The sequence below is a fragment of the Macrotis lagotis genome, chromosome 2, assembly GCF_037893015.1.
Source record: "Macrotis lagotis isolate mMagLag1 chromosome 2, bilby.v1.9.chrom.fasta, whole genome shotgun sequence".
In the NCBI taxonomy this organism is placed as follows: domain Eukaryota; kingdom Metazoa; phylum Chordata; class Mammalia; order Peramelemorphia; family Peramelidae; genus Macrotis; species Macrotis lagotis.
The window spans coordinates 59,167,435-59,311,613 of record NC_133659.1 but is presented as its reverse complement, the minus strand read 5'-3'; the positions used below and the strand labels follow the sequence as shown (position 1 = coordinate 59,311,613).

The window sequence follows — 144,179 nt, the reverse complement described above, 5'->3', positions numbered from 1 at the left end:
TAATTCCCCTCAAGGGATTCAGGAACTTCTAACTACCTCTATTTTTCCTCTCCTTTAGCTTCTCCTTCTACTCTATTACTGAGAGTGAGCATAATGCACAGCAGTGGTTTCAAACTAAAATAGAAAGTCACTAAACCTTCCATAAACTCCTAGATTCTGCTAATCACAATAATACTTAAATAAACTGGTTTTTTATCCCTAAAATTTCTTCTGGGTCAGTCAGTCTTTTACATGAATTATTTCATGCTCTACCCAAAACCTTTAGCCAGCTAAATTTTTACCCAGCAACAATAGTAGGCATTTTTAAAAATGTTTGTTGATTGACTAGTGAAGGCAAATCTGCCCCCTGGAAAGGTAGCACAATAATTATGAGTTTTTATTAGATAATTAATTATTAGAGTTTTTACTTAAATACCAAGTAAAAATGTATCTATATTAAAGTGAGTCAGTACTCCTAAACAGACAAATATTCTTTCACAAAATCCTAGTGTTGAAGAGGATTGAGAGATGATCATTCCATCCCACTACCCAGCAATCACACAAGAATCATACCTACTGATGATTAGCTGTGAATGACTTATTTTTTCTCAGCTATACAATGACCCAAGATAACTCTGAAGGACTTATGATGAAGAATGCTATCCATGCTCAGAGAAAGAGTTGATAGTTTTTAGAAAACAGATTGGAGCATCGTGTTTTTTTTTTTACTTCTTTATTTTTTTCTTGAGTTTTCTTTAGGGTTTTTTTGAGGGGGTGGCTATGTTTTTTCACAACTTGACTATTATGGAAATGTTTTGCATGATTACACATTTATAACCTAAAATCAAATTGCTTGCTTTCTCAATGAGGGGGAAGGAGAAGGAGGAAGGAAAAGAATTTGAAATTCAAAGTTTTAAAAATGAACATTAAAAAATGTTTTTTACATGTAACTAGGAAAAATAAAATACTAAATAATTTTTTTTTTAAAATCACACCTACTTTTAAAGACTACAGAGGTAGAGAAGATTCCATATCCAGTATGGTAAAACTCTTCCAAACAAATCCTTGCAGTCTGGAAACCTTTCCTTATATTTAATCCGGGTCCCTAATGATATAGCCTAAGCCACTGTATTCTTGTCAAAATGAGCAACAGCTAGATTCAAGAGAAATGTTCCCCTAAAATAAGAACCCATCCTCCTGATTCTTAGCCTGCCAACTACCTTGATAAAAGAAACTGTCTTCTCTTTGCCTTGTGGGCATACCAATACAAAGAGAATCACCTCTCAAAAGCCCATGCCTTATATTTACTTCATATTGACTGACAACACCCCCTGGTGCTACTTACAAACTCTGTTTTATGCCTTTTCCTCATAAAAAGGTAAACTGTTTGCAAAAAGAATAGTTATGGGGCAACTAGGTGGTGCAGTGGATAGAGCACAGGCCCTGGAGTTAGGAGTACCTGAGTTCAAATCCGGCCTCAGACATTTAATAATTACCTAGCTGTGTGGCCTTGGGCAAGCCACTTAATCCCACTGCCTTGCAAAAACCTTAAAAAAAAAAAAACCAGTTATGGATAGAACAGCTATGTATGTATTTAAAGCCTAGAATTTACTGCAGGAGGGAGAAGAGCACCCTGTGGAGACACTCTGTGAAATGCTTAAAAATAAACTGATCTTGCATATTGGTTGAAACCCTTTTAAACCCGGCTCAATTTTCAGCTTCCTTCAATATGCTCAAATTTTATGTCCTAGCCTCCCTATTTGAAGAAGGACATAAGGAAACAGAGAGTGTCCAAAGGAAGTCGACCAAAGGCAAGACAATGGAAAAGAATGTTCTATAAAGAATACAGAACATTTTTATCTGGAAAAGAGAAGATACAAGGAAGGAGAGATGGGAAAAGTCATGGATTTAGAGTAAAGAGATCTTGGTTTGAATGACAGCGATGTAGGCCACTTACTTCCCTGGTCCTTGGTTTACTCATCTGTAAAGTGAAGTGATTGGATCTTATTATCACTGAGGTTCTTTGCAACTCAAAAAATATTGCTATAATATGACTTTGTTCTACTGATATTTGAAACTACCACAGAGAGAACTAAGTTGAGTGGTTAGGCATCAAGATTTAGGGATGAGTCTCTATAATAATTTGCAAGCTCATGGTCCTGGGGGTTGGCCATAGAGGAATAAAAAGGCAAAAGAGAATAGGGTCTTATGATATCGGGTAATTAAAGATAAACTGTACTTATTAGCACAGCCCAGTTAAGGAAGCATTTATTAACCCTTTATAGACTGACTGCTACAGGAAGAAGAGAGGGAATACAAAGAAAAGTTAAACAAAAGTTCCTGTCTTCATAAGACTGGGGTCAGCCCTGTAGAAGGTCCTGAATCAATATTATTTGTCCTTATTCCATGACCTTTTTTTCACCTATCTTTTAATTTTTTTTAATTTACTTCTCCTTTAGTTAAGAATGCAGCCAGGTGGCACAGGAAGGTCTGAATTCAAATGTTGCCTCTATGTGATTCTAGGCAAGTCATTTGAATTCTCTCAGCCTCAGTTTTCTCATTTGTAAAATGGGAATAATAATTGTTGTGAGGATAGCATGAAATATTTATAAAAGCACTTTGCAGACCTCAAAGCCCTCTTTAAATGCTAGCTATTATTATAATACTAGACAAGAACCCCCCTGTTTCTCATTAAATCTATGACTGGGAAAATCTCATTTCTATGTCAAAGGTAATTGGGTGGTGATAAGCTATAAAATTGAGAAATAGGATCATAGAATTTAGGGAGGAAAGTAGATCTTATCTTTATTACAACCTCCAAATTATACAGATTGGGAAACTGAGACCAAGAGAGATAAGATCCTCTGCCTGATAAGCAGCTGTACTTAGATATGAATCTAGGTCATTTTTTTTAGGTTTTTTGCAAGGCAAATGGGGTTAAGTGGCTTGCCCAAGGCCACACAACTAGGTAATTATCAAGTGTCTGAGACCGGATTTGAACCCAGGTACTCCTGACTCCAAGGCCGGTGCTTTATCCACTACGCCACCTAGCTGCCCCTATCCAGGTCATTTTGAACCAGGAAAAAGGGGCCTAGGGAAGAGGGAGGCTTAAGGATGGAACTGGAAGAAATGGACTTGGGGGAAGAGGGCTTTAAGGATAGATGCAACTTTGTTTTGTGAACAATTCACCAATCTCTCTGACTGAGGAGAATAAGAAAGGCTTAAATTTTAATTCACACAAGTTACTCAAATAGTTTACAAGTTACTATAGAAAAATTCACAGGTGCATACAAAAAGTTCACAATTTACTACATAATTAAGAAGGTACTACCAAGTACCCCCTGGAGTCAAGAGGACCTGAGTTCAAATCTGACCTCAGACACTTAATAATTGCCTAGTTGTGTGACCTTGGGCAAGTCACTCTTTTTCTAAAAGTTTTTTTGCAAGGCAATAGGGTTAAGTGACTTGCCCAAGGTCACACAGCTAGGGCAAGTCATTCTTAGTCCCATTACCTTAAATAAATAGGATTTTAAAAAAAGAAGTTACTACCAAAAGTCCACAGGTTTAAGTTGTTTGAAGAAGCAGCAAAATAGTGAGCTTTAATAGAAGCAGTAGAGTTAAAAAGAAACAGTCACAAGCTGGGCTAAGAGGGAGGAAAGAGTGTGAGAGGTTATTTGGAGTGGGCTGCCTTCACAGGAAGACAAGCAACCAGGGGATAAATAGTAGAGAATAACAAAACAGGAGTTGGAAGGAGATGGGGAGAAAGCTTCAAGCTCCTCCTGAGATGTCTAGTTCCACTGCAAAATAAGCAGCATAGGTAGGAGACCAGATAAGTAGTAGAGAAAGGGGATCACACTCCTCCAGAGCTGTCTTCTAAAGGCAGAGGAGCTATGGGGTATAAGCAATAAGAAAGGGTATGGGGCAGGACAGTTTGGCTCAGCCAGAACAGACAAAGACTGCTCCAAAGGAAGACTGGCAGCTCAAATGAGGAGCGAGCTGAGCTTTTTAAGGAGGTCTTAGGTGGGGGAAGATATGTTGTTGATGAGGGGAGATAAAGTGAGATATGTTGAGGGGCAGTGACTAGAAAGAGTTAGTCTCTTCAAGCTAAGGCAAGGATCCATTGTTTTATTGATAGGAGCTTGTCTTTTGCCTGGGAAGGGCAAGTTACTTTACTGAAAGTTACTACAAGTTTATTCATTGCTTTGGCAGTATGATGTGTATTGGGGGAAATACATGGACAGTATAGAGAGTACAAATTAATAACTATAAAACATATTTCTTTATCCAGTATTTCCCCTACTTCAGTCTGAGTTCAAATCCAGTGTGCTTTATCCTCCATCTTTGACCATTTCCTATATTAAAACAGAATACTTTCTTCTAGGTTTTCCCCATAATCTCACTCAGCTCTGTACTACCCCTGCCTCCTTCTTTCTAAACCCAGTTATCATCACTGGTGATGTTGAGAATTCTGGACAAGTAATACCAGAAGACAAGAGGAATGATTAGTGAGAAGGGCAAATGAATATGCCCAGAATGAGAACAGAAAGAACTGAGCATTTGTAAGGGGAAGCATTACTTTGTCCCATCTGGCTGCCTTCCAATCTCAGTAATCATAGCAGATTGCTCAGAGATGCAGTCCTGTTCAAACCTTGTGTTCTAAGCAAGCTTCCTGAAAGCATATGGATCCTTGTCCTGTATGGTTCTGATCCAGAGCATCAAGTAGATAGGATGCCTATCAATTCTTCTCCCTTAGGGAAGAAGATAAGAGACTTCTCAAAATAATGTTTTTAAGCATATGGAATGAAACATATATTATTACAAAGAACACCAATTATGCTAAAATAAAGATGTTGTTTTCTTAACCTGTTGAAGTTTATAGAATCCACTCCCTTCCTCCTGCCTCTTCATAATCTATCCATGAATCCCTTGAAGGTCTATGAAACCCAACTTAAGAATCCCTAGAGGATGGAATACTATTATTCTTTTAGAAACCAGGAGGGATGGGAATTCAGGGAAGCCTGGAAGGATTGGCATGAACTGACGCTGAGCGAGATGAGCAGAACCAGAAAAACATTGTATACCCTAACAGCAACATGGGGGTGATGATCAGCCTTGATGGACTTGCTCATTTCACCAGTGCAACAAACAGGGACAATTTGGGGCTATCTGTGATTGAGAATACCCTCTGTATCCAGAGAAAGAATTGTGGGAGTTTGAACAAAGACCAAGGACTATTACCTTTAATTTAGGAAAACAAACTGATATCTTATGTAATCTTGCTATCTCTTACACTTTATTTTTCTTCCTTAAGGATATGGTTTCTCTCTCATCACATTCAATTTGGATCAATGTATATCATGGAAACAATGTAAAGACTAACAGACTGCCTTCTGAGGGGGATGGGGAGAGGGAAGCAAGATTAGGGGGAAAATTGTAAAACTCAAAATAAATTAAAAAAAAAGAATCCCTGGACTAGAAAAGCATAGATACTTAAAGTCAGAAGAGCAAGAATGAAATCTTTCCTCTGACAATAACTGACTTTTGTCATCCTGAGCAAATCATTTAAATGATTTATTTATTTTATCTACTAAATTCTATCTAAGTTATAAAGCTCCCTCTTAGACCTTTTGTATATTTACAAAGTAAAGTCATCATTTTGTGGTGCAAAAGAGCTATGGACAAAGAATCAGGAGTTCTGACTTGGTCATTGACTTGTTTGCTCTTCATTTTTTTATTTTTTGTTTTTTTTAAGGGGTTTTTTGCAAGGCAATGGGGTTAAGTGACTTGCCCAAGGCCACACAGCTAGGTAATTATTAAGTGTCTGAAGCCAGATTTGAACTCAGGTACTTCTGACTCCAGGGCTGGTGTTCTATCCACTGTGTCACCTAGCTGCCCCCTTGTCCTTCATTTTTGAAGATCACATATCAGGGAGCTGATGCCATGTCAAGCATATGAATTGAATTTAAGAGAATGCTTTTATGCATTTAGTCAAGGTTCTCTCTCTCTCTGAGTCTCAGTTTCCCCCTATATAATGTGAGGATACTACTTTCTATTTTCCCTATCTACTCCATAAGATTGTTGTGAGGATCAAAGGTCATAGCATTTGTAAAAGTCCCTTGTCTATAAGGGACCGAAATAAAATAAGATAAAATAAGCCTCCACTGAAATCTACATCTCATTCTATAGTGTGATGTGTCTTATCTCTTGTATCTCCTGCACTTAGCAAAATATCTGGCACTTAATAAATGCTGATTGAATGATTGTGTGGAGGCCTCAGCTTCTCCTGGGTTCTACGGCAGAGATGTGCTAGCTTTGATAGGGTCTCTGGAGAGGGGCACATGAGTTTGTTACCTGATATCTAAGATGAGAGAGCAGAAGGTGAATCACCAACTGATTAGCTTTCCATCTTGGAACCTCATGTAACAGAAAGGATGCTATCTGTGTAGGTGAAAAGAATAAATACTAATGAAATTAGAGATTTGGGAAGGTATTATTTTCTAGAATCATAGGATCTCAGAACTGGAAGGAACTTTAGAGGTCTTCTAACTCAAATCCTTTTAGAGAAGAAAGCAATAGGGCCCTTGAAGGTGAAGTAGGAGATCTCATTGCTCTAAAGTGACCAGGTCATTAATAGCTTATTTTTTTGTACAACACTTGTAATTCTCCAAAACATTTTCTCATATTAAACACCATGCCCAATCTACCTATCCATTTTTTCCCTCTCAAATGATAGAACACAAAGAACAGGGAAGTAGAAAAGGGGGAAGGGGAGATGGGGGAATGGGACAGGAAAAAAAATCTTTACTACATTCAAATATAAATACATAGTCACAACTTTTAGATTCTACTCTATTTGTTCAGTTATGGCTTTTTTCCTAAAATGTGGTAGATCTGTGTTCCTGTACTGAAAGCTACCAAAATCTCAAAATATGAGATTTGGTTATCACTTTGGTTATCTCTATGCAGATGATTCTCAGAACTAATATAGTCAGTCCTAGTTTCTATTAAGGTAGAATTATCCTTCATGAAGTGCCTGATGGACATTTCAAAGAGGATATCCTATAGGTATCTCAAATCTAATATGTCTAAAATAGAACTTATCTTTCTTTCTAGGTGGATAGAATTCTGGACTTGGAATTAGAAACACTTATCTTCCCGAGTTCAAATCTAGTCTCAGATACTTCCTAGCTGTGTGAACCAGGATAGGTCAATTTGAAATAAAGGAAATGTTAAGAAAAATATGTTCTATAATTAATCTGTTCTCTCTGCTGGGATCTCATACCTTACATTAGGACTGACACCCCCTCCCCCCATTCCATTATCCAGGCTATTTAGATGAGGTCAGTGAACTTTTAGTAAAGTACCTTGCCCCTCCCTGGCAAGGAATCCTGTAAGCACTGCCCTCAAGCACAAAACAGACCCCCTATCAACAAAATATTGCCTTTAATTCTTTCTTTCTTGTTAGCTTCTGCTAACCACAGCAATTCTTGAATAAACATTTTTGTTCCTAAACTTTCTTCAGGGTCAGGGTTGTTCTTCTACTGATTTCTTTCATGTTCCATCTGAACCTTTATTCTGCTACATTTTTATCCTGGCATCTACTTAACCCTATTGACCTTAGTTTCCCCATCTGTAAATGTAGCAAAGGAAATGGTAAACCACTCCAGTATCTAGGGTGTTTGGCTTCTACAGAATGTAAGAAGAGATTATTAGTTCCATATATATATATATATATATATATATACATATATATATGTGTGTGTGTGTGTGTGTGTGTGTGTGTGTGTGTACATACACACACATTACAAAGACTGGGGTCTGCCTGTGGCAAAGTAAGTATTTGAGATTTGAGTGCAAGACAAAAGAAATGACCCTGCCCAATCATTGAGCTGAATGAGGCTCCTCACCCTAACATTAAGCCTCTTTACTCAGAAGGTCAAAAATTAGCTTCAATTGGTCAAGGGTTGACCTAGGGTCCTCCTCGTCCTTTCCAAGTGACATATTACTGTACACTCCCCTAAGCTCATTAGTATGATGACCAAGGTGGGAAAAATATTATAGAGAATGTTAGGGGGTGAGTGTGTCTTGATTAGATTATAACCCTGACCAATGATGGATACAAAGGGGAGGAATAAGCCTTTCAAACATTGTCTCAATTTGGGACCTTTTTTCTGCTAGGGAAATTGGTTCTCCTCTACAGAGAAGCTTATTTTTAAAAAGCCATTTTAATCACTCTGGATCAAGTACATTTATAATACCAAGAAAACCTAAATGGGGTCATGAAGAATTGGACACAACTCATGATAGATTTGAGGGCTACTTTTGACCCTAAGAATCAATGATGATGAATACAAAGAAGCCCATAAAGTCAAATAGCTTTACTTAGACCTGTTTGATAATCCTCTCCCCAATGTCCCCAATAAGTGATCCTTCAGTCTTCCCAGGAAGACTTGAAGTAAAAGTGATTCCCCCAACTCTTGACAACTTATTTCACTTCAGAAAAGATTCTTTGTCTCTTCCTCAGTTTGCTACTTTTTTCTGACTCAAAACTCATTCCCACAGTTGGAAGAAGACTATGAAAAGTCTTTTCAGAATAAAGTCTTTAAATCACTGAAGGCAATGCTAACTTTCAGATCAAGGTTAGTGAAAATTCAGATATTATCTTTTTTGTTTCATGAATCCCCAGAAGGTCTATGGACTTTGGGTTAAGAATCCCTGCCTTATCGATGATCAACCTTGATAGACTGGCTCATTCCATCAGTGCAACAACCAGGGACAATTTGGGGCTGTGATAGAGAATACCATGTGTATCCAGAGAAAGAACTGTGGAGTTTGAACAAAGACCAAGGACTATTACCTTTAATTTAGGGAAAATAAAACTGATCTTATTGTCTGATCTTGCTATCACTTATACTTTGTTTCTTCCTTAAGGATATGATTTCTCTCTCATCACATTCAATTTGGATCAATGTATACCATGGAAACAATGTAAAGACTGACAAATTCCCTTCTGTGAGGGGTGGGGAATAAGATTACGGAGAAAATTGTAAAACTCAATATAAATAAAATCTTAAAAAAAAGAATCCCTGCCTTAGGGTGATTTTCACTTTTCCTATTTTTTTTTTAAGTAACTTTTATGTAGATAAGTGACTAGGGACAAAGCTTAGAATGTAGTATTCTGGATGCAAGTTAATTGTTTCACTGGCTTCTTCTTCTGTCATTCAAGCTTCAGATTTAACACATATGACTAGGGCTCCTAAAATAGGTAACAAGGCATTAGAAAAAGAAACTAGTCCTTATGGAGATGTAGTCAAGAAAAATATGTAGGCCAGATGAATTCTTTGCTAATGGTGGCATAATGTTAAAGCAATGAATGACTGATTTTAAGACCTCTTAAAGACAGGAAAAACAAGTGACTAGGGGTGAGGGAGGGCAGTAATATCATTACCCCCCCAAAAAAGTCTATAGAAGTGATCAATTATTGAATTACCTATAGCAGATCACATTTTGACAATTCCATACCTGATTTCATAAAAATACAAATGCCTATCCTTGTTGTTAACTTTAAAGCATTTGACTCGAAGTAAAACTCAGCCTATAAAATCTCTCCTATAACAAAAATCAAATATTCTTTGATAGATGTGATAAAGACAACTTTGTTCAATGTTCCTCTGATTAGCTAGGAGGTACAGTGGACTTGAAATCAGGAAGACTTGTATTCCTATCCAGCCTCAGACAGTTACTATACTAGGAGCCTAAACATGTCAAACTCTCTGGCACCTTTTCCTCATCTCTAAAATAGGGATAAGAGCCTAATAAGATTTCCAAAGTATTTTGCAAACCTTAAAATGTTATGATTATTGAGGATATCATTAGGCATTAAAAATAGGGAGAAAAATATGCTTACCAAAGGTAGATAGTCATTTGTGATATCAAAGGATAATAAATTCAGAGCTAGGTAGGACATTAAAAGTCATATAATTCAATCCCTTCATGAAGGATATGCTGGTGAAGGAGGAGTTCATCTGCTGCTCAACTGGACTGATTCCTTACCTATCAAATCTCAGCTCTAATATTTAACACCAGAGAGACTTGCCCAAGATATTTAAAACCTCTGGGGTCTCAGTTTCATCTGGAAAACAAAGAGTTAAGAAAGAATCCCATGATGCAGAAGGGAGGACAGAATATAAACCAGGTATTCACAGTTTATGTGAACATATGTATGATACACATAGGGGGTTCAGGAAATAAAGTCTTATTGGAAGGGGTACGCTAATAAATGTTCTATGAAGATTACTATGAGTTGTGCTGTCCATCGTGGTTTATGGAAATGACCCTCCTACTCCCTTTTAGTACCTAGTATCTAAGTTTTTGCACTCACTTGGAGAGTATTTGACATAAGCAAAGTCTTACAAGTACATAACAATATGAAGCCTCACTGATGTCCAAGGGGGTCAAATTGTTGCAAGTTAAGGTCATCCTGTATTAACAATGATCATTTAAAATCATTTGGAAACATTTCAGAAAAAGAGTCATTTAGATGGTAGTGTTCAAATATGATTTTAGAAAAATAGTTTATTTAGATTAAAAACGTTTGACCATACAACAGATAACATTAGAGAAAGTTCTGTCCATCCATCCTAACCTTTACACAGTGTGGTCAGGTCAGATATCACTATTACAAACCTGAGAACTAGGCCTCTGAATTGAAGTTTACAAGTTTTAAGAACAACCTCCTCAATCTGGCAAAAGCCAATTTAAATGTGGTCTCTCTATAGCCATTTTTTTTTTTTTTTTTTTAGTTTTTGCTAGGCAATGGGGTTAAGTGGCTTGCCCAAGGCCACACAGCTAGGTAATTATTAAGTGTCTGAGGGCAGATTTGAACTGAGCTACTCCTGACTCCAGGGCCAGTGCTCTATCCACTGCACCACCTAGCCGCCCCAAAAGCAGCCTCTCAATATAGCTTTGCTTGTGTAGATTAACAGTTTGACTTTTGTAATTGCTAAATTTTAGAGATAAAAGCTAAATGCTGGGACTGGATTGAGACTGGTATCTCTTTTTCCCCAGAGGCAAGTTTACTTCTTTCCTCCAAATGTTTCCCATTTTATATTACATTTCCTTTCCTTATTCCTACTAGTCTACTTAATTCCCCACATCCCCTCATCTACCAGGGATACTACATCATAAACAAAGGTCCTTTTGTTACCCAGAACCAAAGGAGAACTTGCCTACCTCCTCTCAGTCCTCTCCCACTCTACAAGCAAACTATAATTTAATGGAAATGACATCTATAAATGCCAAGAATAGTACTCTTCCCCAGCTCACTGGGCAGGACATGGATGTGTCAGTATAGTTTGCTGACCATCAAAGGTTTGCTTACAATAAGGGCACAGAAAAAGATTAGGCTCATCAACCATGACAGTAACTTTGATACCAGAATGTTTTTTCAGATGGATAACAAAATCTGCCCCATCCCTGCAGGTTTCTGAACAGCAGGGACATTGAAAAGGTCCCCTTAAGCCCCTGTATTCACATGCTAAAGTAAAGTCCTCTTCTCGTGGTTCATTTCTAAAATCCCTGAACCTTCTCTGTCTCTTTGAAGTTGGGCTGCAAGGTTGTTTTCCAACTGAGGTCCTACTTTGACTCTGTAAGTTTCTGTTCAAATAGTTTTGAATAGCTGGAGATCGAAGTAGTCTCTCCAAGTTCCTTAGACGGGATGTCATCCTTGTAAAGGGACATGAGTGGGGCCTTGAAACCCTTCTACAATGACGACAAGAGGATGCCATTGTCCTTTGATAATTGACAAGAACTCGGGGCTTCTTGGTTGTACTATAGAGATACCTTCCTCTCCTACTGATCATAGATGCTAGTGGAGCCTGAAGCAAAGTAGGGGGCTCTTGCCTCTGGTTTCTGCTGACAGTTGGCTGGGTTCTTCTCCGGGTCTGTTTGGAGAGAAATCTGCTCAGTTTTCTGAGTAGGGGTAACTGCATTTGAATAGAAGAGGTTGCCTGTGGTCTATCTTGCTGAGGATTCTTTGGAGCACATTCATGTTTAGCACCTTTTGAAACTAAAAAGAGAGAGAGGGAGAAAGAAGAGTTAGTCTTCCTAAAGCTTTTTATTTCTGAAAAGTGTATAATTGGAAGGAATCTGGGGAATACTCTATTCCAATGGTCTAAAACTCAAATTAAGAGTTCATTTCAATTTACCCACAAGTTGAGAATCATGTTAATCCTGTTATATTTCTGGGCAAGGGGATTCCAAAACCTCTTCGAGGACTGTTCGAAAACCTCAAGTAGCCATGAGGAGCCTAGATTGAAACTTGATCTAGTCCATTGCCTTATACAGATGAAATACTACTCTTCCTCCAAGTTTCTTGAAGGATAGGAAAAATCAAGTAAGTCCATTCAAAGCTCTGATCTCCAAGTTTTGCCTGTGGTCACATGATTCCTTTGTCCTCTAAGCTCACAATGTTCCATTTCATTTATCTGACAAAAGGGTAGAATCTAGATTCAACTTATATACTACTAGTTTGTGTGGCAGTCTCACTAGGTGATTTCCAAATCCTTATTTTGTATCATTTTCCCTACAAGACAATATTCTCTTTGAGGGCAGTGATCTAATATCTTAACTTCACACGTATAGTCTTAGCTTCACACATAGTTTCCTATCGAAAAAGGCATTTAATTACCAAGATGTTCTCCATCCTAAGTATATGTTCTCTTTTAAGTATAACAAGGAAAATAAAGGTTGGCCTTATTCAACCAGGACTCAATCTAATTCAATTATACTACTGTTTAGTCCACATTTCCATCTTTTTTACAAATGCTTTGATAAATGTAGGTCAATTGTCTCTACAACATTTCCCTTGCCCTATAAGTCCCACAGCCCCAAAAGCAAAAACAAAAGAAAAAAAGTGATCGTGACCTATTCTTTATGTAAAGCCATGCTGACAATCTTGAATAGATCAATGCAAAATTTGGACAGGAATCAAAGAAAAAGTAGGACCAGGAAACTTTAACTCCAGTTCCAGGCCTTGTCTCAGCTAGCCAGACAGACTTCACTTCTCTAGTCTTTAGTTTTCTGATCCAGAAAAAGAAGTTAGTCACTTCCTTTTAAAGGAGTCTACTCCAAAAGCAACTTCAATAGTCAAAATGACCAGCCCACCACACAGACCAGCCCACAGCAGGAATGTTTGCAAAGTAAATGAATTCATTATACCAGGTTTTTGAGATGGAGCAGCTGGAACAACTGGTTTGACCTTCTGGGAGCTTGGTACATCTATCTTTTGTGTTGATGGATCAGGGGACACCTGGGAGGGGCCTCCAGGTCTTGGAGGTAAAAGTTTGGTTTCTGAAACTTAGATCAGATGGATGAAGTGATTATGATTTGCTAGAGTTCTCCATATCTCCTCAACTTTGAAGTGGGGTTGGGGGAAGAAGAAAGAGAAAAAGGTTGAGAGAAGAGGCAGAAAGAGAAAAAAAGAGACAAAGAAACAAAGAGACAAAGACAATCCCCTTAAAGTATTTTGTTTTGGCAAGGCAATTGGGTTAAGTAATTTGACCAAGGTCACACAGATATTTAATTATTAAGTTATTGAAGTTGAATTTGAACTCAGGTCCTCCTGACTCCAGGGTTGGTGCTCTATCTACTGGATCACCTAGTTGCACCCCACCCCCCAAAACAAATTTAGAGTAGCTGAATCTCTAAAGTAGATTCTTCTATCATTATAATATATATATATATATATATATATATATATATATATATATATATATATATATATATTTCTACACACACACACACACACACACACACACACACAAATTGTGTCAAGTCAGTATCCAAGAAGGAACTGGAACCATTACAAAAGATTTAAAATTTCTCAGAATGGAGAAAGAGAAGAGCTGTTAGCCCACTGCAAAGCCAGGAAACAGAACTTGAAAGACTACCTCATTAAAGAGTTACGGAAAAGACCAAAACAGAGGCAGGATAAGACAAAAGGAATAATTCTATCCACATTCATAAGCCTCAGTAGGTCAATTAAAATACTATAGCTGTCCCTTATTGCAATCATTAGTATTTAAAACAGAAGAAACTGTAGGGGTTTGAGTATTCTTCTGTGCCAAGAAACTACCACTTGAGTCAGCTGGCTTCTTGGAATGGCAGATAAGAGATCCAAGTCAGCTGGAAACCAAAGTTCTTTAAGAGAAAATGAAGTGATGAGGGAAAAAAAAAAAAAAAAAGAGGGTGTTCTCCTCCAACTTTTGCCCTATGGATTCATTTCCTAGCTCCTATTTGGAGGTAACCAATGTGTATTAACCCAAACCTAGTTGAGATGAAGCCATCCCATTTGTTCTGCTGCAACTACATGTGAACATTAAGATTACTTTTATCTTTCATTTCACTTTAAGTTCAAAGAAGAGAACAAGGAAAAGGATAGTCAGAGGAGGCACCCTTTCCTGATAGAAGATGCTTGGGGCAGGTATTGTCCCTCAGAATAATAATGAATCATCCAGCTGATCACAGTCCACAATCCACTTTGCCCCTTTTCTAAATTTTCTCCTACAGGAATTCCTCGAGTTTTCCAGATTCTCTCTCAGGAACATGGCTCCCAGTTTTAAAAGGAAGAAACTAAGTTATGGAAGACCAAGAGTGCCTCATCTCTTGGTCACGGGGAAGTCCAAATGAACTTGTGTATTTAAGGGAAAATTCAAATCTAGCCCTTCAGTAGCTCTAATAACTTCTAAACTACTCAAGCAATTAAGAAACATTTATTAAGCACCAGCTGTATGCAAGTCCTCAACTAAGTCCTGATTTCTTTCTTTTAAGGAGTTTACATTCTCATTTACCTGTTGAGAAGACTATTCTTGCCCTTTTGGCATTTCTGGTCATTTGATTTTTAGTCTCCATTTGGAGGAATAGACATTATGAAAATTGGTTGTATTTATAAGAAAGAAGACAGGGCTCCATTAAATATTTATTAAGCACTTACATTTTGCTATGTACTAGGGATACAAATAAGAAAAAAAATGACAGTCCCTGACCTCAAGAAGTTCTAATGGGGGAAGACAACATGCAAAAGGAAGCTGAAAAGTGGGAGAATAAAACAGAGTATTGGCAAGAGTATGCTGGAGTACAAGGATAGAAATAAAATGTGCCCTGCCTTCATGGAGCTTGCACTCTCATTTATACCTTTTGAGGAATCTTCCAAGTCCTCTTTTTTCTTGGTTTTTTGGAGCTCCTGGTCACTTGTTCTTTTGCTTATTTTTGGTGGAATAGCCATCTTGGAAATTAGTTCTGTTTGTAGAAAAGACAGGACTCCCTTAAATATTTATCAAACATCTACACTGTGCTAAGTACTATGGAAAATTAAAAAAAAATAAGAAAAAGAAAAGCAATTACTGCCCTCAAGGAGCTTCTCATGGGGGAAGGCCAACATACAAAAGGAAAATGAAAGGTGTGTGTGTGGGGGCATGAAACAGAGAAAATTGGCAAGAGGATATGCTGAAGTACAAGGATAAAAGTTAACTATGCCCTGCCTTCAAGGACCTTGCACTCTTTTACCTTTTGAGGAAACTTCTAAGTTCTCTTTTTCCTTGAGCTTTTGGAGCTCCTGGTCACTTGTTCTTTTACTTATTTTTGGAGGAGTAGCCATCTTGGAAATCAGTTCTGATTGTAGGAAAGAAGACAGGGTTCCATCAAGTATTTATTAAACACCTATATTTTGCTAAGTGCTAGGGATACAAACAGGAAAAAGAAAGATAGTCCCTGCCTTCAAGGAAATTGCACTTCCATTTACCTTCAGAGGAATCTTCCAAGTCCTCTTTTTGCTTGATGTTTTGGAGCTCCTGGTCACTTGCTCTTTTGCGTATTTTTGGAGGAGTAGTCATCTTGGAGATCAGTTCTGTTTGTAGAAAAGAGAGGGTACCATTAAATATTTATTAAGCATCAACATTGTACTGAGTGCTAGAGGTACAAATAAGAAAAAGAAAGACAGCCCCTGCCCTCAAGGAGCTTACAATCAAATGGTGGGGAGACAACATGCAAAAGGAAACTGAAAAGTGGAGGGGGGATGAAACAGAAAGTCTTGGTAAGTGGGGATGCTAGAGTACAAGGGGAGAAGGAAGATGTGCCCTGCCATCAAAGAACTTGCACTCTCATTTACCTTTTGAGGAATCTTCCAAGTCTTCTTTTTCCTTGGCTTTTTGGAGCTCCTGGTCACTTGTTCTTTTGCTTATTTTTGGAGGAGTAGCCATCCTGGAAATCAGTTCTATCAGTAGGAAAGAAGACAGGGCACCATTAAATATTTATTAAGCACCTACATTTTGCTAAATGCTAGAAAAAATAAAAAAAGATGAAGAAAGACAAGGGCAGCTAGGTGGCGTAGTGAGAAGCACCAGCCTTGGAGTCAGGAGTACCTGGATTCAAATCCAGTCTCAGACACTTAATAATTACCTAGCTGTGTGGCCTTGGGCAAGCCACTTAACCCCATTTGCCTTGCAAAAACCTAAAAAAAAAAAAAAAGACAATTCCTGACCTCAAGGAGTTTATAATCTAAAGGGGGAAGACAACATGCAAAAGGAAATTGAAAAGTGGGAGATGAAACAGAGAAAGTATTGGCAAAAAGATATGCTAGAATGCAAGGATAGAAGTAAAATATGCCCTGCCTTCAAGGACCTTGCACTCTCTTTTACCTTTTGAGGAATCTTCCAAGTCCTCTTTTTCCTTTGTATTTTGGCACTCCTGGTCACTTGTGTTTTTGTCTCTTTTTGGAGGAGTAGCCATCTGGCAAATCTGTTCTGATTGTAGAAAAGACAGGGCTCCATTAAATATTTTTTAAGCACCTACATTGTGCTAAGTGCTAGGGAAAATAAGAAAATGAGAAAGACAGTCCCTGTCCACAATCTAATTGGGGAAACAACAAGAAAAAGAGAACTGAAAAGTGGAGGGGGGAAGGGGAAGAAGAAGGTTTTGATATAATGGAATGGTGGAGTTCAGTCCACGAAGTGTCCAAGACCTACTTAGGCAAGTACTAAAGTAGAAAGCAACAATGATCAATCAGTTGAGCTTTCTATCAGCCATCTGCATTCTGAAGGCAAATTACAATAAAAAAATTAATAGCATGATAAGGTGTAGCACTCTAACATTTATAAAAAGGGGTCTATCAGTGACCCCATTTTCAGATGAGATTAAATCCCAAGAGTTCTTAAGGCATCTACCTGCCTGACTCACATAAGTAGCATATTGGCCTTCTGTTTTCTTATCATGAAGTAAAGGATCCCACTAGATAAACTAAGCTCTCTTCTGACTTCAGGATCTTATTAATATAAAAAATGTTACCTGACGATTGTTTTTTTCCGAAGATTGAGTCCACAAGGAATAGTCCTTACCTCTCTGCCAAGAATCTGGGCTTTTTTTTCTATTAGTAACAGCTGTCAACTTTCTAACTTCCTTTTCCTGTCAGCTCCTGCACACATCCTGGTGCAGTTTCCTTATAGGGCCTTAATGAAATTACTCATCCCACCTGTGCCCCTTTGGGTATCTTCCAAGCAAATATTGGTTCCCCAATATCCCTCCTCGACCTTGTCTTTCTCATCCACTCCCCTCCCAATCTTTGATATCTCTAATGCTACTACTGAATGTATCTTCAGTCACAGGTTGAGAGAATCTCCTTTTGTTCAGAGTAGACTATTTCCAAAGTTCAGTATTAGACTTGGAATCAGGAGAATTGAGTTGAACTTTGATTGCTTCCTACCAAGCTCCTTGCTTATAGGTAAATCATCAACCCTTTCTGAATCTCAGCTTTCTAATCTATAAAAATGGGGATTAAGACCATTCTCATCCTATCTTCCAGGACTGTGAAGAAAGCACTGTTCAAATGAATACCTAACTATCTAAATGTTAGTTATTTTTATGACTAATGATAATAACTAGAGTTCATATATTTGGCACTAGATGGTCTGCAAAGCACCTTATGTATTCTTATTTTATCTTCACCAGTGAGGTAAATGCCACTATTATGCCTATTTTACAAATAAGAAAACTGAGGCTGAGAGAGGTTAAGTCCCTTGACTATGGTCACAACGCTAATAGGATTAGAATTGAACTCAGATCTTCTTAACTCTAGGACTGTATTCATTGTCCCACCTTGGAGTTCCAATTATAGCATTTCAGTACTTTAGGGATCCATATAGTTTCATCAGTTCAAGTATTGTTTCACCAACAGCTTGCAATTTCTCTATGACTTGTGTCAAAAATGAGTAAATCTTAAACTTTTATTTCTTGTCAATTGCTTTTCTCCCTCAAATGAGTATTTAAAAAAGTGTCTCTTTTCTTGGAAAACAGGAAATTTGCTTCATTATATTTCTGATAAGTCACTATAAATCCCCTATTATGACAGGATGGCACAGACATCCTGGAGAAGAGGCTCTCATGTTTAGTGGAAATTTATGATTGCCAAGGCCCAGACATCCTGAGTTAAGATAGAAGCATTCTTGTTCCCTTAGCAGAGACTATGTAACATGAGGCAGTCACCCTGAAAATAAGGGAAGCAAATCATAACTGTGATGACATTTGCTGCTGTTTAAGCATCCTATGGCTCTGTCTACTTCCCATAAATATATATGTCCTAATATCTCACTCTGGATCTCCAGTCCCCAAAGTCTCATTCATGTGAACTTTGGTCTACAGAGTTTATGAGAACTATTAAACATGTACATTAACGAAATCTCTGTTGTTTTTACTTAAGATCTAATCCTGGGGGCTAACACAAATTGTCCTAACACTATTTGTTCTTTATTAGGGCAATCTCTGGAGGTTAACATATGTGTTTCATTTTTTATTAGGGCCAAAACTATCATTTGGCAGACAGTCATTCATAACCATATCAATGTGAAAATAAAAGGCATTATCCTGTGACTGAACTGGTAATAAATCTCTGAATTTAGTAGGGCTGAACCTTCTGCATAAAGTCGTTCAGTTGGCCCCTACAAACCACCTTGGAAGAAACAGAATTGACAAGATCAAGAAACCAGAATTGTCTCTATACCATAAAGAGGAATGAAATAACTATAATAAGAGAGAAAAATTTCTATATCTTTTCTCCAGAAGGAAGACTTTACTGTCCCTCTTTTGGACCCAGGTTGGATTATTTTATCACTAATGGAGCAAAGCAGCCAGGGAAAAATATCCCTTTGATGCTGTTTTTAATTTTTTTAATTGCTCTTTCTAAATTTTTATCTCTGGATCAGGCGAATCAATGGACAGATTCAAGTGACTGCCCCTTCTAGCTTGACTGGTTTCCCTCCCTTTGAAAGAATTGCTTCCATAGAAGAATACTTGATAATCATTAATCAGAAGCAGTACAAAAGGCAGATGGGAAATTTTCAGAAGGATCCTGGCAGAATAATTATTTATATAGCACCTATGATGTACCAGAGACTGTCCTAAGCACTTTATAAATTTTATCTCATTTGATCCTCAACACCCCCTGGGAGGTAGGAATTATCATTATTCTCATTTTACAGTTAAGGAACCAGAGGATAACAAAGATTAAAGGCCACTCAGTCAGTAAGGAGTATCTGATTCTGAATTTAAACTCAAGTCTTCTTGATTCCAAGTCTAGGTCTCTATGCATTATGCCACAAAGATAAATGGACACATGTTTTGATACCTCAGACATTTAATTGCAAAAATGGGTGCAGATGCTAGTCGCCTCGTAGCTTAGTAGAAACAGAGGTGGGAAGGAAATGTATTCTAGTTGCTGACACTTATTTGGGGTTTCTAAAGGTTACAAAAGTTCTTTACAACATATTATTATCTCGTTTGATTCTCCTTCCAAGCCTGAGACAGGTACTTATTGTATTCATGTCCCAATAGGCTCACAGACATTATGGTGACTCAACCAAGATCTAGTAAGTATTGGGGACAGGTTCATACTTTGGTTTCTCTTACCTAAGTTTTGATTTAGAAAGCTTTGATGAAACTATTGGTGACTTCTAGAGATGGTTGAGAGTCTGCTTTCCAGAACAAATGTGACTTTTAAGTTACAACCAACCTCCTTTTTTGTTTCTCCAGAAATATTAAAAAGTAATACTACTGCCCAAGACCTTTTTAGGTTTTTCTCTCTAAAAAAGTGAGAACATTTTCCTTTCAAATGGGCAAAAAGTGATAATTAAATTTAACTCCTCCCCAGATAAAATCAATTCTTCTTCAACTCCTTAATTGACTGGTGTCAAGTCCCACCTGGGGATCATATCTTCTCTTTGAAATTCAAGTATAAAATATTAATCACAGAATGGAATTCTTTTCCATCCTTGGGGGAGTGGTCAGGGGAAAGTAACTGAGTAGTTCTGGTATGTTAAGCCTAAACAGTTGTTTAATATTTTCCTTGTTCAAGATTTTTATGAATGTCACCAGAAATCTTCTTGGAACAAAGACTCACGTCAGAGGCCATGGACACCTCTCTCTTTCCAACCTAGAAAAGCCTTGTACAGATTAACATTAAATTCAATAAAATTGTTTCTAGCAAGCTTGAGCCTAAATCAGAGTTAATTATTTGAATTATTTTTTCCCTTCAGTACCAATATAATATATTCCCTAGGATTTCCCCCTGATTGTTTCCATAGGCAACAGAAACTCTCCTTCTCTTGGGAGTTGGCAGCTCAGAGCATTGATAGGCTAATCCCTTCATTTTGCCAGTGAGGAAATTGAGGTTCAGGGGGATGAAGGGACTTGCCCCTTATCTCACAGGTATAAAGCATCAGAGGCAGGATTTGGGCCAAAGTTCTTTGCCTCCAAAGCCAGTCTTTTCTATTAAGCTCACTACTTCCCCCCAATTCCTCCCCCCTTCCCCACTTAACCTACCAATACTATAGTGGTAATCTGTCTGTTTTCTTTCATGTTGCTGAGAGTTCATTTAGAGGGTTTTTAGGGAAAGGATATGAACACAATATGTTATTTTTTTTCCCTCCCTAAACAAGTATCTCAATGTAAACATGAATGTGAAAATAAAACAATGCATAATTAAAAACCTTTCAAATTTGAATGCCAGCAAAGATTTTTTCATAGCTTGCAAATGATGTTTTCTACAATTTAAAATCAAGAGAACTCAAGCTTAGCTTTGGTAACTGCCTGGAAATGCTGCAGTCATGTGAGCACACATGGGGAAAACTTGGAGTGAATACTGTCTTGGCATCCACAGACTAGCTGGGGAAAGTGGGAGAAGGCAGAGAGCCCTGGGATACTCCCAATGCCTGGGCAAAGGAATTTTCTTTGAACACAAGGGACCCCTATCTAACCATCAGTAGGGCTTGCAAGGAACTTATTGTATGTTGGGTTCTGAAACCTCAAGATAGAAGGAAGAGAATTGGTGTCCTAAAATATCAGTCTGTCCTTTAGACTGTTGAAAGGGCCCATAGAAAAGGTTTAAATTCTGGACTAAGATCCACACTTCACACTGCCTTTGTATTTTCCATGGAGCACTCTGGAGAGAAAGCATACATTTATCTTGAGCTCATTTCTACTACTCTTTTGGCTGACTAGTCCTATCCTGTATATAATTAAGCACTTCATAAACAGTTAATGGATGCTGTTAGAAACATTTTTTCCCCCTAGATGCTGTTAGATTGTAAATTTAGTTATTAAATATGTGGTCAAAAATGGTCAAAGGGGGGCGGCTAGGTGGCATAGTGGATAGAGCACTGGCCCTGGAGTCAGGAGTGCCTGGGTTCAAATCCGGTCTCAGACACTTAATAATTACCTAGCTGTGTCGCCTTGGGCAAGCCACTTAACCCTGTCTGCCTTGCAAAAACTAAAAAACTAAAATAAAAAAATTGAAGTTATAACTTTGAACCAATTCTTTTTTTAACAATAGAATTTAGATTAAAAGACTTCATTCTGTCTCAGGGTTTAACTGGTAGAAGAACATTGAAGGCTTCCTGTAATTAGCATTTTTCTGCAGTTTGGAGTTAATTATTATGTAGGGGCTTGATGGCACAGTGGGTTGAGGGCCAGACCTGGATTCAGGAGGATTTGGGTTCATAATCTGCTTCCTACATTTACTAGCTATGTGACCTTCAGCAAGTCATTTAATTTGTAAAATAAGCTGGAGAAGGAAATGACAAACCACTCCAGGATCCAAGAAAAACGCAAATGGGCTCACGAAGGGTCAGGCACAACTGAAAATGACTAAGCAACAACCACATATTCACTTTATGTGTGAAACTCCAAAATGTAGTTATTCTAATATTAGAAATAAAGGATAAATAAGATGTCCTTTTATGTGCTCATTGCTGACTGTTCTTATAATAGGAGGAAAATGATAATACTCTGACCCCACACTGCAATTAGCATAAATTTGCTATCTGAGGCAACTCCTGGTGGGACTGTAATTTGATATTATTCCAAGTTTTGTTTCATGTATATTTGCTTGAATCACTTTTAAGTCAGTAGTCTACCATTCATGAGAAATGTTACATGTTACCTAAAGGGAGTGTGACTTGAGAACTACTATAGGTGTATATTGTCCCTGAGCAAAGGGGAATATCTTTGTATGGCAAAGGTAGGACTTTTTTGACTCAGTTTTCCATTGTGTTATTTCCTTGCTGAATAGGAAATTTTATTACTTGATTAATTCTGATCCTCCTTTTTTTGTTGTTGTTGCAAGGCAATGGGGTCAAATGACTTGTCCAAGGTCACACAGCTAGGTAATTATTAAGTGGTTGAGGCTAGATTTGAACTCAGGTCCTTCTGACTTTAGTCTATCCACTGTGCCAACTAGCTGCCCCTACCCTGTTAATTCTGAACCTGGATTAAGATGCCCTGTGAATAAATGTAGGACTTTTGCATCATGACTGACTATTAAATATGTCTTGTGCTTAGAATCAAATAGAGTTAAGAGAGATCAGATTTGGCCCTTGAAAGGACAGTCTTGATATCATCATAATCAGACTCTTTTTCTTGTATAGCATATTTCTATAATTAGGGCAAGTATACAATGGAAGTTTTGTCTTTGTAATTTATTAATAGATTAATAATAAAGCATCTGAGTTACTTCCTGTTATTTATCCTTGATGCTTGAACATCGTGACGTCAGAGTCATCTATCCAACTATGGCTGATCAGACCGATAGGATCTTGGAAGGCTCTACCACTGGTTAGGCACAAATAATCCATGTCTTACAATGTTTTTCAGAGAGAGACTTTAATAGTGTCCTTATTTCCTCTTCTTCTGACCTTCAGGGGAGTACCTGCTTTTTTGTGTTTTGTGTTTTGCTCTGTAGAACAGTCTTTTAGGTAAACATACTTTTGGCATTTGAACAAACATGGTCAGTCTGTTGAAGCTGCATTCTCTATGGTAAAGTTTTAATGCTTGGTCGTTTAGCTCAAGAAAGAAATTTATCTTGATAGGTGAATAATCAGAATCTTAAAGCAATTAAAATAGAAGCCATTCAATTTCTGGGCATGGTGCAAGTCTATTGTCCAAGTTTCACAGGCATACAACAAAGCTCTCTATATATCTTCAATTTAGTAGGTAGTACAATGCCTCTTCTCTCCCACATTTTCTTTTGAAGACTCCCAATCACTGAACTAGTTCTGCCAGTGTGTGCCTAAATTTCTCCATTTGCTGTAGCTGATCCATGTATGGATGGTGTAATGCTGTTTAGTGGAGATCTTAATCTCTTTAATCTGAATTTGTGGTCAACTCTATACCCTTAGCAAATAAGTAAATGAATTCTTAGGCTTGCCATCCTCTTGCTAATAGTTATATTATTCTTTTTTTTTTTTTTTAGGTTTTTGCAAGGCAAATGGGGTTAAGCGGCTTGCCTAAGGTCACACAGCTAGGTAGGTAATTATTAAGTGTCTGAGGCAGGATTTGAACTCAAGGACTCCTGACTCCAGGGCCAGTGCTTTATCCACTGCACCACCTAGCTGCCCCTAATAATTACATTATTCAAGTAAATGATTAAGCCCTTGAAGTATCTCATTTTTTTTTCAGGATGATATGAGGATTACACAAGTCAGACACAGACACACACACACAAACACAAATGCATCCCCAAAAAAGGGTAGGATAAAGATGCAAACGTTTTAAAAACTGTTTTAAAGTTCAAAGTAGTAAACTTTGAACAAGATTAAGCAATTAGAAATCTAAGGACTAGGATGCATCAATATTAGCTTTCAAAATGTTCCAAAATGGAACATACTGTTTTGAGTATATTTAGATATATAAACTCTCAAAATATTTGGATTAAAGGTTTTACATATAAAATTGCATTAATAATTATAAAATTCTCTTAAATTCATGTCTTTTCTCCCTATTTTTGAATCATATGATAATATTGAGACAGAAGTACTCATTTTCCAAATCAAGACTTTGTGAATTCCTTGTAAGAATAGGATTAGAGGGTGAAGCCAAGATGGTGGCCAGGAGAAGAGCCTCTTCTAGGTGCTCTTTTCAAAATATTTCAAAAAATCTTAAAATTATGACTCTAGCTAAATTTTTGAGAGACAAAATCCACAGAAAGATCCAGTGAGGCAATTCTCTAGCCCAAGGTAACCTGGAGAATAGTGGAAAAACTCCATTTCATGGGGTTACAGGGGTGACTTGCCAGAGTGAAGAAACTTCAACCTCCTGGGAACAGCCCTAGAGTACCTGCTCAGCTCTCGGCAGCACAAGCAATTTCCTGACTTACACCCTGGGGAGCACCAGGTACAACTTGGAGGATCTGCAGGGAGACCTCTGCCAAAGCAAGCCCAAAGCCTAGGCCCTCAGGGCAGTTGTGGCAGTCAGCATGCCCAGATCTAGGAAATGGAAGCAGGAGCCTCCAGGCAGCTATACCCTGAGTGCTCAGACACTGAAGGTAGGGGAGTGGAGAGAGACTTCCGAGGTTTGTCCTCTGTCCCTGGAATAGGACTCTGGGGTCCTGACCACATTCAGATCTTGATCACAGTCTAGGTCCCACCATAGAAAAGGGACCCCCCCCCCAGCCCCATGGCAGAGGGGTGCACTTGTGATCATTCACAGACCAGAACAGTCAAAGCCTCACACACTGAAGTACTTGTGGGGGTATCCCAATAATACTCAAAAGCTCAGGAAGCACCCCAAAACTAGGCACAGGCTGGGGAAATGAGTGAACAGAAGAAAAGAATTGGAAGACAGTCAACTGCATCAAAGAGATGAAAATGTTTCTACCTGTTTGTATCTGCCAATTGTAATGAAAGTGGAGGCTCAAGTTGTGGTCAGGTTGTTCCTGTAGTAAGGGTCATTTCACATGGAAATCATAATATCTCTCTTTTTTTTTAAGGTTTTTGCAAGGCAAATGGGGTTAAGTGACTTGCCCAAGGCCACACAGCTAGGTAATTATTAAGTGTCTGAGGCTGGATTTGAACTCAGGTACTCCTGACTCCAGGGTCAGTGCTCTATCCACCTAGCCACCCCCATCATAATATCTCTTGTGCCCCTCTCCTACTCCTTCCCCCTGCCCCCACCATGATTTGTGTTGTTAGATATAACCAGGACTTTATCAGTTTGCTATGAGGTTTGATAAGCTGTTTTGAAAAATCTAGTTGCTTTTGTATATGATGAGTCAAATTAGTTCTTTGGTAGGTATATTAATGATAGTACTCTTGAAACTACCAACAGATTCTGTAGGGATTGAAGAGGCAATATTTGACTAACTGATAAAACAAGTTGAAAGAAATATCCCATTTCTAGAACATCTGATCAATCTGGCTCCATGATTGGAGAAATCATTCCAACTGAAACAAATAAATTGTTATTAGTTGAGGTCATTTATACTGGATTTCTAGTATGTTCAGTAAAACAAGTAGATAAGTTATTTTAACTTTCTTTTATATGTCAATATTTTTAAAAGAAGCATTCTGTTACTTGTTTTTAATTTTTAATTTTAATTTTTTTATTTTTATTTAAGGCAATGGGGTTAAGTGACTTGCCCAAGGCCACACAACTAGGCAATTATTAAAGTGTCTGAGTTAAAATTTGAACTCAGGTGCTTCTGACTCTAGGGCCAGTGCTCTATCCACTGTGCCACTAGTTGTCCCTTCTGTGTTAGTTGTTATGAAAATAAGTAATGAGACTTTCACAAAGAGTATCTTAAAATAGGATTTGATTACCTTCGGATTGTATAGGCTAAATCTATTATATTAAAGTTAAATTAAATTTTAATTAAATTGCTCTAATTCATATTTGTCTTGTTTTAAAAATTTTTTAGTTTCCTTTAAAATTCATGCTTTGCTGCTTTGAGAGAAATATTTATTATGTTATATTAATAATTATCTTTATATTAGAACAGTTCTAATCTCATTACCGTGCTGCTAATTGCCTTGAATACTGTCTCCTCAACCTCCTTTTCCCTCTCGTTGGAGTATGGAGTACGAAACTGCAGCTCTTTCTGGTTCAACTCTACAGAACAAGAAGCCCCCTGATATATCCCCGCCAAGTTCTTTGTGTATTGTCTTCCCCATTGGATTTTAAGCTCCTTGAGGGTCCATCATTCTTATTTGTAGCTTCTAAAATTAGCACAGTATCTGGCACATTGTAGACTCTTAATAAATGTTTATTGAATTGATTACATTCTAATATAATTCTAATGCTTTTATAATTATTATTTCTCCCATTTGATTCTTTGAATTTAGGGCCCAAATGGTAATTGTCTTTACAGGTGTCTCAGCACCTATTAGCAGAATGGGATTCTGGTACAGAGGAAAGAGTGATGGACTCCAAAAGTCAGAGAATATTGGTTTAAATTACAGCCCTGCCACTTTCTACCATGGTAACTGTGGTCAGGATCTTGAATTTCATTTTCCTTACTTACAAAATGAGAAGGTTGGGCAAAATCATGTCACAAAGTCTCTTCCACTTCTAAATTTGGGATTTGAAGATAATTTCAGACAGAATAAGTAAGAGAAGCAGGAAAGACAGTGTAAAAAGTGTTGCCTATGCTGTGTTTTGGAGGATGTGGGAGGGGGTATGCCCCAGACACCTGGAATCTCTTCTAGAGAGGCAGGGCTGGAGGTTTGTGTGTGAGGGAAAGCTAGTGGGCAAGTAGAATAGTAATCCACTTTTGAGAAATGCTGCTGCACGGTGACACTAAAGTGCATAGAGAACTGGATCTGGAGTCAGGAAGACCAGAGTTCAAATGCAGCCTCAGATATTAATAACTTCGTAACCCTGGGAAAATCATTTAACTTCCTATCCATCTCAGTTTCCTCAACTAAAAAATGGGAATAGAAATATCATCTATCTATTGTGAAAATAAGATAAAATAATATGTGTAAAGTATTCTTGTAAACTTTAAATCATTATATAAAAGCTAGCTATGATTATTAATAAAAGTGGCAAGTCAACCTAAAATGTAACTTGGCTTTAGTTCAACATCAGAACACCCATAAAGGCTAATGCAAGGTATCTATATCTAACAGATATAGAAACAAGATCACATTTCAAGTTAATAGTAGTGCTAGATAACATTGTGTGGTGATCAGCTATGATAGACTTGTTCATCTCTGCAGTACAATAATCAAAGATAATTCTAAAGGATTTGTGATGGAAAATATCATCCACATCCAGAGAAGTAATTATGGAGTTTTACAATTTTCAATTTTTAAAATTTGTTTAATGTTTTATGTTTTCCCTCCTATTGTTTTTTTCCTTTTTCTTCTGATTCTTCTTTCACAACATGATTAATATGGAACTATGTTTAACATAGTTATATGTGTATAACCTATATTAGATTACTTACTGTTGGGGCAGGGGAAGGAAGGGAGAGAGGGAGAAAAAATGAAATTCAAAAATTTACCAAAAAATGATTGTTGAAAATTATCTTTGCATGAAATAGGAAAGATAAAAATAAAAAAAAAAGTTGTCCTAGAACTAAGTCGTCTATGGACTTTGGGCCAATCACATGACCTGAGAACTTAAGTCATACCCTAACTCTAGTTTACCTTGTTTTAATATTAGGCAGTGTCAGATAAAGTGTTTGAATTTTGCTGCTCTCTTAGGATCAGGAGCAGCTCTCTGAGCCCAGCTCAAGGTTATTTGAGTGTGTGTGTATGTACCGAGATGCATATGTGTGTGTGTCTGTGTGTAGATATATGCATATATATGTGTGTGTATATATTTATATTTGTTATATATATAATGTAATATATAATCAGAAGAATATTCCAGTTTCCACCACTGTCACCTTCTCTTGGTTCTCTAACACACTCTTCTTCCTCCTCTCCTCTTCTTCCTCCTCATCCTTTATTTCCTCCTTCACTTCCTCCAAGTCTCTACTGATATTTAGAGTAGGAAAGATATAAAGATAGTGAAGACATAGAGAAGAATCCCAGAGAAAGTATAGGAGCCCTTTCTCATGAGGTATATTATACGAGAGGATTATAGATTTCCCTTGGAATTCACTTATGTATTATCTAGTTTAATCTCACTATTTTATGATGGAGAAACTAAGGGCCAGAGAGGTTGTCACTTGTCCAGGGACACAGAGGTAGTGAAAGGCAGAGTCTAGATTTGACCCTCAATTGCTCCATTAGTTGAGTTATCTTTTGCTTGAATCCCTAGAACCATTCTGAAAATGTTTATATTTTTTCTATTTTCTATTTTTCTATTTCCTCCATTGAATATAATGCTCTTATTACCACTCCTCCCTTCCTTCTATATCCTGTTCATTCAGAAAGGATAAATGCAGGGACTCTTAAACTCATATTTCTTGATAACCAGGTTTGGAAAATCTTGTCACTATTTATTTGAGACTTGATGAAAAGTCTTTAATGCTAAATCCTGTGAAAGACATGGAACTATCACTATGGCAACAGGAGCTTGAAGAGTAACTATGGATACACACACGCTATACTTGGAATTATGACCAGATGGCTGCCTGGTGTTAAGTATTGAAATAGGAAGAATGTTACCACTGTAGCAAAGAGCCTTGAATATATATCAATTTGTCAAGGACCTATAATTTTGTTGTCATACAAACTCTAAATATATAACTAGTAGAGAAGGCTTGTAGAATTGCCTGGTTTCTTTATGGTCATTTAGTGAGGAAGAGTCAGAGGTTGTATTTGAACACAAGTCTTCCTGACTCCAGTACTCTAACCACTATACTTACTTGACCTCAGTAGACATATAATAAATGTTTATTTAATTGAATTGGAAAAAAATATGAAGGTAGATTACAGGTGCCTATGGCTCATTCATTCACACTCATCTCAAATTTAACTGCATCATTCATCATTAGCACACAAACCACTCACCAGTGGAATATTCATATATACATAGAGAAGCAACATGGTATTGTATTTGGAATCTTAGGACCTGGGTTCAATGAAACCCCCTTCAAGTCTCAGCAATTGACTGGATTAGATGTGACCTTGGGAGAAAGTACTTAAATCCAAAAAGACATCCCATTGGGGAAGGCCAACTGATATTCAATCACTTCAGCCTTTCCCTGTTTGTACTCTGGGTTGCAAAAATGAATGGAAAGGGGCAACTAGGTGGTGTAGTGGATAAAGCACCGGCCCTGGAATCAGGAGTGCCTGGGTTCAAATCCGGTCTCAGGCACTTAATAATTACCTAGCTGTGTGGCCTTGGGCAAGCCACTTAACCCAGTTTGCCTTGCAAAAAAAAAATGAATGGAAACCAGACCAATAATGGGTATCACCCTGATTAAGAGACTTCAATTGTATCCATCATCTATCTTTGCAGTAGGGTCTACTGTTTATTTTGAGTCATAAGCCCTTAAAGGAATGTGCCCTCTCTAGTTATCATGATTTCATGAATATTTTGACTCACATCCCATTCTTCCATTTTGTCAGTGTATCCTTCTGGATTTTGAACAAGTATAGCTATCCATCACTATTCCTGCCTTCAACACAGGAATGATTTTGGCATATTTCCTATCCCAAATGGCATTGGGGAGGGCTCAAAATCCATTTTAATACTCATGTTGACCATCATTACCATATCCAATACCAACTTTTTTTTCCCTTTTGGGGGGTCAGGTTAGTGGGAAACCTGGTACTAGATCATTTCCAAGTACAAGGTACAGAGGATTGCTCTAGGAGTTTGCCATGGTGGGCTCAAACTTTCTTGTAGAAGGTGCTTTGCCACAGCCTTAAGCCAAGAGATTGCCAGGTTACAAAAACTTTTCTTTCTGTGATCATAATTGCCTTTTCTTTACAAGTGTAGTGCTCTAACTGTGGTATATGTATGTCATGGAACACTATTGTTCTATTAGAAACCAGGAGGGATGGGAATTCAGGGAAGCCTGGAGGGTTTGCATGAACTGATGCTGAGTGAGATGAGCAGAACCAGAAAAACACTGTACACCCTAACAGCAACATGGGAGTGATGTTCAACCTTGAAGGACTCGCTCATTCCATCAGTGCAACAATCAGGGACAATTTTGGACTGTCTGCAATGGAAAATAGCATCTGTATCCAGATAAAGAGCCGTGAAGTTTGAACAAAGTTCAAGGACTATTCCCTTTTAGAAAAAAAACAGATATCTTATTGTCTGATCTTGTTATTTCTTAGACTTTTTGTCTCTCTTCCTTAAGGATATGATTTCTCTCTCATCACACTCAATTTGGATCAATGTACAACATGGAAAACGAAGTGAAGACTGACAGATTGCTTTCTGTGGGGGATGGGGAGGGAAGTAAGATTGGGGGAAAAATTGTAAAACTCAAATAAAATGTTTAATAAAAAAATTAAAAAAGGCAGCAAGTTCTATCCACCACTCTAAAAAAATAAAATAAAATTCAATTTAAAAAATAAAAAACAAAAAACAAGTGTGGTGTTCTGGCCTTTTGTGAAAGAGATGCTCTTTGCACAAAAAAAAATACAAATGTGTTTTCTTCTAATCTATTTGGAAGAATATAACTAATATTCCTTTTCCCCCCATTTACTAACTTTTGTACTATCTAAAAACATACCATTTCATACTTCAATTTTAAAACATACCATTATTAAAAATATTCCTCAGTTGACCTTACCATCTCTTCAATCTATTTTTCTATACTTCTTTTTCCTTTTATAACCAAACTCCCAGAAAAAAAAAAGCTGTCTAAATGCTTGGTCTCTACATCATTTCCTCTCTTCTCTTTCACTAGTTAACCTCTTTTTGATTTGTCTTTCAACTTCGTCACTCAATTGAAATTGCTTTCCAAAGTTACCAATGACTTCCTCTTTATCAAATCAAATGCCAAAACAATTTTTTCTTTTCTCAGTTCTTTTTTTTAATTTTATTTTTTTAGGTTTTTGCAAGGCAAACGGGGTTAAGTGGCTTGCCCAAGGCCACACAGCTAGGTAATTATTAAGTGAGATGGAATTTGAACCCAGGTTGTTAAGTGTCTGAGACCGGATTTGAACCCAGGTACTCCTGACTCCAGGGACCATGCTTTATCCACTATGCCACCTAGCTGCCCCCTTTTCTCAGTTCTTAACTGACTTCTCTGCACCATTTTTTTTTTTGCAAGACAATGGAGTTAAATGATTTGCCAAGGTCACACAGCTAGGCAATTATTAAGTGTCTGAGGCCAGATTTGAACTCAGGGACTCCTGACTCCAGGGCCAGTGCTTTACCCACTATGCTACCTAGCCACCCTCTTCTTTGCAACATTTTATAGTGTCAACTCTATTTTTCTTGCATAAACTTTCTCCTCTCTGAGAGGAGAGCTGGAAATCTCTTGACTCTTTTGTGACCTGGCAATCTCTTAGCTCTTCATGAATGCATTTGACCATTTCTTTGTTGTATCATCAACTATGACTGTATACAGCAAGACTCTGTTCTATATTCTTTCTCTTCTCTCTTTCTTGGTAAACTCATTAGTTTACACAGTTTCTATTATAACCTTGGTATAAAAGATTACTAAATCTCCTGCTCTGGCTTCTCATCTGATCTCCATGATTATATTACCAATTGCCTATTGGACATTTTGATCTGGATATCCAAGAGACACCTGAAACTCAACATCTTTTATTCCTTTTTTTTTGCAAGGCAAATGGGGTTAAGTGGCTTGCCCAAGACCACACAGCTAGGTAATTATTAAGGGTCTCAGGTCGGATTTGAACTCAGGTCCTCCTGACTCCAGGGCCAGTGTTCTATCCACTTAGCTACCTAGCCACCCCTCAACATCTTTTAAACATGATATCTTCCCTCTAAACATATCTCTCCTCTATGCCCTTTCTCTGTTCTGAACTTACTATTTTTATTAAAAGCAACAACATTAGGTCATGCAGGTTCACAACTTGAGTTCACATATCTACTACCCTAATTTAAGCCTTTTTCACTGCCTCAACTCTCTTCCCTAACTCAATTACCCCACAGATGCCAAAGCAATACTCCTAAAATACAGGTCTGACCATGCCAATTCCCATCTTCAATAAGCTACAGGGAGTTCCCATTACTTCTAGGATTGAGTTCAGTCTCCTCCGTTTGGCATTTGAAGCCCTTAGAACCTGTCTCCAGCCTACCTTTCTAGGTTTGTTACATGACCTTTCAGGTTCAACTAAATGGGCTGCTTCACCAAGTCTCTCCGGCTCCACCATAGTTTCCAAACCCACAGGTCTGACTGTGTGCACAAAGGGAAACAATGTATAATATACTTGAAGAGGTAGGGTGGGACTGGCCAGAGAGTTCCATTTTTGTCTTTGCACTTTTATCACCTAACACAGTGGCTGACAAATAGGCACTAAATAAATATCTGTCAAATGACTGCCCATCCAAGAGATATGTAGCAATTAGTTCTGTAGGTTGATCACCTGACTGAATACTATACTTTAGACTAGTGGTGGTAAACTCAAACAGAAAACTACTAAATGATTCATAAAGATCTCTGAGGGTACATATCAACTTAGAAAAACCACACATTTAGGTTATAATTATTTTCTGTATTTTTATGTATTTTGTTAAATATTTCCCAATTATAATTTAATTTGCTTTGGGCTGTACTTAGGAGAGTGTGAGCTCCGTGGTAGTATATTTGACACCTGTACTTTAGATAATAGTTTCCCTTAGTTTTGTGAGCTCCTGAAGGTTCTATCTGGGTCCTCTTTTTCTTTATTGTTTCTCTAAGTAAAACCATCAGCATTCATGATTATATCCATCATCTCTATGCAGATTGCTCCCAATTCAATCCTAGTCTCTCTCTTACTCTTCATTCTGTATCACCAGTTGTCAAACTGGATGTCTCAGAGGCATCTTAAACTCAACCTGCCTAAAACTAAACTCATTTATCTTTTCCATTAAAAATCTCTCCTCTGGGGCTGCTAGGTGGCACAGTGGATAGAGCACTGGCCCTGGAGTCAGGAGCACCTGGGTTCAAATCTGGTCTCAGACACTTAATAATTACCTAGCTGTGTGGCCTTGGGCAAACCACTTAACCCCATTTGCCTTGCAAAAACCTAAAAAATCCCCCAAAATAAAAAAAAAAACCTCTCTTCCTCCTTCTGGTCAAAGGCACCACTATCCTTTCAGCGTCTCAAGTCTGTGTCCTGGCATTAATTATCCTTGCCCTCCCTTTGCACAGCCACCCAGTTGCCAAATCTTGTCATTTCTACCTTCACAACACATCTACCATCTGATCCTTTCTCTTCACACACAGCACAGCTACCCACTTTCATTTAGGTCCTCATTCCCTCTCTCCTGAGTGATCCCCCTATTCTAACCTTCCATCCCACACCATGATGCCAAAGTCATTTTCAAATCTGACCATGGGATTCCCATAATCAACCAACCTCATAGGCTTCCTGTTGCCTCTGGTATAAATGATATGCTTTGAAAGCTTTAAGTAACTTGGACCCTGACCCCTCTTTCTTGCTTCCTTGGACCCTACTTCCCATCCTACTTTGCAATCTAACCCAACTGGATTTATCTCTATTTCTCACATCAAATTTCCTCTGTTCCCATCTTCTACCTCAATGCTTTCACTTGCCTAGAATACTCTCCCTCCTTACTTCCCTCTAAAATAGCCCCTTTCTTCCTTCAAGATGTAATTATGGCATCATTTTCTACTTGGAGCCTTTCCTAATCCCCCCCAGAGACTATGTCCACTGTCCCAAACTATCTTTGTATGTAGCTACTTTTATACACTTGTATGTATTAACTTTATATTTGTATTATACATTTTTACATGTATTGGCCTCCTCCATTGGATTGTAGACGCTGTAGTTATATTCCTAGAGTCTAACACAAAGGTGCCTGGTACATGGTAGGTAAATAATAATAGCAAGCATCTATATAGCATTTTAATGGTTGTAAGGTGCTTGATAAGTGTTAACTCATTTGTTGATTGGTTGATTGATTGATTTTATTGACTTGGTTTTTCCTGTGTAAATAATTAGGCCAGATTACTTTGAGTAATAACTGATTTCACTAAGGAGATATTGTAGGATTCTTGAGCAGAATGCAATCCATGAAATCTTCTCCACATTCACCAGACTGTGGAGGATCTCATCTTCTACAGGGAATCTTTCTTCAGTGTACTTAAATTTGCTAATGCCAGTTCTGTATTCAGAACATCTCTTTAGACCCTTCCAAATTTATTTCCTCTCATAAAATGCTCTCCTTTGTCCAATATAATCATATGCAGCTGTTTTTAAAAAACTTCTTGATAATAATAGTGGTTTATAATAATAGACCATGTATAACAATAGATCTGGGGTCTTTCAACCTTGGATTAATATCATTGTACCAAGAAGTCCACATTATAAATGAGGTCAGTGAGCTAATATTCTGGGATCCTCTTTTCCAGATGTGCTCAACCAGGTTGGAATTTCAAGAAAGAGAGACATCACTTCACCACTTTTAATCTAATGACAAATTTTATGAATGACATTAAAAACATGTTTAAAAAAAGATACAAAGAAACATGACTTTGCCTCATTTCAGGTCTTGATTCTCAGTCTTCTGATTCTGGAAAATGAAGCCATAAACAAAACCACAGAATCAGAACATCAGCTCCACACAGAATTGAGAATTTATTAGAATGTTCTGATATGGGTTGTGTCTTACTGAGATAAACAAAGGAAGTGGTAGATTAAGGATACAAGGATCACAGACACCCATAGATACACTGCTTATGAGAAGATTAGGTAACCAAAGGGATTAGAATAATTCTTTTGGTGTCAATGCTCATACTTAAAGATTCATCAGTTAGTCTAGTGTTTCAGGTCAATAGGTTCTTCCTTCTGGAAGAAGGGGAAAGTCTCCTTATTGGAGACTATTATTATTATTATTATTATTATTATTATTATTATTGCATTAGATGAACATAGGTTAAACTTCCATATGAAATCTTTATAGTGTCCTTTCCTCCAGCTATTTGTCATTTTTCAGTGTCATTAATTTATTTTAAAATCAGATTGACATTTAAAAAATTTTTAGAAATTTTATTTGAGTTTTACAATTTTTCCCCTAATCTTGCTTCCTTCCCCCCACCCCCTACAGAAGGCAGTCTGTTAGTCTTTACATTGTTTCCATGGTATACATTGATCTAAGTTGAATGTGATGAGAAAGAAATCACATCCTTAAGGAAGAAAAATGAAGTATAAGAGATTACAAAATTATATAATAAGATAAGGATTTTCACTTCAGCTGAAGCAAAATATATTTTGCTCCAACCTTTTACCTTTACTCTATATGTATCTCTTTGCTTCAAATGAGTTTCTTGTAAGCAACATATTGTAGGATTATGGTTTTTAATCCACTCTGCTATTCACTTACATTTTAAGGGAGAGTTCATTCCATTCACATTCCAAGTTATAATTACTAACTCTTTATTACCCTCCATGCTCTCTTCCCTCTGTTTGTATTTTCCCCTTTTTCCCCTTTATCCATATTCCCCAGTATTTTTTTCTGAATATCACCACCTTCAGTGTGTTTGCCCTCCTATATCAACCCCCTCCTCTTTCTTTCCCCTTTTCTCTTTTCCCCTTCCTCCTTCCCTTCCTTTTGTTAATTCCCCTTTGTCCCCCCCTTCCCATCTCCCCTTCCCCTTTTCCCCTTTTAATACTTGAAAAGTAAGATAAGTTTCTTAACTTAACTGAGTGTGTGTAAGTTAACTTAAAGCCAAGTCTGATAAGATGAAGATTCAGGTGCTTTCTAACCTCCTCCTTTCTTCCCCTCTATTGCAATAGGTTTTTTAATACCTCTTAATATAATGTGATTTACCTCATTCAGTCTCCTCCATCTTCCCGTCTTGATACTATCCCCCCTTTTAAGGAGGTATTGTTTTTAAATCATTCTATCTGAGTCACAGAAAAGTTATGAGTGTCCATCATTTATGGCTAAGTATAGTCTCTCTAATAGAGTTACAATTCTTGAGAGTTATTAGAGTCTTTCTCTCAGGAAGGGATACAGCCAGTTTCATCTTATTAGATAGCAGCTTCACAGACAAGTCATGAATGACCGTCACTTATGGCTAAACAATTCTCAAGAGTTATGAAAATCTTTCTGCCAAGTGGGGATATAGCCAGTTTCATCTTATTGGATAGCAGTTTTTTTCTTTACTCCCCCCCCCTTTTTTAACCTTTTCATGTGTCTCTTGAGCCTCCTATTTGATGTCCCAATTTTCTATTTGAATCTGGTCTTTTCATCAGGAAATGTTGGAAGTCCCCCAGTTCATTAAATGTCCATTTTTTCCCCTGGAAGAGAAGGCTCAGCTTTGCCAGATAGTGTATTCTTGGCTGCATTCCAAACTTCCTTGCTCTTCAGAATATCTCATTACAGGTCCTTCAATCCCTTAATGTTTATGCAGCTAGGTCCTGAATAATCCTTACTGTGGCTCCTTGGTATTTAAATTGTTTATTTCTGGTTGCTTGCAGGATTTTCTCTTTTATCTGATAGTTCTAGAATTTGGCCACAACATTCCTTGGTGTTCTCATTTTAGGATCTTTTTCTGGTGGGGATCGATGTACTCTTTCAATAACTATTTTGCCCTCTAGTTCCATGATATCAGGGCAGTTTTCCATCACTAAATCCTATAATATTGAGTCTAGGCTTTTTTTTTTCTCTTCAATGTTTTCAGGAAATCCTATAATTCTCAGGTTGTCCTTCTTGATGGATTCTTGAGGTCAGGGGTTTTGCTGATGAGGTATTTTACATTTTCTTCTATTTTTTTCGATCTTTTGGTTTTCTTTAACAGAATCTTGTTGTCTCATGAAGTCATTAGTTTCCATAGATTCCATTCTTTTTTTTAGAGAATTTTCTTCATTTACTTTTTGCAATTCCTTTTCCAATTGATCAATTCTATTTTTGAAAGAGTTTTCCATTTGCCCAAGTGTAGTTTTGAGAGAATTACTTTCTTTTTGCATTTATCCAATTGAGGATCTGAGAGAATTATTCTCATTTTGTGTTTGTCCTGTTGTATTTTCCAATGTTTTGTTTTGTAGTTGCAAGATGTTAATTTTTTCTTGCAATGTGATATTTTTCTCTTGAGTTTCTTTTCCCAACTTTTCCAATTGATTTTTAAACTCCTTTGTGATTTTTGCAAGAAAGTCTTTCTGGGTTGGAGACCAATTCATATTCTCCTCATAAGTGCTAGATCTCTCTGGGTTAGAATCTGATCCTTCTAGATATTTCTCCATAGGTCCCCCTTTTCAATGTTTTTTTCTTCTTTTCTTTAGAATCTTGTGTTGGGGGGAGGAGCTGACTCTCAGAGGTTTGTTTTTGAAGATCCTAAGAGGCTTTGTTCACTTGGTTTACTAATTCCAAGGTCTGGCCAGCAAGGAGTGCTGGTTGCTTTCTCTGGAGTGATTGAAGCCCTCTCCCAATCCTGGAGAGAGTAAGGAGGGAGGGAGGGAGGGAGGAGGGGCAGCAGGGTCTGAGCTGACCTTGAACAATGAGCTGAAGCCAATCTCCCTTTCAACTGAGTGTGCTCCTTAGTCCACACCTGAGGGGATGGGTGAGTGGTGAGTGATGGACCTAAGTCTAAATCTGACCCCAGACACTTACTAGCTGTGTGACTGTGGGCAAGTCACTCTGCTTCAGTTTTCTCATCTGTAATGGAGAACATCAATAAAAACAAACTAGATGATTTTTGATTACATTAAATTAAAAAGCTTTTGCTCAGACAAAACCACTGTAACCAATATCAAAAGAAATGTAGTAAACTGAGAAACAATCTTTACAACTAGTATGGGGGGAAGGGGTGCAGCTACCATTTGTTTCTGGAAGAATGCTCCAAAAGTATGGCGCTCACCGAGCTGTAACATTTCCAGAGGTGCTGACCTCCCTGCACTCTGGCCAAAGACTCCTTGGCTAAAATTGGTTCTCGACTTGCCTTTCACCAAAGTATCTGTGACTAGCACAGTTCCTTTGACTTCCCCCTGGCTGCTGTCCCTGTGCTGACCCTCTGGTTTCCTCTCCTGGTTCACCCACTTTCCCCTGAGACAGACATAATTGTAAGGTGTTCATCTCCTAGCTTCTTTTTCTGGGTCTTGTTGATCAAATTTCCGTTAGGAGGGTTCTTTCATGTTATTTTTGAGAGGACACAGGGAGTGCTTAAAACAGTGCCTGTCTTCTCTCTGCCATCTTGGCCCCAGATTGACATTTTAAATGGTACATCATGCTCTTTTTTTATTCTTTTCTTCTTTCTTTAGTCTGTTATTAACATTGACTTTTAGTTTTAAAAGTCGATGATTCAGAAATGATTCCCACATCAGCAATAAATCATTTCCTAGTGTCTTTCTTTCAAAGTCACCTTTTATATTCTGCTGGTTAGAGTGCTGGGTCTAAAGTCAGGAAGACGTGAGTCCAAATCTGACCCCAGACACTTAACTAGCTGTGTGACTGTGGCCAAGTCACTCTGCTTCAGTTTTCTCATCTGTAATGGAGAACATCATTAAAAACAAACTAGATGATTTTGATTATATTAAATTAAAAAGCTTTTGCACAGACAAAACCACTGTAACCAAGATCAAAAGAAATGTAGTTAACTGAGAAACAATCTTTACAGCTAGTATTTCTGACAAAGGACTCATTTCTAAAATATATAGAGAACTGAGTCAAATTTTAAAAAAAACAAGCCATTTCCTAATTGACAAATGGTCAAAGGATATGCAAAGGCAATTTACAGATGAGGAGATCAAAGTGATCCATAGTCATATGAAAAATTGCTCTAAATCATTACTTATTAAAGCATCTCTGAGGTACCACCTCACACCTCTCAGACTGGCTAATATGACCAGAAAGGACAATGATCATTGTTGGAAGGGTGTGGGAAATCTGGGACACTCATGCATTGTTGGTGGAACTGTGAACTCATCCAACCTTTCTGGAGAGCAATTTGGAATTATGTCCAAAGGGCAACAAAAATGTGCATACCCTTTGATCCAGCAATACCACTACTGGGCCTATACCCTGAAGAGATTATGAAAAAGGGTAAAAACATCACTTGTACAAAAATATTCATAGTAGCCCTGTTTGTGGTGGCAAAGAATTGGAAATCAAGTAAATGGCCTTCAACTGGGGAATGGCTTAGCAAACTGTGGTATATGTATGTCATGGAACACTATTGTTCTATTAGAAACCAGGAGGGATGGGAATTCAGGGAAGCCTGATTTGCATGAACTGATGCTGAGCAAGATAAGCAGAACCAGAAAAACATTGTATACCCTAACAGCAACATGGGGGTGATGATCAACCTTGATGGACTTGCTCATTCCATCAGTGCAACAATCAGGGACAATTTGGGTCTGTCTACGATGGAGAATACCATCTGTATCCAGAGAAAGAATTGTGGAATTTGAACAAAGACCAAGGACTATTACCTTTAATTTAGGGAAAAAACCTGATATCTTATTGTCTGACCTTGCTATCTCTTTTACATTATATTTCTTCCTTAAGGATGATTTCTCTGGCAGCTAGGTGGCGCAGTGGATAGAGCACCGGTCCTGGAATCAGGAATACCTGAGTTCAAATATGACCTCAGACACTTAATAATTCCCTAGCTGTGTGACCTTGGGGAAGTCACTTAATCCCATTGCCTTAAAAATTTTTTTTAAAAAAGGATATGATTTCTCTCTCATCACATTCAATTTGGATCAATGTATACCATGGAAACAATGTAAAGACTGGCAAATTGCCTTTTGTGGGGGGTGGAGGGGGAGAAAGTAAGATTAGGGGAAAAATTGTAAAACTCAAAATAAATAAAATCTTTAAAAAAGTTTCCTCATCTGTAAAATGATGATTATGATACCTCCTAACCCCCATGATTGTTCTGAGGATCAAGTGAGAAAATATTTGTAAAGTGCTAAGAATAGTGCCTGTGCTTATATATTTGTAGATACTCAATGCTTGTTCCTTTCCCCATCCCCCCACATATTTTCCATATACCTATCAATCCCATTTAATTGCAACTTCCTTTGGGCTTCCAAATATTTTAATTTTATTTTTATCTATGGTGAGAATACCAAGATTGTTAAGGGAGGACCCATAGTGGAAACGTTTTGGATTTTAGAGTCAGGGTACTGGCTTCTTCATTTAATACCTTTGTGACCCTTGGCCATTCACTTAACCTCTCTTGGCCTCATTTTCTCCATCTGTAGAATTAGAGGTTTGGGCAATAAATTTGAAGAATTTAGGACAGCTTCAATGTCACAATGGGCTTTGTTGGGTATAGTTTAGTAATTATAACTAAAAAGGAAATAGTTAGTCATGCTCATTCCTGGAGATCCTGGTTTTCTTTTCTAGCTGCTTATTATCCCCTGATTGCCTTTTGGGGATATTAATGCTGTGAGTTTTTTCTTCATTATTTTTTCTACCTCCTCCTCTCCCCCTCCCCTTTTGAACTATTGTGTGAGATGATCCCTCAATTCTTTTAAGACTCTCATATCCTACATGGATTTCTTCTCTGTGGATTTTCTGGTTCTGTTTCTCTTACAAACTTTATTTTTCCAAATGACAGATTACTTCTTTAAATAGCACTTGGGAGATTAAGGTGTGAGGTTCCAAATGAGGAAGTTTTTCTGTCCCTTATGATGAAAGTAGATTGTTACAGAAACTTGCACAAATTTGTTCCATTTTACGTCTATTTATTGTACTTCTGCCAGTTTTGTCTGTAAATGTTCCAGGGTTGATGATGCAGCTCACTTGGGTCTCTCGCCAAGTTTTCTGTAAGCTTGTTTTTCTCTCCCACTGTATTTTCTTGCTTTATAAGGTGATTCTGCCCATGATCTGCTGCCTTTCCCCCTCTGTAGTGTTTTATAAATTGTTTTATTCTGAGCTAGAGTTGTCCTTGGCTCTCTGCTTCGCAGGGATCTCAACTGTTACTGGCTAATTTAATTTCCACAAGTATTTATTAAGTATCTACTAGGTCCATGGCACTGTGCTAGATGTTAGAGCAGTGAAGAAAAAGTTGCAAAAAGTCACTGTTCTCTAGGAACAGTAAGAGAGGTTTGTGAGGAGGAAAGAGTTATGGTTTCTTTTGTTTCATTTTAACTTGGTCAAACTTTTGCAGGAAATTATGACATCTTTGCCTTTTTTTTTTTCACTTTCTGCTTTTAGGTCCTTAATGTCTCATGCAGACAGGTCACTGTAAAGCAGTTATAATTGTTTACAATTTCTTCTCAATTTTGACTTTTTTCCTAATTTGTTGTTGGCTTTGATCTTTGCTCCAATTTTTATATATCCTGATGAATCTATAAGAGCCATGCCAATAAGCAGTCATTCACTGATAATTTTTTCTTCTTTCTCTTTTTTCTTTCTTTCCTTCATTCCTTCCCCCCACCTCCTTTCTCGATTTCTCCCTTTCTTTTCATCCTCTCTTTCATCCTCCCCTCCCTTCTTTGCTTGCTTACTATGTATATTCAATGCTTTCAGACTTTCTTTTGGGGGGGGAATAAGATTCATAAGTATGAAGTTTTTAATTAGTTCACAAGTCTTTTGACTCATTATTTTCTAGCAACTTGTATTTGGGTTTTTTTTTGCAAGGCAATGGGGTTAAGTGACTTGTCCAAGGTCACACAGTTGGGTAATAAGTGTCTGAGGTCAAATTTGAACTCGGGTCCTCCTGACTCCAGGGATGGTGCTCTATTCACTGTGCCACCTAGCTGCCTGTATTTGGGTATTTATATGTAAAATTTATAAATATATATATTTGCATTTTTTGTTGTTCAATTGTTTCAGTTGTGTAAATTAACCGGTTTGGAGGATTTTGACAAATAGAAGTTCTGACAGTAAATATATTACAAATATTCCACTGTCAATTAACCTCATGAAATATGGCTAATCTGAAGCAATGTATCCTTCCTCCCAAATCATAATTATAGCTGATTTTAAAATAACAAGTTGGGGCAGTCCCTGCCCTCAAGAAGACTTAATTGCCACTTCAGGTAAAAGAGGAATGAGGGCCTGAATGGGAATGATTCATTGTTGCCCTTTGTTCTCAAAAAGGACCAAAATAGTATCATTGTGTCAGGTCAATGTATTGTGGCTGATCAGACCAGTGGAATGTTCTACCACAGATTAGGCACAAATAGTCCATATGAACTTTTTGGGGTAAATTCTCAAAATTTATACAACTTGTGTTTCTTTTGAGCTACTTCAATTCTGTTGTGCTTATAGAGCATGGTCCTTCCTTTGATGCTGGCATGCCAGGCTGGATAGTTCTTTGCCAGCATCTCCATGTCTTGAAATCAATTAGGGAAGACTGGTTTGATCTTGTGATGACCTCGAAGGGGATAGATATAATTGTTTTTGTGGAAAGAAATTCAGCTGACCTTGGCACCAAATTAGTCAAGGAAGTTGTGGCTCTCCCAAAGTCATGTTGTTTACCCTAGGAGAATGTAGGCTTCTTGAAGTCAGAAAGAAGTTCTGAATTATTTGATGCTTAATTTTATTGATAGGAATAGGTCACAGGAAACAAGATTATTGAGGAATTTGGGGGACCAGGATGTTTGAAAAGTCATTGATCTGTATGCTGAAATCCACTAATATAGGGACATAATACTATGAACTAGGTAACTGCTCTCCTTGGGAAAGGAAGAAAATGACTGAGGCCTTGTCGGATAACTGTCTCCCAAGGTCTGGGATTCTGTGATGTGTCTATCCAGAGTGAAATTCAAAGGAGGAGAGGTCACTAAGTGAAGGATCTGGAAGTGAGTAACAAATATACCAAGTCCCCCTGGATGACTGGGATTCTATCCACCAACAAGACAGGATGGCAATCCAGCCTCAGACATTTCCTAACTCTACAAGCCCCCTAAATCACTTCTTTTGTCTGCTTCATTTTCCTCAATTGTAAAATGGGAATGTGGATCAAATAAAGGGTTTTTTTAGGTTTTTGAAAGGCAAATGGGGTTAAGTGGCTTGCCCAAGGCCACACAGCTGGGTAATTATTATCTGAGGCTGGATTTGAACTCAGATACTCCTGACTCCAGGGCCGGTGCTCCATCCACTTCACCACCTAGCCGCCCCCAAAGATTTTTTTAAGAAAGATTTTATTTATTTGAGTTTTACAATTCACCCCCCCCCTTCTTGCTTCCCTCCCCCCACCCCCCACAGAAGGCAGTCTGTTAGTCTTTACATTGTTTCCGTGGTATACATTGATCTCAGTTGAATGTGATGAGAGAGAAATCATATCCTTAAGGAAGAAAAATAAAGTATAAGAGATAGCAAAATTACATAATAAGATAGCTTTTTTTAAAGAAAAAAACAAATAAATAAATAAAGATTTGTAAAGAGTTTGGCACGATGCCTATTCCCTTCCCTCTCCTTGGCATGTGCCCTGAAATGAAGTAAGGGAGAGCTAGGGGACCAAAAAAACAGCCAAAGGCGCTCCGGTTCCTTGCTCTCCTCCCCCCCAGCCACCACTTGATTCGTCTGGTCCAGCCTGCGGCCCGTGACCCTGCCTGGGTCCCCTCCGGCAGGGGGCCCCGCGGAGCGTGCCCGGCTCATCTGCCTTCCTCGCGGCCCAGCTCCCGGCCTCGGGTCCGGGCTGGTCCGGCTCCAGGACAGCTCCCGCCCCCCGCGGTTACTTTGTATCTCTGTGGCGCGTGTCTTGTACCCCAAGGCAGGCTGTCCCCAAAGGCTTAGGGCGTCACGTGGAGGCCCTGGAGCTTCTCGTGAATTCGGGGGGAAGGCTCGAAGGCGCGAGGACAAGGGCCGGGAGCGATGCGCTAGTTGGTAGCGCGGAGCGCGGCGGCGGCAGCTCCAGCCCCGCAGGTGGCGCTGCACCGTGGGAAAGAGACAAAAGGGGGCTGAGGAGGAAGCGCCCCGGAGAGGGACGTCCGTGGTCACGTGATGCGGAGGGCGGGGAAAACGGGAGCTTGGGGGAGTGCGCACGCACGCACGCATACACGTGGGCGCTACGCGGCTGCCTTCGTCCTTCTCGCGAGAAAGGGAACAGGCTCCGAGAACTAAATAAAGGAGGGCTCGCGGGCTCGGCGGGAGGCGGGAGACGGAAGCGGCTTCAGCCTCCCGAGCCCCGGTCGGCTCCGATTGGTCTTTGCGGTCGCACACGCGCGGTCCTGCGGCCGGGAGTCAGGGCAGCGATGGCTACCTTCGTGAGCGAGCTGGAGGCGGCCAAGAAGAACCTGAGCGAGGCGCTGGGCGACAACGTGAAGCAGTGAGTGCGGCCCTTCCTACCGCTGGGGACCCCCGGGGCCCGGCCGGAGACCCCTCCTCCCGCCCCCGCCCTTCATTCTCGCCTCTTCCGGGGCTGCTTGGGCCGCGGGGAGGGAGTGGAAGGAGGGGCGCATGCGCGGGGCCCCGGCCGAGCCCTGCTGCCCCCTTCCTGCCTTCCCCTGGGCCCCGGCGGCGTCTCCATGGCGACGAGTCCCCGCCCTCCTGCCCAGCCCCGAAGGAGTCCTGTTAGTGGCTCCGCAGCCGGGTCTGGAGGGTGAAGAATTGATATAAAGCAGAGCCTGTATGCAGCGTCAAGAACAGCTACATATTAGAAATGCACGTTTACCGAAAAATCAGGGAATATTCGTAAAAAAGCTTTTAGCGCAGTGTCACGTGGAGGGCGCTATTTAAATACTTATTTTCCTCTCATTGAGCGCCTTCAGGGGTGCTAAGGGCTTCGAGCATAATCGAGAGCACTTGTAGCTAGCTTTCCAAAGTTTGCTAAAAGGGGCTGGGGGCTTTCCTCCGTTCTCCAAGGACAGCCAGAAGGTTCTGGTGGACCCGGCGGCCGGTGCACCTCTCCCCGTAGTTCTCGGTAGTAACAAAGTGTCCACCTTGTTCTCGGTAGTGACAAAGTGTCCACCTGTCTCCCTTGTTCTCGGTGGTAACAAAGTGTCCACCTCTCTGTTCTCCATAGTAACAAAGTGTCCACCTGGCTCCCTTGTTCTCGGTAGTGACAAAGTGTCTACCTCTCTCCCTTGTTCTCGGTAGTAACAAAGTGTCCACCTCTCTGTTCTCGATAGTAACAAAGTGTCCACCTCTCTTCCTTGTTCTCGGTAGTAACAAAGTGTCCGCCTCTCTTCCTTGTTCTCGGTAGTAACAAAGTATCCACTGTATGTTTAGCAACGTGCCCGGCGTTGCATATCCAAACAAAGGCAATCAAAAAAGATGCGTCCCTGAACTCGGGGGATTCTTAGTCTTATGGGAATTGTTGTTCAGTCACTTCAGCTGTTTCTGACTCCTTGTGACACCCCCCCCCCTTTGGGGTTTTCTTAGCACAGATCCCGGAAAGGTTGGCCATTTTCTTGACTAGTTCATTTTACAAAAGAGGAAATCGAAGCAAACGGGGTTTAGTGACTTTTCCAGAATCACACAGCAGGTGTCTCAGGTTGGATTTGAACTCATGATGAGTCTTTCTGCCTCCAGGGTGGGTACTCTCACCAAAAACTTTGAAGAGCTTGGACTGCTTTTGGAAAACAGTTTAACCTGCTTTTATTCTCTGTTTCAACTCTGGGCCCTTGAATCCAATATAATGTATAATATAATATAACATAACATAATATAACATAATGTTATATTATGTTTTGTCACATCATATTATGCCACATTATATCATATATACTACATAAATAATATGTTATATTTTATATAAAGATTTGTATATATATTTTATATAAAGATTTGTAAAGAGCTTGGCACAGACTTTTTATATATAAAATATATATAATGTATAATATGCACATAATATATGTAACATATATAATATAATGTGTAATAAACAACACAGTACACATGCATATATGAACATGTACTGTATTGTTTATTATATATAATGTATGTATAATATAATATATAACAAATAATACAGTACACATATGTATTGTGAACATGTACTGTATTACATATGCAATCTATAATGTACAGTAAATAATACAGTACATGCATGCATATATGAACATTACTGTATTATGTATGTAATATATAATAAATAATACAGTATGTGCATATGCATATATGAGCATGTCTCATCTATACATGAGAATCATTCACAATTCCTTGAAAGATACATAATAGAAACTAACGTGCTAATTAACTGATGATAAATAGTAAAGAAGCAGTAAGATGTGGGCTTGACATCTTGAGGGGTGGAGGAGATCCATTGCAGCACAATCCAGGGTAAAGTGGGAGTCCTTGTACTGGGGATACACATATAAAAGTGGGCTAGTCCTTGCCCTCAAGGAGTTTACATTCAAATAGAGGTAGATCTGGTAAGGCTGTTTTGGTCTAAAAATTCCAAAAAGTGGAAATAAAGGTAGTCAATTGAATGACCTTTTCAGTGGTAGTGGTCTTGATATATTTTTTTTTAGGTTTTTTTGCAAGGCAGTGGGGTTAAGTGACTTGCCCAAGGCCACACAGCTAGGTAATTAGTAAGTGTCTGAGGCCAGAGTTGAACTCTGGTACTCCTGACTCCAGGGCCAGTGCTCTATCCACTGCACCACCTAACTGTGCCTGGTTGTAATATTTTAATACAGTTCTCTGAGCAAGAATTTGGAGGGTGGGAGCAGGGTGCAGGTGTCAGGGAGCTGAGGGTTTAACATTTCCTGGCAGGTTCTCTAGGAGTCTGGTTTGGATAATGGGGCCTCAGTGGCATAGTGAGGGACTAAAAAACATTAAGAAACTCCTTAAGATAGGGACTTTGTGAATTTTACCTTTGTATCCCAGGGCTATCCCCATCTGGCATAATATAGGTGTTTAACATGTAAAAGACTCAGGTCTCTTCATTCAAGGTTTTTTTTTTAGGTTTTTGCAAGGCAAACGGGGTTAAGTGGCTTGCCCAAGGCCACACAGCTAGGTCATTATTAAGTGTCTGAGATCGGATTTGACTCCAGGGCCGGTGCTTTAGCCACTGCGCCACCTATCTGCCCCTTCATTCAAGTCTTGACACAAAATTTCTTCATTTGTAAAGTAGGGATGATCACCATGTACCTGCTTCACAGGGTTTTTGTTGTTGTTTTTAGTGAGAAAAGTAGGGGGCGGCTAGGTGGCGCAGTGGCTAAAGCACCAGCCCTGGAGTCAGGAGTACCTGGGTTCAAATCCGATCTCAGACACTTAATAATGACCTAGCTGTGTGGCCTTGGGCAAGCCACTTAACCCCGTTTGCCTTGCAAAAAAAAAAAACCTAAAAAAAAAAGTACCTTATTTCAGTGCTCTGTGATTGTGAGTTACTGTTGATAAGACCCTGTGCTGTTGCTGACTGGTACAAGCATGAGTAATAGCAGATTTTTGCCTTATTCACATAGGGAAGATCAGTTTAAGAAACTGACAAACGCTACAGAGTAGAAGATGGGGTGCATTTTTGTTGGTTTCACTCATGTCTGAGTTTTTTGGTGACTCCATTTGGGTTTTTTTTTTTGGCAGGAGTGGTTTGCCATTTTCTTCTCCAGCTCATTTTACAATTGAGGAAACTAAGGCAAACAGGATTAAATGACTTTCCCAGGATCACAAATGTCTGAGGCTGTATTTGAACTCAGGAACATGAGTCTGACCCCAGACCAGACATTCTAGCCACTTTGCCACCTAGCTCACTGATTTGAATGTGTGTCATGGAATGCTGACAATTGAGGAAATCAAGAAAGGCCTCTTAAAGGAGGTGACACTTGATTTAAACCTTGAATAGAGTTAGGGGTTTCATGAGCATGGGTGAGGAGAGGGGAAAAATCACCTGTACAAAGGCATGAAATTAGAAGATGGCACACAAGTTATAGGTACTGTAAAGTAGTTTAGATTTGTGTGTTGAGGGGGAGAGTAATGTATAATTTATCCTGGAAATGTAAATTGAAATCACAATAGGGAAAGTTCAAGTCTAACTGAGCACTCTCTGAGGGTTGGATGGAACAAGGAAAGCTTCAAGAAGTTGGCACTTGGGTTGTTCCTTGAAAAATGGGTGGAATTTCAGCAAGCATAGACTAGGAGAGGGCAGTCTAGGAGTAGGGAATGAAGGGAACAAATTCACTAATACAGGAAAACCTTGACTTCCAGCTCAGAGCCATCTCAGGAGTAATCCAGTTGGGGTAGAGGGTAGCTTACATGAAAGAAAGTAGCATGAGATAACCTTGACTACCAAGCTCAGTAGTTTGCATTCTGTGAGCAGAGGGGGAAGATTCTGTAGAGGACTGATATGATTTTAATTGTGCATTAGCATTCTAGCAGCTGTGAGGAGGATGTATTTAAGTGGAGAAAGACTGGTTAGGAAGCAATTTCAGTAAGTAGCTCATTCAGTAGGTAATGAGGCCTGAAACAAGGACTGCTGCACTGAAGATTGAAAGGAACAAGATTTTTAGAAGAGATCATAAGAATATGCAGGATTGTTTGGGGGTGGAGTAAAAAGAAAGAGGAGTCAACGTTTTTATGGGTGACTGGGGAAAATGTTGGTAAATTTTAAAAAGGGGGGGAAATTTAGGAGCAACAAAGATGATGAGATTGGTTGTGGACTCATTGAGTTTGAGGTACAAGTGATAGAGGCAGACATAAAAATACACTTAAGAAATTTGTTTAAAACTTGTGAGTCCAAGACTATTAGGCACTAGAGTACAATGAAAAGACAAGGGAAATGTCAGAAGGCCTGGCTTTAAGTTCAGTCACTGCAAGCTCTGCCATATAATTATCAATTTGATCTTGAGTAAGTTGGGCTCTCTGGACCTCTGTAAAATGTAGGCATTTAAGGAGGTGACTTCTAAAGTAATTTCTAGCTCTAAGTATGTGATTCTATGACAAAGGTGTAGGAGGCATCTACAAAAAGGTATTACTTGAAACTCTGTGAGTGGGATCTCCCAAGAGGGAGAGGACTAATAAAATCTCCTGGACCTTGTATAGCGCATAAACATTTCTTCATGTCATGAGGGAATATATTCCCACCTCACCTTGGCCTGTTTAAAATTGTTCTGTCTCTCCTGAGTTACTGCCATCTCTTTTCTTCCCTTATACTTCTCTTTCCTTCCAAATTTTTCCAAAATTCTTTCAGTGACTTCTTTTTACTCTTATATAATTTTATCCTTATATTATATTTACCTTGTATTATACACAACACACATACACACACATATCTTTATCAGATAGGTAAGGGTGTGTACTTGTGCATGTGTGCATTGTGCTGTTTCAATGAATAGAACTCTAGATCTGGGATCAAGAAGACTTGAGTTCAAATGTGGCCTTGGACCCTTTCCAACTTGGTGAACCTGGACAAGTCACTTCACTTGTTTGCCTTAATCTACTTAAGAAGGAAATGGCAGATCATTCTAGTGTCTTTCACAAGAAAGCCCTATGGGCAGTATGATTTATGGGTTCACAAACACTTGGAATCAACACAGCAACAACAACAGGGTACATGTCACTCCCCTCTCCCTGTTTTCAAAATACACATTAATGTAATTAAAGGTATAATTGTAGAAATACACATGATAAAAGAGGATTAGGTATGGAAAGGAAGTATTTACCTATAATGTAGACTAGTAAAATACAGCCAGGATATCATTGTGGCTGTGAGAATAAATGTTTACAAAGACTCAATGCCAAAGCACAGAGTTAAGTCATTAAATGTTTGACAGGTGCCTATGTCAAAGAACCCAGACTTCCTCATCCCATAAAGGGCTTGGTTTTCAAAAATCTATAACTTCATTAGTAGTTCTAAATTCAGAAGCTCTCCCTTCTCTTAATACTATGACAACTAAGGTATTCTGAACCATTTCTAGTTCCTGTACCTCTTAGCCTTCAGTTAATTGCCTCTTACCCTATATTCCATATTAAAAGAAATAAATTCTTGAGTTTTCCCATGCACATACACTTAAAAATCTTACCTAACTTTGTCTTTAATATGAAAGAAAAATTCTAGAAAATTATCATTCATGTGCATATAAGAAGAAAAATAAAGAAATTGACTTTAGTAGGATAATATAGTTACTTAAAAATCCTTAGTGTTTCCTCTCCCCTACCCCCCCAGCTATGAATATTCCAGGTTGGGATATGTTATAGATTATACCTAATCTCTCCAGAGGTTCTTCTTGGTTTAAAAACTTCATATATCTTAGATTACAGTATATTCAAGACTCTGCATGTTCTCTCCAGTCAGAGAAGAATGAGAAAACACCTGAACCTCCTTCATGGTGGAACCTGTTTCTCTTGCTAGAGTTCTTACTCTCTTGTTTAAACCTTTTTTCTGACCTTGTTTTATAAGTTTTTATAAGTTTTTGAGGAAGACTGCTTTTAAAGTTCTTCCTGAGTCAAATTTTCAAAAAAACAAGCCATTCCCCAATTGACAAATGGTCAAAGGATATGCAAAGGCAATTTACAGATGAGGAAATCAGAGCGATCTATAGTCATATGAAAAATTGCTCTAAATCACTACTTATTAGAGAAATTCAAATTAAAGCCTCTCTGAGATACCATCTCACACCTCTCAGACTGGCCAATATGACTAGAAAGGACAATGATCAATGTTGGAATGGATGTGGGAAGTCCGGGACACTAATACATTGTTGGTGGAGCTGTGGACTCATCCAACCTTTCTGGAGAGCAATTTGGAATTATGCCCAAAGGACAACAAAAATGTGCATATCCAGAACTCATTTGGGGGGCAACTAGGTGGTACAGTAGATAGAGCCCCAGCCCTGGAGTCAGGAGTACCTGAGTTCAAATCCTGCCTCAGACACTTAATAATTACCTAGCTGTGGGGCCTTGGTTTCTATTTACCTTTTTATGCATCTCTTGAGTTTTGTATTTGGAGATCAAATTTTCTTTTCACTTCTAATCTTTTTATCAGGTAAGCTGGCAGCTAAGTGACACAGTGCATAGTGCACTGGCCTTGAAATTAGGAGAATGAAAGTTCTGAATCTGGTCTCAGACACTTGACTCTTGATAGCTCTGTGACCTTGTACAAGTCACTTAACTTTGCCTCCCATCTAGGCCATCTCCAGTTGTCATGATTCATATCTGGCCCCTGGAATCCAGATGACTAGAGGAGAAAGTGAGGCTGGTGACTCAGCACAGCCTTTCCCCCCCTCTCCTTCAAATCCAATTTATGTGTATATTGTGGGATCATTTCCTTGATGTCATGGTCTTTGAGAATGAAAGATATTAGTGATCCACTTGTGTGCCACAGAGATAGATCCTTGCATAGAGTTTAGTTATTCTATTTTTTATTTGAATTTGATATCCCCAATAAAGAGAAGTCATAGACTTTTAGGTGTATCATCTGGTCTAAGGTTCTGAAGTTTTTTTTTGTGTCACAGATGCCTTTAGCAGTCTGGTGAAACATGAATTATAATTTTTTGCATAAAATGAAATACTGAGCATTACAAAGAAAACCAATTATATTAGAATAAAGGTATATTTTTTCCTGTACAAATCTGTGGATCCCCAAAATCTATTCATAAAGTCCAAGTTAGAATTCTTGATTTAGTCTAACCCTCTCATTTTACAGATCAGAGAGTGATTTGCCCAGAACCCAAATTGTCTTGTTTCCAAATGTAGTGTTTTTCCTATTGAAACATGACCCTTAATAAGTAAACACAATGTAAGTTGAGACTAGAAACACAATAAACAACCAAGAGAATCAGAATAGGCCTCAGAGTGCTTGAAGAATAACAACATTTTTAGAGAAAAAGACCCATTCAAATTGGTATTACATTAGTGGGGTGGTCTAGTCTGCCTAGAAACTAGGTTTGAGTGATTTCTTTCCTCAGTCTACAAGACAATCTGAGTTCACTAAATTGTCTTATTACAGATCTTTCACATAGAACTTTTAGGAGATGATGTAAATATTAGAAAATTGGGTAAGGATCCACTTAAACTTGACCATAAATTGCCTTTTGGATGAATTTTAGTGTGAAAATGGGAGTAACAGCTACATAAGTGTGCAGCTAAATGGGTGTTAATATAAAAATTCTTTCCTGTCACTTAAACAGATATTACTAGTTATAATAATAAGTTAGAGAATAAAAGTCTTTGAATTTACTGCTTTTCATTTCTAGGAGCTGACTTTTTTCTGTGTTTAAAATAACTTTGACTTGCAGGTCTTTGGGAATTCCCAAGAAACTGAGTCTTTGTGGTGTTGAAAATCCAGCATTTGAACTGTTCAGCTTAATGCCTGACTGATTTCATTTAATTTAATCATTACCCTTGTTTATTAATATTAAATATGAAATATAAGGCATTAGAAAGATTTAAGGGAGTAATTGGATGACCAACTATTTGAGAACTAAATTCTTCTCTTTTTCTTTTGGTTTTTACTCACTCCTACAATATGTCAAGGCCTAACATTTGATTAAAAAAAAGGTCTTTCTGTTGTTTTAAATTAAGTCTTAAGTTCTATTCCTGGTGTTTGTAAGACAATACTTTCTAAGGCCAAAAGTTATATTTTGACAAGAATCAAAATGTGTACTTCTTGTCTCTCTCCTCTCCATGCAGATATTGGGCTAACTTGAAATTGTGGTTCAAGCAGAAGATCAGCAAAGAAGAATTTGACTTGGAAGCTCATCGACTTCTCACACAGGAAAATGGTATTTAAAAAAAGTCTCATAATTATTGGAAATTGTTTTTGTTCTGATTCTATTCCCCCACAAAAGAGGTACAATGGGCCACATCTATTTAATGTAATTGCATAAAATTTTAATTTATGTGTAGATAAAGTTATTCTTTCAAAATGTACATTGAGCAAAGACACTAGAATTATATACTTGGAGAATCCAAAATTTTCTTAGAAGTCTAGATTTACCTAGTAATTGCCTTACGTTGCAAATGCTTTTGTGTTTATAGTAGTGTTTTATTTGTGCTTATAGTGGTGTTGTATTTAATTTGCGGCAAACTTTACTTTTCCAGTACATTCCCACAATGATTTCCTCTTGGCTATTCTCACTCGGTGTCAGATTTTAGTTTCTGCACCAGGTAAGTTGGATTTTTTTTTTTTTTTGAGGGGAACAGGGAATGACAAACACAGTCTAGTAAAATTACTCCTGTGTCATCATTTCATAGACGGTTTTAATGCCTTTGTCCTTTGATGTGTCCTTTGATACCCAAGAAGAAAAATGCTCAATTCAAATTTCATTGGAATACTTTTCTTAAATCTACCCTTTTCTTAAAAAAATTTTATTTAAGACATTGGGGTTAAGTGACTTGTCCAAGGTCACACAGCTAGGCAATTATTAAGTGTCTGAGGACAAATTTGAACTCAGTCCCTCCTGACTCTAGGGCCAGTGCTCTATGCACTACTATGCTGCCCACCCTTTTCTTTCTATTTAGTTTCTTACTTATTTCTTGGGCATCAGTTTGTTTGGGGAGATGGTTGGAAAGTGAAACAGTGGAGAATTAGTCAGGGGTGACATCAAACTCAGGTTCATGGGGTTTCAAAAAGATGAAGAATGAATGAAAGAGATGGATGTTTGGAGCAGTGGCTCTAGGTCAGGTACAGATAAAATGAAAAATCAAGTGGGAGTAGTCTAGGAGAACCCAGGACTTTCCAGGAGGTTGGGTTTTTATGTGATATCTTCCTTTAATAATTAAAGTATCCTCCTCTGAAATGTTGTTCAGAGTTCATCATATTCTCATGTCAGTCAACAAATTGTGTGTCACCCCTTGTCTAGCACTGAGGATACAAAGACAAAAAATCCTCCGCTGCCTCTCCAGGAGCTTCCAGTCACTACCTGTCAAAAGGGGGGTTGTTGGAAATGAAATGATGATGAAATGATCGGGGGGAGATGAGAGATGTGTGGTTCGTTAATTTTCTCCTCAGAGCTGAAAGAAATCTGGGTAGAGAAATGGGGGAGCAGTAGTTCTTCTGCCCAGGTTACTTAAGCTTCCAGTGGCAGAGACTTTTACTGTCCACGTTGTTAGGTTGTTTGTATCCTTCTGTCTTTTTTATCAGTAAATTAAATATTTGAGAACTGGATCATCAAAAGCCTAATGCTTCATTCTGGGACTGATGTTTCATCCCACTTTTCTCCATTGACGTTTTCATTTTTCAGCCATTTTTTTCCTTGTACCCCTTTACAAAGAGAGGATAGAGTTAGCTGTCTGGACTCTATCTTTGCAGCCCACAAGACTCTGAGACAGTGGTGAATTTCTGTGAAAACTATCTTTCATAGAGCAAGCTGCCATATGGATTGGATAGAATCCTCCAAGCTAGGAAGAGTTGAATTCAGGTTATACCTCTAATAGGCTGTGTGACTATTGGCAAGACATTTAACCCTCAGTACTGTAGACTAGGGGACCAAATCTAGCCTTTTTTTTTGTTTTTTTGTACAGCCCCAAAATAAGAATGATTTTTAAAAGATTAAAAAATAGGTAAAAATTATTCTTTACTCCTTGCTTGTACAAAAACAGGTGATGGACCAGACCTGGCATGAGTTTGCCAACCCTGACTCTAGGTGGATTTTATTTCTAAGATTACAAGTTGCAGAGTAGGTGCCAGTTTGGATTGGTGGAAGAAATTTCCTCACCTGGGAGTTAGATCCCAATACCACTGAAATTGCAGATCTGGAACTGAGGTCCTAGAAAATAAATGATTTGGAGAGTGAATTAGAATCTAAGTACATACAATCTTTTTTCTTACATGTCTTATATTTTCTAAGAAAAATATATTTCATTGCTGTTAGTATCTTTATTGTTGTTATGAATCCATGTTATTTTTTTTGCCTTTTAGAGGGTGCTGGGTCTTTACCCTGGACAGGAGGTTCTGCAGCTAAACCTGGAAAACCCAAAGGAAAGAAAAAACTTTCTTCAGTTCGACAGAAATTTGATGTAAGTTATTTTCTGAATGAGGTTGTTAACAGTTTAAGAAATTTCATTTAGTTTTTTAAAATAGTATTTTTCCAAAGAAGTAGAATGTTCAAAAAACACTAACTTTAGGGGGGAAAAAAAGATGTGCTACTTCAAAGTGGTAATTGGTTTTATAAATTCTTGTGTGTGCAATATATCTTGTGTGTTTACAGTTCTTTTCCCTTACTGTTTGCATCCCAATTTATTGTAATCATTATGAATATTTAGTTAACCAAAAGCAAAACCTATTTAAACTTTGCTAGTCATACGTATACAGAAGGGGCCATAAAGACCAAGTCCAACAGGCTCTTTATTTTCTTGAATTCATTTTTTTTTAGGCTCTTTATTTTCAATGAAGAAATAAGTTGTGACTTGTCTAGAGTTGCATAGCTAGTTAGTGATAGAGTGACATGAGATAGGAACCAGATTTCTAGACTCTAAACTTTTGCTCTTTCCCCTGCACTTTGCTATAGTGTTTTTTTTTTTCTGCAAGGCTATGGGGTTAAGTGACTTCCCCAAAGTCACACATCTAGGTAATTATTTTTAAATATCTGAGGCTAGATTTGAACTCTGGTCCTCCTGACTCCAGGTCTTGTGCTCTATCCACTGCACTACCTAGCTGTCCCCTGCAATAGTGTTTTAGAATCAATCTTAACACTCATGGTGGTCTTCATGTCTGTATTTTGTTTTAGTACTTCAGTATATTCTATATTTAAGGTATGTCGTAAGACTTGTCTTTTGTCCCAGGTATTATTGTACTTACCTTGAGTAATAGGGACTTGTAATTAGCTTCTATGACTGGCTTCATTCTAGCTGTTCAGCTTAAGTATTGCCCTTCTTCACATATTCTGTATTCATTCATGCTAGATTAATCCTGTCTTTGAATTTGAGTTTTCATTTTCATGCTTTCATGCCTTGGACACACACACACTACATCCCTTTTGTTCACATTTCAGAAACCACTTCAGGACTAAAGTGTACCTCCTGAAGCCTTCTTTGGTCTTTCCCATCTTCCCTCTCCCCTTCACCCAGTTGTAGATATTCTCATCTTCAACTTTCTTTGTAATTTTTCTTTTTTATAAATGTGTTTCGCCTCCCTGCAAAGAATGTAAGCTTTTGAGTACTCTAATTTGTCCCCAATGCTTTGCTTTTAATTATGTACTTAGTATATGTTGCTATCTATTTTATTTTATGCACTTAAAAATATTATCTTGAGAAAGTGATCTGACAGAAATAAGAGACTAAGAACCCCAGGTTTGAAAACTGACTTCGTGCTTCTTCAACATTGTCATCAAGACTGTTTAATTGATTATATAAGCATTTTTGATATGTAAGGAAAGTTTTGATACTTCATATAGTCTTGAAACTTAGTTACTGACAAGCTTAATCCAGGAAAAATGTTCTTGTTATTTCAGTTCAGAACCCTTTTATGTACTTCTCTTATTTTCCACCTACCTATAATTATTCTCTAGTGGAGGGCCTTGCCAGCTGTAGGCACCAAATAATTGAAATGACTTGAGAGCCATCTGATTACAATAGAACCTCCTACATTGTATGCTCATTAGTTTTCTTAAATTTCATTTATGTTTCATAAAGTGCAGAAAGTTTATTTCTAAGCTAGAATAAGCAAGTAGATGCCTGCTTTCAGTATTGCTAGTGATTGATTGAAGTGATTGCTTCTGCACATGTTATTTTTTTTTTTAGTTTTCCTTTGGATACATATAGTTACAGTTGGTACACTGAGAAACTTGAGTCCATTTAAAATACATGTGGAATTTCTGTTGGTCATTTCTGTTTGTACTTTGTTCTAATTCACTCTTAGGAGTAACAACATCTGTTATTACCCCCACAGCATAGATTCCAGCCTCAGAATCCATTGTCAGGAGCCCAGCAGTTTGTGGCAAAGGATCCACAGGATGATGATGATTTGAAACTTTGTTCTCATACAATGATGCTTCCTACTCGGGGCCAACTGGAAGGGAGAATGATAGTAACTGCGTATGAGCATGGCCTGGACAATGTCACCGAAGAGGCAGTGACTGCTGTTGTATATGCAGTGGAGGTTAGGTGGTTGCCATAAAATAAAAGTGTGTCCCATATTTTATTAAGAAGAATGTTTATAGGAGGGGCAGCTAGGTGGCGCAGTGGATAAAGCACCAGCCCTGGAGTCAGGAGTACTGGGGTTCAAATCTGGTCTCATATGCTTAATAATTACCTAGCTGTGTGGCCTTGGGCAAGCTACTTAACACCATTTGCCTTGCAAAAAACCTAAAAAAAAGAATGTAGGATATGATGATATCACAGAATAAGATATAAAACTGCCTCTCCAATTTTTGATTTCTAAGAATTAAAATCCTTGTTATTACCAGGTCATCAGTTAAAATATTCCTGTGCATTTTTAGAAGGGCAGCTTTCAAGAGAAGTATTTATTCTTTATTAATTCTTAATTTTTAATCATGATTCTTAATATTTAGTTTTCCTTGAAAATGGACATGGTACAATGGCAAAGTTTAGAATTAAGATCTTTATTCTGGTCTAACTCCTTTGCTTTTTGAACTCTTTGCCCTTGGGCAAAATCCCTTAATATTTCTGAACTTCTGATTTCTCATCTTTGATATGGAGATAAGGAGACTTGCATGGTTGTCAGGAGATCAAATAGGACAATTATGTGAAAAATGCAAACAGTTTAAAGGTCTCTACCAATCTGTGGGTGGGGATCCCTGGACAAAATCCTCCTCTTAGACCTGGCAATATTGTGGATGCCTTACACATAGGAAATGAGCCACACATTTATTGAATGTCTTAATTTGATCGGTCAGTTTTTCCTTAAATTTGCCTCTTAGATTTTTTTTTTTGTAGGCCTTTTCTTCTTTAATAGAAATTGTAATGGCCAAAATTTGTGCACCTCAAAATAGATTTGGGGGATTTCATTAAGCTTTTAATTGCCATGTTCAACCAATAATAGACCACCCTTATAAAAAAAGACTATAAAAAATACGTTTTAGGTTTTAAAAGGTATTTGGTTGGGGCAGCTAGGTGGTGCAGTGGATAGAGCACCAGCCTTGGAGTCAGGAGTACCTGGGTTCAAATGTGACCTCAGACACTTCATAATTACCTAGCCATGCGGCCTTGGGCAAGCCACTTAACCAAACAAACAGATAAAAGGTATTTGGTTTCATAAATGTCATAATACAATTGAATTACCATTTTAGGGGGTTTGACTAGTCAGATCCTGAAATGATGCTTTGCATTTGAAAATCTTTCCTTATTGGTAGTGGGGAAATGGAACTTATTTTTCACTTTGTCTTTTGCTCATTTCCTTTTTCCTTTTAGTTGTGTTAAAATATAAAAGTTCAGTTGTATTTTGCTAAAGGTTTTCTTTCTTTTTTGCAGAATTGGCTACCTAGTGCTGATTTAGAAGTCTTGTTGTTTGAACTAACCATACTTACAAATGAAAAGAAGGCCAGATTTGTTTCCAGGTGTTTAGTGTATTTAGTCTTATAATAAAATTGATTCATCCTATGTGAACTTGGGTTTGGGAGAAAGAATAAAATTGAATTTTTAAGGTTATTGCTTTTATTTTATTGTAGCTCTTTGAAAATTAGATTGTTATACAGAGCAAGCCAGTCTTAGAATAGGGCTAAAGAAAAAAAAAGATTGTCATTCTTTTCTTTCCCCTACACTCTCCAACTATGTTGCAGCTATAGCAGTCTCATGAATTTCTGCTTCATTTCCAATATGAATTAATTTGTTCTATTCTTCCTACCTAATAAATTCTAATAATAGTTAAGAGATCAGTGACAGTTTTATGATTTTTTTCTTAAAGAGAATTCAAAGCTATATGTGTTTATTTTTTTATAGAATCACCTAAAAGATATTCTGACATCAGTGGTATCAAGAAGAAAAGCTTACCGATTACGAGATGGTCATTTTAAATATGCATTTGGTAGCAATGTGAATCCACAGCCTTACCTAAAGAATAGCGTGGTAGCTTACAATAACTTAATTGAATGGTAAGTGGAATTTTGAAAAATTGCCTATTAAATTCTTTTCATTATTCAATGACTAAGAGATAAATGACCAGCTCCTAAAAGATAAACGATTATTTTAATTATCATGTCCAGCCAGAGTACTTTGGACAATTCTGTTTCACTCCCTTTTCCCCATTTCATTCTTCTTTCCTTCATCCTTATGTTGCATTCAGTAGCATAATTCAGAATTCTTATATTTGGTGAGAGGTTCTAGAGTTTGACTTGCTTCAATGTCATGATCCCTACCCTATACATCTACTTCATTTCCTCCCTCTCCAAAGTATCTAGGGTGAAATGAAGATTTGTTTTTAGAATTCATTCCCTATTGGAAGGGCAGTACCTCCAAGCTGGCAGAATCCAGACCTAGAGGGATTGGGAAATTCCTGCTTTCTATCTTATATTTCTTTTCTTTAGCCTTCTTTACTGGTCTCAGTTGAATGCCATCATACTGCTTTATCAAATTAATTGTACTTATGTACCTATTTCTTTAATATTTTTTCTGGGACCCATTGACAGCTTCTTTATATTTTAATACAACTTACCCTCCTTTCAAATAAAGTGTTATATTTTTTTCAACCATTGGGGAAAAAGATATTGTAATATTTTCTTTTCAGCAGAAGCTAAGTTTCTATCTGAGCACTGGTCTTTTTCTCTATAGTTCAAGTTGAAGGGGGGGAGAACCAGGGTGCTAATAGTAAGGCTTGACAAGAGATACTGACCATGGAGAGTGAAATAATAAGACAAAGCAGGGAATAAGGTAATGAAAAGGATGAGTGCAAGAGTGTGAGAGTGGAAAGGAGGAGGTATCTAATCAGTATCAATGTAGAGGCACTATCTTGGAGACAGGAAAGTAATTTAGATTCTTTTAAATATTGTTGTTCTGGGGCAGCTAGGTGGCTCAGTGAATAAAGCACCAGCCCTGGAGTCAGGAGTACTTGAATTCAAATCTGGTCTCAGACACTTAATAATTACCTAGCTGTGTGGCCTTGAGCAAGCCACTTAACCCCATTTGTCTTGAAAAAACCTTAAAAAAATATTGTTGTTCTGAATTTTAGTTCTTAGATTTTTGTTTTGATCCCCCTCTGGCAGCAAGCGGTGTTCTAAGCTTCTTTTTCCCTCTATGGAAAAGCCACCTTTCTCCAACTTGAATATGACACCAGTGTTCCTGGAGAGGGCAGTGTCCCCTCCTTTTCACCAGCCAGGCCCTGCTGTGGCTTTACTTTGAAATGCTTATCAGGATGGCAAGGTGATTTAGGGAACTGTTGAACTGACCCTCTGTCTATGTTAAGAGTTCTTTTACTGTGTAAAAAAGGGACTCAAATTTCTCAGACTCAAGTATGAGATTTTTTGTTTGCCATTCTGTATAGAATTAGAATGATTTCTATTAAAGGCAGATTGCAAAATTGTGTGTATTAGGTATCCTGAGTACTCATGGCCCCTAATCCTAAAGGATTGTGATGAATTTGCTTTTCTTGGCTTTTTTTTTCTAATCACAGAAAAATCCTAATATGTTTTCTAAAGTTGTACAGCTAATCATATTTGATATCTTTAGTACATCTCATTTTCATCTCCTCTCTTATTCCATTTCTTTAATCTGGATTACAAGATAAAGAAGGATGAAACCAAATTTTATATTGCTTTTATCAGTGTCTCACGGCTTAGGTCAGTGCCTTATCCTTACTGGGAACCCAGTGAATTCTGATGGAAAGTACAAGTTAAAGTACTATACTGTTCTGAATAGGGTTAACTGTAATAGGTAGGGTTTATGCTTTTCAAGCATCTGTTATCTAATAGCCACATAAAACATGTTAGTGTTAATACTGAAAAAGTTAACAAAGCCTGGTAGACAAATTTGGTTTGAGGAACTGTGGCCTAGAAACAGCTGTTGAGCCCGGCAGACAGCTGCTGCCAAGTAGAAATATCTAGGTCTTTCTATCTCTGGCCTTGATCAAGTGCTCACAAATTCAATAGGGAGGTAGGTTCTCCAGAGAATGTTAAAAGAATTGCTTTTTAAATGAAGAATGATGTATAACAAGCGCATAGAGATTCCATTTGCTCAAGTGACCGCAATGAATAGAAGCTGTAGGATAGGTAGGGCTTTTCCATGTCCGGCATCAGCAGTTTACTAGAGCTGCACAAAATATTTGTGTTAGAAAACTACCTAGGATCTGAGACACACTTGCCCTGGAGTGACAGACAGCTGCTTAAAATCACCCATCAATGGAGCCTCTTCAGGGTCCCACAAACTAGACAGAAAGGAGGTTGTTGTGCTTATAAAATGAAGCCCGTTTTTTAGGTCCACAGCTACCCAACTTGCTCAAGTGTGGTCACATCTTTGTTTACGAAGGCTTTGCCTTTGCTTTCTTTCAGCCCGCCAGCATATTCTGTCCCTTCTATCGGTCAGAACCCAGCCTCCCACCCACCCCCCGACGATGCCGAGCAGCAGGCCGCTCTCCTGTTAGCTTGCTCAGGGGATACGTTACCAGCTTCACTGCCTCCTGTAAACATGTATGACCTTTTTGAAGCTTTACAGGTAAATTGCTGCCTGCTGAATATGAAGCTGTATTGATAGATTTAAGAATTCTCTAAGCTTGAAAAGGCTAGTAACTTTTCCACATTGGCCAGTTATCAGGCATGTTGCACAAGTCCTGTTCAGAAGCTATTGCCACTGCCAGCATTCTTTAATATAGCTAAAGAAATGTTGTTTATTTTCTTTTCTTATTTAAAAATTGTTAATGATAACATGGTCAGTTTATTCCTGGTTCTGATTTGAGTCTATTAATTTGCATGGTATTTGTGTGTCTTTTGTTTTATTAATGAAAATAGGTGCCAAAACATATTTAGGAATATTTTATCTTAAATTGTAGGTGCACAGAGAAGTGATTCCTACCCATACAGTATATGCCTTGAACATTGAAAGGATCATCATGAAGCTCTGGCATCCAAATCATGAAGAACTTCAACAGGACAAAATTCATCGCCAGCGCCTGGCAGCCCGGGAGGGGCTGCTGCTTTGTTGATGCGACCTTTAGCAGACGGATGTCTGAGAACTGGATTTTGTGTCTACATTTCAAGGCTGAAATGTGCAGTGCATAATCACTTCCTATGGAAATGACTTGTTTATTGTATTTATGTATTTATGTGCTACTATGAAGCCATAGCATAAACCTGACCTTTGTTGATGAGCTATCCCAGATACCATCCTTGTGCCCCCCCCCCCCAACTAACCCCCTTTCCCAGAGCAGATGCTGTTTCTGCTTTTGGAATTCAAAGCTATTCACTTGAGAAATTTAGTACCAAGGACTAGCTGGAATGTAGCCTTGGGCCCTGCAGTTAGTTTGTCTGTTTTGTGTGAGTAATTGTGTTTGAAAAGCTTTTATGTGCCCTCTTTTCTATGATCAGAAGAAAGATCCAGGTTTTGAGTGAAGGACTGTTGATCCTCCACATTCCAGCAGAACAATAGTAGGCATTTTCAGAAATCCAAAAAACCATTTCAATGTTATATTTAAATGATGTAAATAGTCCCCTTATAATCCAGTTGTTTTAGCTCCATACAATCATAATTGTGGCAGATGGCTACATGCCTTTACTTTGTATTAAATCTACTGTTCAGGAATGTAGTAATAAACACAAAATTACTTTCAAAATTAACATTTCTCCATGGAGTTAGCCTTTTTGCCAAGTCCTTAGGACCACCATTTTGTCACACATACAGAATAATTTGTGCTTTGTAGTTGGGTCTTCTTGATTTAAAGTTACATGACTTTAATTAAAATAAATTCTAGCTGTATTTCTGATGCCATCTGGAAATTGAAGTGATGTAGGCAGACCAGTTAAAAATACAGTTGTATTTTATGTATACATATACCTATATTACCTATAAATGTTGTTCTGATGAAGTCATTATCCTTTGATGTTATAAATTGGGACTCTTAAGAATAATTTTTTTAAAAATGACAAAAAATATGGTAAATACTGCCCCCCCACGGGACTGAACATTACATGGAATACTGCTTTATGTGTACTCAGCAGAACTTCCCAAGTCACCTATGAGGTTTTGTGATGTCTAAAATAAGTGCTAATCTGGATTTAAAATGGACTTTATAGTCTGGGGGTTTGAAGGTTTTTTTTTTTTAACTGATCTACCTATCTAAACCTTTTTCCTTGAATAGCTATAGTTGAATAGTAAAGATTAAACAAGAGTTAATTTTTTTCCTGTGTTTTCATGCTGCTCTTGGTTAGCAGACTTAAAAACCTTGTTTAAGATGCTTCTGATTTTATTTTATATTTATGATAGATAACAGGAAGAGGTGTAATTCTACATTTGTGTTCTGTCAGTGGAAGGACCATGCCTAAATGGATTTTACAGGTCATTAAACTGGTTCATTGATTTTGTTTTTTCATTGACTTTTATAAAAAACACGTGTTTGTTTCCTTTACTGACAACATGATATAAATATACTTCCACTAATCATCTGAGCCAAGTTGTCACCCTGAGAAGCTCTATTCTTCTTATGTTTCATATTTGATTTGAGGTTCAAAATGTAAAATGAAGGAGGATGTGCAATATCCTGAAGAGGGGACAACAAAACTTAAAAGTGAAATAAAACCACCAGTCTTTATTTTTATTATCAAATTTTATTGGGGTTAATTTCTACCTACCTTCTATTTCAGCTATCTCTGATTCTGAGTCCAGGAAAACAAATATATGCTACAGTCATTATAAGTAATAGTTCTGTAAAAGTGTTGGGGCTTTGAGGCATAGATCATAATTAAATCAGTGGAAGAACATGTGAGCCCCGAAAAACCCTGACATTAGAACTGTTACTTTAAAAGATTTCTATGGTATGATGCACCCTGTCAGATGCTGATGAGAGGCAGTGTGGTGTAGGAGTTGGCCTATGCTGGCTGTGTGACCCTGGGCAAGTCACTTCTCAGTGCTCTAGGCAACTCTGAGATCTACACTGGCAAAAGGAGCCACCCTGGGGGCAATTCCCTCTACCAGGGCAATCACAGGTTTGGATCAACCACCACCAAAAAGATGCCAATGAAGAAATGGGATTGTTCACAAAATGTAACAAATGCTGATTAATTCACTGCCCAGCTTTCCCAGTGGAAAAAAAAAATTACCTAACCTCTAACCCATAATCCTGAAATTTAGGTCACAAGATTCTTGAACCTCCCAGTACAAGATAACCTCTCAGTTACAGATGATTTAGGGTAACATAAAGGGGATAAGGGAAGGGATAAGACTAGCTAAAATTGGAGGGGGTATGTGACAAGAAGTTGGAACTGAAAGCCAGTTCCAGTAACAGTTGAGAGGGAATGTGAAGATATACTAGGGGAGAGAAGCACTTCTGCAAAAATGCAGTTCAAAGGAAGATAATGAAATTTAGTCAAATGTCATTTATCCTGCAGAAAGAAGTTAGACTGAATTGGAGCCACCATTTTCCTGGTGGAAAAATAAGTGAAAAAGGCATTCGAAAGGTTATGTCCCTGTAGAGAACCTGAGTCCCTGGTCAGAAATAGGGAGTTTTAGGAAGGCAAGAGCGGTTTACTAGCAGTGGAAAAGTGAGCTGAGAAAACAGCAAGAGAAAGGTAACTGGTATTTAGATAAGATACAATGATTTGGTATTGAATTAGCATTTCTGATTGTAGCTTTGTCCATGAGCTTCTGTTACACTTGCCAGGTATAGGCAGCTTTGAACAGAAGCTTTCCTACCTCTCAAATTTGTAAAGATAAAATGAACCCACCTCTTTTTTTCAAGGGGTGGTGGTGTTACCTTCAAGATTTTAAATGGCAGTGGCAAAGGCTCAAGTCTCCTCACTGCCCTTGTAAAGATAAAACTTATCAAAAACTAGCAAAATGAGTAACAGAGAAGTTCATGGACTTTGTACCATATACAGTAGATAATTTATGGGAACTACTGTTGGCAGCCGGAATAGCCTTTGTATCAATTGCCGCCTTGGCTTTAAATATAATGGGGAAAATATCCCGGAAGTCAATGTTTTGAGACTAGAAAAAGTCTAGCTGCCTGCTAATTTGGGAGGGTAAATAAGTACAGAATAGTCTATTTTATCCTATGTCTTCCATCCTAACCTAGTTTAGTGTCTATAGAAGCATTTTATCCTGCGGCACCAGTTCTGGATGTCTTTTCCTTATCTTGCCATTAACAGTATCTGGTTTTTCCAGTAAGACAGGAAAATATAAAGAAGAAATCCTAAGTGATAACTACATGCAGCTACAGAACCACCTTCCCACTTGTGACTTAATGGGATGGCGTTTGGGGAACATTCTCAAAGGCAGAATAAAACAAATAATATTGACGTTTTTCCCCACAGAAAGGACAGTGGTAGGGCTTGTCTCCTATGTGATGTTTCTGGTGATGCACAAATGGGCTTTTCTCCATGAAATGCCTCTGTCACCCATGATATTTACAGGCTGCTTCTGGTGGGCACTTGGTAATCTTCGAGACAGTGCCACAGACAGAACAGAAGCTCAGTTTTTCTTTTTCCACATCCAATTTCACATGAAAATGTCTCTCCTGAGGGGAAGGGCTCTGCGTTCTTGGGAGGGGATGCACTCGTGGCTCATCTTACCCAGGCTTTTCTGACCAACTTGGCATTTTCCTGATGTTTCCTGTGCATCTTCATCCCTTGGATCTTCCTGAGGATTTTCTTCCTCAGTTGTTTCCATTCACAGTTCCATTTGCTGGAATAAAGAGAGAATCCAAGTACAAATCAGTCCTTGGTTTTAGAAGAAAATAAAGTGCAGATCAAAATTCTTCATGATTTTTTTCCCCCCAAAATCATGGTCAGACTTTCAAAATGGTGTGGTAGGAAAACATAAAATTCTTCCACATTGTCTCTTTTGCCCCTTTCCCCCTCCATTGTTTTCTTAATCTCAAATAAAGGAATGAAAGATGTGATGAGAAATGACAGGTCTAGATAGATGAGAACTCATGAATCATATCTGAACAAGATACTACACACCCTGATTCTCTGCTATGAATAAACCATCCTTGAGAAAGTCTGGGTCCTGTCCATTTGCCAAATCTAATAGGTACCTTTCTCAGGAAATTATGCCCAATGCAACTAAAAGAACAAAAAGGAAAAGGAAAGAACAAAACCTGCTTTCTAAATTCAGTTTCATAATCCTAGAAACAGGTTCTGGGAAGAGGAGGCAAGTATGATGGCAAGATAGAATAAGTTATAGGACTAGTGGTGTGGTACACACTCAGACAATATAAGAACAGTTATGAACCAGATAATGGTCTTCCCTGAAACCATTAAGGTCCTAAGGCTCACTTACCCTAACCTAAACTCTAATCAGCTCTTTACTGGTTCCACTAAATATAAACTCTGAACTAAACTGGGTAATTGGGTTACTGTTCCACAATTTAAAGGGGGGGGGGGAGTGGGAGGGGGATTCCTTTGGAGAAACCAAGGAGAGGTACTCCTAAAGTTTAAGAGGTTTAACAAGTATCAATATTATTTCAAATAGCAATATTGTTTCATCTCACTAAAAAAGTGGGATTGTCCCTGACTTCAAAAAAATGTATTTAGAAGAACAATTCAAATTGTTATAAGGTGGAACATGTAGATAACAATATATAATGAGATTGTATCTCTGTTGGTATAATTCTTCTTTGCTCCTATTGTAGGAGGTTATAAGAATCACCCTCCTTGCCTTCCAGGACACAGCCCCATTTCCTGTACAATTAGTTGGTGTCTGTTGGAATCTCTATTCTTCCTTATTTAAATCATCTTTGGGGACCTATAATCTTGTATTTTCTACGTATACACATAGCTGCCCTAGTTAACTAGCTTCTCTAAATAGAGGGAAAATGCCATAAATTAAAAAAAAAACCCAAAACAACTTTCTAGCTTAAAAAGTTCTTTCACATAGCTCTTGTCCATAACTTGTTTTGTTCTTGCTGTCTCTTCAGATATCTATGACCTAAAAGGAAATCCCTGTCATTTACTGCCCTGCTCCTTGTTATTGTGGTGATTAACAAAAAAAAAAAACACCTTCCAGAATACCAAGTAATTATAGTTATCCAGTGTACTCAAAAGGAGCAAGGACCCCGTTTTATTTAAATTTTCTGTATCCCTGAGGGACTTATATAGTGCCAAACAGGCAGGAAAATTCATAATTCACAATTACTGAATTGGCTTCTCAAGTGAGGCTGCAGTAGTTCGCAAGTAAAAGATCCCTAGTACTGGGAAGACAAACTAACTAAATTAAGTCACTGAAGCAAAGATTTCATATTCACTAAGGTCAGACTGAATTTTGGCTATCTGCCAATGTATGCCCAAGCCACTGAGAGTTGGGAGTACTTAACACAAACATCAAACAACATGAACAAAAAAAACATAACTTCTCAGGTTCTGATATAGGGAAGAGAGAAAAAAAATTAGCTTTCAGGCATAAGATCACATTATTAAGATTTTTGATTTTAACTGAGTACCATTCTCTGCTGTTTTTAGCCAGTATACTTTATTTCAACATAACTTTTGTTTTGGTGGCTCACTCATTATTCCTTTTGGTTATAAAATCTTCCTAGGTCATGAAATAACCTATCAAGAAATTAATCCCCTATAAAGGAGAAAATGTCCTTAGCCTACCATCTACCCAATGATGATCACAATGAGAATGGAAATTTATAAAAAATGAACACATCAGCTAGAAAGGCACTGTTCATTTATGTTATCACCTTAACTTTTGCTTCAGTTGCTTTCAGTCATGCTGTTAGCTTCACCTTCTCTTGGGGGATCACCTCCTCCTGTCAAGTCACCCTCTAATTCCCATAGGACATCCTCATCATCCATGCTGCTGGAGACATGGCACTTTTTGAATCCCTGGACAATGGAATCACTTGAGATGTTGTTCCACGCAACCATGACCCACTCTAGAAACAGGCCAAGGGGAGGTTTCTTGGCATTCCCAGTTGGGCTGAGTGCAAGATTGCCAGCGAGGAGCCAATCAGAGTACTGGGAACGCACACTGTCATTCAGAGGTTTATAGACTACCACATCTAGCACTTGTAGCTGAGAAGTCAAGCCTCCTGGGATGATGACCATGTCTGTATCCATGGTTTCCATGGAGTTTTTAACAGAATCAGTAGCATGGCCACGATAACCATTTAGGATCAGCATCCCACGTTGCCTCGGTACAGCTCCAGTCCTACGTTTCCACACCACTTCCAACCAATCCTGCATCAAATCCTCTGTCATCCATCCATACCGATGGCAGCGAATTTCCATTCCACTGGGGAACTTTCCAGGTGGGATATATGTTCCCCTTAAAATGATATATGGAGGCAATTTTCTTCCATCAGCCAAGACTCCAAGCATTGCTGTAATTTTCAGTTTTTCCCTGCCTGGGGTCTTCACCAAAACAGGTTTTTCCCCTTGGTTGTCAACAGTCACTCGAGATGGTACCTCCAAACAAATTGGAGTCTCATCAGCATTCCCCATCTGTCCCACCATGTAATCATGTGTCTTTCGCAGGGCCAGGATACTACGCTGATAGGTGATGAGTTTCTCCGTGAGGTCTTCAGGCAAATGCTGGGGCACAGGTACCTTATGTCTCAAAGAAAGGTCATACCTTCTCATCATCCTTCGACACCATCCCAAGCTTGCTTTGAATCCCTTTTCAGGAATATTCATTTCCTGGGCAATTTCTAAGGCTTTGAGCTGCATTGCCTCTCTTGTGATTGGATCTCCTTTGGCCTGTCTCTGCCTCACATACTCGGCAACCCGCTGGTCCACCAGAGCAAACCTTCCATTCTTGGGACCTCGAAAAGCCCGTCGCATCGCATGGGCATTCTGGAGTTGCATCTTCACTTTCCGCCAGTCACGGACATTTTTCTCCAACACTCCAAACTGCTTGGCAGCCTGGCAGTTATTAGTACTTTCTGCATAATCCACAACCATTAATTTGAAGCCTGCATCATAGCTCCGACGGATCCCCCGACTCAACTGAAACTTACTTGCTATGTCATCTATTCCTAGATCATACCCTGGGAAACCCATGGCCATGAAGAATGGGTGGTATCCTTCAGTCCACTCGGACATTTCTGGGATGTCCTGAGGCAGATGGAAAGCAAAGTTATCAAGATGCTGGGGTTGGGAGAAATGAGGTGCGATGCTCAGTGGGGGTGTCCATTCTGGATGCTTTAGATCAGATTCTTCATTCACTAGAAAATAATAGGGGAATTAAAAACTATTAGTCTACAAATAAACTTCTGTTTTATACCCCAGTTTTCTACAAGTGCCAGCATCATAAGTTCAGTTAGAAATAGCTAGATGTGTGACCTTGGGCAAGGTACTAAACCCCATTGCCTTGCAAAAAACAAACAAAAAAAAGAAATATATTGTGCCAAATGGGCCAAGCCATTATTAATTCCTCTTTGGATAGCTAATTAAGTGTCTGAGGTTAGATTTGAACTCAGGTCCTCCTGACTCCAGGGCCGGTGCTCTATCCACTGCGCCATCTAGCTGCCCTCAGAACAATATATTTCTAACTGAACTTAAATGTAGCCTGGATATCACATCCTCACCTTTGGCATGATTTTTTAATAATCCCTTAAACACACTTGAAAGATGACCCTAAGACCAGTAGCGTGGAAGTCTTGTGGATATAACCCACAGAGCAAATCTGAATTGAGACATGTCTCATTAATGTCTCATGGTTGCTTAGATCATGTCACAGAATCAGTCATAAAACCTTAGTGCCTTTAGTCTAAATCTATCTTCTTACAGACCATGAGAAAATGGGAGTCTTAGAAAGGTGAAATAGCTAAGTCCATGGGGCATGTGAATCTCTCAAACCAAAGTTTTTATCTTCATACTAAACTATTCATTTAGAGGGATTTGCCAACCACTGACTCCCTTAACTTTCTTCTCAAAAAATATTAATAGTTGGGACAGCTAGGTGGTGCAGTGGATAGAGCACCGGCCCTAGAGTCAGGAGGACCTGAGTTCAAATATGACCCCAGACACTTAATAATTACCTAGCTGTGTGGCCTTGGGCAAGTCACTTAACCCCATTGCCTAAAATAAATTAAAATTTTTTAAATAAATAATAATTTAAGAGTATTTTGCCTATGTGGTTTTGTCCCCCCCCCCCCCCCTTTTTTTTGCTTAGATCCATTGGCAAGAACTTCTACTGGGCTAAAATCACTAGCAATCTCAGCCAATCTAGGCTTCTGGGGATAACAGCTAGGCATCTCTTATCACTACTCTGTCCCCAAAATTAAATCTCTTACTATAATTTATCCCTCTCAGAACTCACAAAGTAAAAAAAAAAACTGTCTAAATCTCTTGATGCCTTTGTTCTAAATATTTCTTCATTAAATACAAGGGGGAAGGGAGAAACAATATCATTAAAAAAGTATTTTATATCAATCTTTCCCTTATTTTGCCCCTAAACAGAGCTCAGGCACAAATTCTTGAGACCACACTTACCACCAAATTCTCTGAGCCCATAAGGCATGGTTTCTTAACAATAAATGACAATTCTAAAATTCCAAAATTCCTACATTTAATGAAAAATTAACTATAGGGAAAGAAATACGCAGTTGAAGTATGCAAAAAATCTTTCTTCCTTTCCTCTTCCAGATCTCTAGTACTTGAAAAGTTCTCTTTTTTATTCTCATTGCAATCTCAAGCTACCAACGTATTCTGATGTACAGAAGGCTCTACTCTGGGAACATTAACCAGTGCAACCCGATAGAAAATAGGCTCCAATCTAAAAAAACGAAGTATCTATAAAGCTCTTAATAGAGGGACTGGTACACAGAAGGCATTTTAAATGTTTGCTCCCCTCCACCACCCAGTTTTCAGTCCAACCCAAGAAAGTGACCCAAGTTCTAAGCTCAAGCAGCCCCCTAAATTATGAAAACTCACTACCAAAAAACCTCAAAAACAACAACCAAAAAATAACCCAGATAAAACATTGCAAAAACAGCAGCTCATAATTACACAGAGCTTTAAGGTTTGCTAAGTTGTTTTTTTTTAATATATATATATATTTTACCTCATTTGATCCTCACATCAATCCTGGGAAATGAATGCTGTTTTGTCCCCATTTTACAAACAAGGAAATTGAGACAGAGAGCTGGGAAGTGACACCTCAATTCACATGGCTCTATCAGGTGACAAAAGCAGGATTTGAACCCCAGGTCTTCCTGACTCCAAACTTAATACGTGAACTAGTCAGTTCTACAGCACTTCAATATAACCAGAGATCAGAATAATACATTCAAAATTCCCCTGAAGTGATTATATCCTTCAAATTGAAACTACATATTTCCATTGGTCTAGAACCAATGGTTTCAGCTTTGAATAAAATGAATTGAATACAAGTGATCATTTCAGGGGATTCATTACTGGCACTAATGGGGACCAGGGCATTCTAGACTCTGAATACAATAACTGACCATAATTAAGAGACTATTTTAAGCCCTGTTTTCTATTCATAAAGAGCCAATCAAATTATCTTATCTGTCTTGAGGTTAGCAGCCATATTTTATTCCAATAAACTTGCCCTGACAATCTTAGTGCATAAACCTATTGTTTTTTGGATATGTGTATACTCATAAGGAGCTTATCTGTTTGTTGAGTCTACTCCCAATGTAACTAAAAAGGAAATGGGTCAGGAGTACCTGAGTTCAAATCCAGTCTCAGACACTTAATAATTGCCTAGCTGTATGGCCTTGGGCAAATAAATCACTTAATCCCATTGCCTTAAATAAATAAATGAAAAGAGGAAAAAAAAAAAGAAAGGGGTGTCCCACAGTCCTCAGGGGCTTGTTTCATCCTTCTTGGTTTTCCCCCACACAAAATTAAAAAAAAAAAACACCTTTCTCTGATATCTGGTACCATACTCTGATGACTATCGTATTACTCTGACCAATCCTGGTGTCTGAATTACAACTACTCCAACTGCATAATTCCTCCAAAGTCAGCTATGAATTGTTTTACTCTCTCACCTGTGAAAGAACCTCCTTGGAGCTTCCATTCCTTAGAGTTCTGAGAGTAAGGAACCCAAGGGTTTTCCTCTACTTCCAGTTGAGATATCACATCTGGCTTAGGAAATGGAAATTCTGTTCATGGGGAATAAAACAGGAAAGAATGGGTCACAGTAATTTTGTGATTTCATTATAGTCCACCACCCCAGCAATATAAATTTCCTCCCCTTCATTGCTAGCACATGCAGGGGTGGAAGGAAGAATTACACAATTTAACCAAGTAAGGGGGATGAAAGTTCAATATTTCCTTGAAGGAAATGTTCACTAGGAAACATATGTACTTTCTATCCAGGAATTGAAGGATCTCTGCCAGCAGGGGCAAGAGTTGATGATAGATTATTAGGAAAAGTCAAGATAGCAACTGAATTTAGAAAATAGACAAATAATATCATTGATAATTCATGTTTACAACTGTTTTATGGCTTATTTAAGAAAAAATCAATGGGGGCAGCTAGGTGGCACCGACCCTGGAATCAGGAAAATCTGAGTTCAACTGTGGCCTCACAGACTTAATAATTACCTAGCTGTGTGACCTTGTGCAAGTCACTTAATCCCATTGCCTTGCAAAAAAGACAAAAAAAATCAAAACAACTTTGCCTATGTCACATGATTAACATGAGGAGAGTGAACATTATTTAAATTTTAAGGATGAATAGACTGAGACTCCAAACTTAAGTATCAGAAATTAACTCAGATCTTGGAACACAAGAATCAAATACACTAAGGTGCCACTTTAAAAAAAGCTAATTTTAGGGTAAAACATCACTTGTACAAAAATAGTCATAGCAGCCCTGTTTGTGGTGGCAAGGAATTGGAAATCAGGTGAATGTCCTTCATTTGGAGAATGGCTTAACAAACTGTGGTATATGTATGTCATGGAACACTATTCTATTAAAAACCAGGAGGGATGGGAATTTAGGGAAGCCTGGAGGGATTTGCATGAATTGATGCTGAGTGAGACGAGCAGAACCAGACAAACACTGTACACCCTAACAGCAACATGAGGGCGATGATCAACCTTGATGGAGTCACTCATTCCATCAGTGCAACAATCAAGGACAATTTGGGGCTGTCTGTGATGGAGAATACCATCTGCATCCAGAGAAAGAACTGTGGAGTTTGAACAAAGACCAAGGACTATTACCTTTAATTTAGGAAAAAAAAACCCTAATATCTTATAGTCTGATCTTGCTATCTCTTATACTTTATGTTTCTTCCTTAAGGATATGATTTCTCTTTCATCACACTCAATTTGGATCAAGGTACAACATGGAAACAATGTAAAGACTGGCAAATTGCTTTCTGTGAGGGATGGGGAGAGGGAAGTAAGATCAGGGGAAAAACTGTACAACTCAAAATAAACAAAATCTTTATAATTCAAAAAAAGCTAATTTTATTTGTTTATTTCTCTTTTGGTCTGAATGTGACTTTCTTGGTATAATGAAATTTCAGTGAGAAAACTCCCTTTACCAATAATGCCACTCAGTAACTATTCTTCAGTTTAAGGTATGGGAGACTTAGGTAGGGGCACTGAGACTTGAGGGGCCCAGAAGTCCAGGAGAGGAAGGACTTGAAAACTCTTCCTGACTCTTGAGACTATTGCTCCATCTACTTCATAGTGCACAATCCCATGAAGAGAGAGAAAGAGAGCATGCGCACACACTTTTGGTAAACAGAATAAAATTTTAATTTGATATGTTTAATGGGCAAGTTAGGAATTCATTCCAAATAAATGGATGCTCCAAAGTACATTCATATGAAACCAAAGAATACTTGGGGTACAACCCAATCCAAGTGCTGATGTCACTGAGAGAAAGATTATGGGTCCAGAAGCACCATGTTTGATCTAATGTCATACTTCTTATGCTCTCAGCAAGGAGCATGCCCAGAGCTCACCCAGAGGTAAGACTGAGAGTTAAGTGGCACTCTCTAAGCACCAATATTTTAAACAAGAAATTAAATATGAAGAGTTGGGGAGAGAGATTACAAATTTTGGCTAGAGCTATCTTGACACAACAGAAATGAGAGACATAGATACAATCTTCTATGAAACAAAAGAAAGCAAATCTTTACCCAGGGATAGTACGGTTTCATAATTCATTCTCATGACCTCCCGATAGAGTGCCTTTTGTTGCTCAGTTAAAACTTCCCATTCCTCATCAGTGAAATATATGGCCACCTCATCAAATAGCGCTGGCACCTGAAAAAAAAAAAGAATATCCTTTACTCAGCACCTAAAAGACAATGCGGTAGGATCACTAAATTGTAATGGATCTTAGACATCACAGAATCATGGAATATTAGAGCCAGATGAAACCTTGGGAATCATCTGATCCAGGCACCTTATTTTATAAAAAGAGTTACCCATAAGCATAGAGCTAATCGAGGATAAGGGCAAGTCTAAAACCCAAGTCTCCTCCATTCCAGTTCTGTTATTAACTATACCTCCAGATTCTTCCCCTTCAGTCCCCATTTTCCAACCAGACAATATAATAGAAACGTATATTTAAGTATCTACTGTGTAAAGAGTACTGTGATAGGTATTTGGGTTAGAAACAGTTTCTCTAAAACAAGATTTCTTTCCTGAAGAAGTTAAGGATCTAGTAGAGGAATACTATCATTATAGAGAGCTATAATGCAGAATATTAAGTAAAAGTACAAAGTACATTATCATTTTTATTTATTTTTAGATTTTTGCAAGGCAAATGGATTAAGTGGCTTGCCCAAGGCCACACAGCTAGGTAATTATTAAGCGTCTGAGGTCGGATCTGAACCCAGGTCCTCCTGACTCCAAGGCGGGTGCTCTATCCACTGCACCACCTAGCTGCCCCTCACCTAGCTTTTTAAAAGTGATGATGTGGGGCAGCTAGGTGGTGCAGTGGATAGAGCACCAGCCCCAGAGTCAGGAGGACCTGGGTTCAGATCCGACCTCAGACGCTTAATAATGTCCTAGCTGTGTGACCTTGGACAAGTCACTTAACCCCACTGACTTGCAAAAACCTTAAAAAAAAAAGCTATGTGAGGTCCCAAAGGCAGAATTCCATTTTCCACCTCTGTATATTTGCTCATGTGGTTCTTCACACTCCTTAAAAATTCCTTCCTCTATTTGACCATATCTTCATCATTCAAACTATGCTTCTTCCCCTACTGTTCTTAATAATTTTCCCTCCTTCCATCTATACTGTATTTTTGTAGAGTTCATATATCTTGAGTAGAGCTCCTAACAAGGGCTTTTCCTTGTATACAGTAGATACTCAATAAACATGTTAAACTGGAAAAACAAACAACAACAAAAAACAAAACTAAAACAAAATCTAGGTGATGTCTAAGTCACCATAGTTGTGAGAATCAAATAAGGCTTTTGGGAGCAAACTGAGCTTTAAAGGATAGGAGGATACAATGATAAGGAGGATGAGGAGGAAGAACATTCTAGGAAAGGGAACCATAAACATACTCACTCTCTCAAGAAAGTATGGGGCAAGGGGTGGCTAGGTGGTGCAGTGAATAGAGCACCCGCCTTGGAGTCAGGAGTACTTGGGTTCAAATATGACCTCAGACACTTAATAATTACTTAGCCGTGTGGCCTTGGGCAAACCACTTAAAAAATCTTAAAAAAAAAAAGAAGAAAGTATGGGGCAGCCTAGGTGGCACAGTGGACAGAGCACCAACCCTGAAGTCAGGAGAACCTGAGTTCAAATCTAACCTCAGATTCTTAATAAATAGTTGTGTGACTTTGGGCAACTCACTAAATCCCATTGTCTTGAATTAACAAACACAAAAAAGTATGAACTCTATCAGATTGCTTCTCATCTTCAGGAAGGGAAAGGAAAGGAAGAAAAGTTTGCAATTCAATAAAAAAAGTATATTATTGTCTTTTCATGTAATTGGATAATATTTGACCTAGAATATGGAAGACATCATCTCTGAGAAGTTCTGGGGAAACCAAAAGACAAAAATAAAACTATCCCTTTCTGTGAGGTGCTTACAACATAAGGTAGGGCTGGAAGGATAAGATGCTCCTTAACCCTTAATAAGTTCTTAGCCTGTAGTCCAAACACTTGCTTTAAAAATGTATTTATTACTATTGTATTATGCTTCAGAAGAGCCTGGAAAGTCTTGCAACTGATGCTGAGGGGCAGAGTCAAGATGACAACAGGAGAAGAGCCTTTCCTAGGTGTTCTCTCCGAAATATTTTAAAAATCTTAAAATTATGACTCTAACTAAATTTTCAAGAGACAGAACCCACAGAAAGATCCAGTAAGGAAATTCTCCAGCCCCTAACCTAGAAAAAAGTGGAAAAACTCTACTCCATGGGATTAGAGGGGCAGCCCCCACCAGAGTGAAAAAACTTCAGCCTCCTGGAAACAGTCCTAGGACACCTGGGAGCAGTGGTTCCCAGCAGGAGAAGCAGTTTCCTGACCTGCATCCCAGGGAGCACCAGGCACAACTTGGAAGATCAGCAGAGAGACCTCTGCCAGAGCAAGCATAAATCCCAGGTCCTCAGGGCAGTGGCTGCTGCGGCCCAGATCCAGGAAATGGAAGCAGGAGCCTCCAGGCAGATGCCCCCTGAGTGCCCAGCCCACTAAAGGTAGGGGAGTGGAGAGAGACTGCCTAGGTCTGTCCTCTGTCCCCAGAACAGGACTCTGGGACTCTGACCACAGTCAGATCCTGATCACAGTCTAGGACCCCCATAGATCAGGAACCCCCAAGCCCTGTGGCAGAGGGGTGTGCTTGTGGTCATTCACAGACCAGGAGGACAGTCAGAGCCTCACACACTGAGGTCCTTGTGGTGGTGTCCCAATTAAAATTCAAAAGCTCAGGAAGCACCCCAAAACCAGGCACAGGCTGGGAAAATGAGTAAATGGAGAAAAAAGAGGAACACCATTGACAAATGCTTTGTCTATGATCCCAAGAAGGATCAAAACACTCAATCTGAAGATGAGGAAGTACAAGCTTCTTCATCTAAAGACTCCAAGAAAAGTGGCAGTTGGGCTCAGGCTATGACAGAGCTCAAAAAAAAGATTTTGAAAATCAAGTAAGGGAGATAGAAGAAAAATTGGGAAACAAATGAGAGAGATATACAGGAAAAACATGAAAAAAAAGTCAGCAGCTTAGTCAAGGAGACTCAAAAAAAGTTGAAGAAAGTAACTTGTTAAAAACCAGCGTAGGTCAAATGGATAAAACAGTTCAAAAAGTTATTAAGGAGAAGAATGCTTTAAAAAGCAGAATTGGCCAGATGGAAAAGGAGATAAGCTCTCTGAGGAAAACAAATTCTTCAGATGTAGAATGGAGCTAAAGGAAGCTGTTAACTTTATGAGAAGTCAAGATACAACAACTTCAATACCTCTAGAATGAAAAATCAGAAGAAAATGTGAAACATCTCATTGAAAAACCAACTGATCGGGGGCAGCTAGGTGGCACAGTGGATAGAGCACCAGCCCTGAAGTCAGGAGGACCTGAGTTCAAATCCGGCCTCAGACACTTAATAATTACCTAGCTGTGTGGCCTTGGGCAAGCCACTTAACCCCATTACCTAGCAAAAAAACCTAAAAAAAAACCCCAACTGATCTGGAAAACAGATTAAGGAAAGATAATTTAAAAATGATTGGGATATCTGAAAGTCATGATCAAGTAAAGAGCCTTGACATCATTTTTAAAGAATTCCTACAGGAAAATTGCCCTGATATCCTAGAAGCAGAGGGCAAAATAGAAATTGAGAGAATCCACTGATCTCCCCCAGAAAGAGATCCAAAAAAACCCAACCCCCAGGAATATTTAGCCAAGTTCCAGAACTCCCAAGTCAAAGAGAAAATATTACAAGCAGCCAGAAGGACACAATTTAAATATTGTGGAGTTGCAATCAGGATCACACAGGACTTAGTAGCAACTACATTAAAGGCTCGTAGGGCTTGGAATATAATATTCCAGAAGGCAAAAGAACTTGGAATGCAACCAAGAATCACAAAGCTGAACGTCCTCCTCCAGGGGAAAAGATGAAGTTTCAGTGAACCAGGGGAATTTCAAATGTTCCTGCTGAAACAACCAGAGCTGAACAGAAAGTTTGACCTTCAAATACAGGACTTGGATAGAGCATAGAGGGTGAAGGAGAAGGGTAAATTATGAGGGACTTAATGATGATGAATTGTATGTATTTCTGAATAGAAAAATGATGCTGATAATGCTCATATGAGCCCCCTCATGTGATTGAGCAGGTAGAAGGAGCTTATATAGATGAAGCACAGGAGAGAGCTGAATTTGAAGATAAAGTATATTGTAAAAATGGAGCCAATGGCTAAAAGGGAAATGTACTGGGAGTAAGAGAAAGGGGAGGGGAGGCTAGGTGGCACAGTGGATAAAGCACCGGCCCTGGAGTCAGGAGTACCTGGGTTCAAATTCGGTCTCATAGACACTTAATAATTACCTAGCTGTGTGGTCTTGGGCAAGCCACTTAACCCCATTTGCCTTGCAAACAAAAAAAAAGGAGAGGGGAAATAGGCTAAGATATTTCCTTAAAAAGATTTTTTAAATTTTATTTTATATTATTATTATTATTATTGCAATGAGCTATTGCAATAATATGGAATGGGAGAAGGCAAGGGGGAATGAGGGAACCCTCACTCTCATCAGAAATGGATCAGAGAGGAAACAGCATGCACACTCAATGAGGAATACACATCTTAAGGAGGAGAGAAGGGGGAAAGGGGGAGGGGGGATGTGGGTGATAAGAGGAGAGGGTAGATCATAGGAGGGAATAGTCAGTTATAAAACATTTCTTTTTAACTTCTTGCAAGGGGCTGGGATTAGGTGGCCTGTCCAGGACTGCGGGGCCAGGTGGTTGTTAGGTCTTAGGGGTGGTTGGGCTCAGGCCTCTTGGTCCCAGGGCCAGTGCTCAGTCTGCAGTGCTTAGCCACACAGGTACCCTACAGCATATTTTAGAAAAGGGACAGAGTGAAAGGAGAAAGAAAATATAATATATAGTAGTGGGGAGGAATGGACAGCGGGAATTACAATCAGCAACAGCAACTGTGGAAAAATATGGAAGTAACTTCTGTGATGGACTTATGATAGGAATATGATCCACCCGAGACAGAGCTGATAGTATCAGAACACAGACTGAAACACATTTTTCTTTCTCTTTCTTTTGCTTTATTTCTCATGAGGTTCTATATTTTTTTGGGAAGGAGGTAATGTTTACTCTTAAACAAGAATATTTTAGTAATGTATAAAAAAATCACTTGTTCAAAAATATTCATAGCAGTCCTGTTTCTGGGGGCAAGGAAATGGAAATTTGAGTGAATGTTCATCAGTTGGGGAATGGCTTAACAAAATGTGGTATATGTATGTGATGGAACACTATTGTTCTATTGGAAGCCAGGAGGGATGGGAACTCAGAGAAGCCTGGAAAGATTTGTATGAACTGATGCCTTCCTTAAGGATATGATTTCTCTATCTCATTCAACTTAGATCAATGTATACCATGGAAACAATGTAAAGACTAACAGACTGCCTTCTGTGGGGGGTGGGGGGAAGGAAGCGAGATTAGGAGGAAAAATTGTAAAAAAAAAAAGCTCAAAATAAAAAATAATATTGTGAAAAAAAAAGAACTGATGCTGAGTGGAGGGAGGAGGATCAGGAATACATTGTACACGTCAATAGCAACATTGTGAGATGATCAACTGTGGTGGATGAAGCTCCTCTCAGCAGTTCAGAAATCAAGGACAGTCCTGAGAGACCTGTTATGGAAAAATGCCATCCACATACAGAAAAAAGTATGGAATCTGGATGCAGGGCAAAGCATACTACATTCACTTTTTAAAACTTTAATACTTTTCCTTTCTTTCTCATGTTTTTCTCCTTTAGTTCTATTTCTTCTTTCAAAACTTCTTTTCATAATATGAAAATATTATACATGACTGAACATGTATAAACCATATTAGATTACTCCCTGCCATAGAGAGGGGGTGGGGTGGGAAAGGAGGTTGGTGGAAAAATGTGAAACTCAAAAGCTTGCAAAAGGATTAATGTTGAATACTATTTTTGTATATGATTGGGAAAAATATATTTATTTTGGTAAATGTTATTTTCTTATCCTATTTTATTCATTTATAACATAATTTTGAAAAGGGCTACCCAGAGTTAGTCAGGTTGCCTGCCAAAGGGATCCAGGGTCAAAGAAAAGGTGCTTTTGCTCATTAGGTTTAAAAGGATTTGACTGAATCCAATAAACATCTATCAGGTACTTATAGCATAGCAAGGTACTTTGTTAGTGGTTGGTGAAAAAAACACTAAAAAATAATTTAATTATTGCAGCCAATGAGTTTATAGTCATTGAGAAAAAAATAGCAGGAACATATATAAGTAGTCATAAAACAAAGCAAAGTTTGATGGAAGCAAAAGATAGAGTGTACTTTAAGAAAATGTGAGAGGGAAGAGAACTCTCAACTAAGGGAAACAGGTTTCAAGGAACAAGGGGCATTTGAAGGAAAATAGTTTTCATAGAGGTTTCAATGAGGAGACAGGCATAGAAAATGGTTTCTAGAGGTAAGAGATTGGAGAGTGGAATTGGAGAATAGGTAATAGTTCTGTTTGGTTGAAATCTGATTGTGGAAGACCTAAATTTCCAAGCTAAGGGTTTTTATTTCATTCTATTGCCTATTCTTTAGGCAATAGGGAGCTTTGAAGGTTTGGGGTAAGGCAGTAAATCAATCCAGTGAATCATTTATTTTATATCAACTATGAGTCAGAATCAGGCATAGAAAATACAAAAGTGAAAATGAAATAAGTAACTCTTAACCACAAGGAGTTTCCATTCTTGGGTTTTGTTTTTTTTTTTTTTTTTTTTTTTTTTAGGTTTTTGCTAGGCAATGGGATTAAGTGGCTTGCCCAAGGCCACACAGCTAGGTAATTATTAAGTGTCTGAGACCTGAATTGAACCCAGGTACTCTTTACTCTTTACTCCAGGGCCGGTGCTTTATCTACTGCGCCACCTAGCCAAGTTTCCATTCTAATAATGAAAACAGCATGAATACATATATGTATACATGAGATATATATATATATGTATATATATAAATGTACATAAATACAGAATCAATATATAATTATTTTATCAAATCCATACATGAAGGTGGTTTGTGCAGAACAGACTTGAGAAGAGACTGGATGGAAGGAAAGAATTTAGTTAAGAATCATCCAGTACAGGTCTATACCCTGAAGAGATGATGAAAAAGGGTAAAAACATCACTTGTAAAAAAATATTCATAGCAGCTCTGTTTGTGGTGGCAAAGAATTGGAAATCAAGTAAATGTCCTTCAATTGGGGAATGGCTTAGCAAACTATGGTATATGTATGTCATGGAACACTATTGTTCTATTAGAAACCAGGAGGGATGGGAATTCAGGGAAGCCTGGAGAAATTTGCATGAGCTGATGCTGAGTGAGATGAGCAGAACCAGAAAAACACTGTACACCCTAACAGCAATATGGGGGCGATGATCAACTTTGATGGAGTCACTCATTCCATCAGTGCAACAATCAGGGACAATTTGGGGCTGTCTGCAATGGAGAATACCATCTGTGTCCAGATAAAGAGCTGGGGAGTTTGAACAAATTTCAAGGACTATTCCCTTTAATTTAGAAAAAAAAAGCAATTATCTTATTGTCTGATCTTGTTTTCTCTTATATTTTTTGTTTCTTCCTTAAGGATGTGATTTCTCTCTCATACTCAATTTGGATCAATGTACAACATGAAAACAAAGTAAAGACTGACAGATTGCTTTCCATGAGGTGAGTGGGGGGAGGAAAGGAAGATTGGAAGAAAAATTGTAAAACTCAAAACTCAAATAAAATCTTGAAAAAAAAAAGAATCATCCAGTACCTGGGTGGTGGTTAGCTGAGGGGAAACAAAAGAGAGATGGTATGAAGATAGAACCAACAAGACATGCTTGTGAATAGATCATAGATGCCAAGGAGTGATGAGCTAAAGAGCAAGTCCAAGGTTTCAAACCTGGATGATTCAGAGGTGATCATTCAAGTCCATTTATTAAGTGCCTATTATATTCCATACCTACTTATGTTTAATTTCTGGGGACACATAGAAAGACAAAACAAAAAGAAAACTAGTCTCTGCTCTCCAAGAGCTCATAGCAGATTGAGGAACACCACATGAAAACAATTGTGTACCAAAGAACAAAGAATAAATTGGATAACCACAAAGGGAAGGCACAAAGATTAAGGAGAATTGGAAAAGGGCTCTTTTACCAGGTGGGGCTTTGGCTGAGATGTGAAGGAAGGCAGGAGGTGCAAAAGAAGAAGGGCAGAGTCCAGGACTGGGGCAACAGCCAGGGAAAATGCCCAGAGTTGGGCAAAAGGCCAGTATTACTGGATCTTGGAGTATATGGAGGGAATTAAGAAAATAAAAATAAATTAAAGTAGAAAGGGTCCAGGTCAAGAGTCATGAGCTGAAACAGAAAAGGCGAGTACAGGGATAAGTTTGGGGGGAAGGTGATGAGTTTATTTTGGAATAAGCTGAATTTGACATGCTAAGGGAAGCGAGCAGATAGAGATGTCAATAAGGCAGTGAGGGACCAATTAAAACTGGGGTCTGGATAGATACAGACAGGATCAAAGGGTCACAGGTTTGAAGTTGGGAAAACCTTATAAAGATTGCCTTCCTAGACTGCCTTTAAATCCCAACTAAAATGCTAGTTTCTATAGGAAGCTTTCCCCAATCCCATGTTTTCCCTCTGTTAATTGCATTGTATATATTTGCTTACAGGTAGCTCCCCCTAGCATCCTTTCACCTCCTGATAGGATGTTAAATTCCCTAGAGGACTGGAACTCTCTGTTGACTCTTTATGTATTCCCAAACTTAGCAAAAAAGTAAATGTTAATGATCTGTGGGAGAATGGAGGTAGAGCCAGGAAGAAAGTCAGGAGAGGCCTCAAAGCTAGGAAAGGTACTAGAATTGAACAAGGAGAGAAGGTGGGTGGTCAGTGATATGAAATGTTGTAGAAGGTCAAGAAAACTAAGGACTTGGATATGGCAATGTTGGAATTAGCTAAGAAGTTTCAGGAGAAATTGGGTAGTAAAAAAAACACACCACATTTTTCCTAGGATCATTGGATTATATGGTTTTATCTGGAAAGGATCCCAAGGAATTAAATTCAACCTCACATTTTTATAGATGGAGAAACTGAGGTGAGATTGGGAATTAAGCAGTGAGATTAAGCAATTTAGTGGAAATTCACAGGTGACTGGGAGAGACTAATCGATAGGAGTGGGCAAAGAATCTTATTGTCCGGGGTCAAAAAGAAAGTGGGGAGTGAAGAGTTGGAGACAATGGGATCTTCAAGGAAAGAAAACTACTGAGCAGTACATAAAGGATAAGGTTGGGCCTTAGGGCAGAGCTGAGATTAAGGGTTGACAAAATAGGCAGTTTAGTAAACTGCACAGCTATGGGGTACTCCTTAATGATATTCATGAAGGCCAGAAAAGTCCCCTCTCCAAAGCTTCTAGGTATTTATTTTGTGATAAGCCAAGTCACGTGTTACAGTGAAGGCTCAAATTGCACTCTGGGGTCGATTTTTAAATATTGCCTAGGGCCCACAGATGCCTAGTCTAGGCTCTTTTCTAGGGAACCAATCCCTCAGAATTTCACCCTCCCTTTTCCCATCTCCCCTCTGCAGAAGTCATAAAATGTGGCAGAAGATAGATTTTTAATTTTTACAAGAGTGCCCAATTCGACCCTTCTCACAGACAGCAGAGGAAGACAATCATTCTCCCTGAGGGTAGATTTGTTTTGCAAATAGGACAAGCTGGCTCCATCTCTGGATGGGAGAGCTCTGTGGTTTTCAAAGGCAAGAGTTTCTCTTTTTTTCAAACAAAAACTAGTTTTTGATCACAGAAGTCATAAAGATGAAACTCTGAAACCTCCCCTTCCCCAATCTTTAAAAAGGATTTTTTCCTGGGGGGTGGGGAATCAGAGGAAGGATATGAAATGTATATGTTTGCATATGAAATGTATGTATTTAACATCCAAGTCAAATTTGTGGATTTGTATAAAAAAGGCAAACTAGCCTCCCTTCCATTTGCATGGGAAAGTCACAAGGAAATTCTCAGTAAGAAAGAGGAAGGTGGTGGCTTTTCTGCTTCCTTCTGCACTTTCTAATTTCTCTCCACCTTCTAGGGCTCTTGAATGGAAAGTCATTTTTAAAACAGCAGTGCAAAGCAGCCTCACAACTCCACCCCATTCTTGGCTATGAATCATCTCATAACTAAAATATGTACTTTCTTTTACCGATGTTTTTTTCCTTTCTGGCTCCTACTGGATTACAGAAAGTTGGAACGGTTAAAGAACTTAAGATAACTTATCCCCTTCTCTTTTCTAGTATAACAATTACCTTAGTAACAGCCTTCACCTCTAGCCTGAACTACTGAAAACTCCTTAACAGAACTCCCTATATCCAGTCTCTGAATTGACATCACCCCTTCCTCCCCTCCAGCATGGTCCACATAGCTGCCAAACAGAAACATCCCTACCCAGCTCAAGAAGCTTCAATGACTCCTCATTGTAAGTCCCTTTGGTTAAAAGTACAAAACTCCTTATATTTAAAATGTGGAGCGACTGCTCCCCCTCATGTGCTTTACAATCCCATCCAAACCAACAGTCAGTCCTCTATATGTGACATTCCACCTGCTGATTCTGGATCTGTGTACACTGTCTCTCCATGCCTGGAATTCTCTCCTTCCTCACTTCAACTTCTTGGAATCTCTAGCATCCTTCAATGCTGGAGCTCAAATATCATCTCTCTCAGGAGCCTTTTCCAGATGCCTCTCACCAATCACTATTTATTTATGGTATATGTATATGTATGTGTACACACACACACACACACACACACACACCTCCTTTTGTTACTAGTTAACTTTCCCTCATCCTCACCCAGTAGCAATATGTAAACTCCAGGAGGACTGAGACTAACTTATTTTTGCAATCCCAACAATTAGCATAGTCTTAGGGAAATACTAGGCACTCATTGACTAACAGGAAAATGATTTGCTAAGTAGTGAATTCAGGTCTTGAATTCAAATAAAAAAAAGTTTCCAGGCTTTAATACCAGTGTTCTTTCTACTGTACTCATCTTTGCTTCCAAAATTTATCTCTTTCCCTAAGTTTCCTACTACTGTTGAGGGTGCCACCATCCTCCAAGACTCTCAGGCTCTCCCAGCCCCCATATCCAAGCTGCTGCCAAGTCCTTCTGACCTTGCCTCCCACCTGCTCTTCAGTTTCCCCTTTGCCACACCTCTTGTCAGTTTCACACCTTTGCCAATTCTTGTCAATTTCCCCTTTGCCACATCTCTCCTCAGTTTCACATCTTTGCCAAATCTTGTCATTTTCACCTTTGCCACACCTCGTCAGTTTCCCCTCTGCCACATCTCGTCAGTATCACAGCTTTGCCAAATCTTGTCAATTTCACCTCTGTTACACCTCTTGTCAGTGTCACAGCTTTATCAAATCGTGTCAATTTCATGTCTGCCATACCTCTTGTCAGTTTCACATCTTTGCCACATCTCTTGTCAATTTCCCCTTTGCCACATCTCTCCTCAGTTTCACATCTTTGCCAAATCTTGTCATTTTCACCTTTGCCACACCTCTTGTCAGTTTCCCCCTTGCCACATCTCTTGACAGCTTCCCCTTTGCCACACCTCTTGTCAATACCACAGCTTTGCCACATCTCCTCAGTTTCCCCTCTGCCACACCTCTGGTCAGTTTCCCCTCTGCCACATCTCTTGTCAGTGTCACAGCTTTGCCAAATCTTGTCAATTTCACCTCTGTTACACCTCTTGTCAGTTTCACATCTTTGTCAAATCGTGTCAATTTCATGTCTGCCATACCTCTTGTCAGTTTCACATCTTTGCCACATCTCTTGTCAATTTCCCCTTTGCCACATCTCTCCTCAGTTTCACATCTTTGCCAAATCTTGTCATTTTCACCTTTGCCACACCTCTTGTCAGTTTCCCCCTTGCCACATCTCTTGACAGCTTCCCCTTTGCCACACCTCTTGTCAATATCACAGCTTTGCCACATCTCCTCAGTTTCCCCTCTGCCACACCTCTGGTCAGTTTCCCCTCTGCCACATCTCTTGTCAGTGTCACAGCTTTGCCAAATCTTGTCAATTTCACCTCTGTTACACCTCTTGTCAGTTTCACATCTTTGTCAAATCGTGTCAATTTCATGTCTGCCATACCTCTTGTCAGTTTCACATCTTTGCCACATCTCTTGTCAATTTCCCCTTTGCCACATCTCTCCTCAGTTTCACATCTTTGCCAAATCTTGTCATTTTCCCCTCTGCCACATCTCTTGACAGCTTCCCCTCTGCCACATCTCTTGTCAGTGTCACATCTTTGCCAAATCTTGTCAATTTCACCTCTGCCACACCTCTTGTCAGTTTCACATCTTTGCCAAATCTTGTCAGTTTCCCCTTTGCCACATCTCTTGTCACTTTCACATCTTTGCCACACCTCTTGTCAGTTTCCCCTTTGCCACATCTCTGGTCAGTTTCCCCTCTGCCACACCTCTTGTCAATTTGAGGTCTTTGCCGTTTCTCCCCAATCTCACCTCTGCCTCATCTCTGGAACATTCCTTTCTCAAGGTTTCCATCACCTTGCCCCAAGCATAGCAATAGCCTGTTGGTGGGTCAGCCTTCCTCAAGTCTCTTGCCACTCTAATCCATTTAGCCACCAACGTGATTTTCCTAAAGCACAAGTCTGATCATGTGCACCGTGTCATCCCTTAATAAACTCCTGTGGTTCCCTATCATTTCTAGGATCACACATATAATATCCTGTTTGACTTTCAAAGGTCCCCTTTACCTTCCCAGTCTTCTAGTGCCTTCCCCCTCAGATATACTATGATCCAGTGACATTGTCCTTTGAGCTGTTTCGCTTCATATCTGGACTCCAGGCATTTTCACTCTCTCCATTTTTCCACTCACCCCATCGGACACTGCCTGACAAACTCTATGTGCATGATACATATATACTAACTGTACTATATTGTAAAACTCATCATATGCCTGGGTATAAATTAAGATGGTGAGATATATGGCCACTATGTGGCTTACAAATGTGAAGCTCAGAGAGAAATATGGAAAGGTCCACATGAATTCATGCCTAATAAAAAAGAAAACCTCTAAATGATATGTATATACCGACCAGAGCTTAAAACATTATGCTGCTACAGTCAAGTCCTCTTTTGATGCCTCATCATGGTCTGGAGGTGACCTTGAATTTTAAGTGGAGTACAAGCTCTGGCATGATACTGAATTTGAAAGAATTCAAGAACAGGCCTGAACGGCATTGTGTCTGTTGTTAAGACAAACAGCCTAGCCAAATGCTGACGTTCATTACCAGGTGGCTGACCACTTGAGGATATTATTTTTTCCTACCGCAAGTGATCACCCAGTTCAAGCCAATCCTGTCTGGTAAGCAGGTCCTTAATAAATAAAGCATTTATTATTCCTCAATTCGTAAATATTTAAAGGTTATGAACAAGGAGTCTTCTAGGGAAGAAATTTAAGCTATTAATAGCCACAGAAAAAATGCTCCAAAGCACAAATAATTAGAGAAAAGCATTTTAGACAAACTATGACTCACACATAACAAAATGTTGGAGGGGTTGAAGGAAAATAGGCACATTGATATACTATTGGGGGGGGCTGTGAATTGGCCCATCTATTCTGGAAAACAATTTGGACCTATGCCCACAAAGTTACTAACTAATGTTACTAATGGGGATATCTCTTTAATCCAGAGATTTCACTAGCAAATCTGACCCCCAAAGAGATCAAAGAAATAGAAAAAGGGTCAATATACACAAAAATCTTTGTGTGTCAAGTAACTGGAGACTGGGGGGTGCATATCAATTGGAATGGTGAACAATATCCCGTATATTGTGCTGTAATAATGACAATAACAATAGTTAACATTTTTATAGCACCTTCTCCCTGCCAGAACCTGTGCTAGGCAGAACTTTATGAATATTAACTTTTCTGGTCCTCACAACAATCCAGGGATAGATACTACTGTTATCCATATTTTTTAGATAAGAATTAAAGAAAACATAGTTTAAGAGAAACCTGAGAAGACATATATGAACCGATGCAGAAATGAATCAAATCAGGAGAATAATTATACTATAATAACACAATAAAAACAATAATCAACTCTGAAAAACTGAAGAACACTGATCAATGCAATGAGCCACTGTGATTCCAGAAAAATGGCTGATGAAGAATCCTATTCACTTCCTGGCAGAGGAATGAGACACACATTTTTGGCTATGTCCAATATAGGAATTTGTTTTACTTGGCTATATACATGTTTTATAAGGATTGCCTCCCCACTTCCCCACAAATTCAGGTACAGACATAAAGATTAGATAAGGTGACCCTTTTGCTGTATCAGTGTTTGAATGTTTATTATTTTATTTTTCTAAACTTGTGATTTTATTGGTCTAGAGAATTTCAGCTTTATACCTTTGTAGGCAATTTATAATTTAAACTCTTGCTGAGGAACTGAGAGAAGCACACTGTGTCAAAGGCAGGACCCAACCCCTGAGATCCCTGACTTAGAGAATGGCGTTTATTATATATTGATGCTGCTTTTAAATTGCAAACTTGATTAAAATCATACTTTAAATACTTTGCTTTTGTCACATTTCTATTGAATGTTTTTGTTTTAACTTAAAAATATATATATATTCCTGAAAATTGAACCAAGTATACTGTCAATGACTCAATCAGGGAAAAATGACCAGTACTTCCCTTCTTCTCTCCTAAAAAAAGTCTTCTATCTCCCTGACCTCCCTTTAATTTATTTCTTTAATTATCCTTCCCCTACATTTGAATCAATAGAGTTAACAACTGTCTTCTTTACTGTAGCTCCTTTCTCTCCTGTAATTGCATTATAATAAGACATTTCTGCCTGTGATGAAACTGAACCTATGTGGCTTGAGAAGAGATATCCCATGTGCTCTTAGTGACTGGGTAGCAGATTTCTAATCAATGAATCAGCTCTTTAGCATTTTAAGCATTTTCTCTAAGAATATCTTATGTATGTATATAGTCTTATATTAATTTTCAGAAATAATTAATCTTTTGATTTTATATCTCTTATAACCTCTCTCCATTTCATCTCTCACAGAGGACCAAACCTTATAACAAAAAAACAAGAAAAGAAAATGCTTCAGTTAAACTGAATGACAAATGGAAAGTTATTATATGTACTTTGATCCATCTACAATCCATCTCTGCCAAGAAGGGTAAGGCAGGTCTCATTTCATCTCTTCTTTGGGGCCAACCTAGTGGTCTGCTTGCTGCTGGTCTGTCTCCCCTTCCCAACTACCTGGGTAGGCATTTGGACATCTGCCTCTTCTTCCCCAACTTCCCTCATATTATACAATTGGGTCTTTTCTTCTTTTCCTTCCTGAGTCTCCCTACTGCTTCTTTCCTAAAAAGGTAGCTCTAATTGTATGCTGCCAGGCCCATCTACAGTCTGGAGACCAGGACCTATGGGCTGCTGTTGGCATCCTTAAAAGGCCCTATCAGTACCTAGAACAGCTACACCACACCCATAATAATGGAAAGATGCCTAAATCAGATTGCCTTCCATAGAAAGGAGGGGGGAGGGAAGGGAGAAACACTGTAAAACTCAAAATCTCACCAAAAAAAAAGTTGGTAGAAGGTTCCATTGAATGTAACTGAAAAACAAATAAAATACTTATTTAAAATCAGGACCTAGTATAGGGTCAGAGGATCGCAGATCCTGAGCTACATGGAACCATAGAGACTATGTATTCTACCCTCCCACCCAAATCAATCAAACAATAAACATTTTTAAACAAAAAGAGGCAACAGACAGCCCTTGCCCTCAAGGAGCTTGATGATGATGTTTATCCTTTATTCTGGAAGAAGACAATGATATCAGAAAGGTGATGCCATAACAAGCAAGTGAGTTGGATCTGAGTAAAGGGGTGCAATGCTATGACTTTCTCCTCCAGAGCCATTTGGGTTTAGTTGCCCAGGCAAGTTAGGCAACAAGGGTTAAGTGACTTGCCCAAGGTCACAGAGTTAGTATTTGAGGCTGGATTTGAATTCAGATCATTCTGACTTCAGTGCCACTGCTTTGTGCCATCTAGCTGCCCAAGGAATTTACGATCTTATGGAGGTTCAGAAATTGAGTTGCAGAGAGGTTAGTTGATTTGTCCAAGGTCATACCAATAGTAAATGCCAGAGCACAGTATCTAATACAAGTATAATTATACAAGGAACAGGTGCTTAATAATTGCTAGACTGAATGAAACTTAAAGTACTGAAGATGTGAAGACTGGAAGCTGGTACAGTTGTCATCTGTTCCCTTTCTTACAACAGATCTGAGGGTTTTAAAACAATTCACATGGTGTTCAAAAGGAAGATAGTTCAGCAGCTCAGAAGCAAATTCCAAAGCAATATTCCCTTCAAGCAGCCCAAGTCCACAGGCTAGATATGATGTCCAATATAGCCAAAGGTAAAAAAGGGTCATCAATTCTAAGTCACAGAAGTTTCTTTAACTCCTATGTTCCCTCCTTCTCACCTTTTTGGTCCATTTCAAATATATAGCTATAGATGGTGTCTGTCTTTCTCTCCCCACCCAAAAAGCTTATCTAATCATTATTAAGTTAGCTATCTGATTTCTAATCAATCAGCTCTTTAGCATTTTAAGCATTTTCTAATAATATCTTATATGTATGCAGTCTTTTATTAATTTTCAGAAATAATTAATCTTTCGATTTTATCTCTTATAACCTATCTCTCTCCACTTCATCTCACAGAGGACCAAACCTTATAAAAAAAACAAGAAAAGAAAATGTTTCAGTTAAACTGAATGACAAATGGAAAATTATTATATGCACTTTTACCCATCTACAATCCATCTCTGCCAAGAGGGGTAAGGCAGGTCTCATTTCATCTCTTCTTTGGGGCCAACCTAGTGGTCTGCTTGCTGCTGGTCTGTCTCCCCTTCCCACCCTCCTTTTTTTTTTCTGGATCTAGTCCCTCTAATCTGTCTTTCTTCCATCACTACAAGACTTCCTGATGCTGGGAACCTAAAATCCACTCTCACTGTTTACTTGAACCTCTTCATTTCAAGTTCAAAGAAGCACAGACCCAAGTTAGAAGGGAAACCAGCAGCCTTTTGAACCAATTTATACCTAAAGAAAAAAAGAATCTACTCTACAATATATATATATTTGACAAAATTAAATAATTCATCCTTTGTTTTTGAAGACTTCAAATGTGAGTCAATTTAAGGTAAACTTTAATCCGTGGGTGGTCCTGCCTGACAGCTAATATCTGTCTGCACTTTCCACCATTTTGTCCTCTTGGGCCAAACTGAAGCAATCTTCTAAATGACAATCTTGAAGACAGTGACTATGCCCCTTCCTACCCTAAGTCTTCTTTTTTCCAGATCATACTTCCCCTGAACCTTCAGTTATATTGCTATGGCATGAACTCAATTGAGGTAACATCTTCGATGCCCTCCTTTGGATACTCCCAATCTTATTGATGCTCCTTTTTTAAATGAGATGTCCTACCCTTAACACAATCTTGCAGATATGATTGGACCATGGTATATATATGATTCATACAGTAGGACCATCAACTCCTTATAACTTAGCTTTTTGGGTGCTAACTCATTGACTCAAACTAACCTTTCAGTTCCCTAAAACATCACCTTTTTTTTTAGATGACCTATTGCCTGCAGTCATATCTTCTTTTTTACAAGACATCCCAAAAGTCTTAGGGCAGTTTTAAACTTTAATGAGGTTTTATTATTTAAATGTGTCAAGCCTTCCAAAGAATCTATTTGTATTTTGATAGGGGACCTTAATGCTTTTACCCAACTAATGAATGATAATTTAAAAACCACACTAAGATTTTTGGGACACTTTTTTTAAAGCTGATTTTTTAGAACTCATGTTTATAACTTTACATTTCTTTCTATTTAAGTTCTTCCTCTTAGATTTAAATGGATATTTATTTACTCTACACTACCAAACTGTCTTTTTGTACCTTGACTTTTATCCAATCCCCCCAGCCTTGCATCACCTGCAAAGCTGTTAAGCATGATAGCTACCCCTGTATTCAAATCATTGATTTAAAAAAAATGTTGAATAGGAGAGGACCAAGCAGAGATGTTTTCAGGTCCCTTTTGGTCAGTTCTTAGCAAGAGCTGGGGACAGGGAACCAATAGGTTTCCTGCTTAGGGATCCCTACTCCTTACGTTAGAAGGAAGGATGGAGAAGTCAGAGCAGAAAGATCAAGGCAAGCAAAGGCTACTTCAGACCAATGTTGGTGGGTGGAGGAAAAGAAAGAACAAAGATTTAGATCTCCTGGTGAGATGAATATTGTATCTTTGTTTTTTAATTTCAGAAGGTCAGAAAGAACATGAGCTTATGATGTACACCTACACCCACCTGTGTGTGTAGGCGGAGAGAGAGTATTAAACTGAAATGCAAATGGAACCAGGAAAAATGGCATTGTTGCTGATTCTAGATAACAAGGAACTTGAGAAATCAGTAAAAACGTTTAAGTATGTAAACAATAACAATTATTGTCACTTCCATAAACTATTTTATTATTTATATCTGATCTTCAAGGCACGAAACAATAAAGACATTAAATCATTCACTACATGCAATATGAATATAATTCTAGTTTTATTTGATTCCAATACCCCAGGTTGTTTTTATAGTCTCTCTTACTCAAATAGGATGCTTGTCAACTCACAACATTTCAAATTTAGTGAGAACTGAACAAGAGCCTCATGGTCCAAAGCAGATACCACAAAGCTGCCCCACCAAGCCCCTTCCCACATCCAGATCAATTTGAAATGAAGCTCTTTTGTTCAGTCAATAAAAAAAGGTGTTCTAAAAAGCCAACAATAACAGGAACTAGAAGGAATGCCTCTAAAACCTCCCCACCCATCCCAAACATAAGGGCTTTGGAGAAAAGACACTACATATGAAGGCATTAATGTCTTTTAAAGGGAAATTTAATTAAACCAAGAATCGTGAAGGATGAGAAGAGCAGGAACATGCTTCTCTGGATGAGATGAAGATTTCAAAATCCTTTTAGGCTTCCCTTTTCTTATCTCCTCTCAGATTTGCCCCTTGCTACCTCTCAACTCCACTCTTCTAGGTCCAGGAACATTATTCCTGCTGTTCTCTGGCTGCCCAGAGTCAAAAAGAATCATAGACTGAGAGCAGAAAGAGAACGCAGAAGTCATCTAGTCCAATCTACTCATTTTATATGTGAGAAACTGAGACTGGCCAGTTTCTCTGCTCCACTGCTCAGGTCTCTCCACATCATTCAAACAGCCAATAGCTACACATTCCCCATCCTTCTCCTCCATCTTTTGCACCTATTCCCTCAGGTCTGGTTCTCTGACATGAATCTAACAAATTAATCTACACCAAGATATTAATGGGGTTTTATGATTTAAATGGGTTCAGTCTTCCAAATCATCTATTTGAATTTTGACAGTGATATTTGGTGCTTTTGCCCAACTAATGAATGATAAATGTTAATCTTTCATTAGAAATTATTGCTTTAGGCAGGTGGGGGGAATACCAGATGGTACCTTTTAAATCATCTCATACCTCTTACTCATCAGGCCAGCCCTATCTATTTATAATATCTGCACACTTGGTCCCCTTGTGGCTCACTTAAAGGGAGTCAAGGGATGAATGAACTTTTGGGGGAAGAGTATCCCAATTTAAAACAATAACCTATTATTTTACATAGGCTATAATGGACTATTCACTGCAGGGCAATGTCCAAGGAACACTGATATTTTTTACCGGATGATCAGCTCTTCCCAATATAAACTCCTTTAGGTCTTATCTCCATATGACTTGAGGCCTTAGGACATAGGAAGAGTTTACTAGATACTTGGTGATGAATGACTACTCATATCAAGTCACTAGCACCTGATCAGAAAAATTACCATTCAACAAATGGATTGCTGGTGTGTTGGCTATAATATAGGAAAACAGACAAAGATAACTACAGAAGGTAGTTACTAGGTAACTACAGTTACAAGGTAACTACAGAAATCACTTTATCACAAATGTATATTCAGTTTCCTCTACAAACTTAAAGAAAATAACTGCCATGGAAATAGAATCAGAGGACTTTCTCTTAAGAATGTTGGTATGGCACACAAACAGAATACATTCTGCAGTACACATAGAAATTCCAAAGAATTGCTTTAGTCAGCCCCAATCACAAACAGAACAAATATTTTGTAGGAGGGGAGATCCTCCACAAATACAGAGCTGTTTTAAAAAACTGCAATATTATTGCTTTCAAAAATGACATGGGAAGCAATTATGATGGGAAAAACCCAATAATTCTTTTTTTTGGGGGGTGGTATACATAATTTTGGGGGAAATATATGCATACCAGACTATTATTTTCTCACTAAATATGGTTAATAGCCAAAATAAGTCTTATTTCTTTTTTTTTTAGTTTTTTTTGCAAGGTAATGGGGTTAAGTGGCTTGCCCAAGGCCACACAGCTAGGTAATTATTAAGTGTCTGAGGCCGCATTTGAACTCAGGTCCTCCTGACTCCAGGGCCAGTGCTGATAAATTTTGTTTTCAAACCAAATGTAATTCCCCTAGTGAATGGCCTCCATGATTTTATTACTCACCCAACCACCTTCTGCACAGATCCTCACTCTCTGCATATCCATGGATCCATCCTCTATTTCCTTGGTCTGAATTTCTTCTTCTTCTTCCTCTTCTTTCAGAGGAAAAGGGAGAGGAAAGGTGGTGGAGTCCATGTCTAGGAAGAAGATTCATTTCAGAAAGATCCAGGGCTGTGCTCAATTTCAGCGTGAGCTGTCCACCAAAGAGAGTTCCATTCTGAGGCCTGGGACAGGAGGGCTGATTCAATAGTACACCAACTCCTGTGAACCAGGTACAGAAGCTTCAAGCAAGAGGAGATAGGTTCAAAGGACTCAGAGTGGCAAGGGCCCAAACCCTGTGATTTTACTGAGGGCTTGAGGTTGGAACAAATTCAATGATTTGGTATTGGTTACACAATGATTAAGTTTGAGATTCAAACCCAGGTCTTCTGATTCCAAATCACCCACTTTTAAGAGAACCAAGACTCTGGTGTGAAAGGGGCTTAGAATACCATTCAATTTTATGAGGAGTAGGGTGAGGATGGAGTCAAAGAATCATAGGCTCATAGACTCGAGTGGGCCATCACCTTAGTTCAACTCCCATTTTACAGATGAAGATGTTGAGGCTCAGAAATTTGAAATAATTATTCAAGGTCATACAAGTCTGTAAATGGCAGAACGAGGAATTCCAATTAAGATCCCCTGCCAGCAAATCTTTCTATCATACCAAGGGTTTTCCCATAATAAACTCAGTTTATTCAGAGGGGGCTGGAAAATCTGCTTTCTCTAAACCAGACCTCACAACTGAAAGGCATGTGAAAGTATAATAATACTATAAGTTTTTATAACTATTCCTGGTCAAAGGTTGATGTTTCTTAGCTATTGTGAGGAATGGAATGTGTCCTCCTTCGACTTTGAAAAGATGAGTCTTGCCCTCTTTAATCCGGGAAAGAGCCAAATCCTTTACAATTTGAAAGGAAGCTCTGGTCCTGCCCACCAAATCCGAGAAACAATTCAGTCCTCCTTTAGACTTGAAAAACAAGTCCTCACCTTGCCCTCCTGGCACTTACACTCAAATAATAATAATAATGTCACATCCCTCAGATAGCAGATATTGGAGCGGTCTCCAGGCGGGTTTAAGGTTATGTCTACTCCGGTGGTGCACAGTCTATTCCCCCGCCCCCATCTCCTTCAGCTCGGGGAGATCCGTTTTGAGATGGTCTCCGTGACCTACCGGAGGGTTTGGTAAATCCCAAAGAATAAAATTTCCACGTCAAATCTAGTGTTATTAGTGGTGCTGTTATTTTACCCCTGTATTTCAGGTTCTTACTTTTAGGTTAACAGACTTATAGGGTAAATTGAGGGAAAATGTCCTCTCTAGCCTCCTGTTTTCACTGGCCTGCTGCAGAGGTCCCCAAAGTCTCAAGTCATGGGGAACATGCTCTTCTGAAAGCTGCAGTCCGAGTTTGAAGTGGCTGAATTCGGGGATTCCCACTGGACTCAAGGCCCGAGTTCAAATCCTACCTCAGACATTCTGGCCAAGACTCTCGACCTCCTTCGTTTATAAAATGAGAACAACGGTACCTACCTACCTACCGGGGAGGTGGTGGCGAGGATCGAAAGAGATTACCAAGGACGGGGACGTGCCCACCTTACGGCCTGTCTGGAGCTTACTGCCAGGATTGTTGCAAGGGGAAAGGGGGCGTCCGGGAAGAGCAAAGGAGAAAGCAACTTGTTCTGGGGCTGTTTCACGGAAATGGCAGGAAAGCCGAGGCCGTGCAGCGGGGCCCAGGGCCGGCTGGGGGTGGTGGGAGGGGCCGGGCGGCCCGGGGGGGGGCCTCTCCGGGGCCCGGGGCCCACACGCCGGCTCTTACCGCGCCCGCCCGGAGCTCTCCAGCCATCTTGTCCCCTTCCTCCCCAGTCCTGCGGCCGCGGGCCCGGGTCCGGCTCCCCCATGGCCCCGCCGGCCTCCTCCCTGCGCTCATGCCCCGACCTCGGCCCGCCATGCACCTGCGACCCGGGGGGCTGCGGCGGCCGCGGGCGCGGCTGCGGGCGGTCAAGGCCGCAACAAAGGCGGCGGCTCGGGCTGCGGCCCGGAGCCGCTGCGCCCCCCCAGCCCGGCCCCCGCCCCTCCCCGCCCTCCCCCCGGGATCGCGGTGGGGGTGGGGAGGAGGAGCCCTCGGTGCACGCCCCTCCCTGCCCGGAGCTGTCCGCGCTGCCCGGGGGCCGCTCCCACTCACCGCCGGAGGCCGGGGCCGGGGCGCGGGCGGCGCGGGGCGGTGTCCGGAGCGCCGGGCCGGGGCTCAGGGCGCCAGCCTCCTCGGCCGCCGGTCCCGCCGATCCTCTCCCTCCCCGCCGTCCTCGCGTCCCCTCCGGGAGAGAGGGAGGGAGGAAGGGACACGTGGTGGGAAGGAGGGAGGGTCCGGCCGGAGCTGAGGGTACTGGGAGGCGAGGGAGGAGCGCTGATGTCAGCGCCGGGCTGCGGCGCCTATGGGCAGCCCGGGGCTCCGCGGGCCCAGGACCCTCCTCCGGCTCCCGGCTTCCGCCGGGCTCCATCCTGCCCCCTCCCCCCACCTGCGCCGGGGCCGCGGGGGCTCCCTGCGCCTCCGCTCCGCGCCCCCCGGGCCCTAGTGTGGTCTGGGAGCCCGGCTGCGGAGAAACCGCAGACCCTGCTCCCCCGTGTGTGTCTGCTGGGGCCGGAGCACACCCAGCGCCCCCAAGCTGGGCACAGGGCCAGAACCCCGAGGCCCAGCCCTCGGGGGCAGCGCGCACGGAGGGGCCGACCCTTGGCATGAACGCGCTAACAGTGAAAGCTCGGCACCCTGGATCTCCCGGCTGACTGGAGCAGGGCAGGCTTGGACTACCGAGCCCTGCAGCCAGGTGGTCCGATGCCACAAAAACTGGAGGGGGGGGGTGATCTTCCAGAATGTGGATGCCAGCTTGGGGTTTGCTTAGAGAGCTTCCAGGGATGACTGAGCTGTCTCAAGCTGAGCACTACTCAGTCTGCATCGTCTTCAGAGATTTCTTCCTCAGTCCTTTCCATTTTTTTAGATTCATGTGGATCTTGTTGTGAGAAAAAAATCCAATCCAAACAGAAGAAACCATTATAGAGGGGAGAAAATAACAACACATTGGACAACTTTTAAAAACTGAAGATAGGGGTGACTAGGTGGTGCAGTGGATAGAGCACAAGTCCTGGAGTCAGGAGGACCCGAGTTCAAATCCGCCCTCAGACATTTAATCATTCCCTAGCTGTGTGGCCTTGGGCAAGCCACTTAACCCCGTTTGCCTTGCAAAAACTAAAAAAAAAAATTGAACATAATTAGTTTTCATCTTCATTTAAACTCCACTCTTCCATCTCTGGATATGGATAGTATTTTCCATCATAAGACTTTTTTTTTACGTGGCAAATGGGGTTAAGTGGCTTGCCCAAGGCCACACAGCTAGGTAATGATCAAGTGTCTGAGGTCGAATTTGAACTCGGGTCCTCCTGACTCCAGGGCCAGTGCAGCCCCCATCACAAGACTTAAAACTATCTTTGCTTATTGTCGTGCTGAAATGAGCAAGTCCATCGTGTCTGATCATCCCCCCATGTTGCTGTTAGTGTGTATATTGTTCTTGTGGTTTTGCTCATTTGACACTGCATTAATTCATCGAAGTTTTCTAAGTTTTTCTGAAATCCCATCCCTCATGATTTCTTATATAACAATAGTGTCCCATCACACACACACACACACACACATATTTATATATACCACAACTTACAATTTGTTCAGTCATTCCCCAGGATGGACATCTTCTCAATTTCCAATTCTTTGCCACTACAAAAAGAATTGCTATGAATATTTTTGTACATGTAGAATTTTTATCTTTTTTTATAATCTCTTCAGGAACAGGCCCAGTAGCTGTATTGCTGGCTCAGAGGGTATGTACAGGAGAGTGTATTCTTACAAATAAATTATAAATTTTGCCTATGCTCCTAGAACATATATATATATAAACATTTTTTGTGGATCTAAGAAATGACTTTAATTTAGCATTTCACAAAAGTGCTTTTTGTACATACCATATCATTTGATCTTTGGAACCCTGAGAGGAGATGAAGTGGGTACTTTTATTAGGGTCATATTCCCTAGTTTGTTTAAATGGAAATTGAGGCTTACCAAAGTTAAGTAATTTGCCCAAGGTCACAGAGTAAGCAAATATCAGAAATAAGATTCACACCCAGGTCTTCAGCTTGCTCCAGCAACAAGTCCTTTTCTATAACCCAATGCTCCCTTTCTTTCCCCTACCTCCTTGTTATTCTAGCAGCTGGACCTCTTATCTCCAGAATTCATCAGAACATTTTCATAGTTTATCCCCTACTTGCCAGAAACATCTGTCTTCCTCATCTCTGTCTTCTGACTTCTCTGGCTTTCTTGAGAAATGATCTCCCTTTCTCATCTCTACCTCCTGGCTTTTCTGGCTTTCTTCAAGTTTCAGCCAAAGTCCCATCTGTTTGAAGAAGTCTTTCTTGATCCCCTAATCATAGTATCTTTCCTCTGGGACTCCCCTACTTTGTCCTATTTGCATATATCTGGTTTGTTCATAGTTGTTTGAATGTTTTCTCCCTTCAGCCTGAAAAGCCCCTTGAGAGTAGGGGCTCCCTTTGGCCTTTCTTTGTTTCCTAAGCTTAGCACAAAACTTGAAAGGGACAGATGATTAGTTAGTAGTAGTAGTAGAAACAATAAACTATGTATTAAATGATTCATTCATTCTTTTTTTGATTCATTCATTAACCCAACAAGTATTTATTGAGTATTTACTATAAATTTAGCCCTGCAGTAGACAGTACCAATCTTCAAGTGACTGAAAGCTTTCAGAAACTAGAGGAATCTAAGCAAGCATCCTTAAGCCTGGAGTGCTATTGAAATTCAGCATAAAGGAAAGATTAATATGAACTAGGGTTCCCCTGAAGAAGTGGAATCCAATGATCTGAGGAATTCAAAAAGGGAATTCCAAGCATTCAACAAAATTCTGATTAAGAAAAGGAAGAGGAAGTGTTGAAAGACCCCTCTGGCTTAAGGAAGCTTTTTCACTAGTTCTGATGTTAAAGGGAAAAGACAAAAGATGGAAGACAGAACTGCTATTGAATATAGACACACAAGAAATACCAGTGTCTAAGGAGAATAATGCCAGGAGAGCTAACTCCTAGCATGAGCCTCTGGTATAAGACGAGTACCACAGTCAGGATCTTTTTAAAGTGAGTTGCCCAAAGTTACACAGCAAGTATATGTCTAAGACTGGATTTGAACTGGAATCTTACTGACTCTTAGATCAGCACTAACCACTGTGCCTCTAGCTGTCCTAAATGAGCTCAGGTCATCTGACCTAGACAAATTATAACATGTAAACCTAGGCAATGAGATTTTTGAGCCACCTTGATCTTTATTGAATCAGACAATGTGAGATTGAAACAGAACAGGTTCCCTGGTTTTTAAAAGGGAGGAGAGAGGGGAGGAAAAAGGGGAATTCTTTACCTGATCAGTGTGATGGGTATTCCTGGCAAAATTATAAAGAGATAATTAATGGGGTGGTGTAGGATACGATGATCTCTGTAAACCAAGGTGGAGCCATGATGGAGTCCTGCCAGGCTACCACATTTTTTTTTTCCCCAGGAGGATTATTGGCCTAGTAGATCAAGGAAATCCAGCTTAAACTTGAATTTCAGCAGATCATTTGGCAAAATGTTATAATACCCCTATGTAAATGGATTGAAGGATAGTTTATTTAAGGAGGTTAAAAACTCCTTTAATGGCCTATATCTCCAAGAGCATTGTTCAGTTATCAATATTGTTGATGACCTTCTCTTTCTGGATACTCTCTCTTCTCCAATTTTCTCTGTTCTCTCCCCATCTTCCTGACCACTTCTTAGTTCCCTTCACTTGTGCTTCACCCATGTCATACCTATTAACCTTGGGTGTCTCCCAAGGCTCTGGCCTGAGTCCTCTTTTCTCTTTATATTATCTCACTTGATAATGTCAGCTCCCATTAACTCAACTATCATTTCTATGCAGATGATTACCAAGTATGTATATGTGTGTATGCACAAATACACACACACATATAACCTCACACTGAACTATTGTTATACATATCCACTGTCTCTTGAATATATTGAACCAAATGTTCCGTAGATATCTCAACTTCAACATATTCAGAACTCATTTTTTTCCTCCTAAATACTCTCCCACTCCTAACTTCCCTATTACTATTGAGGATAACACTATCCTCACCAGTCTCTCAGGCTCGTAACCTAGGAGTCATCTTGGACTTGTCAATGTTTCTCACTTTATCTCCCCCAATATCACCCATATTCAATCTATTGCTAAGGTTTATTGATGTCACCTTTGCAACATCACTCATATATACCTCCTCTTTTTAACACTACCACCATTTTGATGCAGGCCCTCATCACCTCTGGCCCTCATCATGTCTGGCCTATTGCAACAACTTGCTGGTGAGTCTGCCTGCCTTCTTTTCCCTCACTTCAATCCATTCCCCATTCAGCCTCCAAAGTGATTTTCCTATAGCACAGGTCCAATTATGTCAACTAAATAAACTCCTGTGATTCCTTACTGCCTCCGGGATCAAGTACAAAATTTTCTGTTCTGTGCCTTTCACAAAATTCTACCTCTGCCCTCTCACTTTTCCATTCTTCTTATGCCTTTCTCCTGACAAGTACATTGAGATCCTAGCTTCCTTGCTGTTCCAAGAACAAAACACTCCATCTCTTGTTTCCAGGTATTTTCTCCAACTGTCCCCTATGCCTGGAATGTTGTATCTTCTCATCTCTGTCTCCTGGATTTCCTGGCTTCCTTTAAGCCTCAACAAAAATCCTTTCTTCTGCAAGAAGTATTTCCCAAGCTCTCCTATTTCTGTTAATTATTTCCTATTTATCTTGTATATAGCCCATTTGTATATATTTGTTTGCATGTTATCTTAAACTATGAACTTTTTGAGGGTGGATTGTCTTTTGTCTCTTTTAGTATCCTCTTAACATAGTGTCTGGTACAAAGAAGGTGCTTAAGAAATGTTTGTTGATTGGCTGATCAACCTCTTTAATCACAGTGTATTCTTCAACTCCTCATTTTCACTCACCTCACAAATCCTATTTATTTCATATCTTGTCTTTTCTACCTTACAGCATCCTTCGGGGACATCCTCATCTCTTTACTTAAACTGTTACCATCTTAGCTCAGGCCCCCATCACTCCTTATGCAGACCATTGTAATAACTTTCTAACTGGTCTCCCTGCTTCAAATTTCTCTCCTTTTGAAATCATCCAAGGTGATTTTTATTTTAGTTTTAGTTTTTTAGGTTTTTTTTTTTTGCAAGGCAGTGGGGTTAAGTGGCTTGCCCAAGGCCACACAGCTAGGTAATTATTAAGTGTCTGAGACTGGATTTGAACTCAGATCCTCATGACTCCAGGGCTGGTGCTCTATCCACTGTGCCACCTACCCGCCCCCAAGGTGATTTTTATTAAAGTCTAGGTCAGACCACATCACTTCCCTGCTCAAAAAGCTTGACTGATTCCCTATTAATTCCAGGATAAACTCTAAACTCCTCTGTTTCTTATTTAAAGCTCTTCACAACTTGATCCTTTCTTACCTTTCCCTGTCTTTGTGATCTAAGCTCATTGACCGCCTCTAGGACTCACTCTATACCATCTTTGCACCAACTGTCCCTTATATTTGAAATATACTCCTAACTCAGATCAGCTTCTGAAACTTGCTTCATGACTCTCCACATCAAGCTTCTCCTCCACCAAGTCTTTCCTGATCCCTCCAAGTGCTAGTGTACTCCCTCCCCCTCTCACCTGTTTTATATTAATTTTGCATATATTACATATGTAGATCTATATATTGTTTTACCTATTAGAGTGAATTAGGAACATCATACGGAAAGCAGTGTGAAGAATTGATTAGAGACAGGAAGAACAGTTTGAAGGCTTTTAAAACAGTCCTCGTGGTTTCAATATGCTTGGAATAAAAGTATGACTGTGGGAGATATGGTGAATGTAGCAAAAACAGGACTTGGTAACTGATTAAAGTGAAAGGTGAAGTTGAGGGAAGGATCATATCAGCAGAAATTTAGGGATGGAGGGGATCTCAGAGGTCAGTCTGTCATTTACAGAGGAAGGAACTGAGGCCAAAAATGGGAAGTGATTTGACCGATGTCAAATAGTTTATGAGTGGAGAGGTAGGAGATGAACCCAGGTCCTCTGTTTCCTCCAATACTTCTTTCCACAACATCTGAAAAGTAGACTTCCAAGGACTGGAGGCTAGGCTTTGAGGAGGATGGTGGTCCTATCCAAGAAAAATGGAAGTCATTAGAGAAGTTAGATAATTGTCATTATCACTAGTCATTGTCAGTAGCACTGTCATGTGCAGGAGAAACCTTTTATTTAGCTTGTGTTTGTAGACAGGATGGAACGCCCACCTTTATAGATTAAGCCTCTAGCAGCAGGCTTTGACTGGATGTGGTTGTACCATCTGGGGGATATGACCTTCACCAGAGGCAAGTCTATAATCATAAGCTTGGTTATAACAGGGTTTTTCTGTCTCTAAAATTCACCCACATGATCTCGTATTCTTCATATGAAAAACCATTTCCTAACACAGGGACTGGTGAAAGGAACCCTTAAAATGGTATAGGGGCAGCTGGTTCTAGCTCCAGATAGTCAAATGTTAAATTTTCAGAGCAAATATTTACACTTCAGAAATTGGTAAATATTATAAACCAGGACATAATTGATTGTTTTGTTGATTATCTAGACTTACAAAAGTGATAGAAAAATGTTAATAATGCAGATTAAACTTAAAAGTGTACTTTTTGGAGGGGGAAAGGGGAAGAGTTAAACATTTACCACTAGAATCCTCCATATATAATACTTTGCAGTTCACAGAACAGTTTATATATATATATGTATAATAGGTACTATTATTATTCTCATTTTACAGATAAAGAAATTGAGGCTCAGAAAATTTACACCTAGGTCACATAGGAAGTAGTTGAGTCAAATTCACTTTTTTTCACCCAACTAACCCAGTGTTCTATATCACATTGACAGATTTCCCATTAAAGTACTATAATTATTAATATTCACACTTGAACTTATAAAATATTTGTGTATGCTATACCCATTCATTATAGTTTGTCTTTCTTCTATAAGCTGGTGCTATTAGAGTACCAGCTTATAATGGCTGGCTTTTTGAAACATTGATTTTTCCATACTGCTTCTGTAATTCCTGTGTATGCTTTGATCCCATGACAATGACCTCCTGGCTATTCCAAGAACAAGACACTCCATCTCTCCACTCTGAGCATTTTCTCTGATTTGGAACATTCTCCCTCTTCAATTCTGCCTACTGACCTCCTTGGCTTCTTTATAGTTCCATCTCAAATCTCACCTTTGACAGGAAGCCTTCCTCAATCTCTCTTAATTCTAGTGCCTTCTCTCTGTTAATTATTTTTTATATATCCTATATATAATTTGTTTTGAATGTTTGCATGTGATCTCATTAGATTGTAAGCTTCTTGAGAGTATTCTTTTTTTCTTTTTTAGGTTTTTGCAAGGCAAATGGGGTTAGGTGGCTTGCCCAAGGTGACACAACTAGGTAATTATTAAATGTCTGAGGGAGGATTTGAACTCAGGTACTCCTGACACCAGCGCCATGCTCTATCCACTGTGCCACCTAGCTGCCCCGAGAGTATTCTTTTTGTACCTTTAATACTTGCCACATGTAGTAAAGGACAAGGTGCAACGTCTAAGACATTTAATAAATGTTTATTAATTGTTCCTACTGATCTAACAGGACCTCTAATCATCTATAGAATCCTGTCAGTACTTGGATTTATTGTGGAGATAATATTTAGATTGTACCCCCCATCTAATGCATTCTCCAACAGGTAAGATAAAACTGGGCAAAAATATAAATCAAATAGCAGACTATTTAATTGGGGATAGGACAGTCAGGTAAACAAGAAGGAAAAATCAAACAATGTAATGATAATTATTAATTTATTTCCTCAATAACATGTAAAGATTGTATTCAACAATCTTTTTTAATTCATATTTTATTTTATTTTTCTAATTACATGTTATAAAAATTTTTCAGCATTCATCCACATGCATATTGCTGTTACACAGTTTTCTTCCATTCTCCCTTCCCACCTCTCCTCTCAGCATTGTACATGTTCATTTGTGTTTAACATATTTATATTATATGTTTACATGTTATTATTAATATGTTTATATATTAGTCATTTTCTGTATAAGGACTTAGGACAAAGGGAAAATAAAGAAAACCATGGAATAGGAAGGAAAAACATGAGAAATTTTTAAAAAGTGACCATAGTGTTCATTCAGATTTTGATCAGATTCTGATCAAAACTGATCAACTCACAATGTTGTTGTTAATGTCTACAATGCTTTCTTGGTTCTGCTCCCTTTGCTCAGCATCAGTTCCTGTAATTTTTTTCATACTTCTCTAGAGTCTGACCATTCATGGTTTCTTATAGAACAATAATAGTCTGTTACATTCATATATTATAACTTGTTCAGCCATTCCCCAATTAATAGGCGTCCTTTCCATTTCCATTTCTTTGCAGTTACAAAAAGAGCTTCTCTGAATATTTTGAAACAAGTGGAACTTTTCCTATTTTTTTAATGATTTCTCCTGGATATAGAACAAGTATTGGTATTGCTGGGTTAAAGGGTATGATCAGTTTTATTGCTCTTTGGACATAGCTCCATATTGCTCTCTAGAATGGTTGGATTAGTTCACAACTCTACCAGACAGTGCATTAATAGCAAACAGCAATAATTTTTATAAGGTTTTGAGTTTCACATTTTCCCCTCCCTCCTTTCCCTCCCTCTCTCCCTGACAGAAAGCAATCCAATGTAACAAGCAATCCCTGTATAACCATATAGGGGTGGCTAGGTGGTTCAGTGGATATAGCACCGACCCTGGAGTCAGGAGTACCCGAGTTCAAATGTGGCCTCAGACACTTAATAATTACCTAGCTGTGTGGCTTTGGGCAAGCCACTTAACCCCATTGCCTGGCAAAAAAAAAAAAACCCAACAAAAAACAAAAAACTTAAAAAACCCAATGTAGGTTATACCTGTATAACTATGTTAAACAGATATCCACATCAATCATGTTGTGAAAGAAGAATCAAATCGAAATGGGAAAAAAATTAGAGGGGAGGAACCTAATACATAAGAAAACTGAAAAATTGAAAATAGTAAGCTTTAGTTTGCATTTAACTCCTAGTTCCTTCTCTGAATTTGGATGGTATTTTCCATTACATATTTAGAATTGTCTTTGATTATTGTACTGTTAAAAAGGGCAAGTCCATCATAGATGATCATCACACAATGTCAGAAATGGGATAATTAGCAAAAGAATGTAATCTCCCATTAATTTATGAAAACTCCTGCTCTAAGGTGTCAGTCTTTAGTTACTCCAATCTCAGCGGGATTGCATTCCTGCAACCTCCTTAGATGAGGCCCCGAGGTTCCCTACTCTGCTGATATGCTCGAGAGCTATTGCAGACATGGGATGAAGCTCCTCAGTCCCTTTCTTCTCCTCTAGGCATTTTAGTAGCAAATCTCAGGTTGCACCTTGTCCTTTACTATATGTAGCCATTGTAGCTAACTCAAGAAAATGTTTCCCTTTCTAAATGTCACAGTAGCTTCAGTTCTGTGGTTAAACATTCTCATAGCCAGTTGCTATTTCTTAGTTTTAGTGGAATTCGGTTGTATTCCTTTCAGCTCTTTCAGGCCTCAGAGTACAAGCAGAGGCCCAGCCCCACCTCCAAACCCCCAACTTTTCATATTATGGCAACACCTCCCACTGAGTCTTTGTGAGGTTGGAATAAACACAACCAGTTTCTTTTTGTTTGTCTTCAGCTTTTAACACATCCCTCCAGTAAAACTGGCCTGAACTTCAATAAACCTCTAGAAAGGATTAAAAACTGTGGAGGGGGAAGGGCAATCTGGCAACCTTTTCTGGGTCTCCTCACTATGGCAACATTCTCTTTCTACCTTTGCATTAGGAGCTGTTTTGCTATTCCCAATGTGACCTTGGGCAAATCACTTAACTTCTTTGGAATTTAGTTTCATCTGCACAATGAATGGGGTTACAATGGTGTCAAACTCAAATAGCAATGGAGGGTTGCTATTGACATTATCTCTGTTCTATTGAATTTTTATTTATTTTATTAAATGCTTCCCAATTGCCTTTTAATCTTGTGGGCTGCTAAGGAGTATTGTGGTCAAAGACTAATACAAAAACATATTTGATATCTTTAGACTAGATGACTTTTAAGGTTCGGTCCTAAATTCCTAAAACTTGTAAGGTTCAGTTCTAAATTCACACAGAAAAGCTTATGTCTCTACCTTTTTCTATTTTTGCATCAAACAAGTCCTTTTCATAAACAACTAAGGAAGCACCATGTTATCTGGATCTGGGCTCCTACTAGCAGGTGGGTTCAAATCCCAGCCTTGACACTTATTACCAATGTAATGTGTGGGAAGAATTTACCCATTTAAATAAAATTCCGAGATCTCTCAAGATATGAAAAGTTTTATTCAGTTCTCGAGAATCAAGAATCGAGCCCCACTCTGCCTTAAAACAAGGAGAATGAGACAAAGGTCAAAGACCCAAGGGTCACATTTATCCTAACGAAATGCACCCCCCCCAATGACCCACCCTCATTAATGAGAAATGTGGTCTTCACAATCTACACTCCTAAATTAATCTAAGGAAAAAAGCATATAATTCAAACAGAAGCTGGATTATCCTTTCAGCCCCAGGAATTGAATGGACATCCAAACTTCAACAGATAAGACAGGGTCAGTTGACTTTTCACCAATATCCCAGAAGTTGCTTCTCAGGGGAGGAGGGGCACATAGTTCAACTATTTTCTGATCTATAATATTCTACTGAAGAAATCTCAGACTTTATGCCACTCAGTAACCTTGGGAAAATCTCTTAACTTTGGGGGTCTTAATTGTCTTATCTATAAAATGGGATATTTGGACTAAATGATCTAAAGTTTCTTCCATTCTAAATTTCTGACCTCCTGTATCTATGGCAGTTTATTACCATTTTCCTTTCATTACCATATCCCAACTCCCTCAAGCTAGATTGACTATTGCTACCTTGCCCTCTCTTAAATATCCCCCCACCCCTGCCTGGTCTCCCCCCACCCCCAGCAAGGCCCTTAACTTCTCTCTGCACTAACTTGTTTCTCCCATTAATTTTCCCCATTTCTGGGATTGGGAAAGGGAAAAGGGGAGAATTATTGAGGACAGGTGAACAGGAACAAGTTCAAAAAATTTTCCAAGATGAATCCTCTCTTGGAAAGGGAAAGATTAGGACGTCCTGCTCAGTGCATGAGCAAAGCAGTATAGCATTCGTTGCTTAAGAAATTCAATTTGATTTAATTCTATTAAATGTAGCAAACACTTTCTTTTTTGTTTTCAAGACAATGTGAGATTAAGAGCAAACATTTTCTTTTTTGTTGTTGTTAAGAATTTGACATACATTAACTTGGTTTAATATAGCCATTTATTTATACAAAGGCATGAAGTGATTCAGAGGGGGTAAAAACAGAATTACAATTTCATGTTACTGGCTCTATTATATTAAAACAAAATTCTGTACCATTTCTAAAAAATGAATCCCTCTTTGGTATCTTCCATAGTAGGTAATGGAACTTCTGGAATAGTGGAAAGAGAAGGGAATTTGGAATCAAACTTGGGTTCATATTGCAGCTGTGTGACCTTGGGAAAGCTTCCTGTCAACTGTCTAGGCCTTTTTCTTTTAGCCAAGAAGCCAGGAGTTCCAGTATCACCAAAACACCCAGGTACTGAGCACTTAAAGGGACTTAGTAGCTGTCATCAGTCTTCCAGAGTTGCAGTTGTTCATGCATTGATCATATTTCTTAAGTTTCTCAAGGTTGATCTCTTTTACAGTTTTTCAGGGACCATTAATTAAGGATGTGCTACCTATGCAAGTCTGGCTTTAGCCTCACTTAGCAATGTCACCTCATCACTTCCTCTGTCTAGGTCTCATTGTCTTCATTGATACATGAGGAGGTCTAACTGTTGGACCCCAAAGGTCCTGTCCAGCTTTTAACTTTCTAGATAGGGTTCTATATGGTGCTATCTATGTCCATAGACTGCAGAGAGAGGTGGTTGGAAATAAGGAGCTCCCTCTGCTGTCTATTTTAGGGGAGGCCAAGCAGTCAGCTAAAGTATTTGGAAAACAAAGCCATTATTTCTTCCCATGTTCCTTTGGGGCCTTGATGAATGAACAGTGTTCTTACTTAAGCAATGAATGGTATGGAAAAAGTCAAGATGCTAAATCTATAAGCATTATAAAGAAAGAAACCAGGGTTACTGGGGCAGCTAGGTGGTGCAGTGGATAGAGCACTGGCCCTGGAGTCAGGAGGACCTGAGTTCAAATCCAGCCTCAGATACTTAATAATTACCTAGCTGTGTGGCCTTGGGCAAGCCACTTAGCCCCATTGCCTTGCAAAAAAAAAAAAACAACCCTAAAAAAAGAAACCAGAGTTACTAATGGGAGGAATGTCTATACAAGCATTTGAAAAAGGTCTTTTGTGATATCTTTCTGTAAAAAAGAAAGCTGTAGGCTACTTTTGAATAACTAGAACCAAAGAGTATTTATTTTAATCAGTTTTAGTCCATAATATTAGGTCAACAGAACTCTATACTTACAATTATTCTTGGATTACTCCCACTCACTTTGTTCTTATTAATCCACTGTTAAATGTAGCAGGAGAAAATTTTAATTTCATAGGATCATCTATATCTATATCTATATCTATCTATCTATCTATCTATCTATCTATCTATCTATCTATCTATCTATCTATAGATAAAACTAGAAAGGCATTCAGGAGTCATCTAAACTCACCCCCTAATTTTATATTTGAGGAAAAAGGCCTAGAGAGAGTAAGTAACTTGACCAAAGTCACAGAGGTCATAAGCATTAGTTGACCAATAACTTAGATGGAGGTATAGGCAGCATATTTATTTTTTCTCTTTTTAATGTAAATAGTATTTTATTTTTCAAATATATATATGTATAGTTTTCACCATTCATTTTTTATAAAATTTTTGAGTTCCAAATTTTTCTCCCTCCCTCTCTGTTCTCCTGTTTCCCCTCCATTCCCTAAGATGGCTGGCAATCTGATACAGGTTATACAATTAGTCCATTTATTAAACTTAGAGATGGCAGGAAACCGGAAGGGTTAGCTAATTAGGTCTTGTGTGTGTGTTGCCGGAATTAGAGTTCACAAAGATCTTGACAATTTGGAATGATGGGTTGAGACAAACAAGATAAAACCTTATAAATGTAAAATTCTGCATTTGGCTTAAAAATATTACTCAACAAGTATTAATTAAGCAATGTGCTCAGTGTTGGGGATAAAAGTATAAAGAATAAAATAATCCCAATTCACAAAGAGCTTACATTCAAATGAGAGACAAATTTATATAATTTTTTTGTCTTTCATTTTTAATTTATTTTTTATTTTATCTTATTTAAGACAATGGGGTTAAGTGATTTGCCCAAGGTCACACAGCTAGGTAATTATTAAATGTCTGAGGCTGGATTTGAATTCAGGTCCTCCTGACTCCAGGGCTGGTGCTCTATCCACTGCTCCACCTAGCCGCCCCTTTGTCTTTCATTTTTGAAGAGGACCATGACATCAGGGAGGTGATACCATGACAAGTACTTGAATTAGATTTGAGTGAGGGGGTGCTGTGCTTAGTCACCAGCCACATTTTCTCCTCCAGAACCATCTAGTCCAGTAGCCAGATAAGAATCAGAATGACTGGAGATAGTCCTGCATGTGAGACAATCAGGATTAAATGACTTGGCCAAGATTACACAGTGGGGGGGGGGGGGAGAGAGAGAGAGAGAGAGAGAGAGAGAGAGAGAGAGAGAGAGAGAGAGAGAGAGAGACAGAGAGAGAGAAAGAGACAGAGAGAGAGATACACACACAGAGAATGATTCAGAATGCAGTCTACTACAAAAGATGGGAGGGTTGGGATCAGGTGCATATGTAGAGGGAGAGAGGACACCTATATCAGAGAGGGAATAGAATGTGGGAGGTCAGTGTCAGGAGGTTTTGAAATGAAGAGAATAAGGAGAAATAATTCAGTTTTCTTAGTAGTAAAGAAGCAAAATTCTCAACTGAACTAGAGAGGGAAGAGATTGAGAGAGAGAGGGAGGATTGAGGAAAGGGGAAGAAAGGGTTGGAATAGCTTCTTTGGGATAGAGAATCAATTAAGGAGGAATAAAATGACTACCTTGCTATAGGGAGGGCCTAAATGAAGTTGGATAGCATGAATTTATTGATGTATTAGCATGAGCATGAGTATGAGTCTTCTTTTAATTGTGTTCAGCATCTTATGAAGGAGCAGAGGAAGTGAAATCATCGGGGCTGAGACAAAAGGTTATAAAACAAGAGTGGAGGGGATTTGAGAGCAGAGGTCACTATACAGTTGACATAGCTAATTCCTCTATTCCAGCAGTTTTGTCAGCTCATGAAGTGGATACAATAGAAGAGATTCATGCTTTAAAGATGGCACGAAGTGTTTTTTTGCTGTTTTTTTTTTAAATCTAGTAATTTAATATATTTAAAATTTTTCTAATTCCTTTTCCCTCTATTTCTTTTCACATTTAATATCTTCATATTATTCATTCTTACCCTATTTCATGGGGCAATAATTTCATCATATTAATATGTCACAAATATATCTAATCATTTCCCATTCATAGTATACATTGCTTATATGCATTTAAAAATATTATATAGGGTGACAATGCCTGCTTTTGTCCAACCAATTGGCATCTCTTTTTTAATTAATATTCTTAGTGTTCAATCTTGTAATGATGAATTAAAGTGCATGACAAGTTTTGTAATTTATGTATATTTCCAGATTACTCTTCAGAAAAAGTTTAACTCTACTAGCAATACTAGTTTCTCTTTTTTATACCTTATCTTAAATTTCATATTTTTAAAAATATTCATACAATTTTCAAGTGATTATTAATTTTTTGTTTTGCTCCATGAATTGTTTTCATATCCTTTGACCATTATTCATTAGGAGAATGGCTATTAGTTTTGTAATTTTTAAAATTTTTTTTTTTTTGCAAGGCAAATGGAGTTAAGTGGTTTGCCCAAGGCCACACAGCTTGGTAATTATTAAGTGTCTGAGACCGGATTTGAACTCAGGTACTCCTGACTCCAGGGGCGGTGCTTTATCCACTGAGCCACCTAGCTGCCCCTAGTTTTGTGATTTTTATTAGTTACTTATGAATTATGAATATCAAATTACTATTAGATATTTATCACAAAGTTTTTTCTTTCCTATAAGGATAGGTTTGATTGTGATTCAAATTCCAATTTAGTTTTTCAAAGCAACATTAGATTAATGACTTAGCATTTCTTTTTTTCCCTCAATTTAAATATTTGTATTTATTTGTTTGTCTAACTAAATGCAACAGTAGTTTTCACCATCATGTTTTTTGGAAAGGTTTTGAGTTTTACATTTTCTCCCTGCCTGACTCCCTTCCTTCCCCCTTTCCCTGACAGAAATCAATCTAATATAGGCTCTACATGTATAACAAAGATAAACATAGATACATATTAATCATGTAAAAAATAATCAAATCCAAACAAGAAAAAATTAATGAGAAAAAAATGACATAATGCACGAGAAAACTTTTAAAAATTGAAGATAGCAAGTTTTAGTCTGCATTTAAACTCCATAGTTACTTCTCTGGATATGGATGGTATTTTCCATCACAAGTCTTTTAGAATTGTAGCTGCTGGCTACTTGAATTCAGGTCTGCCTATGAAGAATCATTATTCAGACTCCAGAAAACAAGGATGGAAAGAGAACAAAAATTTATTTAAAAAAAGTTACAACACATAGGAAGGGATGGGGGGGAGAGAGAGAGAGAGAGAGAGAGAGAGAGAGAGAGAGAGAGAGAGAGAGACAGACAGACAGACAGACAGACAGACAGAGAGAGAGAGAGAGACAGAGAGAGAGAGAGAGAGAGAGAGAGAGAGAGAGAGAGAGAGAGAGAGAGAGAGAGAGAGTGAGTTGAAAGAACAGCCAAGCAGTGTTGACTGGGCCAAGAGGTCAGAGAAGACTGTGGCCCTGAGCAGTCATTCAACCAAATTTTTATGTCTTGCCTCTCATCTAGAGGGCAAAAGATAAACTCCCTTTCCTTTACTGGACCTGGAATTAGGTAGAAGGTGAAGCCTAAGGAGATCAGGATACAAATTTTACATTTAAGAAGAAGGGGGATGTGATGGCTAGGTGGTGCAAGGGGATAGAGCACCAGCCCTGGAGTCAGGAGTACCTGAATTCAAATCCGACCTCAGACACTTAATAATTACTTAGCTGTGTGGCCTTGGGCAAGGCACTTAACCCCACTGCCTTGCAAAAAAAAAAAAAACTAAACTAAAATAAAATAAAATAGAAATTAAAGGTAAATAGTCTTTGATCTTTGTCCAAACTCCACAGTTCTTTCTCTAGATACAGATGGTATTCTCCATCATAGATATACCAAAATTGTGCCTGATTGTTGTCCTGATGGAATGAGCAAGTCCATTAAGGTGGAACTCAAAATTTAAAAAATTAATGTTAAAAATTGTTTTCACATCTATCTGAGGAAAACTAAAATACTAAATTAAAAAAAGAAATTATACTAATGGACACAAACTCTAACAACTCTATAATTATAGAATCTGAATTTCTATTCCTGTGTAGAATCCCAGGGGAAAAATCCCTAAGTACCTCTGAAAGGTTTCTGATGCTCTCTTGAATATGAACAACTCAAGGCTTTCCTTTTGACAAAGGTCAGGCAATTAAAGAGTCAGCAGTCCCAAGAACGACTCATATCCATATCAACTAACAGTCATTCCCATGTAATTTTAATAGTTTTGCCTATATTTCCCTTTTTCCTTTTGTCTTAGAAATCAGCCCTGAAGGTCTGTGAGTAGGAAAGAGTGCTAGGATGATTTAGATTGGGGGTCTCATGTTAAACTTCTTACTGATTTTTTTTCGCCTTTGCTTTTCCTAATAATATTTATATGGGCTTTAAGATTTGCTAAGTGCTTTTGCATGAATTTGATCCTTACAGCAATCTGGAGAAATAGGCATTTCCATTTTACAGATGAATAAATGAAGGTTAATAGAAGTTAAGTGATTTGCCCAGGCTCATACAGCCAATAAGTAGCCAAGGCAGGATTTGAATCCAACTTTTAGTGACTCCAAGACTAGGATTCTACTCATTGCTATACTTAATGGCATGAACCTATGATTTCATTGGTATGGAGGACTCCTGGGGAAACTTCCTCTTTCAATGCAGGTCAGCCTTTTCTCCAAAAAATAGTCTTAGACAGTTACCTAGAACACTCCAGGTTCACAAAGTAAGTAAATATATGTCAGAGGTGTTGAATGGGGGGGGGATCTCCCTCTGTTTTGAGGCCAATTCTTTTTGCTTTTTTTGCTCTTCTGAAATGATACTGCTCATAATTTCCCACTTCCTTCTTTTAGTATTTTACAAATTATTTGTGTTATAAAATGACTCTGCCCTTGGCTTCTGCACCTCCCTGTTTGGCAAGCAAAGACCTGTGTTTGCTGGCTAAGGTAGTTTGGGGTTTTTTGGATCTCCTTGTTGGGGGTAACTCTAAAATAACTTCTCCATCAGCATTTGTTTTATGTCTAAAATAATTCCATTTTCATGCATGATAATTGTTTGCTGCTTCCTATGTCTAGCTCTTTTTACCTCTCTTCTTACAGAAAATATTCCTAAATATGTATATATGCACAAATATATATATATATATATATATTTGCTTATTTTGAGTTATTAAAGCTTAAAATTGCTCTAATACTTTCGGGACACTTTGTGTAAGTGTGCACATAAGCATATATAATACTTGTGAGGACATGCCTTTTGCTTGTTTCTTAAGTCTGAACTATCTTTTCCACCATAGTTACTACCATTCTTCCCTGTGCTTACCTTCACAGGGAAGTGATTGAATGTCAAGTTATCTATTAATTTGGTTTTGAGCCTTGTCATGTTCTTTGTAGACATTCTCTACTTCATCCTTAGAAGCAAATATTGACACTTGTGATAATTATCTTTAAGCTTAAAGATGAAGCCATCAAGTGTCTCATGAAATCTTGTTTCTTATTGCCCTTGAGCATATTGTGATGCCAAATCTAGTGACTTCTTTGTATATTTTGCCAAGGAGAATCCATCCTTCCTTCAGATGTAACTTACTTTGTCTCCTGGTTTTGTTTGAGAATGTATTAATTGTATCATAATTTCATGGGTCAGTGAACAAAGATCTCACAGTCAGCAGCCAAATTAATGGTTATAGATGGTCTAAAGTTGTTTGAACTTTTTTTCTCTGTCACCATCACTATAGAAGTGGAAAGCATATGCACAGGATTGAGTATTATGGTTTATATCGTATCATGGTTTCTATGGCCAAAGAATTCCCATTTGTCACTACCAAAAGGTAGGGGACCCACTTATTGGAGACTTATTTAGCAGGTCAATTTTAAAACAGCATATTGAGTGGACTTTCACTGGGAGTATATCAGAAATCTTTCCAGTTTTATAAGTTATTTTCTATTGACACAGACTTTAAGAATTTATATTCACCACAACGAGAAATCTGAGTAGATGGTTAACGTCCTCCAAAGGAGAAGTAGGTAGGTAAGGCATGGAGAAAGAAGAATCTAGTATTTCCACAAAACTTAAGTTCAACAGTAGGATTAGTAGAATCAGCAATTATTTGAACTTGGGTTATGATTGGTGCTGAATCTATCAGTCAGGAAATGTTCACTTGTCTATGGGCCACTTGTTTCATTGTTAAGAAGATAATGTGGGGGCAGCTAGGTGGTAAAATGGATAGAACACAGGCCTTGGAGTCAGGAGGACCTGAGTTTAAATCTATGAAGAATGTAGGGTGTTGGTCTTCCCAGGGTGAAGGGGAGCCCCTAGGGGATCCATGACAAGGGGGAATGGCCCAGCCAATCACAAAACTGGGAGAGTTTTCCTAATCCTATTCCAGAGATGGCAAAATCAAGATTACAGTTCTCATCCAGTCAAGAGTGACTTAATGCAACTGATTTGCACAGTTAGGGAATTGAATATTATCCTACACACCCCCTGTGATGATTGGGGTTCATCAGCATATCATGCATCATATGATCCTATGATATGGGGGGCTCATATTAGGGACATGTTATGGAATGGGTGGACCTCTTAGATTGTAACTCAAACTCTGAGAGCCTATGAAAATCCAAGAGGGAGGGCAAAGAGTTTCTGAAGACTATATAATACCTGCTATAAAAACCCTACCTCATGCCTCATGCTAGGTGAGATACCCATATCCTGCAGGATTTGTGAATAAAATCTACAATTTTCTCTCACTCTAGCAGCTTTTTCTTTCATTCCTTTATAAAAAAAAAATCTGATCTCAGACACCTAATAATTGCCTATCTGGGTGACCTTGGGCAAATCACTTAACCCCAATGCCTTGCAAAAACAAACAATAACAAAAAAAGAAGGTAATGTAAAAGGTCACTGATAAAATTAAAGCAAATTTAAATTATCTGGTTTAATTATAACTTTGGCAAATAAGTGTTGCTTTCCTTAAGATTTGTGAAATAATGAATATGGTAAGCAGAAAATACAACAACTAAAAGGAAATCTATTTTATTCCAACAAAAAATGATTAGTTTCAAAATCAATATCAAATTAGAAGAAAGAAAAAATCTTTTTGATAAAACATGCAATTAAGCTTCAATCTGAACTGTTTAAAGTCTTTGACCACAAATGGTAAATGAATAAAATAATGGATATCAACACAAACTATTATCATTTCTTAAGGAAATTTAACCATTGTAAATCAAACACCACAATGACGAGATCAAAAGGGCCTAGAAAGTCTTTTTGAAACAACCACTTGATCTCCTAGTTAACTAAAAAAATATGACAACCAAAAATTACACTGCTTTATAGTATAACCTATTTTGTAAAATCTTACAGAGGAGGATGATGGTAAATATTTTTTTCGGTTTATTCCCCCACCCCCTGCATTTCTTTTTTTCTTTATTTTTCCAAATACATGTAATAGTAGTTTTCAACAATCATTTTTTAAATATTTTTCTCCCTTCCTCCCATCCCTCCCCTGACAGAAGTCAATGTAATATAGGTTCTATATCTATAAACATGCTAAATATAGATCCATATTAATCATGTTGGGAAATAGAATCACATTCAAATGGAAGAGAGAAAAAAAGATTAGAGAGGAAAAAATATCAATTCCTAAGACAATTTTTTTTAATTGAAGATAGTAAACTTTGTTCTGTATATAAACTACACAGCTCTTCCTACTCTGGAAATGAATGATATTCTCTATTTCAAGTCTTTTAATATTGTATTACAGAAATGATCAAATCCATCATAGTTGATCATCACCCCATCTTGCTATGGGTATGTATGATATTTTTTCAGTTCTGCTTACTTCACTCAACATCAGTTTGTGCAGGTTTTTCATGCTATTCTGAAGTCCCATCTCTCATGGTTTCTTGTAGAAAAATGGAGTTTTATCATATTCATATACCAGTTTGTTCAATCATTCCCCAATTGTTAGATATTCTTTCAATTTTCAATTCTTTACCACTACAAAAATAGCTGCTATAAATATTTTCGTACATGTGGATTTTTAAAAAACTTTTTCATGATCCCTTTGAGTAGTGGTATTGCTGGATCAAAGAGTATGCACAGTTTTATTGGTGATAGAGTAATCTTGAGCAAGAGTGCTTCCTATAACAGCGACAGGTAGTGAAAGGAAAAATAAATTTATAAAAAGAATTGTCTCTGATGAGACCATTTAAGATAGATTATCCCCAAAGCATTTAAGGCTGAAACCATAAGAAGGTTAAAAAAAATGAACAATGAATAATAATTCAATTTACCATAATAAACTCTTTTTTTTCTGTAAATGACAATGGACTCCCATTATAATTCCTGATGAAGAGTGAGGGAAATTAGAAATAACACTAAATAAAACCCAATTGGGAGGATCAGCAAGACTAGACATAATATAGGCTGAGAAATTATGTGTTAGAAGTAATACAGTTTAAAAAAATTATTTCTTTCCCAATTACATGTAAAAATGATTTTGAACATTCATTAAAAAAATGAGCTTTACATTCTCTGTTTCCCTCTCCCCCTTCCTTCTCCTGGAGATGGTAAGCAATTTGATATAGGTTGTGTATATATACATATATATATATATATATATATATATATATATATGTAATCATGAAAAGCATATTTCTCTTATTAGTCATGTTGTGAAGAAGACACACACACACACACACACAACCCATAAAAATAAAGTGAAAAAATAATATGCTTAGATTTGCATTGAGACTCCCAACAGTTTCTTCTTTGGATGTGGACTACATCTTTCATCATGAGTTCTTTGGAAATGATTAGATCATTGTATTGCTGAGATCATGGTTAATTCATTTACAGTTGATTATTATACAACGTTATTGTTACTGTGTACAACGTTCTCTTGTTTCTGTTTTCTTCATTCATCATCAGTTCATGTAAATCTTTCCAGGTTTTTCTGAAACCCTCCTACTCATTTCTTATAGCACAATAAGCATTCTATAACAGTCATATGCCCCAGATTATTCAACTAATTCTCCAACTAATGAACAGTCCTTCGATTTCCAATTCTTTGCCTTTACAAGAAAGAACAGCTACAAATATTTTTGTACATACAGATCATTCTACCTACCCCTTTTTTATTTATCTCTTTGGGATATACACCTTATGGTATTTCTGGGTCAAAGGTATGCACAGTTTTTATAGCCCTTTGGCTACAGTTCCAAATTGTTCTCTGGAATGGTTGGATCTCTTGGAAGTGATGCAGTTTTGAGGTATTGATTCTCAAGATATTTGAAAGAGGGGAGAGCATTTAAAAGGCTTGGAGAAAACTCACATGATCTTATTATTACTGGGAAAAAGCAATTAAAGAAGTATTCACCACCTGTTTGCTTCCTGTCATATCACTAGAAAAACATTATGAAGAAGGAAAAAGACAGGCTTTTATAAAAGATATTTTGTTTCAGACCTCATCTTTACATTGTTAGTCTAACACAATCCGGAAGAGTCTACAAAATTCCACTGTTGGTTGAATTACAACAAATATTTAATTTGGTAAAGTAAAATGCTGTCTTAAAGTATTCCAACAAACTGTCTTTCATGCACATGTCAAAATTATACAAAATTCTTTGAAAGGTGTAATAAAAGAGAGAACTGCATCTCATTATTTATACCAATTGCTTGCCAAAGGTATTTGTCACTTTCATGTAGGCAGAAAATCGAGGAGTCCAGATAGAGCCAGAATGCTTCAAAGGTAATGAGAATCTGCAGATATTGCTGGTTTTAAAAATAATGCTCTATTGATTTCATCAAATACCAGAATATTGTATATTCTCTGAAACAAGATCATAATCATGCAAAAGAGTTTGGCCTAGTTATCCACACAGGGAAAAGTAAATACATGAATTCATTCTTATCCAAGTTGTAATCTCTGTTTAGACACAAAATAAAGCTAATCTATTTTGAACACGTAGTCCAGCTGGACAGTGAGTTGATCTAGAATTGAAGCTAGGGAAGAGAGGCTAGATTGCCTTTGGAAGCATGTGTGATGCTCAAACGAAGTCCATATTTTAAATATACTTTTACATATGTATAAAATATTTTAAATATGACACCATTATACTTATTGGTGGTGGGGGTAAATGACTATATTTAAGTTGATGAAGAACTCAGAGGGTAAAGTTATATATGAATAGCCTGGTGGAATATGAATTACAAATGAATAAATGTGGAAGAGAAGCTATAAAAAGGAAATCAATGTTAGAGAGCTGTATGACTGAGAAAGGGTTAGGTAGAACAAGAGATAATCAAGGGTTAGTTATTATGTCCTATTGATACCTATCCATTTTCAAGAAATCTAAATGATGGTCTCTCAGATCTGCCTCGTAGAGAATTTATGAGAGGATATGGCAAGAGCTGTATAGGATGAGATGACATGGAGGGGTCATGATCACTAGAAGGGAGATTATCATAAAGTAAATGTTTCTTAGCGGATAAGTAAGAAGCAAAACTTTCAAGACAACTCTTGAGAACTAAGAGTATCTGTAAAACAAAATTAATGCTTTTAAGTCAATAATATATAAAATTCAAATACCAAATTAGCACAGCCTGTTGATTCTCCAGAACAATTTAGGGAGGGGAAAAAGAGTACAGCATAATTTTCAAAATATGGTTTTCAAATATAAGAATATGAACTAGATTTCCAGTCTTGATAAATTTTTGGAAGATAATATTAAAGGGATAGTTTGTGAATTCCTAGAAAATGAGTAGTGGTAGAAGTTAGTATGGCAGAAACTTGGATTAGACCAACACCAAGATAAGATCAAAATGGACAGAATTTAGACATAAAAAATAATATTATAAGCAAACTAGGAAATTAAGGAATAGCTTACCTGTCAGATCTATGGAAAGGGAAGCAGCTTATGACCAAGGAAGAGATGGAGAACATCATTAAAAACAAGCCAGATAACTTTGATTATATTAGATTAAAAAGCTTTTGCACAGATAAACCACTATAACCAAGATCAAAAGAAATGTAGTAAATTGGGAAACAATTTTTATGATTAGTACTTCCAATGAAGGACTCATTTCTAAAATATAGAGAACTGAGTCAAATTTTTTTTTTAAAAAACAAGCCATTCTCCAATTGACAAATGGTCAAAGGATATGCAAAGTCAATTTACAGAGGAGGAAACCAAAATGATACATAGTCATATGAAAAATTGTTCTAAATCATTACTGATTAGAGAAATGCAATTAAAGCATTTCTGAGATATCACCTCACACCTCTCACACTGGCCAATATGACCAGAAAGGACAATGGCCAATGTTGGAAGGGATGTGGGAAATCTGGGACACTAATACATTGTTGGTGGAACTGTGAACTCATCCAACCTTTCTGGAGAGCAATTTGGGATTACACCCAAAGGACAACAAAAATGTGCATACCCTTTGATACAGCAATACCACTACTAGGTCTATACCCTGAAGAGATTATTAAAAAGGTTAAAAATATCACTTGTACAAAAATATTCATAGCAGCCCTATTTGTGGTGGCAAAGAATTGGAAATTGAATGAATGTTCATCAATTGGGAAATGGCTTAATAAACTGTGGTATATGTATGTGATGGAACACTATTCTTCTATTAGAAACCAGGAGGGTGGGGGTGGCTAGGTGGCGCAGTGCATAGAGCACTAACTTTGGAGTCAGGAGTGCAGGGGTCCAGCCTCTGTGGGGTCCTTGGAACCTGACAGGAGGGATAGAGTCGGCAAAATGAGTTGAGTCAACAAGAGGGTAAAGGCAGGAGCAGGTTGACTGACTGTCAGCTGCTTAGATTTATTTTTATAGTCTCAGAATCATATGAAACAAGCAAACTAAAATCATTTCTTTGGTTACAATTTTCATCATTAATCATATAGTTCATATGGTTACAAGTTTGATCATGTAGTGGTTACAAGTGTGATTATCAGTCATGTAGTTAATTTTCTTGTCCCTGCTCAGACTGTGATGACCTCAACCTGCCTGTTGCCTAGTTTGTTGCTGCATAGTAAAGTTATTAATTAAACAGAACTTTCCTTATAATAATCTTTGATATAATTTGTTTAATGGAATGCTTTTATGGTTTTGTGCTGCATATGTAATGTTTTTCGATATGCTCCCTTGACAACCTATTGTGAGAGTAGTTATGTTTGTCCACCCGTCCGTTGACTCCTTCAATAACCAATTTTCCTTTCAGCCCTTGTTGGTAGACGCTACGGTTTCTATGACTTTTTATTCTTTCCCAATAAACTAAGGCTGTTAGAGTTCACATATTGGTTACCTATACTAACTATTCTCTCACCATCTTTATCATATTTTCCTGTGTATGATAAGGGGGGCAAAACTGTTAATTTCCCTGGAATTCTATCTGACCCATCTTGTATCTGGTTTCCCTGTATATATTCTGACATCTCCCTGGAACTCCCAGTGCTGTATCTTCCAAAGATTTCATAATGTTGAAGCCTTTTGTATGTCTCAGGGAGAGGCAATCCTGTTAAATTTGGATAGAGTTCACAATCTGTTTTATTCAAGGAATTTTCTGAAATCCTTCCTTTATAGTCATAATCCATATATATATATATATATATATATATATATATATATATATATATATATATATATGAAGGAAATGTTGTTCCATCAGGCAGTGTGACTGCCTTGAGTCTTCTTGCTGTGACTGTGTCAAACAGCTTAGAGACCCTGGCTTCCAACAAGGAGTACCTGAGTTCAAATCCAGTCTCAGACACCTAATAATTACCTAGCTGTGTGGCCTTGGGCAAGCCACTTAACCCCATTTGCCTTTCAAAAAAAAAAAGAAAAAAAGAAACCAGGAGGGATGGGAATTCAGGGAAACCTGGAAGGATTTGCATGAACTGATGCTGAGCAAGATGAACAGAACCAGAAGAACATTGTACACCCTAACAGCAACATGGGGGTGGTGATCAACCTTAATGGACTTGTTCATTCCATCAGTGCAACAATCAGGGACAATTTTGTGTAGGCAGAAAAGTGAGGAGTCCAGATAGAGCCAGAATGCTCCAAAGGTAATGAGAATCTCCAGATATTGCTATCTGCAATAGAGAATACCATCTGTATCCAGAGAAAGAATTGTGGAGTTTGAACAAAGACCAAAGACTATTACTTTTAATTAAAAAAAATTATCTGTGGGAACACAGGCTATTCTAATGGCCATGACACAAATCATTTCCAAATAAACCACCACCTGGACAGTCTCAGGAGCTGGCATGCTGCCCTGAGAGATAAGGTGCACCGGAGTCCTTGGGAGCTGGTCTTTCCGTCCCACGGCCAAGGGCACAGGACACAGCTGTGTCTTATCACCTCCTCCCTAACATACCCCCTCATCCTGTAACGCAAGATTCTGCATGTAGACCTGATTGTCACATCCCCCCATTCCCTCATTTTTCTTTGTTCTACCCCAGAAGACCTAACAGTATATATGTAGAAGCTAAGCAGCAATAAATTTGAGCTGGAGGCATAAGGCAGTGTGGCTTGACTCCTTATTCTCAGCTCCCCTCCGGGAGGGAGGTTGTCGCTGATAGAGCCCCAAGTTGAAGCAAGCTGCAACTTATCTCATTATGTAATTTTGCTATCTCTTATACTTTATTTATTTTCCTTAAGGATATGATTTCTCTCTCATCACATTCAACTTAGATCAATGTACACCATGGAAACAATGTAAAGACTAACAGACTACTTTCTGTGGGGGGTGGGGGGAGGGAAGCAAGATTGGGGGAAAATTGTAAAATTCAAAATAAATAAATTTTTAAAAATTTAAAAAAAAGAAAAGAAAATGAAGTAGTGGAATGGCTTCATCTAGAAGAGGTTATGCCAAAAATACTTTGTAAAAGGCATTGAGGTGAGAGCATGAGTAGAAATAAAAAGAATGAAGCAAAGAATGAATTAAGGAAAGTAATGTATATAAAACATCTGAAAAGTTGGAACCAGGTTGTAAAGGACTTTAAATGATGCAAAAGAAGAGTTTTCATTTTATCCTATGGATAATAGAGAGTGGGTGAAGCTTATTGATCAGGTAAGTGACATGTTCTGACCTATATTTTCAGAATATCATTTTGGCAACTGGGCAGATGATGGATCAGAAAAAAAGAGAGATTAGATTCAGGGAGACAAATTAAGAGACTATCCTATTACAATGGTCCAGGTTAAGAGATGGTAAGAGTGTGAAGTAGAATGATGGTTATTTTGGTGGAAGAAGGGGATAGATGAGAGAAATGTGAGATAGAATTGAAAAGATTTGGATATGGGGATGAGGAAATGAGGGGTTGAAGATGTTCCTGAGATTACAAACCTGGGTAAATTGAAGGATGATGGTGCTTCCAACAAAGATAAGGGTGTTTGGAAGAAGGGTGCTTTTTGGAGGGAAGGGAATGATTTTTTTTGGACATGTTGACTTTGAGATGCCTTTGGGATATCAGTTCACAGTAGACACAGTTGATACAGGATTTGAAGTCAGTAGAACAAAAATAGATCTTGTAGTTATTTGTGTAGTTAAACTCATTAATTAAAGTCACTGAGAAATATAATGTAGAGAAAAAAGAGGGCGGCAAATAGGGGTTGGGCTATATCCACATGTAGTAGTCAGGTAGGATGGAGTTGGGCAAAAAGAGAAAAATATTGTGAAAACCCAGAAAGGAGAGAGTTCCTAGAAGGAGAATGCTGCTGCCAAGAGTAAACAAAGATTAGGGGCACCGGATGGGCAATGAAGAGGTTGCTAGTAATTTCGAAGAAAACATTTTCAGCTGAACCAAGTCATAAGTCAGATTGCAGGGACTGACAAGTGAGGGAAGTGGAGGGAAGGGGTATAGGTTCTTCATTTTTCCTTGCCAGTTTGATTGTGTAAAGGGATAGATATACAATGAGAATTTGAAGCAATGGAAGGATAAAATAAAGATTTTATGAAAATGAAAAAAACCCGAATTTGTTTGTAGACAACAGGCAATGACTCAATTGATATTATAGGTTGAAGATTAGAGAGGGGAGAATGATTGTGGGGGAAATCTGATGGTGAATATAGGAGGGCAGGAGATCAATGGTAAACACAGAGGAGCTGGAGAGAGGGGAAGAAGGATTTCTTGGTGATTGATCCCAGTAATGTATAAGGTAAAATGTTTATAAGGGAGGAGGCAAGGGAGAGACTTGAAGAGAGAATAATTAAATAACCATTGGAGATCAGTTAAAAGAACTGGAGATGTTGAGTCTGAAGAGTGAAGACTTGTGGTATTTAAACATTTGTCATATGGAAGAGAGATTGGATTTGTTCTACCTGGAGAGCCATATATGAAATTTGTATAGACTGTATTAGGTTCAGTGTTACATAAACCTGTCTAAAGGTAGCTGTCCAGTGTGCTACCTAAAGAGAGACAGTCAAGTCTTCACTGGAGGTCTTCAGGAATAGCCTGCTTAACCCTTTCTAGAAGTTGTTATTGAAGATATTTTTTTTTGGCAAGGCAGTGGGGTTAAGTGACTTGTCCAAAGTCACACAGCTAGTTAATGTTTAAGTGTCTGAGGCTGAATTTGAACTCAGGTCCTCCTGACTCCAAGACTGGTGCTCTATCTATTGTGCCACCCAGCTGCCCCCTATTGAAGATATTTTTTGAAGAGTTATGGAAGTTATAGTTCATTCTGGGGTTATGAAATCAGGTTAAATTTGACCTTAGTCCCCAAAGATTTATTATTAAAAGCATTTATATTTTTGATACATTTGATATACTTAAATATTCACCATTTTTTTGATTTCTAATGCCTACAAAATTTCCAAAGATATAAATAGGATATTTTTCATACTCAAGTACTCCATTTTTCAGAAATTTTTCTCTTGTCATCACATTGATTGTGACTTCCCTTTCTGACTTCATATAATACTTGGCTTTATAATTCTCTAATGTACTTATAATTGGAGTATATATCCATTTAATGGATGAGACATATATAATGATCAAGCCAAGGAGACAGGAAGAGGTAGAACAAAGACAGAACAATGTAATGAAACCTACAGAAAAAAGAATATTCAGGAAGAGAAAGTGATATAATATTACATAATATATCAACCTGTAATATTGGGTTAGTATCTTATAAGCTTCTTGTCTTTTTTCAAACTTTATTTCTTATCTAGTACCTAGAATAGTGCTCTGTATAAGGTAGGCTCTTAAATTAAATATTTTATATTATATTAATTTTCCTGGATTTTTATTATTTTTGCCTCACTGATTTTATCTTTTCCAATGAAGTGTTCACCCTTCTGGTCACTTCTAATCATTTAATTAAATCATTTCATATCTATTCAAGTATTAAGTAGCTTTTTTTCTAACCTTGGATACAGAATAAAGGCAAGCTGACAACTGAGCAAGAGAAAGAAAATTGCTTACCTCTCCCCCACACCCCACCCCCTGTTCTATATTTGTTCCTGTGTCTTTATATTCCAATTAATTTGAATGCAAATTCAAAATCATTTTTGGATTAAAAAACTGGGTGCCTCAGACCAAAAAAAAACTCCTGTTGTAAAATTGATATTGATTGGGTATACCTCAGCAGTGGGCATTAAAAAGGAAGCAACACTCATTTTCTAACTATAAATCAAAGTGAGATTTCTGATAGGCACAGCCCTAATTAAATAGGAAGTAGAAGCAAAAAAAAAGTAGATCTAAAACTGCATGTTCTTGATGGGACCATTTTGTGTTCCAAGGATCTTTGTGCCAAGGACAAGAAATCTCCTTTTGGAGAGGAAACTCTTATTTCAGCCAAAAACCCTGAGGACAAATAGTTTCTATTGTGGCATTTAAAAAGTTCAAGAAGCATAGTTTCTAGGTATTTAGTCATTTTAATAATACTAGCATTTTATTAATAAAAGAGATCAGTGGTCCTCTTGAATGCCAAAGACCCTCAGGGTGGCAGACTCACAACTTATATGCCCTTGGGAAAATGGCTGTTCCTAAGGGTGGCAATAGGTTTTAATTGGTTAGCAATGAGAAATTGAACATTATAATGAGATGTAAGATCATTCTCTCATTTTTCTCTCACAGCTTTGTGTTGTCTTGCAAATTTGATGAGCATACCACCTATGATTTTATATGAGTCATTGATTAAAAAAAACATTAATAACATCTGACTGTTATTTCCTAGTCCATCTGACTGAATTATTTCATTGACTTTTGCTACTCTTCTTTCTTATTTTTGGGCCTGCCCCTCCATGGTCATACACGTTCCCTATGTATGTGCCTTTCCATGTGTGTTCTTGATGTATATTAAATTATCTGACCTATCATTTGTCTATGTGTAGGAGAGTGTTCCCTGGACTTATAAGGACAATGTTTAATTGCTACTTCTTTTACTATGTTATTTCATTAAATCCTTTACTTTGAATTATCTAGAAGGTCCTCTAGTTGCTTAGACAAAGTAAATACATTGGTATGGGCTAGTGAGAAATAGCTTTGTATGTAATCAATTCTGTGAAAAGAATGAGAATACAGCGATTAAATCTCATTAATGGCTAATATTTATGGAGTGCCTAATGTTTGACTTGCACTATTGTTGACACACCGAAAATTGTAAGATGTAGTCACAAGTAACCACTGCCTTTTCTAGAAGCTCAAGGAAATTATACAGATTAATAAATATGCACAGAAATCTATATACTCAAACTTAAGGATGGTATGGTTTCATTTGTAGCTGTTTAGGTAGTCACTGAGCATGCCTTGATTGCCACGTCCCCTTTTATGGAAACCCCACTCATAGGCTAGCATGATTGTGAAATTCCAGTTATATATAGGGACTAGGTGCATGAAGGCAACAATGTTGGAAATTCACATGAGCAAAGAAGGGATCATCAGTGTGCTATGAACCAACTTCTTAAAGTTTTGTAATAAAAGGGAGAAATAGGTGAAAAATTCTAAAATCAGAAGTGGTTTTTGGAGGTAAATTGGAAGCGGTTCTGTCTGTGTTGGTGGAGTTCTGGAGCTTCAGATGTCAGACCCTTCTCTGGGTTGCACTGCTGACTCATCTCCATAGGACTTTTTCTTCCATGCCTATTCCTTCCTTCTTTCTACCCTAAGATGCTTTTTGCCTTCCTTCACTAGAATATAAGCTCCTGAGGACAGAATTGACTTTCTTTTTGCTTCCATTTATACTCCCACTGCTTAGCACAGTGTCAGACAAGTAGCAAGCACTTAAAAAAATACTTGTTAATTGAGAATTGAGGAGCTAATCATTGGAGGTAATCATTCAATCAGTCAGCATTTATTTAAGAATTTATTATGTACTAGGTACTGTGCTAAGGGCTGGGGATACAAAAAGAGGGATAAGAAAGTCCTTGCCCTCAAGGAGCTTACAATCTAATGGGAGGTTGTGGATTCCTCTTCACTAGAAATATTTAAGCCAAGCGTTTTTTTTATTTTAATTAAATATTTTATTTATTTATTTTTTCAACTAAATACAGTGTTAGTTTTCAACAATCTTTTTTTTTTTGCAAGGCTATGAGTTTTGCATTTTTCTCCCTTCCTCCTTGTCCTTCCTCCTCCCCTGACAGAAAGCACTCTATAAGCTCTACATATATAATTATTAAGGCAAGTCTTGATGAACTGGTTTTGAGTCACTATGGAGACAAGATTCACTTGTCCTCTAAGTGGCTGCTTCCAACTCTGAGATTTTGTGATTCTAAGGTAATGAATACCATATTATCATTTCAATTTACTTTTAGAAAAATAAAATTGATATATTATCCGCTTTGTCCAGTTTCAGAGTATGTAGATTTCTGTTTATATTTATTAGTTTGTATAATTTTCTTGAGCTTCTAGAAAAGAGTGTGGCTACTTGTGACTACATCTTACAATTTTCGGTGTGCCAACAATAGTGCAAGTCAAACATTATTACTTTTCTTCCCATTTAAAATATGTGTATCATGTATAGGGGTTAGTAATGGGCAGGGGAGGCTAGAATTGTGTTCAAAGTTATCTTTTGAAGCTATCCAAATTCAATTTTTGCAGTTTGATAAACATAAACCCTTGCCTACAGTGGACCACTGTTAGACTACCTGACCTCTGTGCCCTTCTCTAAGCTATGTCTATAATCTTCTGAGATCTTCCAGGACAATTTGACAATTTTTAACTAATAGAGGAGCAAAGCTGATATAAAATATTAGACCAGAAGTCTCAATATGTGAATAAAAAGGAGTGGGGAAGGGAAGAGAGACAAGCACCTCCAACTGGGAGAAGCAGGGGAATGACTCCTCAGAGTTCAATTTTACCTATTTCAGACAATGACTTTCAATCTAGAGATTAAGGCTGGAAGTAATTCACTCTAGAAAACATTAAAAAATATATTGTGTCAATGAATAATGGAGCCAAAAATTAAATTGAATTTAAACCCACTCAAAGCAATTCATTTTAATTAAATCTCCCTGGCCATCAGATCAAAGGCCAACACAGATTGCTCAATTCCCTGGTATTTAATTCTAGACTGATTGGAGTTACAGCCTGTAACTTATTTGAATTTGGAACATAAATAAAAATCAGCAAACATTCAACTAATCAGTAATCATTTATTTATTTATTTTTAGTTTTTTTTTTTTGCAAGGCAAATGGGGTTAAGTGGCTTGCCCAAGGCCACACAGCTAGGAAATTATTGTCTGAGACTGGATTTGAACCCAGGTACTCTTGACTCCAAGGCTGGTGCTTTATCCACTACGCCACCTAGCTGCCCCAGTAATCATTTATTTAATGCCTACTGGCATGGTGCCAAGCACTGGGGAGGCAAAAAGAGACAAAAGGCAGTGCCTACCCTCAAGGAGCTTACGATCTACTTCCTTGGTGAGCTTTCAGAAACTGTATATCTGGAAGGAAACTCAAAAAGTCATTAGTTTCTGTCCCCAATATGTCTTTGAAGAGTGACTGAATCTAACTGATATAGAAGCTATGCATTTTTATGCCTAATATTCTCTCAGGAGTCACATCTCCATATACATGGCACAATTGTCCTTTTTCCCTGCCAGAATAAGAGTGGATGTTAGACTCATTCATATTTTTTTGACCATGTGTCTAATCGGGGAATGGTCTAATGAACTTTTAAATTTGTTCCAGCTCTGTACAGTCTATGGGTTTTGGTTTTTTATAAGCTATGTTTATCTTTTTCCCAATCTCTTCAGAATTATAGATGGATTGCATTGTTATACGAACCTCTATTTTTATCACTATATTTTATCTTCAATAATTTATTTCCTTTGTTCAAAAAGTGTTTTTTAATTTTCTCTCTACTTGAGATAAATGTCAAAGGGGCTCTATTAGATCTAGGATGATATCTTTTGTTGTTCTATTAGATTTCTCAAGTTTTATGAGTATTTTGTTGGAATAAGTTATTTGTAATACTCCATTGGACTAATTTTTCCCTGTGAGAATTTACCTTATAATTCTCTTCTCTACATTTCTGCCATCAATTGCCATGAGGTTATGAATGATTCCAGATTTTGATTATAGAAGATGAGAAAAGGGTGGATATTTGTAAATGTTTTCATTTTGAAAATTTTCCTCCTTCCATCATTTAAGATCAAATTTATTGTGCTTTGGAAGCAGTGTTCTAACTGGTATTTCTTTTTCTTTTCTTTTTTTCTTTCATAAATTAAGAAGTTTATTTTCTGCCTTCTGGATTTGTTTTGATGGATGATGAATCTACTATTTATTTTTAAACATTATCTCAGAGGCCCATCAATGTTGAGCACATGTTTAAAATCCATTCACATATACTGTTGGAATAAAATGTTCTTAATAACTGGAATGATGTGTCTCATATTCTAGACAGAAAATGATGCCAACATTTCTTGCATTGCTTTTCATATTGTTCTATTTCCTCATTCCAAATAAAATGACATGTTTGGAAAGTTGATCTTAAATCAATTCATTTTGATCAGAATAATTACAAATTGATTGAACAACAGTCACCATGGAAGCTCTATTAGAACATCAAATTAGGGACATGATCCCTGCTCAAAGATACGAGGTCATTTATTGGTACCAAATTGAATGGAGTCATGGAACTTGTTTTAAGTATAAAATACTTATAACAAGCTAGGAAGTTAATCAATATACATTTTTTTTAGTTTTTTGCGAGGCAAACGGGGTTAAGTGGCTTGCCCAAGGCCACACAGCTAGGTAATTATGAAGCGTCTGAGGTGGGATTTGAACTCAGGTACTCCTGACTCCAAGGCCAGTGCTTTATCCACTGCTCCACTTAGTCTCCCCATCAATATACATTTATTAAGTATTTCCTATGGACTTGGTGGAAGGATAGAAAGACAAAAATGAAAAATTTCCTATCCTGAGGAATTTACATTATCCTAGGTGTTCATATCTTTTGTGTTTTCTTATTCAAAGTCTCCCATCCCTGTTTTATTAACAATGTCTTTGTCGTGTGAAGACCTGGGTATTAATCCTGACTCTATAAGAGAAACCGTTTAACAGCTTTCATTTTCCTCTTCTGCAAATATTTGGGTTGTACTAACTGACTTCTGGCAGCTGGGCGGTCCAGTGGCTACAATGCTGGACCTAGAATCAGGATGAATTATCTTTCAGAGTTCAAATCTGATCTAAGATATTTTTTAGCTATGTGACCTTGGGCAAGTCATTTCACCCTGTTTGCCTCAGTTTTCTCAACTGTAAAATGAGTTGGAGAAGGTAATGGAAAACCACTCCAATATCTTTGACAAGAAAATCCTAAATGAGAGTTGCAAAGAACCAGACACACCCCAACAACAATAACAACAAATTTTAAGATAATTTCCAGCTTTAAATCCCATGAAATCAAGAATGTCTGTTTACCTTTTTTAGATTAAAAGCTTCCACTTCTTCAAAGATCCATTATATTAAAAGCAAGACTTGCATAATGGAAGGATCACTGGTCTTGAAGTATGAGGACCTATGTTCTAATTTACTAGTTGTGTGCTCCTAGGGCAAGTAACTTAATTTCCCCATACCTCAGTTGCCTTATCTGTAAAATGAAGATAAGGTGCTCACAGGAGCGATTTCATGAAGTTGTTTGGAGATAGTACTTTATGAACCCTAAAGTGTGGTATGTAGAGATATATTCTTTCTAAATCTTTTGCTTCCTCAGGTTAGGGAACTTCTGGTGTGGAAACTTTCATAGATGCAGATTAGCAATTTAGCTGTAACAATTTTAGAGTCACTTGGAGGCACTGAGAGGTGATGTGTGGTCACCTAGCTAATAGATTACCAGAGGCAGAAGTTGAACCCAAGGCTTTCTGACTTCCATTCCAGCCCTTTGTATATTATTACCCCAGACTGCCTCTTTAAGTGGGGCATATAAATGTGAGCTATTCTTATTCATTTGGGGTGAATGTCAGTAGGTGATAGGTTCCTTTTATCTCTGTATACCTGATCTGCTTTCTCCTCCCTCTGGAAGCTTCATTTTGAAACTGGGCAGGCTCCTCTCTCCTTTCCACCCCCATTCCATGCACCTACTTCTACATGCAACCCAGCACTTTTGAAGGGAAAAAGGGCGGATGGACAAAATGAAAACAAATTATTTGGATAAACTATTTGAAGACAGTACTTGGCACTGGCCTGTGCATGTAATAAGATACTTAATACCATTTAGTACATAGTTATTCAATAAAATGCTTAACTGATTGAAAAAAAACCTAGCAGAACTAATCTTTATATTGATTTAACATGGCAAAGTGGTGTCACAGGTATCCTATACTGGTTAACCTTATCTTTTTCCTTTATCAGAAGTTCTCATATTGGATTCCTTTATTAGTTTCTGACTACTGGGACCATTCTTTCAGAGCCTAGATTTGTCACCGCTTGGTTCTTTCCCTTTTCCTTATCTTGTTCCCTGAAAATCAGTTATGATCCTTCCTTAGGGTTTTATTATTTCCCAATAGTTTTTTTAAGTATATAAATATTTATTTGTTTTTTTCCCAATTACATCCAATGATAGTTTCTCTAAACATTTTTTTGCAAGGTTTTGAGTTTTACAATTTTTCTCCTTCCCTCCCTTCCCTCCTCCCAACAGAAGGCAAGTTGAAATAGGCTTTACATTTGCTACCATGATAAATATAGATTGAAATTGAATGTGTTGTGAGAGAAGAATCAGATTCGAAAGGAAGAAAGAAAACATTGGAGATAACAAAATTACATAATACACGGGGCAACTTTTAAAAATTGAAGATAAGAAGCTTTGGTCTTCATTCAAATGCCACAGTTCCTTCTTTGGATATGGATGGCATTCTCCAGAACAAGTTAGGGTTTTGTGATAAAGTATTGCAAGGAAATTTACAGGAGAGTTATAATAATAAATCAAAGAAAAATGTAAAATTCTATCAGTCTTGGAAAAAAGGGGCAAGTCATAACCTCTCTAGGCAATTTTTAAAGCCTATAATAAGTTGTGGTAATTATTTTCTCTTGCATTGGGAGAAGGAGCTTCCTCGGTGAGTTCTCTGTACCAATGAAATTATAGGTCCAATCAATATTTCTTTGTTATAATTTTCTTCTACTTTCCCCACTCTTCCTCAAACTCTCTCCATGTTTTCTCCTTTTAATCAAGCAATCTGTGAACAAGCATTTATTAAGAATGTGCTATGTGCAAGCACTATGCTCAGTTCTAGAAACAAAGACAAAAATAAAACAATCCCTGCCCCCCAAGGGGCTTATAGTTTAATCAGGGATGCAACATATACAAATATAAGACTCTTTTGCCCCTTTTTGTGTCCTTGGTGCTTAGCCCAGTGCCTCCCACGTAGTAGGTGCTCAAGAAATATTGATTGTTTGGTAAGTATAAGAAGACTATATACACAATGAAGAAGAAATGCACTAGCAACTGTAAGGTTTGGGAAGAGTTTTTTTCCTTAATTTTTTTTTATTTATTTAAGGCAGTGGGGTTAAGTGATGTGCCCAAGGTCACATAGCTAGGCAATTACTAAATGTCTGAGGCCGAATTTGAGCCCAGATCCTCCTGACTCCAGGGCTGGTGCTCCATCCACTACACCACTTAGCTTCCCCTTTGGGAAGAGTTTCACATCAAAGATTATACTTACTGATACTCCTGTATTGCTAAGTTATAGAATCAATGAATCACAGCATTGGAAGGTAGCCCAAGGGTCATTTAATTCTAGCCCTTATTCCAAAGGAATATTGGATCATAGGTTTAGAGCTAGGGGCAGCTAGGTGGTGCAATGGATAGAGCACTGGCCCTAGAGTCTGGAGGACCTGAGTTCAAATCCAGCCTCAGATACTTAATAATTACCTAGCTATGTGACCTTGGGCAAGTCACTTAACCCCATTGCCTTGCCAAAAAAAAATGACAAATAGAGCTGAAGGTGCAAGTGTTTGGGGGGGAGGGGAGTAGGCTTGTTCACCCTGGGTCCAACCTCCTCATATTACAGATGAGGAAACTGAGACAAAAAAGAGCTTTGCCCAAGATCACATAGATAGTGAGAATTTGAGGAAATTTGAGGAAGGATTTGAATTCAGAAAATCCTGTTAAAAATAGTGTCTTATCTTCTGTAGCATACATGCCTATTATTTTTGGACACCTTTAAAGATTAGATAGATCTTTCTAGTAAAATCTGCAACATCCCTAGGTCTCCCATCCTTTTGTGAGAGTTTGGGTCCTCTGAGATGACACATTTATTGACTTAAAAACCATTTATTAAATTATTTCTCTGCTCTAAGCATCATGCTCTTATGAAACTGCTACAAGTCACCTCACTGTCCTGCTTTCCCTCCTCTGGCTGTGCCCCAGTTTGTTCAGAACTGAATATAATACTCCAAGTGTGGTGTTGCCATCTCAGAGCACAATGGGGCTATTAGCTCCCTTTTTCTGGCCTCTAGACTTCTATCAATGCAGGCTAAGTTCACATCAGCTTGTCTGGCTGCCATGCTATTTTGCTGATTCACATTTAGCTTGCAATCAACTCAAATTCCTGTCTTTTTTCTCATGAATTATTCTTAAGGGTTCTTCTCCAATTTTCAAAACTTGATTTAAAAAATATCTAAATTTAAGACTTTCTTTTATATACTATTTTTATTATATTCTTGCCTTCTTGTATTTGTTATGGATTGGGTCTGCCTCAGGTCATTCTCTGGCCATTTAAGTCTATTATTAGAATGAAATAAAAAACTCATAGATCAACAGTTCACAAAAGGAGAATTTTTTTTCTCTTGATCTCTTAATTTCCCATCCCCCTTTAATTCTGGTCCTTCTCCTCTGTTAATTATCTCCAGTTTTTTTGTATATATAATAGCCAGCTTGTACATAATTGTTTGCAATTGTATCCTCATTAGACTATGAGATTCTTGAGAATAGGAACTGTTTTTGCCTTCCTTTGTATCCTCTGCACTTAACACAGTTTCTGTAGGAGCTTATATATAGTAGGAGTTTAATAAATGTTTATTGACTAAATTGACTGACTAAATTAAGTGGATAGAACTCTGGTTTTGGAGACAGGATGATAGTTCTTCAAATCTTGGCTCAGATATTTATTATCTGGGTGACCCTGGGCAAATCACTTAACCTCTGTTTACCTCACTTTCCTCAACTGTAACAACAATGACACGTACCTCCCAGGGTGATTGTGAGGATCAAATGAAATAAAATTTGTAAAGCCTTTAACATAGTGCCTGGGACATAGTAGATGGCTAATAGATACTTATTCCCTTACCTTTTTCTCCTTGCCCTTTCTCATAGCAGGAGAAGAATAATCAGTAGGGTTTGATAGGGAAAATTTGGATGTTTTGTGGCTTTTTGGATATCTTATGTACTTTTTAGGTAAAAAATGAGTCACTGAGAGCCAGAAGTCTCTTATTTAAGCCAAGAGATCCTGAGACATAGAGATGGATGGGACTGTGAAGGGTAAACAGCATAGGATATCTCTGGGGTGGAACCTGAGGAAATACATGGGAGGAGGGGAGGAGAGAGGAGGGGCATTAAAAAAAATCCAAGCTCTCTGTCCGAGCTATGGCTTTAGAATCAAGCAGCTGAGTGTTTTCAGCAATCAGAGGTTAAGCTTCATCGACCAAGAGTTCCCATGACCGCTACTGTCCTTCATCACCACCTAGAGTTGGAGAGAGGTGATACATTGAAAAGGAAAAGCAGTTTGTTTTTTTTAGCATGTGTCATATTTGATCTCCACAACCCTGGGAGGTAGGGAGGTGCTATTATTTATTCCTATTATATAGTTGAGAGTGGGGGATCTCCAGTGATCCTGATCTATGTCTTACCACTGGACCCAGATGGCTCTGGAAGAGAAGGTGAGGCTGGTGACTTTGCACAGCTCTCTTTCACTTAAATCCGATTCACTTGCAAGTCATGGCATCACTGTCCTGATATTATGGTCCTTTTCAAGAATGAAGGACAAACAACAGCAATTGTTGAAACCTGAGACCAGTGGAGGTTTAAGTGACTTGTCCATTATCAAACTGTCAATGACTGAAGCTAAATTAGAACCCAGGTCTTCTTGATTACAGGACCAGTATGCTATCCATTTTGCCAATGACTCAGAAATAGCAATCAATTCTTTCTCTTTTTTTGGTGAAGCAATGGGGTTAAGTGACTTGCCTAAGGTCACACAACCAGTCAGTATCACCCATCTGAGGCTGGATTTGAACTTAGGTTCTCCTGATTCTAGGGCTGGCGCTCTATGTACTGCATCCATCATCTAACTACCCCAACCAAGTCTTTCAATACTCTTATATTCCCTTGGAAGGATAACTAGGATGCTAGTTCTATTAATTTCATATTATTTTTCTCTATTTCTCTCAGAATGGATATCACATTTAAATATGACATTATTTTCCATCATAGGCAATAACAAAAATTGGTGGAGTCAGTTTTCTCGTGCATCCCAGGGCAACTGGAAATGTCAGTTCATGAGACTTGGCATTTCAGATTATGGTTTGTGTTTAGCATTTTTCAACAGGCCACTATGAAAATAAAGGCTGATCTTATATACCAATGAGATAAAGAATAATGAAGTAGAGAAGTTTGTTTAAGAATTTGATAAGATTCTCCCAATTAAGTGACTATCTACTTTAGAAGAGGAAAGCATGAAAAGACATATGAATTTATATAAAGTAAGCAGAATCAAGAAAACAAACCACACTCATATAAATGGAAAGATCAACAACCCTAGCACAATTGAAATGGAAGGCTGCAAAATTATAAAGAACAAATTTGAATCAAAAGAAAGGATATGAGAAAGGATGTTCCCTTTCCCACAGCAATACATTGCTTTATAGAAGTCTGGGGATGCAGAACATTGAATACACTACCACATTTTTAAAATAGATTTTTGAATCTTACAATTTTTTCCCTCAGTCTTGCTTCCTTCGCCCCCCTCCACAGAAGGCTGATAGTCTTTACATTGTTTCCATGCTATACATTGAATAAATTGAATGTGTTGAGAGAGAAATCATATCTTTAAGGAAAAATAAAATATAAGAGATAGCAAAATTATATAATAACTTTTAAAAAAATTAAAGGTAATAGTCTTTGGTCTCTGTTTAAGCTCCACAATTCCCTCTTTGGATATAGATGGTATTCTCCATCACAGATAGCTCAAAATTGTCTCCAATTTTTGCACTGATGAAATGAGCAAGTACATCAAGATTGATCATCAACCCCATGTTGCTGTGAAGGTGTGCAACATACTTCTGGTTCTACTCATCTTTTTGGTTTTTTTAGTTTTTTGCAAGGCAAATGGGGCTAAGTGGCTTGCCCAAGGCCACACAGCTAGGTGATTATTAAGTGTCTGAGACAGGATTTGAACCCATGTACTCCTGACTCCAAGGCCGGTTCTTTATCCACTGCTCCACCTAGCCACCCCAAATCTTTTGTTCTTTTAAGAAAGATTTTATTTAGTTTGTATTTTACAATTTCCCCCCAATCTTGCTTCCCTTCCCCCCACCCCCAAAAGGCAGTCTGTTAGTCTTTCCATGGTATGCATTGATCTAAGTTGAATGTGATGACAGAGAAATCATATACTTAAGGAAGAAACACAAAGTACAGGAAATAGCAAGATTACATAATAAATTTTTTTTAAAATTAAAGGTAATAGTCTTTAGTCTTTGTTCAAACTCCATGGTTCTTTATTAGGTTACAGATGGTATTCTCCATTGCAGATAGCCCCAAATTGTCCCTGATTGTTGCACTGATGGAATGAGGGAGTCCTTCAAGGTTGATCATCACCCCCATGTTGCTGTTAGGATGTACATTGTTTTTCTGGTTCTGCTCATCTTGCTCAGCATCAGTTCATGCAAATCCCTCCAGGCTTCCCTGAATTCCCATCCCTCCTGGTTTCTAATAGAACAATAGTGTTCCATGACATACATATACCACAGTTTGCTATGCCATTCCCCAGTTGAAGGCCATTTACTTGATTTCCAATTCTTTGCCACCACAAACAGGGTTGCTATGAATATTTTTGTACAAGTGATGTTTTTACCCTTTTTTCATCATCTCTTCAGGGTATAGGCCCAGTAGTGATATTGCTGGATCAAAGGATATGCACATTTTCATTGCCCTTTGGGCAAAATTCCAAATTGCTCTCCAGAAAGGGTGGATGAGTTCACAGCTCCACCAACAATGTATCAGTGTCCCAGATTTCCCACAACCCTTCCAACATTGATCATTGTCCTTTCTGGTCATATTGGCCGATCTGTGAGGTGTGAGGTGGTACCTCAGAGATGCTTTAATTTGCATTTCTCTAGTCAGTAATGATTTAGAGAAATTTTTCATATGACTATCACTGCCACATTTTTTTCCCCAATAAATTAGTCTTGCTGATTTTTTTCCTCTTTGAAAAATCCTTTGTTATGAAGGAGAGTTCTATGGGAAGAGAAAGGAGACAGGGGAAATTTTAGACAATGTAAACATAAAGATAATTAAAATCTATTAGGAATATGTCTTTTTGCATATTCAGTTACTTCAATGGAAAGGCTGACAATGATGAAAAGGAAGGCAAAAAATGTGCTGGAAAATAAAATGTACGAGAGAAGGTCGGGACAAGTCCTAGACTTGTAGACACATTAATTTCTTTAAAGACAGTTGGGAGGAATTGCCATGGAAAATATCAAGTAATATAAAAATGAAACATATTTTCATTGATGAGATATGATTGCTCAGACACAGAGGAGGAATAGGTAAGTGGGCTGAAATTACCATAAACTGATCTGCAGTTAAAAAAAGAACTGGCTGAGTTAACCAAGCAAGATCACATTCTTCCTGAGGAGAACCTGTGTGTGGTGTGTGACTATGGGCTTTGTTATTCAGTTGTTTCAATATTATCCAACTTTTTGTGACCCCATTTTGGGACTTTCTAGGCAAAGACACTGGAGTAGTTTGCTATTTCCTTCTCCAGCTCATTTTACAAATGAGGAAACTGAGGCAAACTGAGTTAAGTGACTTGTCCAGAGTGACAGTAATCAAATGTCTGAGACTGGATTTGAGCTTGGGAAAATGACTCTGTTCCAGGTCTAGAGCTCTATCCACTGTTCTAGCATCACTAGCATCAATTATAGTCCCACTTCTGCAAAGTCTACATAAGGTCCTGGAGAAAAGGAACATCTGAGGAAGTGCATTCAGACTATCTGGAGATAATCTCAAATTTATTTTTTTAAAAAAAATTATTTATTTAAGGCAATGGGGTTAAGTGACTTGCCCATGGTCACACAGATAGGAAATCATTAGGTATCTGAGGCCAGATTTGGACTCAGGTCCTCCTGACTCCCTAACTCCAGGGCTGATGCTCTATCTACTGTACCACCTAGCTGCTCTACATCCCCTCCCCCACCCCATCTCAAATTTTTGTTGGGAGAAAGAGCTGAAACAGTGAACTCTGCTGAAGATAATAGTGAAAGTCACAAGTCCCTTTTCTGGGGAGGTAGACGCTCACAGGAAAGGGAGAACAGGTCTCTATACTTTTTTAGGGATTCCCTACAACTCCTTTCTAACAGAAATATTTTTCTGTGTAAGTAACACCTGTTTTATGCTCAGAACCTTATGAGCCAAGGGCTTTTACAGTGGATATGATGGAAATTCTTGTGGGTGTACCAATAATGACCTACTCAATTTTCACCTGGGTTAGGTAAAGTGAGTCAGGTTAGTAACCCCTTGAAATGGAGTGACAGATACTGACCTGTTCGGGTTCTACTTGGGTGAGGGCAGACACGCTTTAGAGAGGGTAAAGGTAATGACTCTAGTCTTGACCTCTTCATTCCCACTTTATTAAAATTTGCACATTATATCGCAATCCAAAAAAAGGTTAACTTTACATTATTCATTTGGTTTAATAAGGAAATGTAAATAATCTTGTGAATAAGACTGAATTCAGTCAAATCATGCCTAACGGTCCCTTTGACTTGGAAAGAAGGGAAATAGGTAAATTGGGAATCTGGAAACATTTTGGGTGGACTTATTTGAGTGTTGGAGTTGGAGCTTAGGTCAAAATTAAGACAGAAGATAGCACCTAGTGGTGGAGGCACCAGGAGGTGGGAGGAGTAAGCAGAAATGTATATGGATAGGGGTGGCTAGGTGGTACAGTGGATAGAGCATCAGCCCTGGAGTCAGGAGTACCTGAGTTCAAATCCAGACTCAGACACTTAATAATTACTTAGATGTGTGGCCTTGGAAAAGTCTCTTAACTCTATTGCCTTGCAAAAAAAAAAAAGAAATAAAGAAATGTATATGGAAAATGAGTTAGCAAAAAATTGGCTAATATGGAAATTTTTGAATCACCTGTACAAGTGATATCAATTTGCTTGGAAGAGGTGGAAGGGAGGGAGAGAATTAGGAACTTAAAATTTAAAAAAGAATGTTAACATTTTTACATATAATTGTGAAATAACTAATGAAATTAATAAAATATATTTAAGAAGTTGCATATTATATAAAATTACATTATATATTACATATCAATTAGATATTTAATAAATATATTAAAAAGGAAAAAAGTAAGGGGTTAAGAAAAAGCTACCACAATACATGAAAGTGAACAATAGGCTTTATACTCAGCATGGCAATAAAGCTGTGCTTACTCTTCGTGAACTTGGCTTCTATTGGCAACACATCAAAGAGACTAACTACACAGCTAGTTTATCTTCAGTTAAAAGAACCCAAAATATGTTTTTCTACTTCTCTTGCACACCCTTGCTAAGTCTAGACTTGGCCAGAATTGGGAAGGGCAACTTTGCCCATTCAACCTTCCAGTAATATTAATGTTTCTCGTCTTTTTACAAATTATTCCTTTCTACATCCTTTGTAGCCATACTGACCTATTTACTGTTCCTCACACAGAGCAATCTCCTCTCCTCTCTCTGCACTCTTGCCTTGGCTATCTCTTGGCCTAAGATATTCTTTCCTTTTAAAATTCCTGACTCCCTTCAAGGCTCAGCTCAAGTACTTCTTTCTGTACCAGGGCTTTCCTATTTCCCCAGCTGCCCCTAAAAGTTATTTTGCATCTTCTTTCATGTAATTTGTAAATACCTATATATGTACATGATATCTTCCTTATTAGAAAGTAAAGTCAACTCCTTTTGGACAGGTACTGTTTTTGCTTTTGCTTTGTGTCCTCAATACTTAGCAAAATACCAAGAACATTGCAGGGGCTTAATAAATGTTTGTTTGTTCATTGATTAAAAGATAGAGAATATAATGACCCAGTCTCTGTCCTTGTATATTATAATAGGTTCTGTTTCTATCTCTCCATCTTTGACACACACACACACATATTTATATTTATCTATCTTGGAGCACATATGGGGGGACTTTCCATCTTTGTGGACAAGCAGATTGTCATTTAGCTGTGCATATGCATGTGTGCACACAGACACACACACTCCTTTTGGAAGTGGGAGACCTAGTACACTGAAGTCTTTTCAGCAAGCTAGTAGCAGTGTTCATTCATACCTATGTCTATAGCTATATCTATATCAAGATGGAGGTAGATATAAGAGTGAAAACATGATAGTTCAAGCCTCACTTGGACATTTACTAGGCAAGTCACTATTTGCCCCATTACTCCAGGTAATACCCTAAGATGATAAATCACAGAACTTTTGCAAATTTTCATTGGAGGAGGGAGTTTCTGCCCTGAGGAACTTTCTACACTGGTCAAATCATATTCCTAAACAACAACAAAATGATTATACCTTACCTATATCATATAGAAAAGCACATTTATATGGGTTATTTAGATAGTTAACAAGAAGGTAAAGCTAATATCATATATTTACACTTTTGTTCATATGCCATACTTATAAACATTTCTAACTTTACTTAAAATCTCCTATAGAGGGGCATGCTGTTACTCTACAGGTAATGGTGTGCTAGAGCCAACTTTAGTAGCTCAAGAAAGCTGATTGTTAAATTTTCAATGTGAGCATTTAGACTTCAGAAATTTACAAATGCTACAAATCGGGTCTTGATTTGATGTTTTCTTGATTGTCTAGATTATAGAAAGTGATGAAGAAGTGATAATACTGACTAAACTTAAAAGTATGTTATATGTATAATTTTCCCCTCAGAAGACATTTACCAGCAATTCATGATAGGGGTGTATATACATACATTCTCATTCTCTCTCTCTCTCTCTCTCTCTCTCTCTCTCTCTCTCTCTCTCTCCTCTTTCTCTCACTCTCTGTCTCTCAATATTTATCTCTGTCCCTTTCTGTCTCTATGTCTCTCTCCTATCCTAAAGTACAAAGTATGGGACTTTCACTATATTGGTGCAGCTGAAGTCCCTGCCCTATGGGAGGGGCCAAAGGTGAGAGACTAAGAGCTTTAATTTTTTGTGTAGTTCCCACTTTGGAATCCCCCCTTCTCCACCCTCCCAAAGGAATGAAAGTCTTCCTTGGAGAAAGGTAGGGGAGAAGAGACCTCCCACAGGCACACACACTAGCAGCCCTCTTGGCATGTCAACCTCTCTACACACTTAATAATTGCCTTAGCTGTGTCACTTAGCCCCACTGCCTTAAATGAATAAAATAAAAGAAATGTGGGTTCTAATTCTATTAGTAATGTGCTATTTATGGGAAGACATGAAATGGCATGCTTATTGTTAACATGTGTGTCTAGGGAAAGTACATAGTCCGATAACTGTGTAGGGAAAATATATGACAGGAAATGTGTGACTGGGATATCTCGTGCTTCTCAACTGCAGAATAACCGATAGCTATAGGTGGTGTTAGAATGCTGCTCTCTGCTCCCATCTTCTGGCCTTCAACTGGGAGGTGACTTATTTTTCATAGGGGAGGAGTACTTTCGTTAGCTGATGGTTCAGCTAGTTGTGAGAAATAATTAGGAACATGAAAGACTATTTTAAAAGACTATGCTTTCCCTTGATGCTAAATGAACTGTCTCAGATACAATTCTTTTATGTTTTTGTTTCTTTTTCTTGACAAGGAAATGGGGTTAAGTGACTTGCTCAAGGTCACACAGCTAGGTAATTGTTACGTGTCTGAGGTCATATTTGAACTCAGGTCCTCCTGACTCCAAGGCTGGTACTCTATCCACTGTGCCACCTAGTTGCCTGACCCAATTATTTTATGAATTATAGATTGAAATTCTTTTAAATTCCTATCATTCCCCTGTGTTGTTTGCTTGGATCTCCTTAAAAATCACTCCTAGCTCTCTCCTTAACAAAAATTGTCAAATAATTGGGTGGAATTGTTTGTGAGAAGATTCTTTTTAATTCTTTCAATTTCTTTTGTTTCTGTACAAATTGACCTCAAAAAATCTGATGGAACTGGTGGAGTTACTACTTTTGCCGAACTTATTCTCCAGCCACCAAAATCACTGGACTTACTATAAACTTAAATGATTTAAAATTGTTTTAAATATCAAATGGGGGAGTTACTAACTTCAGTCAGCTGCCTCTCTTGAGTCATGGTCTAGCAGCAAGGAACATTGAACCTCTAAAGCTAATGGTAATGGCCTTGATTGTCTACCCTAGAAGAGCTAGGGGATCAAGGGCAAAGAGAGGAAGATATCTTTAATGTAAACAAGAAGCAATATGAAATGAGGCATAAAGGAAGGCAATTCAATATGTATGGATTGAAGATAAAGTTATTTTCCTTTTTGTAGATGGGGAGTATAGAAATTCACATGGGGAAAAAGGACATAATTGGAAAGAGGGTAAAAATAAAATGTATGTGATGTAATTTGTTAAATGTGATCATGATGTAATAATGTGCCTCAATAGTTTGGATTTTAGCTTTGAAGCATATAAAAGGGTGTTTTGGAGGATGATCAGTTTCTCAGCATCACCTTGATAGAAGTTGAGGAAGGACATTTTGTGGAGATGTCAGAGATTGATTTTGCACCATGGAAGGAAAGTTTGTAGAAA

At 38.3% G+C, this 144,179-nt stretch overlaps 3 protein-coding genes across 10 annotated transcripts; 1 reads left to right on the top strand and 2 right to left on the bottom strand.

Moving 5' to 3' along the window:
• Positions 1–10,558: 10,558 nt before the first annotated feature.
• On the bottom strand, positions 10,559–17,630 carry LOC141512731 (uncharacterized). Of its 5 annotated transcripts, none has more exons than XM_074221895.1 (8): positions 17,320–17,630; positions 16,674–16,773; positions 16,145–16,249; positions 15,779–15,883; positions 15,544–15,648; positions 15,172–15,276; positions 13,198–13,335; positions 10,559–12,046 (listed from the first exon to the last, which is right to left on the bottom strand). In XM_074221895.1, exons 2-8 carry the CDS (start codon positions 16,762–16,764, stop codon positions 11,301–11,303), a joined length of 1,395 nt encoding a protein of 464 aa, XP_074077996.1. In that variant the 5' UTR covers positions 16,765–16,773; positions 17,320–17,630; the 3' UTR covers positions 10,559–11,300. The 5 variants fall into 5 exon arrangements, with proteins under 5 accessions (XP_074077996.1, XP_074077997.1, XP_074077995.1 ...); XM_074221896.1 differs by having other exon boundaries at positions 16,674–16,778; positions 17,370–17,630; XM_074221894.1 differs by having other exon boundaries at positions 16,674–16,778; positions 17,320–17,629.
• Positions 17,631–44,343: 26,713 nt separating this feature from the next.
• On the top strand, positions 44,344–66,535 carry TADA1 (transcriptional adaptor 1). The gene is made up of 8 exons (XM_074221893.1): positions 44,344–44,572; positions 52,813–52,904; positions 53,224–53,289; positions 55,043–55,140; positions 57,011–57,220; positions 59,020–59,171; positions 61,560–61,722; positions 62,057–66,535. The coding sequence occupies exons 1-8, from the start codon at positions 44,499–44,501 to the stop codon at positions 62,207–62,209; spliced, it is 1,008 nt and encodes a 335-aa protein (XP_074077994.1). The 5' UTR covers positions 44,344–44,498; the 3' UTR covers positions 62,210–66,535.
• Positions 62,462–97,329, bottom strand: POGK (pogo transposable element derived with KRAB domain). Of its 4 annotated transcripts, none has more exons than XM_074221892.1 (6): positions 96,552–96,744; positions 94,980–95,113; positions 74,300–74,426; positions 72,188–72,301; positions 67,907–69,391; positions 62,462–65,901 (listed from the first exon to the last, which is right to left on the bottom strand). In XM_074221892.1, the coding sequence occupies exons 2-5, from the start codon at positions 95,109–95,111 to the stop codon at positions 67,920–67,922; spliced, it is 1,845 nt and encodes a 614-aa protein (XP_074077993.1). In that variant the 5' UTR covers positions 95,112–95,113; positions 96,552–96,744; the 3' UTR covers positions 62,462–65,901; positions 67,907–67,919. The 4 variants fall into 4 exon arrangements, with proteins under 4 accessions (XP_074077993.1, XP_074077990.1, XP_074077991.1 ...); XM_074221889.1 differs by lacking the exon at positions 96,552–96,744 and adding an exon at positions 97,196–97,329 and having other exon boundaries at positions 62,463–65,901; XM_074221890.1 differs by lacking the exon at positions 96,552–96,744 and adding an exon at positions 96,830–96,908 and having other exon boundaries at positions 62,463–65,901.
• Positions 97,330–144,179: the final 46,850 nt, after the last annotated feature.

Coding starts and splice junctions, on each gene's coding strand:
- LOC141512731 (XM_074221895.1), bottom strand. CDS start 16,764: ATGGCTACTCCTCCAAAAAGAGACAAAAACACAAGTGACCAGGAGTGC. Junction 16,250..16,673: donor CTTGGAAGATTCCTCAAAAG/GTAAAAGAGAGT, acceptor TCCTACTGATAG/AACTGATTTCCAGGATGGCT. Junction 15,277..15,543: donor CTTAGAAGTTTCCTCAAAAG/GTAAAAGAGTGC, acceptor TTCTACAAACAG/AACTAATTTCCAAGATGGCT.
- TADA1 (XM_074221893.1), top strand. CDS start 44,499: ATGGCTACCTTCGTGAGCGAGCTGGAGGCGGCCAAGAAGAACCTGAGC. Junction 55,141..57,010: donor CAGTTCGACAGAAATTTGAT/GTAAGTTATTTT, acceptor TTACCCCCACAG/CATAGATTCCAGCCTCAGAA. Junction 61,723..62,056: donor ACCTTTTTGAAGCTTTACAG/GTAAATTGCTGC, acceptor CTTAAATTGTAG/GTGCACAGAGAAGTGATTCC.
- POGK (XM_074221889.1), bottom strand. CDS start 95,111: ATGGACTCCACCACCTTTCCTCTCCCTTTTCCTCTGAAAGAAGAGGAA. Junction 72,302..74,299: donor TGAAACCGTACTATCCCTGG/GTAAAGATTTGC, acceptor CCCCATGAACAG/AATTTCCATTTCCTAAGCCA. Junction 69,392..72,187: donor CCAAGGAGGTTCTTTCACAG/GTGAGAGAGTAA, acceptor ATTATTTTCTAG/TGAATGAAGAATCTGATCTA.